The sequence below is a fragment of the Hydra vulgaris genome, chromosome 15, assembly GCF_038396675.1.
Source record: "Hydra vulgaris chromosome 15, alternate assembly HydraT2T_AEP".
NCBI classification, from domain to species: domain Eukaryota; kingdom Metazoa; phylum Cnidaria; class Hydrozoa; order Anthoathecata; family Hydridae; genus Hydra; species Hydra vulgaris.
In genome coordinates this window covers 2,178,099-2,322,277 of record NC_088934.1, presented here as the reverse complement: position 1 = coordinate 2,322,277, position 144,179 = coordinate 2,178,099, and the positions used below count along the sequence as shown (strand labels likewise).

The following is a 144,179-nucleotide window of genomic DNA, read 5'->3' as shown; positions in this document are numbered from 1 at the left end:
AAATTACTGGAAATCAAAAAGATTGTTGTCCGTCAAGGAAGACATTAACACTTTTTTACCAAAAGCCTTTAATATGTCAAGACCAATAGCCCTTGTCTCTCCACTTCCATCTAATAACCAATAAAATCATTCTATTGTAATAATTAACAGGTTAACTGTAGAAGGATTGAAATCTTGTTAATTTTAAAATTAAATCAGAGCAATCTTTAGAGTTTTTAAAAAATGGGACCATGGCAAAATTGTGTGATCGTTGGCAAGACGAAGTGATCGCAAGACCATGTGCTTGTTTTAGAATTATAGGAAATATTTTTTGCTAGTAGTTTTGGTAAATGTAATAAGATCAGTCCATGTATGAGAGATGTATGACTATATATAAACCATATATGAGATGTATGAGAGTGTTAGACCATGTATGTGAGAATGTTAGACCATGTATGAAAGAATGTTGGACCATATTTGACAGAATGTTAGACCATGTCTGAGAGAATGTTAGACCATGTATGAGAGAATGTTAAACCATGTATGATAGAATGTTAGACCATGTATGAGAGAATGTTAGATTTGGCTTTGTTAATGACAATGTTGAAAATTTTCTAAAAGCCTCTAGAACCTAATTTCTAATATAAAATATGAGATTTATTTATGTAAGAGTTACATGTTTTTGGATTTATTTCTTGCAATTATAAAAAGGTGTTTAATTTCCAGAGCTGATAAACCCATCCACACTTGAAACTGAAATTCTTTGGTGCATTTTAAATGTTCAATGAATTCTTGAAAATTATTTCGTAAAGTTTTTCCAGATAGTGAAACTGCTAAGTTTTCTTAAGGTGTACCCACCAAAGCCAGTTTTATTACAACATTTGGACTTGCTTGCTCTACTTTATCTAATGCACCATATTACACTGTTTCATTTAGTAACCCAAAACCAATTTTTCAGAAGGGTCTGATGGACCTTTTAGTTCGATTTTGAGATGACAAAGTTGCCATGATTGAAACTGGTTATCAGAGTTCATGGGGCGCTCAACTGCATCTGATGTTATGCAAACATTCCTAAACTGTATTTCTGGTATAGATAAATCAAAGATTTTATAGGTGTCATCAGATGAACCATATATAAATTTATTTTTTCTTGATGAAACAGAGAACAGATAAAGAACTTGATTTTCTTATAGATATTTGTTCTCCACATCATTCATGGCAGTTTTAAAATAGAGGCAAAAGCAAGTGGGTGGGAACAAAATAGTATATTAAAAGCAATGTTGCAATTTACATGACTCTGCTAGTAGACGAGCAACCTATGAAAACATCACTGGAACACTTCATTATGCAATGCAGTTTTGTTTGCATAGGTGGTTCTCTTTGGTGATGTGAAAACTCTGCTAAGAGTGCTGACTTACTCCTTGATGGATACAAAAAGTTTATTGCATATTTCAGTAGTCTTTAGAAAAACAATCATGCAAAAATAAAAACTGCTGAGACTAAAAACCATGGACCACAACCCTGTTTTTGCCTGTTAAACTAAAATTTTTTGAGATGGTTTCTGAAAAGATGAATGGTTTTTTGAGACACTTCCAATCTGAAAAACCAATGATTAGGACTTTAGAGCTGCTTCGAGCTGGAGCGGAAGCTATCTAGAGCTGATGTTTTTACAAGGAGCTGAGCCAGAACTGGAGCTGAAATATGGAGCGGAAATGGCTTTAAGCTAGCTTCACTCTTTATATTTTATATATTATATATTTTGAAATATCAAAGTATGAGTATTTTTTGTTAAGGATTCCTATAAAGTACTATAAAGTTTTTTTTTGTTTTTTTTTTCATGAAAATTTTTATCATGAAAAAAAAAGAAAACTTTAAATGACATTAAAAATGTCATTTAAAGTTTTCTAAATATATAAAAATAGCATTTTATAATAATTTTATATTGATATTACAAAAAAGCATTTTTTTTTAGAAAATAGTTTTGATCAAATTATTTTTGTAATATATCATGTGGTTCATATTTAAAATGAAATTAAAAGTAAATATAAATTAAAAACCAAGTAAATACAAATTAACCTGACAAAAGAGTAGTTATATTCAAAGAGCCAGTAGAGTTTTTAGCTGATCAGGACACACCTTCATGAAAAGTCCCTTTTGAAGTTTGTCATAATACGAGCTGCATTATCCATTAACTCAATTTTTATTTCAAATCCAGGAAACAAATGTACTTAGTAATTATTTATTAATAAGCATTAATAATTTTGCAATCCAATTGCAAAAATTAGTTAAATATGGTCATTTGTTGGGAAAATTTTCTGAACTAGCAATAAATCTCAAAAGTTTTGAGAAATAGTTGACTTGAATTGGAAATTCAAGATTTTGAGATTAATAGCAATAGTCTTGATAAACTCTTTTCTAACTTTATTGGGGTGGACAAAGTTTATTAAGATATTTGGAATGTTTTTAAAATAGTTTTTGTGCTTTCACATGTTTAATCTTTCATTGTGTCTTTTGTATTAATAAACAACTTCTTGTTGAAATCTAAAATAAAAATCTCTTATTGCTTTATCTGTGTTATGTCTTTTTAAAGATCATTTGTCTTCCTTTAAAGAATCCCCTGATACTATCAAAATCAGTAAAAAAATGTTGCAATGTGTAAAAACAAGCAAGAAGTTAAGAGAAAAGTGCAGAATCTTGTATATTGAAATAATGTCTTTAATTTACGAGTATGATATGCTAGCCACAAATGCAGAAAAGAGTCTAGTGAAAAAAATAAATTCTGTCAAATTAAACAAAAGAAGATTGAAATATTGCATGAAATAGAAAAAAGATGGCACAACAATGTTGAATTCACTGTTTAATTTTAAAAGTTACACCTTTTTGAGATGTAATTGAGAACATAAAAAGTTGTAATTAAGAAATCTTAATATATAATTAAACATAACGTGTAATTTAGAAATCGTAACACGTAATTGAATATCAAGTAATAACATCAAGAGTATTATTACTTCTCATAATAAAATTATGCTATTTAATTTTCATGAATATACTTATATATATATTTATGAATATACTTATATATATATATAAATATACTTATATATATATATATGAATATACTTATATATATATATATATATATGAATATACTTATATATATTTATATATATATGAATATACTTATATATATATATATATGAATATACTTATATATACTTATATACATAAATATACTTATATATATATATATGAATAATACTTATATATATTTTCATGAATAATACAATCAATTATGCAGTTGCCGACCAACCACCTTAGGCCTAATGGAAAATGCCTTACAAAAAACCTCATTTATATTTACCATGTAAAAACTCACCAAGAAGGAGCAACTTTCAAAGACAGGTGGTATAGACATAAAAACTCTTTTATGGTAATAAACAAGAGTTTTTTTATACCACCTGAGTTTTTATGATAAGCAACTCTACTGAACTTTTGAAATTTGTATAGGAATGAAAAATAAGGGTTTAGAACTTATCCCTGTCAAGGTAAATTTTACAATTTATGCTTGACAGGGAAATACCACATTATTAAATCACCATTAAATTTGCTCAATAAACAAATCGAGCTTGTATCAAAGTGCCGCCATGAAATAAATTTCTAATTAAAAACTTTAATGTTATCAAAGAGGACACTCCATAGCTTTTTTTGTATATAATTTTTGTCGTTACTTTTTTGTTGTAAACTTTTAAAATTTCAGTAGTTAAATATATTTTAATAATCATTATATAACATTTAAGCTTATTAATCATATTGGAAATATTAACATTTTTGCTACAATATATATATATATATATATATATATATATATATATATATACGTACATATATATATATATATACATATATATATATATATATATATATATATATATATATATATATATATATATATATATATATATATATATATTTTGCAGTAATAGTGTAAATATTTCTTGTTAAAGAGTGCTCAATACCAAAGTAGAGCAATATATAGTAAAAAAAACTAAATAAGTATAACACTCGATTTATTTAATTTCGACAATTAAATAAATCGAGTGTTTTATGCGGAGCGGCTAATGAGTGACATAGAAGTCATATTTATATGAAAAATTTCTTTTTTCTTGATAAAAGTATTTACGCTGATTGTTCGAAGTTACGCTTTTTATGATTTTTGACTACATAAAACGGGCAGTGTCCAGTCAAGTTTTTACGGTTTTACGGAACCGAGTCATGAGACATCTTTGTCACGTTGTTCAATTTATTTAACGTTAGTCTAGTGAAGTTTGTATTTTCTTTCCGTATCATTTAGAATATTTTATCGCAGATTTTTTTTTTAATAAAATGGTTTCAATTTAACAATGTATATTTTTTTAGATGAGCCTAAATTTTCACGCTGTAACTGCTAACGCTTATTTTATTTTTTTCTTTACAATTTGACAACGGTTGTTCAGATGTTTTAATAATTTAAATGCAATAAAAAAGACATTTACGAGTAACTTTTAATAATTGATCTTTTTTGAAGTTTTTATTTTACACGAAGGCTTTAAATAAAATCAAAACTTAATTATAACGATTGTTTAAAAAAAATGCATTATTCGTTATATTTAAACTTTCATTAGTAGGTATGTATTTTTTATGATAATTTTTAAACGTTTGAAAATAGTTTTTAATGTCTTTCTAAAAATCTTCTAAAAGATTATTTTTTTATGTTACTTTAAATTATGAATAAGTTAAATTGAATCTTCCCATGATTTAATTGCTTTATTTTTTTTTTTGTTTCTATTTTTACAAAGAATTGTTCAAAAGTTTTTGTTTTTTTAACTTGACTTACTAATTAAAGCACGAAATGATTAAAAATTACGATTTTAAAAAGTTTTTAAAAATTTCAAAATTCTAAAAATTAATGGTTTTAAAAAGACTACATTATTTTTTTAAATAATTCTTTTTGCAACTTTTTGGGAAAAATGTTTACACAACTTTCTTTTCAATAATTTAATTTCACTTTTTAATAATTTAAATAAAGTTTGTTTATTTATTAAACAATAAATAGAAGTAATTTGTAAAAGCGTTTTGTGTACTTAAATGTTTTAAAAGATTAATTTTTTTCAAATGCAATTAAAAACGTAACAAAAATTAATTTTTTTAATTTTATTATAAAGCTAATCTTTTTTCTTTTTACTAAGGAAAAAAAAAAAAATAAAACTAAAAATAAAAAACTAAAGAATAAGCTTTGCTTATACTTTAGTTTTTTTAACTATTTTCCTAATAAAATTTAGCTTAACGTTTCTTTTTTCAGCGCATTTCTGAAATGTCATCAAAATCATCAAAACATCGAAACAGTCGCGGTCAAATTGTAAAACAAAAAAAATCGTTTGCGTTGTCAGCAATTGTGTTCAATCGTACGCCGTTCCTGTTTAAGCTTCATTTTGTAGAATTTAAATTCCGTCGATCAAAATGTCCGATTAATTGTAAATTGATCTGACAATCTAAGGTTTTAGCCAGACAATGTCCAATGTCCGACTACTAAATTGAGCCCGGGATAAATTATAACTTTGGCTATTATAAAGAGAGTTTTTGGTTTTTACTTCATTTTGATATTAAATGATTTTTTTTTTAATTACTTATACTGGAGCCTTGGATCAAACAAATCCAAATCTAAAATGGTTTCCTTAAAAGATTGGGTAAAGGACTTTTGATCTTTTGTTGTAAACTAAACTAGATCAAAACAATGTGATTCAAAAATATATATACACATTTTTTCTGTGGGTATTTTAGGCGCTCCAACAAGACCTTATGGTCACATCACAGAGCACTGCCTCCAATCATTGTAACTTTTTAAAAAGAATCATTATTTGACATAAATATAAACATAGAAATTTTCGGATTTTGCTCCATGTTAGCTATCTCAAACACTAAAAGATGCTGGATCCGTCACTGCCACATCTCTTGTTTCTGAAGCAAATTTGCTTCAGAATTCAGAGTTTAAATGCTTAAAACCATACAATAAATTTTTTATAGTAAATATTAAGCTGAAACATAAAGTTTTAGCTTAAGACAAATATCTCAAGAAAATATGTAAAAAAATATTTTTTTAAAGTGTTTTTAAGGTTCAGCGTTTGCAGTTATGTATCAGATCAAAATTCAAATTATTAGAACCATTCAATAAATAGAAAGCGAGAAAGCAGTCGCTAGTTCTTTAAAGCTACTCTTTTTTAATGGTTTTTTACAAGAAATCTTTATTTGAAGTAGCTTCTGAAGCTTCTCCATGCTCATCACACGCTCTACATTATCTTAAATAAATTTTACTGTAAGCACAGCAAAATTTAATTTTTCTTATTACAAAATATTTTTCTTAAAACAAAAAATTGTTTCTTGTTTTAAGAAATAAATATCCTACCCTGCAATTTATTTTTAAAAACAAGAAATTTATTTCTTGTTTTGAGAAATAAATTTCTTAAACTATGGTCAATAGGTTTACAATTTTGCTGTGAGTTCTCACAAGTTGTTAGCAACTTTAAAAGATTTTAAAAGTTTTGGAATTCATTGTATCCAAAAAGTCTCATCCGTAGGCGATTTTTCAAACTATGACCTAGAATATCAAAAATTAACCAGTAGTCTGGTAAAATATATAACTCAAGCTCTAGTGGCTAGTGGCTTTATCAACAAAAACTGCTTTTAGAAGGATTTCAGCTATGATACTTTCCATTTTTACATCTTTTTGGACCTCCCTTTGTTTTTAAATACAGAATTTTACCATTTTTATATTGTGATCTCGGTCAAAAGATGCTTATGCCAGCACCAAACACCTCTATGGTTTTACAATGATTTGAATTTCACCTCTGCAGCAGGCTCATTATACATCTGCCAAAAGTCTTGTTGATCTTAAAAATGTAAACTAAAAATAATGCAATGTAGATAAAATAAGGTTTAAAATAACACTGCTAAAAACTTATTAAATTTTAAAAAGATAAAATCAAAGGATATTTCTATTGGTTTCTTTTTTATTATAACACTGGTCAACAAAAATTTTAATTTTCGGACATTCTGTACTTTATCTCTATACATAAACATTGATAAACATTCAATATTTCAAGCACCACTTATGTTTCTATACAAATAAGTCAAAGTGTCTGTGACTTGGTTTATTCGTAAACATTTATACACATTTATTAGTTTAAAGACTGTTGACTAAAGCATATAAATCACTTAAAATCTCTGTGAATATGACGATAAATCATCCAATAGTAGTCAGCTAACATGCTTTCATTCCAGAATCCTTGGTAACGCTTTTCCATAACCTGAATATCTTGGTGGAATCGTTCACTTTGTTCATCACTCACAGCGCCCAAATTTTAGGAAAAAACGCCAAATGCGAATGCAGAAAATGCATTTTCAATGACATACGACAGCCCACTTTTTGGAACGAATCGAGTAGCTTTTGAATACAATTTTTATATTTACACGATTTGTGATTTCCCAAGAAGTTCTTACAAACCCATACAAACGCTTTCCATGCTTCTTTTTTGTCAGAAGTAAGTGACTCTTCAAATCCATGGTCTTTCAAAACCTCTCGAATTTGGGGTCCAACAAAAACGCCTTCTTTGAGTTTCGCTCAAAATTCGTTCGTTCACAGCACGACTATCCCATAAACAAAAAAAGCAGCAGAACTTGGTAAACCCTGTTTGCATACCCATTAACATACCAATCACTTTCAAATCACCACAAATGTTCCACTTATGAGTTTTGTAATCAATAGCATCTAGTAATATTTTTATATTTTCGTGAGTTTCATTCAAGTGTATGGAATGAGAGATTGGAATACATGGCTTCTGATTGCCAATATGCAACAACACTGCCTTCAAACTCCTCTTGGATGAATCAATGAAAAGGAGCCAATCACGAGGCGAATGCACTTGGGATAAATTTTCGAAAAGACCATTGACATTATTGCAGTAGCACAAGGGTCCATCAATGGTGAAAAACCTAGATAAATCGTTGTTGCGCTTTTGAAAGTGGGACACTTTGACACCAACTTCTAACAAATTCTTTTCTTTTAGTCTTGACGCCAAAAGTTCAGCTTTTTCCCTGGAAAGGGACAAGTCTCTAACCAAATCATTCAGTTCACCTTGTGCGAAAACTTTGGGCTCTTCGCTGTCAATATCTGGATCAAAGTCAACATCAGCCGCATCTTGACATTCAACATCAACAACACATTCGTCCCGGAAGTTCACAATAATCTTTGCACTTCTCAAAAGTCTAAATGTAAATAATTTTAATATTAGAAACTTATACATTTTGTTTTTACAAAAAGGTATTTTAAAGTGAAGTTGTTTTATCTTTACCTTTCTATTTAACCTTTTATAGTTTTACAATATAAATAGTTTATTCTCCAGCTTAACAGATTTATTTACGTCTACTGTTATATGAAGCTCTCCGACATGATGGCAGGAGGTTTACTTGAAAAATGGTCGGCCATGAAGTGGGTGAACTGTATGAGATCAAAAGCATCTAACAAATTTCTAATTGCTGTGTATTGGGCCTCAACGCTATCGTGTTTAAAAACCACGTTTTTTTTAATTTCATAACAAATTTGAGCGGTTTTAAAATGCCACCAGTTAACAAAAATAATAGTAATAAAAATGCGCAAAGTCGGTATAAGTAAAAAACCTTCCATTATTTGTAATGACGTTATTATATAGTTAATGATTTGTAAATTTCTATTCGCGCCAATTCTTTGAAAATGCCTTTAAAAGCTCAAAAAATGTTAAACTATAAAAGAGTGGCGCAAAAAAAGTATAAATAGTCATCCAAAATAAAATAAAAATTTCATGAAGAAAATATTACATTGGCAATATTTTATGACACTCCGCGTATTAAAATTTGGTCATTCGGATCAAAATGGGATGGGCAAATATATATTAGGGTGGTTTAAAAAACAACATTTTTGAATAATATCCGCAGCATGCACTTAATGTGTTTTAGGGGTGCCTCAAGACCCTTTAACATATATGGGGTCCTTAATTTTTATAAAAGATTTTCAAAAGTATGTCTTGGATCTCAAATGAATTGAAATTATATAAAAGTTTTAAAAATAATAATCATTTTATAAAAAAAAATTGTTATTTTACTAAATAGCAAGTAAAACTAAAAATATTTGTATGTGTATGTATGTATTTATGTATGTATGTATGTATTTATGTATGTATGTATGCATGTATGGATAAATACATACATGCATACATGTATGTTCTTTTTTCGAAATAAATAGTAATAAAGATAATAAATTTGTTTTTATGCGCTTTTAATTTTTTTACCATTATATCATTTGAATATTAATGAAACAAAACAATATGAGAGCAGGACCACTCTGACGAGTGGACAATTTATTCCCAAGTCCCAATGATTTAGGGACCGTTTTAAATACTTGTTAAATATCAAATAGTTATTAACATAACATATAGCTGACATTTAGATATTGGAGCTTTACAATTTGATTTTGTCCCAGGGCCCCAGTCAGCTTTGATTGATTTTGCTTTGATTTTGTCCCAGTCAGCTTGGAATGACGCTGTGTAAAAGTATTTATGAAAATCACAAGTATAGGCTATTCAAAAAAAAAAAATGCATTATCGAAAGTGTAATTAGGTATAAATATTGCTAACATGCTATGAATTAGATAAAACTTTAATATAGTAAATAAAAAACCAGGTAGCGTGTAAAAGTTATAATAGTACATGCTTTTTGAACAAGCAAAAATTGAATTAAATTGAATATAAAGATATAAGGATTTTTAAATAATTTTCGACTAAATCGACTTTTTGTCGATTAGTAGGAAATCCATAGTCGATTAAATCGACTATTTGATTTTTCAAAGTACTTTCGACTGTATGTCGATTTAGTTTATGTCGATAACGACACTAATATATGGTCGGTATACAAGGGAAATGCACTAAAGTCCAAAATCATCATTTTGAGATAATAAACAAATAATTATTGCGTAATAGTTAAAATAATAAGTTTTTTTGTAATAATTGAAATAAAAAATCTTATTAACTCATTAATAATTGATTTATTAAATTTGTGTAGTATGTAAAACGACAGAGAATTTAAAATACTAAATATTGGTATAAATAACTCAATACTGCCAAAATGGACTTCGTGCATTTCCTTTGTATACCGACGATATACTATCGTTTTTATTAAATTTATTTTTGCAATCAAATTTTTTAGTCGTAACTATGTTTTGGTGGTAGTATTATCAAGTGTTATAGCTGTATGTCTGTTAGCAATGGTATTTATTTCCAATTCATCGTCGGTATACAATCGTCGAGTAAAAGATCTTTTTGGTGGTCAGAAAGACGCCTTAAAAAGTCTTTTGGAAAGTAACGAATATTCAACTGATGGTGACAGTGAAAAAGAGTGATTATAGTTTTTTATATTGTTCATTGAAAAATTCGCTTTTAGAGTATTTAAGAGATATATTAGTGACGAATAAGAAAAATTTTTAATGATTTTTTTATGATACTTCTTTTAACTTACCTTTAGGTTTATACCAAGTAGTGTTTTATCAAATAAAGCATTTTTTATCCAGTTTTCGTTCTTTAATTTACGCGTTATTTACACAACTTAAGTTACACAAGTTAATATGTTATAAATAAGTTAATATTTATCTACAAGATATTTAATGGTTTTAGTTATTTAGTTTTATTATATTTTTAATATAAACTATTTATAGTTACACGTTTGTAAAACGTTCTCTTTTTTTGTATTTTTTGTACGACACAGTTGATTTTGACTTAAATGTATATTTTTTAGTTTAGGGATTTGTGATTGATTTATATTGACTGTTGAATATAGGGTTTCTACTAATACCAGAATTTCAAATGTTTTACAAAATCTTGCATAAGCAAATTATGTGACGCTTATTTTTTATTCCGCCTTTTTAACTTTCCACATTTTGAATTTTTTTTTTGTTAATGACAAATTTAATTTAACTAGAGTAATTAGTTAGGTTTTATTTTCTTTTCCAATATAAAAATTCTCTGGTTTAAATTTTTTTGTTTAAGTAACCGCCCTGAAAAAGTGGTCAATATATTGATTACTTAAAAATGCTTCGCATTTCATTGTAGTTGTTGATAAAAAACCAAATGGTTAAAAGATACGGTTAGGTGCGAGCTATTTTGTAAACCAAAGCATTTTAAGAACCGCAATAATTAATTTAAATCTAAATAATTTTATAAAACTTAATATTTTACATACTACCAAGCGTAAATACATCAATTGAATAAACGGGTAGGCATAATTAAATGTGCATATATAGACTTTAAGCTTGGTTGGGGCAGGATTTTTGACTAAAAGCTTAGCTCGCATTTTACCCAGTAATATTTATTGTTTACTTAGTTGTTCTGAAAGTTATTTAAAGTTATTTATTTTGCAACTTAATGGTTTCTTAAAGTTTTAATCGTTATTCTATTGGTTATTTAAAGTTGTTTGTTTTGTAATTTATTGGTTACTTAGAGTTATAATCGTTATTCTATTGGATGTTTAAAGTTTTTTTTTTTTATATTAACTAAAGTACCACTGTTTTGTTTACTTCTTTGTTTCAATTTTTTATCCAATTCACTTAGTCAATTCACAAATACGCAATGATAACAATCATTGCGTATTTGTTTGTGGCGTTATTTAATGCGGTGGCGTTAAGTTGCTTTAGTATTAATTTGCAATTCCAATTTTGGATTTTTATTTAAAATATATTTAAGGACTGCAAAATATATTTTAAATAAAAATTAAAGTCTCAATAGGATTATTCAGATTAAATAATTACATAGGTAGTTATTACAAGATAAAGAAAAGTAAGGGTGGATTAGTTACCCTACTCCAGCAGCCGTATCCACTTCTCTCCATTAAGCTCAACGGAGATTTTATCTGAAATTTCATTACAATATTTCAAAGTTAAGGTATGACAAAAACTTTATTTTAACTTGTCTAAATAAAACAATGTTTAAAAATATATATATTTAAAGAATTTTTTTATTAATGTAGTTAAAGAATTTAGTTTATATAAATGCTCTATTAAGTCTAACGGAGTGATGAGAATACGGCCCCTGGTCTACTATATCTTGCGAATGTTTTTATATAGAAATTTTGTTACTCTTATTGATGTGGTTTTTGTGAGAAAAAAAATGATAAAAAAATTTAAACCTCGCATGATGTTGCGTATTTTCAAAAATAAAATATCTGTGTCTTAGTTTTGTATTACGGCATATACTTTATAATTAATTATTTAATATTATATATACTATTATATTATTGTACATGCAATCAGCATTTTATTTAAAATTATATAAAATTAAACATTTAATCTTAAAATCCGGATCTAAAAACTATTAAAAATTTGAGCTGTGTTTAGTATTTTATACTGTGTTTAGTATTTATAGTTTAATAAATATATATAATATTATTAATAAATTATATTATTTATTAATTAATACCTTTACTTGAAGCTATTTGCATTAAATTATTTGTCGCTCGCATTAAATGATTATAACTTGTTATTGTTTTGTTTGTTTAGTAATCATTTTTAATGGACACAACAGAAACTATTAACTTTGTTAAACTACAAAAAGAATTTCAAAATGCTAAACTAGCTGAAGAACGATATAATCTCGAAAATAATGCAAAGTTTAGAGCTGTTCATCAAAAGGTATCATCATACGAAGAATTTCGAGATATTGTTGCGAGTTCTCATTTGCAACCTTTGGAAAAACACGATACCTTTTACGCAAATAAAACGAACGGAAATATTAAAGTAAAACCATGGAACTCGTTTTACTCTCCAAGTATAGATAACGAAAACGAAAATTTTCAATCCAAACCTCCTGAGATATGCCACCACATAAATAATTTTGACGAATTTAACAAAGCTTGGAGGTGTATAAAATGTCCTCGAACTATGTGTGATATCATTATTAGCATGGAAGAATCCAATTTGAAAACTATCTTTCGCTGTGATCTTCCGTCAAATGTACTAGAAACATGTCTTGAACAATTTTCTATTATGTTAACAAAAGAGAACAGTGCTCATATTATAAAGGTACTGTCTATCTTTTCTGCAAGCCGAGGTTTTAATATAGCTCTTCGCTTTTTAAACATTAAGCAGAAAGAAGTAGTAAGAAAGTTGCTTTTCAGTTTGGAAAGTTATGGTCACGAAGTTACGTCGTTAAAAACAGTTTATAGTTTTTAAATCGATTTTATTTTTATTTTTAGATGTCATTTATCATATTGTTGTAAGTTACGTTTGATAATTTATTTAATTGTTTATATATATATACTTTATCTTTGGTTGCCTACTTTATCAATTTTCTTGTTTTTGTTTTTACTTATAGAACTTTATAGATAAAGTTGGGTATTTTAAACGAAATAAATGGCTGCCAAATTTTTTATACTAAATCAAAGTTTTCAGAAACGCTGTTTGTTTGAACTTGAACAGAGTCAAAAGTAAATATGATAATTTATTTTAATATTCAAGAACTCTCAATATAATATAATGCCTAGAAAAAAAATATTTTCATAAATCGTATATTATGACGTTTTTGATTCTCAACCGACAATTTTTGATTTTTATATTTACATCTAATTAAAACATGTACTACTAATTTTCCAACTTACGAAATCGTTGACTTGCTGAATTTTCAACCTACTGTTTTTTCAATTTCATCACTAAGCCTTTCCGGTATGTATTTTGTATATTTTATTGATGATTTGAATACGAGCCAAATTTGATCAGCCTTGGCGCAGTGGTTGAAGCGCTGTCTCTAGAATCAGGAGGTATAAGGTTCGATGAATGCTTGGAAAACTTATTGATTGTTAATTCAAAAAATAAAATCGTAGTTTTAAAAAAACAACGTTAAAAATACAGGCCAGGTAATCGGTTGAAAATGAAAATCTATAAAATAAGTCGAAAAATAAATCGGTTGAAAACGAAACGTAATAAATCGGTTGAAAATAAAAAGACTATAATCGATTGAAAACAATTTAGGCATCAGTAGGTTATCTGAAAATTAGGTCCACTTTTTAGTAGATGTTCTTTTTGTAGAACAACTTAGTAGGTCTAACTATTTGACACGCCCAAAAGTTTTAATTTTGACTTAGCACATTCATCTAAGTTCTATCTCTGTGCGAGATTTAAAAAAAAAACACATTAAATGAAAGGTAGGTACTCATAAATGAGAAGTAGTGGGTCGAAAATATGTTAAAATAGAAATAAACGCAACAACAAATAAAATAAGCAAATAAAAAAACAATTTAAAGTTTAAGGAAAAGCGGCATAGCATTCACCTCGGTCAAAGATTACTACTAAATAAAAAAATTTTAAAAAATCTTCGAAGTAGGAAGCTGTCCATTAATTACGTCAACAATTTTTTGGCGTTTTTTACCTCCTCCTCCCCCTGTCAACAACTAGTCAAACTTTCAGAGACCCCCTATAAAACTACGTCGACAATTATTTCCCCCCTCCCCCTCTTTTTTATGTAAAATAAAAAAATAATGAAAAAAAATTAAACATTTTTAAATTGTAGTTGTAGTAGTAGTTTACAACTTCAAGAAAAAGTGTTTAAAAGTAAAATGCTTGGAAAAAAAACTTAATTCCACTTTTAACTTATAAACACTTTTTAAATATATATAACCATTTAAAATTACAAAGGCTTGCTCTGAACAAAAATTGAATAGGAGTAAAAGTGATTACTACATGCAACACTATTGGTTTAAACTTCTTTCAGTGCATGATAGAAGGTAAAAAAAATTGAATTCACTCAACTTATCGAAGAAATGCAAGTTGATATTATGTCAAAAATAAAAACATCGTTCCAGTTATGGAATTTAAAAGAACAAAGAGAAACATTAAAACTTTGATGGAGGACAGTATTCCTTGATGTTTTCCGAAATTCATTCTATAATAAAGAAATCGTAACTAAATTTAAAACACAAATCAAAAACTAAATTGTTGATAAGATCTTCTAGTTCTTTTTTAACAAAATAAGTTTATATTTTTAAGTTGTTTTATTTCGATTAATAATTGCAAACTAAAAAAAAAAAAATAACAGGTGGCCCAAGATAAATGGCATAGGTAGTATTTTTATTATAACTTTGTTATTTTTTTTAGCTAGAACAGTTAAGTTTTTTAAAAGATTTATTATTAAATTCTCTATAAATCTGTCTTGATGGCTTTGTTTTATGGTTTTTAATTTTATTTGTAGATAATGAAATCTAAAGATTTGCAAAAGCTTGTACTTTCTAAATAACCAATATGGTGAATGTCCATCAAAAATATTTGCTGATATTAAGGGTGTCATTGGGTTTCGTACAATAAATTGGTGGAGTCAAATGATAAGAGAGACAGGCTCTATCGAGTTGAAATGTCCATCAGGTGGTCCAAGATCAGTTCGAACAAATGCAATAATTCAAAAAATCAGAAGTCGTCTGAAACGTAAAAAGAGGATTTCATCTCGAAAATTAGCTAATGAACTCAATATCTCCAGAACCAGTGTTCAAAGAATACTTCAAAAGGATCTCAATTTGCAGGCATACAAACACAGAGTTGAACCACTGCTTACTAATGGTCAAAAAGTTAAGAGAATTTAGCTAGCAAAATTTGGATAAGAAACCATTTTCGAAAAGAACAAACACTGAAAATTCTGTTTTCAGATGAAAATTTTTTTGATTTAAATGGTATGTGCAATGCCCAAAATGATCGCATATGGTCCACTAATCGTAATGAAGCTGATAAAGATGGTGGTATTAAACAGAAACAAAAATTCCCTCAAAAGGTAATGGTTTGGTTGTTCAAAAGGTGTTACACCACTGGTTATTTTGGACAAAGATACAGTAAATCATGACTGGTATATAAAAAAAGTGTTGCCAGTGGCCTTAAAATATGGAAACGAGATGTTTGGTGATGATTGGACATTTCAACAAGATGGAGCAACCTCACATACGCATCATTTAACTCAACAATGGTGTCATGATAATTTTCCTGTTTTTATTGACAAAACCACTGGCCTCCAAATTCCCCCGATCTCAATCCTTTAGATTACTCAATATGGGTTGAACTCGTTCACCAAATGAAACGGAATAAAATTAAATCAAAATTAACATTAATTCAAGAACTTAAACGAGCTGTAAAAAACATTAAAGTAAATGTAGCTTTAGAAAGTTGTACTAGTTGGACCAATCGCTTATATCGTATGTCAAAAAATAATGGAGACTATTTACATTACAGTCGTAGGAACATCAATAAATGGAAACTACACGGGTGTTGTAGCATATGATGATGACATTATACTTCTTAGTTCCACCCTCTCTGGCCTACAAAAGCTAATTAATATCTGTAACATTTACACAAAAGAAAATTGCATAAAATTGAATGCTGACAAAACCGAGTTTTTGGTCACCGGAAAACATTAAATTAAAAAATGCACGATAACACTCAACCACCAAAAAATAAAACTAGACAATAAACTTACTCATCTAGGCTTTATATGGGACACAAAAAATTCACCAATTGCCTCACTTAATCGTTTAAACATTGATAACCGAATATCCCATTTCAGGGCAGTAATACAGTCTTTAATTCAAGCTGGAATTCGTTTTGTTCACCCAAACTCTATTGTCCAGTTATATAAAACTTTAGCTGTTCCAACACTAACGTATGGTCTTGAGCTTTGCGACCATAAAGAAATGTTATTGCAAAAGCTTGATATAGTAGGAAGAATTGCACTGAAGTCACTACTAAACGTTTCAAAACATAGTAAAAATTATATACATCCCCTATTTTGTATTGAAGATATATCGATAATTACGCAACAAAATAAGATAAACTTATTTATTCGCCTGTTGAAAAATAAATTGACATTTGATATTCTTAAGTCGCAGTTGAACAACGAATCAGGTCCACGACCTTTTGTAGATAGCGTCAATGCTCTGTGCAATAGTCATAAATTAAATATAGAGAAACTAATGCAACACAAAGAAAAAATAAAAATTACTGGTTTAAAAAATATAATTCCTGAAACGGATCTTAAAATTTTAAAATGTGCAGTTGAGTACTGGAACTTAAAAGAACAAAGAACAATCTTCAAGGATGTTCTTGAAAATAAAATTCCTAGATCCTAGAGATTTTTTTTGAAACTTTTTATTTACCTTACTTGTAATATATAGTGGGTGTTTAACAAATATATAAATAAAAATAAAAAGTTAAATAAATCATGTCATTTTGTAGAGAATTTAATAATAAATCTTTTAAAAAAAAATTCACTTTTCTAGCTTAAAAAATAACAAAGTTATAATAAAAATACTACCTATGCCATTTATTTTGGGCAACCCGTTATTATTAATCTGAAAGTTATGAAATATATATATATAATAAGTATCGAACAAAACGAGTGCAACCAATAATGCTAATTTAGTTTCTTTATATAAAAGTGTTGCATTTTTTCAATTTAGAGAAATAACTATGCAACTGTTTAGAGACAAAGTTCTTCAAGTTTTATTCATCACAAAGTTCATTATTTGTACGCTAAAATTAATAAATTAATCAAAAGTATTAAAAAAAGTTGATTTCCTTCTGGACAAAACAAGTGCAACTCGACAAAATGTTGACCAAGCTGTATTTCGTTATCAATATTTCGTGGCGAATGCTTTGTTGTCGATCACAGCCTTGCATCTTCGAGGCATAGATTCGATCAGGTGATCAATGAAACTTTGTGGAATAGTTGCCCAGGCCTTTTGGATTTTTTCAAACAGTTGATCCTTATTACGAACACCTTCACGATTAATTCTGCGGTTAACAATCTCCCACAGGTTCTCGATAGGGTTGAGATGCGGAGATTGAGGCGGCCAATCCATCACCGATAGGTGGTTGTCTTGAAACCACTGCTTGACTACTTTTGCAGTGTGTTTCTGATCGTTGTCTTGCTGAAAATCCCATTTTATTGGCATATTCCATTCAGCATGAGGTAACATAACATCTTTCAGGATATTTTCGATGTATTGGATATCATTACGATGTATTAGATCTAGACCGTTAGCAGAAAAACACCCCCAGACCATTACATTGCCTCCACCATGCTTCACGGTCTTATGGCAGTAACGTAAATCGAGGCGTTTTCCGGCCGGTCGACGTACACGGCAAATGCCATCGCTCCCAATGATGTTGAACTTCGATTCATCACTGAACAGGACAGTTCGCCATTTCTGCACATTCCAGTCAATATGAGATGTAGCAAACAGGAGTCTTTTTTTTCTGGTTTTTTAGTGAAATCAGCGGTTTCTTCGCAGGGCGTCGATAAAACAATCCGGCTTCAACAGCACGTCGTCTGATTGTTCGGTACGATACAGGCAGCTCTAATTGCTTTTGTATCTCAACTGATGATATCCAGGGATCCTTCTTGACGGATTTGACGATCATAGAATCCTCTCTAGAATTGGTGGAACGCGGTCTTCCACCTTTGTTATCTGCTGCCAACTTCCCCGTAGAACGATATTTGGAACATAGTCTCAATACGGTCCATTTTTTCACGCGATATTTATCACAAATACTTTTTTGTGACATTCCACTTACGTAATCGCCAATAATTTTCTTTCTTAGTTCCAATCCAAGACTGTCGGGAGCCATTTTTGCACTTGAAGTCATAAAAATAATAAAAATAAATAATCACGCTTCTCGAGGCTTAACGTGATACATTTACCTTGTGATGATACAATAATGCTCTGTGGAACACAACGTCTTGGTTGGATGTGGAATGTATTGATGTAATGAAACACTTGTTGTATTTCACTTCTTGTATTGATGTTCTTCGATAAAACACTTTGATAAAACTCACTTCGATAAACTGTCTTGATAATACTGACTGATAGACTTCCATATACTGACTGAATTACATGTCGATTTACATGTCTCTTATATAGTAAAATGAACCTGTGTGAACTTGTTCTGGAAGATTCTAGATGCTTCTTTTCGATGCTTCTGGAAGCTTTTGGATGCGTCTGGATGCTTCTGAATGTTTCTGGATATTTCTGGATGCTACTGGATGCTTCCAGATGCTTCTTCTGGAAACTTCTGGAAGTTTCTGCATGCTTCTGGAAACTTCTGGAAACTTCTGGATACTTCCTTTAATTATTAAAAAACTTCCGTGACGTTGACACGGACCAGACTTAAGAAAATAAAACAAACCAAAAAAGTTGCACTTGTTTTGTCCGCTGCCAAGTAGTACTTGTCAACGAAATTCTGCCTGTGTGCTGTCACCTGTCAGCTGATTGCTCATGTCATGGCATGCTATGACTCCAGACTCCTGAACTGTTTGCTGTGGTAGTATAGTTCGTTTCGTTTTTAAGACATGTAAAATTAGGAACATTTTTCAGCATTGTTCGATGTTGGTTGCAATTTCAATGCATTTCTTGTCCTTCTTCCAGATATAGATCCTGTTGCAATTTCCAATGCATTTCTTGTCCTTCTTCCAGATATAGATCCTGTTGCAATCAGATCGCACGCAGAATTCTTAAGGTCTGCCCAAACAATGCAGGCTGTAAAATTATTTTGAGGCTGGATAGACCATATCTTTTATTTTTCTAGATGGAAGAGGGAGATGGGGAGGGGAGCAGGATAACCTAAAGACGGGCCTGGATCTGCCATAATTTTTTGATTTCTGACTGTAATGCCTCTAAGCAATCGATAAAAGTCAATTTGTATTTTTTCTTTTGAATAGCCATTAGTTTTAGTAAAATTTTTATTCGGAAAATTTCAGAATATTTGATTGAGTTTACGAACTTAAACAAATATTCTGATTCTATAGGATCAGAATTTTTAAGGAATTTAAATGGTCAAGAATACAGATTTAGATTATCGAGATTACAAATTGATTTATTTTTAGATATTTTTAGTTTGTTGTATAAATATGGGCCACAATATAAAATAGAGAATTGGGAGAGTTTAGTTTTTTTGAATGACATAATAGTCTCCGGTTTCTCTTGTATTTTATTTATTAACATTATTTTTTATAATGCGGTATGATAAATTTTATGTAAGCATTGACAATATATTTTGATATATGCTTGAAAAATATTTAGTACTTTCATTACTTAAAATAAAAGTCTAAACCTTTTTGATAGTAATCTATTAATAAGTGTTTGTTATCACTCCATACTGCTTGATTCTGAGGGTTTTAGGTTGATTTTCAAAAGACATGAGGTTTTTCTTCAGATTCTTTTAATATGTATAGATAGGAGCTGGAATGTGTTGAAAATAAAATTTTATTAGTCCATTCCTTATTAGACCAAAACTGATATTTTTCGAAATCTAGAAAATAGTGTTTTAAAACTATATTTTTATTATTTTAGTTATCTCTTATTATAAATATCGTAGAAACCCACATGATATTCATTTGTCTTCAAAATGTGGTTAATTTAATATATAATAATGCCTTTAATAGTTTCACTAATAAAGCTCTTAAAGCAGTTAATGACTTGTTTAGAAATATTAAATGTTCAAATTTATATAACTATAATAATTTTACAACTACATTTTATAACATTTTTATTTTATAAACATTTATTTTTGTTAATAAAAAATGCAATATTATTTTAAAAACCTACCCAAGTTAAATATTATATATAAAATGGCTCATCTTTCATAGAAAAATATCATAATGAATCCAGAGATTTAGTTTGTTTTTGTTACTGTAATAAAATGGAGAATTACTCTCTTCATAGTATGCCATCACTATCTACACGAAAGATTCTATTTTGATATTTTTCCAACTGGACTTTGTTGATGTTGCTAAAATGATCTCTATGCCAAAAAAGTTATTAAACTTTAAAATATTATATTAATTTTTTAAATTTTTTCTAAAATATTTTACTAAAAATTTAAACAATCTTGTTCAGAGCAAGGAAAGCCTATGAAAATGATTGAAGAGGTTTGGAAAAGTGAAAGAGAGTTACTTATAAATACTGGAAGGGTTACTCCAACTGACAATCAATGCTTATGAGCAATTTGTTGTAAAGTAACAGACGAGCGCAGCCACAAGATTTTTAATTTAAAAGATTATATAATTGATTCAAATAAAAACTTTTGCTTTTAAAAATTAAACTTATTCTGCACAGACTGTTTTCAACTAGTTGGAAAGAGCATTAGGCACAAATGCACCAGAACATCTGTTCAAAATGCTAAGAATCTTATTTTTTCCAAAGATAAAAAAATGTCCGAGCAAATAACCTCAACTATTCTACAGTTTTTAGTAAAGGCTGAAAATTCGTTACAATTATCTAATGGTAGATTTTTATTTATTGGTTTGATTATTTGTGATGACTTGATGCAATATTCTTTATTAATTTTAGGAGGATCACTGCTACCTGATGTACTAAAACAAAGCTCCAAACAAATAAAGTAGTCTCTACTGATACAATGTTTGATATCAATAAAAATCAAGAAAAATCATATTATCTGCATAAAAATATTGTTTGTGATATTCTTAAAGGTTTACAAAATGGTCTTGGTCGTCTAGGTGTTTAAATATTTTATAATATAATTTAAACAACAGTACATTAGTTTATTTTTAAAAAATTTATTTTCAAAAAATTTACAATAGTTACAGTAACAAAAGGAAGATAAACTTGAAAAGTGCTGAAAGATGTTGTATAAACATCTCACCAAACTTGTTCAAAAAATACGCTCTCAACTTAGATAAAAGCCTATGAAATCCATTGTTAGAGTTGGAATTGATGGAGGACAGGGTTCACTCAGGGGCGGATCCAGCATTTTTTGGTCTTTGAGCTAACTTCCAGACATGGAGCGAACTCCAAATATTAATATGTTTATACTTATGTCAAATAAGGATGCTTTGCAAAAAATTGCGATGATTGGAGTCTGGGATCAAAAAAGCCCCAAAATTTTAGCTGCCCCTGCCCCAAACGTGAGAGCAACAAGCTGATGAAATATATTTTGTACTAATTTTAACTAAACTTATATCCATCGATAAATTTTAAATTTCATAGTAAAATATTTTAGTGTTCAAAAATTATGACTATATACAGTTTAAACCCCCCCCCCCCTCAATTTGAGGGGGTTGCAAATTTTATATGGGCATAATTTTTGAACGCTAAAATATTTTACTATGAAATTTAAAATTTATCGATGAATATAAGTCTAGTTGAAAATAGTACAAAATATATTTCATCAACTTGTTGCTCTCACGTTTGTGGCAGAGGGGGCGGGGGCTAAAATTTTGGAGCTTTTATTAAAAAGCATCCTTATTTGACATAAGTATAAACATATAAATGTATGGAGTTCGCTCCATGTCTGGAAGTTAGCTATCTCAAAGACCAAAAAATGCTAGATCCCCCCCCCCCCCTGGGTTCACTGAAGGTTTATTAACTTAACCTACTTTATATTATGCAAATAAAAGAAATAAAATTAGAATTATTATTCTATTGTTATTAATTTTTAAGTAATAATGAATATTTTTGATGAAACAAAGTGAGTGGAGCAAAGTAAAAATGAGAAAGACTCAGGAGTAAACAAGGTTGTGATTCTGGCTTTGGCATGTAATGTCAAGGAGAATAAATACAATCTTAGAATGCTTATTAAATCTAAATCAACTCAAATTTTTGTGGCTTCTGACCTTAAGCTCAAATACGTACTTCTTGGCATATCAGTAAGAACCTAATTTTATTAATTTTTTACAAGCATTTATCTAAAACATTAAATCTCAGAATAACAAAATAATCTATTATAGAGTCACGGTGGAAAACATACTTGTTGTAACTGTACTGGTACAATTAGCTTATCAGGTGACTTGAGAACTTCTTACTCTTTATGATTGTTGGTACCAAGATGCAGGATATCCTTATAAAACCATGAAAATATTAAAAAATGTTAATAACATATGTTTGCTTGATCAATCAATCAATCAATTCATATATTCTGAAATAGTTGTTACATTCACGGAAGTTTACAAAAAGTACATGTACTAATCTTAAGAAAAACCTTGTAAATAAAAGCTAATAAATATATTGTTAATGCTAATAGTAATAATCGTCCACAGCTGTAACAAAGCAAACATTAAAAGTTAAAGGAGTAAAATACTAATAATGATAATAATAAGAGTGGTAGTAGTAACAATAATAACAATACAATGATAAGAGTATAATGATAATAATAAAAATAAAATGACAACAATAAAAATAATTACAATAATCATAAAAAGAATAATAGTCATTTAGTATTAGTCACACACATACACCTTTTATTAATGTGATTTATATTATTATCATATTTTATTAATGTGATTTATACTATACTGTGATTTATATACTCAAATAGATAATCAAATATATTAATAAAGTTGGTTATATAAAAACCTTACACGACAGTAATTATGAAAATATCAGAATATAAAATTATGTTCATACACACATTATGTTACATACACACATATATAGACACACATATAAACGCACATATATATATACACACATACACATATACATACATATACATACACATATATATACACATACACACACACACACACATATATATATATATACATACACACATACATATATACATATATATATATATATATATATATATATATATATATATATATATATATATATATATATATATATATATATATATATATATATATATATATATATATATATATATATATATATATATATATATATATATATATATATATATATATATATATATTAGGGTGGAGTGAATTTTTGTTTTTTTTACAATTCATTTAGCCTGGGTGTGCAAAAGTTGTCTATTCATTTCAGAAATACTCTGGAAAAATATCAATGCTCTAGGAAATTATCTTGAGGTTCCTCAAGACCTTTAAAATTTTAATGGGTCCCTAATATTATGTAAAAAAAAGTTTTTCAAAAGTATGTCATATTAGGTCTCAAAAGAAGCAAAATTTTATAAAAATTTCAAAAATAACAATTATTTGTAAAAAAATATTGTTATTTTATAGTTTATTGCAGAAAAAATGACCTTTGAAACTAAAAATAAAAAAAGTTTATTTTTTTAAATTATAAATTCAAAAAAATCTTATATATACATACATATACATACACATACTCACACACAAATATATATATAAATATATATACTTACATACACACGCACACATATATATACACATATAAATATATACAAACATACACATACACACATACACATCCATGTATACATCTACACATACATACATATACGCTCACACTTATTCACATGCGCTTATCACAAACACTTATACATAGATACGCATATCTTTGGATTTATAAACTGAGGAAGATCCCCGAAAATTTATTATTGATATCGTCTCTTCTACGGAATTTCACATATATGATTATTGACATTAACACATATAATTGTTGACATTCTCATTGTCAATAAAAGCTGAAACCTTTTTTCGAAGAAAATACAAAAATGTGGCATAGGTATAATGGTGGTAGATTGGATAGATCAAACTGTGGTAAAGTTCTAAAATTATTGGATGGAATGATGCTGGTAATACCAATTCAGTTATATCTCTGCATTACATATATATTCTAATTATCTATTAAAAATGTTTCAGTTGCAAAAAGTTGTTTTAACATGCATGCTAAAATCTACACACACTGAAGATATCTTGCAGTGTATTGAATCTGCTGAATATTTAGAATACTATTGTAAAGATGTGTTTGACAAAACGTTATCACTTGGTTGGAAGTTCCGTATTATTAAATACCACCTTGTACATTTTCTTAATAAAGGTCAGAGACTTTTTGAACTTTTTAAGAGCAAACATTTGAGGCTGTTCATAAATATTTAACAAAAACATCGAAGCGCAATGCCGTCGCAAAGACTATCAAAAACCACAGATTGAAGCTTAAAAAAGCAGCTTCCACCAACAGCTCTATGAGAATTTAAACTAATTAAATACTTGCATGTTTTAACTTATTTGTATATTATATATGGTCTCATTGTTTAATTTGAAAAAAAATTGTTTTCTGTGCATTTTATCTTGCTTTGAAACCTGTAATGTATAAAACAGACCGAAAAAAATAATTCTAGTAGCACGTAAGCCATAAAGTTATCAAACCACTAAATGTATTATTATATATTAAATTAACCACATTTTGAAGACAAAGACAATGGATGGTCATGTAGGCTTCTATGATATTTATAATAAGAGATAGCTAAAATAATAAAAGTGATACAGTTTTTAAACACTATTTTCTGGATTTCGAAAGATACCAACTTTGGACTATGAAGGAACGCTTAGGATTTTATTTTCTGCACATTTCAGCTTGTACATATACATATTAATAGAATCTGAAGAAAAACCTTATGCCTTCTAAAATTCAACCTAAAACCCTTTAAATCAAGCAGCGTTCACAGTAGGCCAGGATACACCAAAAATTAGCAAAAACAGATCACATTTAAATATAGTCATATGAGTCATAAAAACATATGATTTTGGGGTTAGGGAATCAATTTCTGATATTGAATTGAGTTTTTAACACTTGGGGCGCTATATGGTTTTTAGGGTCAAAATACGTGATTTTTGCATCCTATGCATCAAAATATAGGTAAAAAGGCAAATGTTAGAAAAATAAATGATTTTACCAAGCCTAAGTTAAAGTATTAAAGTAAGCTTTTAAATTGATTTCATCCCACAGTGACACAGTAGTATTTGGTAAAAAAAGTCGATCAAAATTATCTCTTTCACCGCAACAATAAAATATATAAGTGAAATATTTCAATATAAACTTTTTAACAAACTGAAATTTTCAAAAAAAGCTTCATCAAAGTTACCGCAAATAATTGTTTTGTAAATTCACTGTTTGTGTATATTCTATAAAAGTACATTTATGGGTTCTAGAAAAAAATCCCCCGCAAAAATTTTTTTTATAAATACTTTTTTGAAATTGAAAGATTGCCTGCCCAAACCAAAACCCACATTCAATGTAGCGGCAAACCAAAACCCACATTCAATGTAGCGGCACTCCTTGCATATTCTACCTATTTGTCAGTCGATAAATGAAAAATGAAGGATTAAGGTTTTAATTGAAACATAATTTGTATGTATAAAATAATTATTATATTTATAAATATTATAAACAACTATTATATGGATATATCGTTTATTTTATTCGCTGTAAAAAGAAAAAAAAAAAAATGCAGGGTATTTTTTTCAGCTACACGTTTATGGTACTTTGTGGCAGCAGTTTTTTTAAGTGTATCAAGAATATAGTTTAAGCCATAAAATGTTGAAAAAATCAGCTAACTTTAATGAAATAATTTTAATCGACTATTTTGATCAAATACTCCACTGTGCGTGGAATTAGCTGACGTTTTTTTGCAGTTTTATTATTTAGAGTTCAAATACAACCGATTAGTTATGCCAATGATATTTACAAATAGTAACAAAATGTAAAAACAAAAAAAAAACCCACTTTTTTAAATTTGAAGTACCCAAAAGAGAATAAAAAATTTGACCAACTGCATTATAAAATGAACATTCACTAATCATTCGCTCAAATATTTACATATCATTTGTATTCGCCTATCATTACTATTGATTAGTATCGTTTTAAGTTGTTATTATAACTATAGATATACTTTTTTTTTTTAATTTTATTTAGGTACCCCAAGAAATCCTTAGGGTCTTTAGAGAATCTCGCGAAACCGTGGAAGAGCATTTGAAAGAAAGTTCACACCTAACCGATCACCATTCTAACCGATGTTATAAAACTTGCTAATAGGTGGCGTTGAACTACGGATTTTTTTTATTATTATAATTACTTTACAAATTTTATATTACTATAGAGGTTTTTATGATTATTATTATTTTTATAAAAATTGTTATCACTATTATCAAATCACTATTATCAGATTTGATGTTTTCTTTATAGAAGAAACTTTTACTTTTTTGTAAATATCATTAGCATAACAATTAGTCGGTTGTTTTTAAACTCTAAATAATATAACCATGCAAAAAAGTTTGAAGAGGTTCAAAAGAAAATTTTTTTATATGAGAATGTGGATGGAATGTTTATAGGCGGTTTCAAAATAAAGGTTTCAAAGTATAGGTTTCAAAAAAAAAACAAAAACTTAACAATAAATTTTTGAAAAATAGAAACAATGATAATGAAAAAAATTACAAAAATTATAAATTTTTTTATCAAGATCTCATTAAAAATGCAAAAAAAAAATATTACAGTAATCAAATTAACAAATGCAAATTTGATAGCAAAAAAACATGGTCCATCATTAATCTCATAATGGGAAGAGAAAAACTAAATTCACCTTCTCTTCCTAAACGAATTGTTATTGAAAATAACGATATATTTTGTCAAAAACTAATTTCAGAAGAATTCAATAAATATTTTACAAATATTGGTCCTAATCTTGTAAATAAAATTGTACCAACATCTGTATCATTTAAAACCACGAATAACGTTACCATGCTTGATTATGAATTAGGCTATGAAGAATTAGAGGCAGCCTTTGCCTCCTTAAAAAAAAAAAAGGCTCCAGGATTTGATGAGATATCTAGTGATATAGTTATTGCAAACAAACACAGTCTTAATAGACCCCTGATTCATATACTTAAGCTCTCATTAAATTCTGGGATATTTCCGGATGTACTTAAATTGGCAAAAGTAATTCCATTATACAAATGTAATGATCATTCTGACATTTCAAACTACAGGCCTATATCAATACTTTCTGTATTTTCGAAACTCTTCGAACGTGTAGTTTATAATAGAATCTATGATTACTTCATTAAAAACAATTTTTTTTACCCAAATCAGTTTGGCTTTCAAAAAAATCTCTCTACAGAACATGCAATCATTGAAATAGTAAATCAAATAACTAATGGTTTTGAAAATAATAAATTTACTTTAGGAGTGTTTCTTGATTTATCAAAAGCATTCGATACAGTGGACCATTGCATTCTATTAGATAAATTAAGGCATTACGGAATAATAAATAAAACTTATTATTGGATTAAAAGCTATCTTACAAACAGAAAACAATATGTAAATAATGTCCAATCTGGAGTATTAAATGTCATATGTGGAGTCCCGCAAGGATCGATTCTTGGTCCACTTCTTTTTCTAATATATATAAATGACTTTTGTAATGCATCTTTAAAAATGAACTCGGTCATGTTTGCAGATGACACAAACTTATTTCTCACCAACAATGATATCAAGAAATTATATGCAGACATGAATATTGAATTGTGTAAAGTAAACAACTGGTTTAAGGCAAACAAACTCTCACTTAACGCTGAGAAAACAAAGTATATACTATTTCATAAAAAAACACAAGAAGAAAATCTTCCTCTCAAGTTGCCTAACCTATCTCTAAATGATAAACTAGTAAATAAGCAATCCAATATAAGATTCTTAGGAATCATTGTTGATGAAAAATTATCCTGGCTTCCACATATAATATATATCCAGTCAAAAATCACCAAAATAATAGGTTTGATGTATCGAGTTCGCTCCTACGTCAATAAAAATAGTTTTAAATTAATCTACTTTGGGCTAATTCATAGCCTCATCAGCTATGCAAACATTTCATGGGCAAGTACTCAAGCGGCAAAGATTAAAAAAATTTATAGTCTTCAAAAACATGCCTGCAGAACCATTTACTCAAAAAATAGGCGTGAACACGCTAAGCCCTTAATGAAAGATATGAAAATGATGAATGTGTTTGAAATAAATATCTACCAGCATTTAATTTTCATGTATCGTTATAATCACAATATCTCTCCTATAAGCTTTAATAACAAGTTTAAAATAAATAAAAATGATAGCTATAATCTTAGAGCGAATATGTCCAACACATATAAACTGCCTCGGATAATAAACAAATATTCAGAGTACAGCATTCTATATCGAGGTCCAAAAGTATGGAATACTTTTCAAAAAGGATTCAAAGGTACGGTAAATTCGTTAAGTTCATTCAAGTTTTTAACAAAAAAAGAAATTTTTAAAATATAAGAAACGTTTTTTGGTTAATGATACTTTGAATAATTTCTCGTAAATCTGTTTTTGTTTTATTTCTACTTTTGTTGGTTGCTTAGCAATTTTATTAGCGAATTACGCGTTTTATTACGATATTTTATTGAAATTTTATTACGCATATTGTAACATATTACGATATTTTTTTGAAATCTTGTTATAGGGGCTCTATGAAAAGATTGTGATAACGTACTGTCATCCTCATCTTCTTTGAGCCCCTATCTGTTTTACTTATTTTATTTATTGAAATTTTATATTACGAAGTTGTAAAATCTTATATTATATTAAAACAGAGAAAAAAAAAAAAAAAAAAAAAAAAAAAAAAGGCCGGGTGAATAAAAAGGAGCAATTGCTTTTACTCAGTAATTGGTCAGCTTTGCATGAATAAAAGCTTAAGCAATTTCCCCTAAGTTTTTATTTACGTAAAGCTGATCAATTACTGAGTAATTTGCTTAACTTTACGTGAATAAAAATTTGAGAAAAACCCTAGGTTTTTATTCACGTAAAGCTGACCAATTACTGAGTAAAAGCAATTACTCATTTTTATTTACCCGGCCTTCACTCAAAATAGTTGATATGATAAATAAACTACGCTTTCTAATATCAAACTTTAAAAGTATTTTTATGACGCAGATTAATAAAGAATCTAATTATTTAAATGTAATTGTTGGTATAAAAATTGTTTTGACGCCAAAATTCCCATTGAAAATAAAATAAAAGAATAAACAATTAATTTTATGAAAATTTAAGTAAAAAATACAACTAAAGCGATTTTAACTGATCCTTGGCCTTTTGAATGTTCTAAAAAAAAAAAAAATTAAACAAAAATGATAAATAATTGATTTTATATTTTTTGCTTACAAACTCTAAACGATTTCATGTTAACTTTAGTATTTTTTTGACTTACGAATTTACATTAGGTTATGATTAAGAACTGGAAAAATTAAACTTAAAAATGGGAAAAATCTAAAGATATAATTATCAAATAAATTTCAGAAATAACTATTAAAACGTTCAAATCTGACGTGAAAAGTTGCAAATTTATTTAATGCAAAATTATTTAATGCTTCTGTAATAACAGTATAAATTGGTCCCCATTTTGTACCATTCTTGAGGTATATACCTCAACGAAGGTACAAAATATACTGTAATAATGCCTATATAGGCATCATTTCAGTACATAATCGTTTGCATTAAAACTTGCATATAATAAAGAAATTGAGGGCATGGCATAAAAATGTGCATGATTAATAAAAAAAGAAGAAGAAATTAATCAAAACAAACAAAAAAAAAAGTTTCATGATCATGATGAAGCAAAAATTAGAGAACAAATAGGTCCAACAAAAATTATTAGTATCCCACTCTCAGCTATGCCATTAAAACATGAAAGTTTTTACCCAAGTAATACTATCCTAACAAACTCGTTAATCAATGGTCTAATCTAAGCTCATAAACAAATCTTATCCAATGAGAGTCCTTGTACCAACTATTGGTACACCTTGTTATGGAATTTTAAACTACATTGCAAAAAGAGTTCAACCTGTTTTGAAAAAAAAAACCTATAACATTAAAAAATTTGAAATAATACTTGTTTCTTGTCCTTGTCAATGAATCAGATACTTGATTTATTAACAAGACACAACAATAAGATAAACATGTACCCATCAATACCACTAAAAGAAGTTTTTCTTTAATACTTTTAATTAAAGAAAAATATTTCTTACGAAAACTCAAACTCACTATTATCTGAAGCAAAACTGCTGATTAAACTTTGTTTTGTTATCATTTTATCTGAAGCAAAACTGCTGATTAAACTTTGTTTTGTTATCATTTTATCTGAAGCTAATCTGCTGATTAAACTTTGTTTTGTTATCATTTTATCTGAAGCAAAACTGCTGATTAAACTTTGTTTTGTTATCATTTTATCTGAAGCAAAACTGCTGATTAAACTTTGTTTTGTTATCATTTTATCTGAAACAAGATTTATAAGTTAAAGAATTCAGTCCCGACCAAATTATCTTATATGATTTTTTTAGATGAATCTTTAAAGCCACAGAGAAAATGAGATTAAAATAGCGATAAATCCTTCTCTTGACATTAAATCTTTTTATGATAGCCATGCTAGATTATCTAACATAAATAGAATAGTTTCAAACAATCCTTAAAAGACAACACCCCTCTTTAAAATATACTGAAATTGAAAACAAAAATAATTTTTTTATAACTATAATTATTAATACAAAAAGAAAATTTGAGTCTAAAGATATTATTAAAGATATTAGAGTTTATAGGAAAGATGATATAAATATTTAAATTAAAAGATGGTATTATAAATATTTAAATTAAAATAAAAAATTAAAAGATGGTATTATAAATATTTAAATTAAGGAAATATGTAAAAAAAAAAAAAAATTCAATGGATACTAATACCAAACCTACTCAAGCAGTGAGTCTCATTTACAAGGTAAGGTAAAATTCTTGATTTAAATGTTTACTTAGATTGGGTACAAGGAAAAATGCTTCAAGATGTTGATTATCAGATTTCAAAAAAATGATCAACAAAAATGAAATCAAATCAAATTCTAACATCTTTCCTACAATCTCTTTGGAATGGATATAAAACAATACCACCTAAGTTTAGAAAAATATTCAGGAAAGTTAGGTACATACTGTTTTTAAATCAAATGCCAGTTTCAAAACACCATTAACATCAAGAAACAAACCAAAATTAGCATACAACATCCAACCAGGAAACTATTTAATAAAGCGTGAAATTTTCAAAACTTTAGTGAGTTAAAATATCAAGTAAGAACTTGAGTTCAACAAAAATGTTTGACTGAAGATTAGTTACATTAATCTGAAATTCCAAGAAATCTTAGAGATAAAAACTCCAAACAACAGCACTTGTTTTCCAAAAAAATTTGTTTTAACATTACCAAAAATGTTTAATTGAAGATAAGTTACATTAATCTGCAATAGCTACACATAAATTAAACTGCAAGAAAGAAATCGACTGGGAAAAGGCAAAAACTCCTGAAATAGAAGTTAGGATATTTGATATAAAAGATCAAAAAGCCTTTGAGAAAAACATAAATGTTCTCCAATGAACAGTAGTATTAATTTGGACAATATATCAAAACAAATTTTTGGACTTTTCTATTTAAGCTTTGTGATTTCCATCAAGAAAACTAGCAATTGAGTTCAAATATTTATTATTTGTTCTTCTGCTATATCTTCTAACAGTAGTACATCAGCATTGGCTGCTTTGAACACTAAAGATCTACAAGTCAAGACAAAGTCACTTTGATTCAAGACAAATATATTAAATATTATTTGGAGGCTGTCTAAAAAATGAAGCAGTGCCTCATGGTGCCATCACTGGTTTTTAGCTTGTATAGTTAAGCCAGAACTATTGTAAATAAGTTAACAGGAAAAAGATAAAATAAAAATTTGTCATTTAAATTTTAACTTTCAGAACAGTTTTGTTAGCAATAACTTACTGATAAAAACTTTCTTTAAAACCGTTTTAGAGACAATTTTTTTTAATCACTTGAAGTAAATAAGTAAATCATGAAAACTATAAAACCTCTTTATCTTCTTCTTTTACAACTTGAAACTCACAAACTTTTTGAAACCATTCTTTAGCTTTCGCTTTATTTCCTAATCTAAGGTAGGCAAGTCCAAGCATGTATTGGTTAGTACTGTAGAACGATGGAGATACTAAAAAAATTTAAATTAATATTAGCAACAAAACCTTTTGTTGAAATATAACAAACAACAGTTGAGCATAATTTTACTCAAATCTAGCAACAGAAACTACTTACATTCTTCTGCTTTTTCAAAATTTTGTAATGCCTATAAATAAACAGTAATATTTTTTACTAACTAAAAACATCTTTTGTTAAAAACTGCAGCTAAATTAAAATTAGTATATAGTTGTGTTAAAACAAGCTGAACATTCTTAAAAAAGAATACAGGTATTTTTATAAGTACTAAGAAAAGCACTGAGTGAATTCTTTCCATAAAAAAAATTAAAAACTACAAAAAATCATTTGCTGTTGAAGCTTTTTCAGCAAAGATGTTCCCCTTTTAAAAAACCGCTTATAATATAAATAAATGTTATAAGCCTGGAATAAACACTATGGATAAAAAATCTTCAAGGTGACAGCTAAAATATTCACACAAAAATTTAAAACCACATTGTAGCCACTAACTAACAAAAAGTTATAAACATCATAATGAAAGCTTGTAAAGCATTTTAACTGCCTAATAGATACTTTAAAACAGTTAAACAATATCTCAATAAATTACAGGATGAAGCAAACCAATCCTGGTTGAACAGAAGCTTAAATGAAAGCAGCCAGAAATTTTTTTTCCAGAGATCACAAATGAACAACAGATAATAAAACTTATTTCATTCCTTTTAACATTTTAGAGTCAAAGACAATGTTAATAACTATTCAAGTATCAAAGGTTTAGTGTCAGCCAAAGTAAAATTAAAAAAAATAAAGGAAATAACGCTTCACTCATTTCATGGAATATTGAAACCATACATCATAAAGATTGGGAATACAATCAACCAAGAAATATATAAAGACAAGAGTTTTGCTGCTAGGCTGTTTTCTTTGATTGAGAAGTATCATTCAAGTGGCAATTACATATTTTGGCCAGATCTTGCAAACTCCCATTATGCAATACCCACGCTAGAATGGCATGTTAAACATAATTGAAAATACTGTTGAGCAAGTAAATAAAGAAGCCTGCCATTTTGATAGAGAATGAATATATTGATGACTTTTGATCAAAACCTTAATGTATTTTAAAGTTTAACTAAAGTCTATAAGAATGGCTGAAAGGCTAAATCACCTCATCCACATTGTCAGAGAATACCTCTCTAAACTTGTTAAAATAACAATTAAAACACTTAATTGAGAATGTTAAAAAATATAAACAGTATATAATCAGAGTTATACTTGTTATAAAAATAAAGGAGTAATGCCTTTTAAATTTTATGCAAAAACTTAGCAAAAACTTGTTATCCATACTTTAGACATTATTAAAAACAGCTTTGGAAGATATTTTCAGCTTTTAAATACAAATATAAAAATCTATACCTCTTCATAAGTCGATGATGGAGGTGTACCAAACACTACTGTAGCAATTTTTCTTTCATACCAAGCAAGATCAGCAAATGAAAAACACCTAAATTTAACTGCAACATAAAAACAAACTAAACTTGAAGACAATTCAATGAGCATTTTAATTAGAAGAGAGTAACATAAGATTTTGAGGTAAAAATTTACCACATTCCTATCAAATGTCGTGACGTAGCATCATTTGGATTTAATTGAATGGCTTTCTAAAAACAATTTAGAAATTAAAAAAAAATCCAGTTGAAAATCAAAAGTACGATGACTAGTTGATAGTTACTTTGATAAATGCAAAAATATATTTTTATGTGCATATCACCTAGAAGATGATATCTCAGTTTATTGCTTAAAACCATTAAAGAAATTACCTCAAAATGCTGCTTCATAGCTGGTGAGTCTTCTAACTTTTTCTTGGTACCAATGTAATCACCAGTTTGACTTAGCATAATACCATACCACTACATACAAATAACTGTTCTACAACCTAAATATTTTATTTTAAAAACAGAAAAAAATACAATAAAAACAAAACCTTGTGACAAGCAAAATTTTCTTCCCCAAACTGTAAAGCCTTCTTTGCATATTCAAAAGCTTCAAATATAAGAGTCTTTTTTTCTTCTTTACTGACATCAGGCATACAAGCACGATCTCGAGTGGCACGAACTAAACGCCACAATAGCTCTGGATCTTCTGAGCTTTTAAATTGCAATAAAAACTCATAGACTCCTTTGAAGTCATTTTTTTCATAAAGCTCCTCAGCTTTTTGCACTGTTTCCATATTAAATGTATGTTCTTTTTTAGCAGCTTGTAAAATACAAAAACTGAAGGCAGAAACTGCACCGCTTGTTATAAGTTTTTTTTTAGAATATGATTTAAAGTAAGTCAAAGAAGGTTGGAATGAAAACTAAAAAAAAAATTAGATAATTATAGTTCTTATAAAATTAAATTCAGTTATATTAGATACTTTTTTAATTTCTTTTTATTTGTTCCAGACAACAATTAATAACACGTCTATCTGTTAAATTCCAATTCAAGATTTCACTAGAAGTATAATTGTAGATTTAAAAAATAAGGATTGCAATAGCCCACCATATATGGCATTAAAAAATATACTTATATAGAGAGATCGCCTCTCTATGTTCCCTATATATAAATAATTCTATAAATGGGCTCTCAAAGCCAGAAACTTTAACTTTTTTTGTTTACGCAAAGAATCAGTAATATCTATAAAGTTAACCCATTTTTTCGAAAGTTTATCAATAAAGATTGCGCTTTCAGACCAAAATGTATTTTATGATCATCATAAATTGAGTAATACAATGTTTGAAATTGTATCTTCCACATACTAGCAAAGTTCTTATCACTAGTAAATCCTCCAATTTATAACGATTGGTGTTATTTTTTTAATTTTTAAAGAAGGGGGAAAAGGGAATATTACATTATAAACAAACTATTACAAAAGAGACTAAATTTTGCTCAAAAATGACATTTTATAGATTTAATATTGCAACTATTAGTAAAGTTATATTTTACAGAAATTGGTACTGAGTCAGGATGGCAGTTTTTAATCAGCCAGTAATCATTTAAAAATTTTCTTATTTAACTTATACACAACATAATACTTACAGTTTTTAATATTTATATACTGGAAAATAAAAAATAAAAATCACTTGTAATTATAAGATAGCTTTTATTTATTATGATGATAATTACTATTAATAATTTTTCTAATATGATAATAATGTTAGTGTAGTGCAAGCTGAGTGATAACTTAATTATTAATTTAAGCCTTAATTTTACCATTCTAAAGTACTACATTTTACAAATTAGCTTTTTTAATTTCATCTTTTCATTAATATTATTAGATATTGAATAATACTAGATATAGTTCACACCCTATTTCCTTGAAGTAGGAAGAGTATTTTTATAATTTTTTTCTTTATCAAATAGAGTATTTAATGCATGATGTTTATAGAGAAGTTAATATGATGTTTACGTTAACATAACTTTTGAACAAAATATATGGGAATACTAAAAACAAATTTAAACTTCATAAACTATTTATACCACTTTATAACTATAGTCAAAAATGTAAATATTTGTTTATTAGTATTTTAATTCAAAATAAATGAGAATATAAATATTTGCATTTTTGACTATAGTCATAAAATGGTATAAATAATTTATGAATTATATTTCATTATATTTATATTATATAGTAATGATTTATTACAAGAATATTTGCATTTTTTTAACCTTAATTTAAGGCTTAAATAACTTTTAATATAAGCTATCATATATATCATACTTTTAAACTTTACATAAAGTAAAAAATAACAATACTAGGTTGAAATTTATTGTCTTGCCTTGGTTATGCTGCGGCGGGCAATCAGCAGGTGCAGCCTAACGACTTTTTGCATAACGTTTTAATCTAATAACAACCATAAATAGTTATTTATTTACTTTTAAAAACGTTTTAAACACCGGTTTACACGATTGGTTTCTATAGAAGCAAATGACGTAAAATACCATATACAGTGGAGAAAATAGAATTAGCCTCGCCATGTACTGATCTAATATTTTGTAAATCTGTCAGCAAGTTTGTGCGGTGCATCTTTTGTATCCACACACATATAATTATGGTTACAAATAACAACTTTTTAGATTATAATATAGCATAATTAAATTGCGATACATTTGATAAAACCTTAAATTGTAAAATACTTGATATTTGCGCAAACAAATAGAGTTAGCCTCATCAATAATTATTTTCAGTTTACTTACATATTTTGATCTGGTGAAACGCATTTACGACTTTATTATTATTATTTGTAAGTTAAACAAAGACTGTGAAATCAGCGCTCAAATAGTTTTTAACATTTGGTTTTTGATACCTTAATTTGAAATGGGACGTGGTAAACGTTTAACGAACGAAGAATTAGCAGCAATCAAAACATACAAAGATACAGGCTTATCTAATCGGGAAATTGCAAAGAAAATTTAAAGATCTTTAAAAGTGGTTAATAATTACTTCAAGATTGGCGTTAATTATGGAGCTTCTAAGAAACGTGGTGGCAAACGTAAAATTGATAATCGTTCTAAACGAGTTATTGTATTTCGTGCTTCTGCTCAGCACATAACTGTATCTCAAATTCGTGCTGATTTACAATTATCTGTATCTGTTCAACGTGTGAGACAAATCTTACATGAAGATCCAAATGCAGTTTGAAAAAAGCGTAAACCAAAGCCAAAACTTTTTTTTTTTTTTTTTTTTTTATTTCTCTGTTTTAATATAATATAAGATTTTACAACTTCGTAATATAAAGTTTCAATAAATAAAATAAGTAAAACAGATAGGGGCTCGAAGAAGATGAGCATGACAGTACGTTATCGCAATCTTTTCATAGAGCCCCTATAACAAGATTTCAAAAAAATATCGTAATATGTTACAATATGCGTAATAAAATTTCAATAAAATATCGTAATAAAACGCGTAATTTGCTAATAAAATTGATAAGCAACCAACAAAAGTAGAAATAAAACAAAAACAAATTTATGAGAAATTATTCAAAGTATCATTAACCAAAAACGTTTCTTATATTTTAAAAATTTCTTTTTTTGTTAAAAACTTGAATGAACTTACCGAATTTACCGTACCTTTAAATCCTTTTTGAAAAGTACTCCATACTTTTGGACCTCGATATAGAATGCTGTACTCTGAATATTTGTTTATTATCCGAGGCAGTTTATATGTGTTGGACATATTCGCTCTAAGATTATAGCTATCATTTTTATTTATTTTAAACTTGTTATTAAAGCTTATAGGAGAGATATTGTGATTATAACGTTACATGAAAATTAAATGCTGGTAGATTTTTATTTCAAACACATTCATCATTTTCATATCTTTCATTAAGGGCTTAGCGTGTTTACGCCTATTTTTTGAGTAAATGATTCTGCAGGCATGTTTTTGAAGGCTATAAATTTTTTTAACCTTTGCCGCTTGAGTACTTGCCCATGAAATGTTTGCATAGCTGATGAAGCTATGAATTAGAAAAACTTACTGCTCGTCATAAAGAAGTTAGATTACAATATGCAAAAGAACACATGTCTTGGCAGGAAGAGTGGCATCAAGTTCTCTTTATTGATGAAAAAAAGTTCAATCTAGATGGTCCTAACGGCTATCAATATTACTGGCACGATCTTCGAAAAGAAAAAGAAACTCAGATGAGTCGTAACTTTGGTGGTGGAACTGTTATAGTTTTGGGGGCTTTTTCTTTTATTGGAAAACTTCCACTAGCATAAATTTCAACAAAAATGAATTAACAGGACTACATTGACTCATTAGAAATACGTTTGCTTGAACATGGTAAGGAATTGATGGGTGAAAATTTCACTTTTCAACAACTTACAAAAGCTTGATTTAGAGAAAAAAATAGTCACGTAATGGAATAGCCCGCATCTAGTCCAGATCTTAACTCAATTGAAAATCTATGGGAATACTTTCTACAAAAGTTTATGAAAATCATAAGCAATTTGAATCCACCTTGGAGCTGAAAACTCGTATCAGAGAAGCTTGGAATGAAATATCTATAGAAACTATTTAAAGTCTTGTGACTAGTATGTCAAGCCGCATATTTGAAGTCATCAAAAACTCAGAAAGCAATACTAAATATAAAATGAGCGTAAAAACAAAATATTTTCTGTATTTTTTTGTATATAACGTAAATGAGGCTAATTCTATTTTCTCCACAAACTGAATACTTTTATTTTTTTTTTCCATTTGTAATTAATTAAGCATACCAATTTATAATTTTTTTAGTTATAGTAGAAGATAATAAGAAATAAAGTAGACTTAATAATTGTTTCACTGCTATTTTTGTTGAATTAGAACGAAAAATAAAGATGAGGCTAATTCTATTTTCTCCGCTGTATATTAAATGTTGCTGAAACAATAAATTATTACTACATTATTATACATTTTTGAATATTATTATACATTTTTGAACAATTTTTTATGTATAACAACAAGAAATTTTCTTGTTACACTTAAAAAATTGAAAAGAAAATATAAACCACGCGAGTATAGAAACAAAAAAATATGTATAAACACTATAAATTAAATAACTTAAAAGTCAGGGGGTAAAAGCATTACACTTTCGTACCAAATTGTATATTTGAATTATGCTCACATGTTCTTATCAAACAAATAGTTTAATCTTAATAAAAAATTATGCTTTCAGAATAATAATACAATATTCAGTTTTAAAGTTTATTAAATAATTAAAAAGCACAATGCTATATATCAAAAGTTATACCCTGAACTTTTATAAAAACTATAAAAACACATATCGTAGATTTTGCTAATTCCGAACAGCTTTAGTTCACTTATTGTTTCAGCTTTTATTTTTGTAGAATTTTTAAAAGGAAAACTGATTAATAAATTGGAAGACAAGGGTAACAGTGATGGATCCAGGATTTTTATCTTTTATTTGGGAATGGGGGGGGGGGGGGGAAGGAGTGTAGTATTTGAATCACATTTGCGTCTCCTAAACAAACAAAAAAAAGTCCTCCATTTCTAAAATATTTTAAGACTTCAGACTCTGGTGGGGCGAAGCATACCCTATACCCCCTCCCCCTGGATCCGTCACTCAAGGGTAATGAGAATATGAAAAAATATTTTTTAAATATGTATTGATACCATGAAACATTTTAATTTCAGAGAAAATCATTTTTTAAAACCCTGAAAAACCAACAGAATAAAACCGACTAAAAAAAAAAAAATTAAATTGCTTACTTTTCGATGAAGGTGATTATTTGTATAAATAAACAAAGTCAAAAATTAGCAATACTTCGTAAGGTATTAAAACACTTCGTAAGGTATTAAAATACTTCCTAAGGTATTAAAATACTTCGTAAGGTATTAAAATACTTCGTAAGGTATTAAAATACTACTTTTCTGCATAATCTAAACGTTACCCAAATTTCAAATTCCAAATTCCAAACAGATTTTGGAATGAATTTTATTTTTTGCAAAAGTTGGCGTTTTTACATGCAAGTAATTAACAACATTAGCATTTTAACAACATTATAATATTGTTAAAATCATGGCTTACTAAATAACAGGCCTTGCCAACGCACGGTTTGCGTAAAAAAGTGGAGGCAAGTTTTATATTTGAAAAACTAGAAAATTCTCGAAAACAGTTGAACAAAATAAATATGGGGGAATTTTTTATTTTAATAACAATTATATAATATTTATTATTAAACTAAAACAAAATTAAATAAATAATTTTTATTTCCTATATTATTGATTAATATTAAATTAAGTAAAATACATATATACATATACGCATCAGTTTAAAGCATAAAATTTACGATTACAATACACCCGTCAGTATTTAAACTAATATTCAAGTTTTAAAAGAAATCGGTTAGTTTAGAAGTAAAAGAATAAGCGAAGTATTCGTTTTAGTATTTTAAAAATGGTTTGTCAATTTTGTGTAACAAATTGCAATGGTGATTATAATCCTCAGTATAGAGTTAAAACAATTCGACTTCCAAGAAACATTGAAGAACGGAAACGTTGGATTGTTACCATGAGATAATATTCCTGACACTAATAACACCTTAGTATGTGAGATTAGCCAAAAGGTTATTTAACTTTTAGTGATTATGGTTAACTTAAACCTCGTGATGCTCAATCAGTATTTGATTGCATAAAATCAAATTTAGACCCAACTGTACCCTTGCCACTTAAAGATCAAAAAGTCTTAATAGTGTTCGCTGGCAAGAAAAAGATGATTTTGCAATACTTAATTTTCAAGAAAGGATAAAAAATGTTTTACATGAAAAGTTAAAAACTAATAAATTTATTTTTGCTATTATCAATTGTTTATGCAATGATGTATTGTATATTTAGATTTAGTACTCCGATTTTTTTAATGGAAAGTGTTATTTCTAGGTTTCTACTTTGCATTAATAATGATCTCGCATTCGTAACATTTCATTGTGGAGTTAAATATAGTGTTATGACTTTATCATCAAACCGAGTTTATATTTTGAACAAATATTCTTATATCCAAAAAGCATTAAATTTTTTAAATTGTTGTAAAATAACGAACAAAAAAGAAGTTGTACATCAACAAACTTTGTCGATGAATAAAGCACTAATTGGGGAAAAAAAGCATCCAATTGAAACAATAATGAGAGCATCTGGGTTTTCCTTCTCAAGATTAGCCTACATTGCATCAGAGAAGGTTTTGAACTTTATGTTCTCTAAGAGGAGTTACATCTAAATTTAAGTTTTTACCACTTACGTCAGACATATTTTTTCTAATCTTAGAGATAAAAGACAAAAAACATCTACTTTAATTCTTGTTGAGGTTTATGTTGCAGTAAAACCATGCAACCATGTTGTAGTACCATGGCGGCATAGTATTTGGTAAATCAATTAACAAACCTTATCTACTAGCAAACATAGTACTGAGCTTTTTGGTTTTAACTTTGTTTAATGGACTAAAATTTATTTACAAAATGTTACCAGTCAGAGTAACAAGTTCTTGAAAAAATAAAGTACAAAATTACTAACTATATAAAGCACCTAAGAATAGTTCAGATGTGTGATCAATGATCACACATCTTCAGATGTGTGATCAGATGATTATTCTTGGTTCGTATCACTCTTGTCAAAAGTGTAAATGTTTACCAAGCGAGGCTATTTGCCACATTATTGATAATTTACCTGATTCATTGACTGTCAATATTAAAATGTCATTAGTATATATTACTGAGTACATTATTCGTAAAGATTAAAATCCAGATGACACTTTTTATTGCTATAAAGCATATGGCAATTTTGTAAAGAATATAAATTGAGGAGGCTTAACTATTCCTGGTGACAAAGTTTGCATTAGGCAAATTACTGTTACATTTTTTATTATAAAGTATACAATGACCAGGCTTGTGGAGCCGAGCCGGAACCGGGGAGCCGTTATTTTTTGGTGGAGCCGGAGCATGAGCCACAAAAATAGAGTAGCTGTCGGCTCTCGTGTTTTTTTTTTACTGTAGACAAACTTTATTCATTTATTGTTTAACTAATATGTTGAATGAATTATTGTATGCAATACTATTGTTAAAAAAGTTATAAATTAAAGACTAATTAACGCTTTTAACTTTTTTAATGAATTTCTAAACGTCTTGTTAATCTTAACGTTTGTTAAAAAAAAAAGTGTTCAAAATAAAAAAAAATGAAGATCGCAAAAGAAAAATTAAACTTTGTATCGAGGGTATCAATAATAAGATTTCATATTCAGAAGCCACTTTATGCTTATAACATTCCTAAAACTATTACTTTTTGCAGATTATAAGGAATAAATAGACCTGCTGGTGTTGGTAGGCCAAGAGCAATAAACCAAATAACGGAGAGGCTTATAGCTGAACTTGTACGGTTTATAAGTAACATTGGCTTCAGCTTAAAAAGCAATGATATTTTAACTGTGGTCGAAAACTATAAAAGGAAATCTAAACAAACTCATTTATTCAAGACGGGTAAACCTACTCGAAAGTGGTACAATAGTTTCATGAGAAAGTGAACGAAAAACATCTGTAGAAGAAAGGCTACTAGCATTCAAGCTATAGCTTGCATGCTAGTAGCCTTTCTTTTTTAGTAGCTTTTCATTTAAATTATTGAGAGAATAATTTAAATGAAAAGCCGTTTCATGTGTTCAACTGTGATGAAAGTGGATTGAAATTCGATCAAGGTAAAGTCAAGATTGTCTGTCGACCAACAAATGAAAAACAAACGACTACAGTTTTAAATTGCTGCGATGCTTTTGGAAATTTCCTACCACATTAAGTCATTTACAAAGGCCGAAATTTGATGAAAGCTTGGGTTCAAGGTGGTGCCTCTAATGTTTATTATTCTACCAGCAAATCAGGTTGTACGGAAAAGCAAAAATTTCATAGAATGGTTTTGTTCAATTTTTTAGTTCACGCAAACAAACTTCAAAGATCTAAAGTTCTAATTTTAGACGGCCATGCAGCTCACATCAATTTTGAATTTAAAAGATTACCTGAATCAAACAACATAATTTTATTCTGATTGCCAGTTGACACAAATCATTTTTTGCAACCACTAAGTAATGGAGGTTTTAAAACAGTAAAGGCGGAATGGAAGCAAATTGTAGAAGTTTATTTGGTCAGAAATTCCTATTTAAGTTTAAGTAACCCACAGTTTCCAGTCATTGCTAAAAGACCTTATTGCAAATAAAGGCTTTGAAGCGGAAAATCTACGAAGTGATTTTAAAAATACAGGTACATTTCAACTCAATCTTTCAAAAATAGCTCCAAATAAAACTGCATTCGGCGCTATTTTTCAAGATGTAACAATTGAAAAAATTGAGAATTGTTTTTCTGGAAAGTCTATCGATTCACAAGTTTTACTCGATAAAACTAATATAATAAATTCAAAAAACTCTATGAATAGACTTTCAACAAAAGAAGTATTGCTCATAGAATGAGAATTAAACAAGCATCTTTTGATATTAATAAATCAGTGTTATTAATTTAATAATTAATTAATTTATTTTATTTATTTCGTCCTATGAAAGCTTCGTCCTATGAAAGCTTATTTATTTCGTCCTATGATAGCTTTACAATGTTTTACAACATAACAATATAAAGTTTTGAAAAATTCCGAGCTGGCAGAAAACATAGTCTTATCATCCAGCCCCGTTGTTACAAATTTATGTATAACCTTGTATATAAAACACATTCATAAACTTTTTTTTTAATTTTTCTTTTTAAGTGAGCTTTCTGGAAAAACGATTCTCAATTTTGTCATTTGTTAAATAGAAAAATAGCGCCGATCTCAGTGTACGTAGAGATAGATTAAAGCCTCTTTCCAGTAGTAAAGAAAAAGAAACAATAATTAAAAGAACAACAAGTTATAACATGACTGAACTATCTGCAATGGCTCAAGACACAAGCTGCTAAAAAAAGAAAACTAGATACAAAAAGAGGCCAGAAAAGTTATTAGAGAAAAATAAAATTGGACTGAGCAATTCCTCAAAGAACAAAAGTTCAAACAGAAAAAAGAAATAAAGTTTTTAAAACTTAAGAAACCCCAAAAAGGGTTTCAGAAATATAATGAAAAAACAAAGATGTCTACTAGTCAAAATATTGAGTGTCTTCCTGCCGTCAGCTATAATTCCTACCGCCAGTTTGTATTTACCTCGGAAGCCTTTAGGACGAAGCTACAAGCAGCAAATGGGTTGCATGTGAAAAGTGTTTTAACTGGTTGTGTATTCCTTGTATTATCAATTATCACGAAACAATTGAATTCACGTGCAAGAAGTGTGAATAATTTTTATTAGTTTTTTATTTTTGTTACTTGATGTTTTAAAACAATATTTTTTTTGAATACTGCAACTTTTTCATTATAGTTTTTTAAAAATTATCAAATCTGTACAGTCCAGCAATAAGTTTTCAGCAATTACCTCATTAAGTAATTTATAAATGTCAACATGTTATGAAAGACTGGTGCAAAGGCAGTGCCTAGAATAAAACAGTAGTAGTTCAGGCTGGATGGAATCCAAACATTTTTTGTCGTGGTTTACAACAGTTTTTTTTTGCCGCAAATAAGCTATTAAAGAAATATAAAATTAAAAATTCATATAAAATTATAAAGAATATTATGAAGTATATTACAATAAATGTGTGTGAGTAAATTATTGGTAGATAATTATATATAATTATCTACCATTAATATCTCCATACCAATTGATGATCATGATCATCAGTTTGACGAGTTGACATAGTAGTTGCGCTACTTGTACCTAGCCCAATGTTCTATTCAGGCTCGGTAGTGTTGTGGGGTTGACAGAATTAAGTAAACCTTTTAGTTACCGCCATAACTTTTAATGTTTCTCTTCTTCTTTCTTAAGTTTTTTTTCAACATAATTGATTTAGTAAATTTGTTCATGATGTATTTAAATAAAAATCATTAACTAACAAACGTTAGTAAGTCATTTAATTTGGTTTAACGACCAATTAAACTAAGTTATTAAACTTAGTTGTTTTAACATTGGATAATCAACGTAAGTTTATCAACTAAAAATCAACGTTGACCCAACGTTGACACAACGTTATGAATTAAATAATAAGCGCAATTTTGTAGCCAACTGTTGGTTTAGCATCGGTATATCCTAACTTTTTAACTAACGTAAAGTATTTACATTATAAAGCTACCTAACTAATGTTAGTTTGTTTTTAAACTTTAATATGTATATATCGCATTAAATGGAGGTTTGATGTAACTATGGTAACTACATACTTTTGTTAACGACAAGTACATGCAATTCAAAAAAATTTATATTCAAAATAAGCATATTAAAAATATCAATTCTATTTTAAACATTTTAAATAAATTTTTTATAAGTTTATAATTTTAAACACTTTATATAATTTTTGGAAATTTTTAATAAATTGCTTTACTTTTATGATAGCGGCAAATAAAAAAAAAAAAAGTGATTGTTTACTATTTTACATATCCAGTAAACGTTAGTTTAGTAAACGTTAGTTTAGTAAACGTTAGTTTAGTAAACGTTAGTTTAGTAAACGTTAGTTTAGTAAACGTTATACCCCGTTCATACTGACGATAAAACACGTTTTAATTGTCGTATTTTAAACGCGTTTTACATTTTACTATTCTCATCAAATTTAAAATTGGTTTTAATTAAAACACGCAACGTTAAAAGTTGTTTTAATAAAACAACGTCGCGAGGTTGTTTTAATTGCGTTTTATTACCCTGAACTGTTTTTAAATGGCGGAGGAAAAAGCTGTTGCTGAAGAAAAAGTTAAATCTAGAAAGAGAGCTAGACATTGGGATGATGAGGAAACAAAAATACTAATTAGTAAATGGTCAGAAGATAATATCCAAGAAAAGTTGAAGTCATGCACAAGGTTTTGTTTTGTTTTTTTCAGTTAAGTTGGATCAAATTGAAATAACTTGTTAAATAAAATCAAACCACTCGTTACTAAATAGTTTAAATAAATCACAAATAGACAAGAAGTGATTACGAATTACATTAATATTGAATAAACAAGGAAATGAATGTTTATAAATTGTACTTTTTACAACAAGATATTTATTTCTCTTTGATAGTTAGCACAATATATATATATATATATATATATATATATATATATATATATATATATATATATATATATATATATATATATATATATATATATATATATATATATATATATATATATATAACTTCATATTTTTTGGATTTTAGAAAAGGAAAAATTTGGGAGGAAATTTTGCTATTCTTGCAAGCTTCTGGATATGAAGACAGAGATAAAGAGATGTGTAAAACAAGAATTCACACATTGACAAGTGCATATCGCAATTATATTGATAATAAACGAAATACAAGTGGGACTGGTCCTTCCAAAAAACCATCCTGCTTTGATGAAATTGATAAGGTTCTTAGTGACAAACCAACCACATTACCAACTTTTTTGAAAAGTTCCTCAGGCATGAATGTTATTATTGAAAAAACTGCAGAAGTGAATAATTTTAATAATTGTGTTAATGAGTTAGTAAACTGTGAACATATAGACATTGAAACTACTCCGTCAAGTTCTAAATCTGAAGAGTTGGTAAAAAAAGATAATAGTTTTTACTTTAAAAAATCCAAAAAGAAAAAATCAAGAAGTGAGGTAATGTTTGAACAATTAAATGCCACTGTTAATAAATTTATGACCTCTCAGGCTGATATTGATCATAAAATTTTAGAAAGTATTTTAGAAAACCACAAACAAGAAGAATCATGTGTTATATTAAAAGTTCGTCAAGTTGAAGATTTATATTTTATTGAAATAGAACTTTCATTGGCAGATTTGACACTAGAAAAACTTACTTGCACAATAAAAGAGGAATTTTCAGTTCAAGATAATGCATCTTTATTGATTACCAAGTTACCAAATGTACTTATCCGAAATGATAAGGATGTTAAACGTCTTAAAAGTGGGACTGAGATAGAGTTTTTAATTATGATTAAAAAAATGTGAAGCAATTTCTTTGTTTTGTTATTTTTTTCTCAAAATAAAATAAACCATGCCTTTTACAACATTGTTTGAAAAAAATCATTTACAACTAAACAGTTGTAAAATAATGTTTTTTTATGGAATTTCTAATAAACTCAGCTTTATTGTCAAGTTCAATGCAACTGTGGTTTAATATAGGGTTTACTAAGTCAATTTCTGTTTGTTCAATCCATTCATTTAAATACTTTTGCTTTGTCAAAGTACAGAAGTTATGTAGTATACAACATGTTGTAACAATATTGACTGTGTGTTCAACTGTTGTATCTAATCTCTTTAAAAGACATTGAAATCGACCTTTTAATCTTCCAAATCCATTCTCCACCACCACACGACATTTACTAAGAGAAACGTTAAACTTTGCTTCTTCTATACTAAGATTTCCACGATCTGAGTAAGGTTTCATAAGCCAATTTTTAAGGGGATATGCTGAATCACCAAGGATAAGAGGACCAATTTCAATATTATCAATTATTTTAGATAAGTTTGTAGGTAAAAAGGTTCTAGCCAGACACTCTTTATATAAGGGAGAATTTTTAAAAACCCTTGAATCGTGTGATTTGCCAGTCCACCCTACAAAAATATCTCTAAATAAATACTTGCTGTCTACCAATCCCTGTAAAATAATGGAGTGATATTCTTTTCTGTTTATATAGTCCTCTGAATTTTTATGAGGAGCCTTTATTCTTATGTGACATCCATCAACTGCTCCAACTACTTGTGGAAAACCATATAATTTTTCAAAACTTACTATAATCTCCATTGTTTCTTCCCTTGAGGGTAAGGAAATGTATTTCTTCATTAAGTTATCAACAAAATGTTTACAAATTCTGTGAACTATTGTACAAACAGTTGATTTTCCTAAGCCAAATAAATTGGCTATTGTTCGGTAATCTGCAGATCCACTTAAAAAGTAAAGTGTCACAGCTAACTTCATTTCTAAAGGCAAAGATTTACGAAAGTTAGTGCCTTGTATAGGCATAAAAGGTGAAACTTCCTTGCACAGATAATTAAAGGCTGCTTTAGACATTCTTATGTTTTTTATCCAATCATCTTCGTTCCAACAGTTTACCATTGTTTCGTACCAAAAGCTTTGACTGCGAGGTTTAGTCCAAATTTTTCTGTAAACCGCAAAATTATAAGCAGTAATACAGTTTATCAGTATGTGCTGCAATTGCAGTCTTCTTTTTTTCCTTGATATGTACAATAATACTCGTAACTTCGAGATCAAGTTTTTCTTTGAGAGCGCCATTTTCGAACGTTAATATAAATACTAAAGAACGTTCAATCTGAACGCAAGAAAACTGAAAACATGTTTATTATAAAACTATGTTTACATTAAAACATGTTTATTTAAAACAGAATTTAGTGTGAACTGGGTATTAGTTTAGTAAACGTTAGTTTAGTAAACGTTAGTTTAGTAAACGTTAGTTTAGTAAACGTTAGTTTAGTAAACGTTAGTTTAGTAACCCAGCGTTAGTTTGGTTACTAACAAAACATTAGTTTGGATTCTCAACCATACTAATGTTCCTGTTAAACTTAAATCAAATCAAAATTATTTTTCATTAGTATTCATTTGGAGATGGCAACCGTAGCTGTGCAGTACAGATTTGATTATTTACAAATAACAAATAAACACGCTTTTATTGCTGCGATACTATTTAATAAAACCTAACTGCTATACTATTTAATGGTGAAGAATAATGGCATGGTTTTATTAATGGAGGGTTACAAAATAATATTTTTCAGGGAGCAAAATTAAGGGGTTACTGAACAATGTTTCGGTCCTTGAATTACTGTCATTTAAAAATACAACTGTGTAAAAGACATGCTTCATTTGATTAATGGGGGAGCTTTCGCTAAAACTGCAACCAACCTGATAATAACAACTGAGATTTCTGTTGGTTAACTGACAGAAACAGAGAGTGACAGTGAAGGTTTATTTTTTAACTTATTACCAAAAAAAAAAAAGGAAGACTGGATCTAATAAACACTTGTTCCTAATTCCGAACGAAAACTTCACTTTTTAAAATTAAAAATTAACAAAATTTTTATTATAAACATACTTGTTGCCTGATATGGTTCAATTCAGTTAAGGTTCCAGTTTATTTATTTAAAAAAAATTAATTTGAAAAAGCAAGCAAAGTTATTTAACTTTAAGCGCAATTTTTTTCGGAATTCGGGAAATCTACGATATTCAAAACTTTTGATTAACTATGAATTTAACTCTCATAATCACAGCCTTTCTTTATTTTGCAGCTACATCGTATAAGTTTACTGCACATTTTGGAAGCTTCCAGAATCGGCATCAAAGCACAAACTTAATCACAACCTGTAATTGCGTAAAATAGAGGTAAACATTGCTGTTTTGGTCCAATCGAACGTTTTTTATTAAGGTAACTAAAAAGTGGTAGCTTATTAGTTTGTTTAATTGTATTAAAGATGTTTACACTCCTTTACTCTGGTTTAAAAAAAATTGTTGAACATTTTTCCCTAAAGTTTTCAATAGAATTAACCGTATTTATCATTTTTTTTGTCTTTTATACAATGGGTATCAAGCATCAGAATGTCTGAGCTTTCTTCTTTAAATGGATTACCCATGTTTGAAGCTACATCAGCTGATAATTAGAGATTTGATGACTTTTATTTTGCTCATGATGTTTTGAAACTTGTTGTTTGAAAGTTGTTGTTTCCACGAATCTTCACTTTTTTCTGCGTATCACGACGTTAGAATTATTTTGTTTTAAATCCACTTTTTGAAAAAATTAAGTTATTGATAGTGTTATGTATCTTAAAATAGTTTTTTTCTACACTTAAGTTATATGTAAAAAGTTGCAGAGAAAATATATGTTATACAAATATCTCAAAACAAAAATGGGGAGGTACAACATAATAAATCTAACGTCGGGGCATGGTAAATTTGCTTCAAATTCTTGGAAAAAATTCTAATTCTTATTTCTTGGGAATTTTCTGTCAATCTAATTGAACCTTAATACGGTTTGAAATACTTCTTTTTTAAAACCTGGGTGTTTCACTTATAAATAGGAAAAAATTAATACCAAATAAACTTCAATTAATTTTAAATTTCAGATTAAATTGTTTAAATGGACATAATGTTATTGTTCTTGTACAATAATAAAGTTATTATCGTAAAATAAAACTAAAATACCTCCTTTTCCTTTGACGCGTTTGTATTTTTTTTTTTGCTCATGTGCGTGGTCTAAATTTTCTTTTTTTTTTTTTAGAATAAACAAACCGTTCTGAAATATTCTTACAATTTCAGGACTTGTTTCTTCCAGTTAAAACTAATCTACTAATTACATGCACAACCAGCGGGAGAAATTTTTATGGTCCACTGCAAAAAATCAGGCAGCAGTTGACAAGTGTACTGCCTATACAATGCAAAGTTTCCAGTCTTTATTGATCGTACAAAAGCTAGTATTACTTGCTTAAATTTCAGTGTTATTGATCAAAATCTAAACTTTGCCTGCTCACAATCAGCTCTCCAATCATCAAAAGGTTTTTCACATCTTTCATTTCCAATTATGCAGTCTAAATAAGTTTCATTGAAACAAATTTTCTTTGAAGTATAATTTTTTTCAATGTCGGAGAATAAACGTAAAGGTTAAGCCCTACCTAATAATTATTAGTTAATTATACTAATTACTGAATTATTTCAATTGTTTTAGAATGATAAATGTACTACTAATTGTTATACTATAATTTCTTATGATTGCAGCTAGAGATGGTTGCAAATAGAGATGATTGCAACTAGAGACGATTGCAACTAGAGATGATTGCAACTAGAGATGATACTTTCTTAAATACTATTGATGTGATTAAAATTTAATTAATTATTAGTTTAAAATGTTATCAGAATATAGGTAATATTTTTATAAATGGTTTCAGATCAAATATTATGTATGAGACAATTTGCATAAGTGGCTTTTAAAGGATAATTTTTATATATTATTCCCAAATAGTTTTACAATATGTATCTATAATAATAACTCGTCTACTAAGATAACGCGGGGTTACTTTGACATGTGGGTAACATTGACATGCGTTTGATTAAATGTTTTTACTCGTTATCCGTTGACTATTGTTTAAATGATTTTAACAGATGCTGAAGCCAGATGTTGAATGTTGTTTGTTGCAAAAAAACTTTAATTTAGATAAATAAAAACATACTATAATATCATTTTACATGTCTTTATGATGTTGTTTTTAAATACTAAGCATGTGAAAATTTTTTGAAGCATTTAAAACGCTTATTTCAGTATTGGGGTAACATTGAATAGCCCAAGAATCCAGCAAAAGTTAGTGGAATGCTTACATCTGATGAATCTTTCATGATTACCACTGTGAGCCATAAAGACCGTCAGGTTCAACTTTTCCCCACCTCTAATTTTTTTTTTTTTAAAGTAAATGCAGTTAGTGTAAGTCTTTTTCAAGTGCAGAACAAATCTAAAGTCGATCAGAAGAGTTAGTATTTTAAGTATTAAAAGTTAGAAAAACCTAAAAATTTAGTCTTAAAAATAATGCAATCCGACATTCTCGGCTTCTTTTTCTTTAATAGTTTTGAAATGATTCAAGTAAAAAAATATACATACGGTAAAGATGGCTGATTTAAAACAGTCTGTTTGTGCAGTCTGTTTGGAAAAAAAAGGTAAATATTCAAAATCTTTAGTAAAAGTACAACCATCTGTAGTAAACCATCTGAGTACAATGTAGAGTTTAATGTCTGTCCGGATGTAATTTGTTCAAGTTGTAGAAGAAACATCTTTTTGCTGGAAAAGAGATCAAACACTTATCTTTCAAACTGGATAAGTAAAGTTTCTCAGGTATATGACTTTAAACTTATTTAAGTTAAATGATTAATACATGTAAAGATTTTTTATTAAATGCTATTTTGAATTAGGTTGACAGACCAAGAATTAGACGTAGTACTGAGCTTAGTGATATTATACAATCATCTCATGTTAATACAAAAGATGTTGAATCTCTGAAAAAAAATATGTGCAGCTGCTGCTTTACTCTCCTTGCAAGAGGTTAAAAATTTATAAGTTACTTGATAAGTAAATTAAAAGTTATCAAATATTCATTTATAAACTTCAATAAAAAGCCTTTAGGCGTATATTATTTTAAGAGTAAATTTTATTCTTCAGGATGTCATAACAACTGTTGTTCTAGTCAGGCTGTTTTGAATTTAATTAATTTGGCAGAAACTCTTGATTCCACATCATGTGAGCAAGTTGCTTCAGGCATAATAAAAAACAAAATGTAGCGAGAAGGCATTGAGAGAGGCCAGTCTTTTAAAATATCTACAGGTGTTTAGGTTTTTATTTTCATTTTTAAATAATTAAAAAGGGTTTATATGTTTAGATAAAACTTAAATGCACATATAAAACACTCAGTAGATATGAGGCTTTTGTAACTAAGCAATTGTATAGGTTGCTAACAATTTTTTCAAAATGTTTGCATTGTAAATTTAGAGTAGGGGTAGCTTAAAGATACATATAATTAATTATACTTTATCTTTAAGGTGGAAATCCGTTAACTTTAACTGTTGGAACTAAAGACAATAAATCTTCTAGAAAGTTTTTTAATCAGATATCATTTCAAACAGTGATGGAATTAACTTCTGTTTTGGAATTGACAAAAAATAAAACAAAAAAACTGATATCAAGTCTCCGTAAGAATCTGGGATCATTTACTGTTGTGGAGAATAATGTAATTAGTATGATGACATCATTACAATAAGAAATTGAATCTAAATATAAAATAGAACAAAAGAACTTTATTTGGAATGATGAAATTGTAACAAGACATGTAGTATTTATCTATGACACTTCTGAATTTATTCTTAGTATTTTAATTGAAAGAGGAATGGATCCTCTCTCCAGTATGATACGTATATCAATAGATGGAGGTCAAGGATTTCTGAAAGTAATTGTAAATGTCTTTGATAAAACTAATAAAAATGAGATTTACATTGACAGTGGAGTTAAAAGGTGTTTTATTCTTGCTATTGTTGAAGATGTTTGTGAAGACAATGGAAATTTGCAGAAAATCTTGAGTAGATTAAATCTGGATAATGTTACATATCACCTTGCATTTGACTTAAAATGTGCTAACAGCATCTTTGGTTTGTCTTCTCATTCAGGTAAATATGCCTGCTTGTGGTGTGAAGGCGAATGTTCCCTAGAAAGTGGTACTCCAAGAACGTTAGGTTCGTTTGATTATTGGTACAACTTATTTGTTGAAAATGGGGCAAAGCAGTTAGAGATGAAAGATTTTAAAAATGTTATTAGTCCTCGACTCGTTTATTTAGACAAAAATGCTGAAGATGAAGTTAATCACTTAGTCCCTCCACCAGAGTTACATATTCTTATGGGGATTGTGACATTACTTGGTAGACTACTTTTAGATCATTGGCCTCTTTTTAAAAACTGGCTCAAAGAACATTATATCTTACTTAGAGGTTATCATGGGATAGGCTTTGATGGGAACAATTCCAATAAACTTCTGGAAAAAGTAGATATTTTAGAGAGAGATGTGTTAGCATCTCAAACTAATTTATTGCCTATAGTTCATTGCCTCAGAAAGTTTGAAATGGTTAAAGAGTGCACCTTTGGATACGAATTAGGCAGCAATGCTTCTTCAGTTATTGAAGAGTTTAAAGTATCATTTTGTGACCTACAGCAGTATGCAAAGATGCATTTGAATACAGAGCTGAAGGTTACCTGGAAAGTCCATATAGTTATCTGTCATATTCTTCCATTTGTAAAGTTTAATTGTTGTTCTTTGGGATCATATGCTGAACAGACTGGAGAAGCTGTTCATAGTGCCTTCAAACCAAGTTGGTCTCAATACAAGCGAAGGATTGAACATAAAGATTATGCTAAAAGATTGAAATCTGCTGTTGCAACCTTTTGCTTAGATAAAATGTAAATATTGTAATATAAAAGTAGTTGAGTTATTTTTGTTGCATTTATTGTATTTTTTTTCTTTTAACTATTGGTATAATAGTGTACAAGGAGTTTAAATCACTTCAATTTAAGATTAGTAAGAAAAAGTAATGATTTTTTTAAGGAGGATAATGAAAGATAAATTAAAATTTTTTTTTTTTGAAAGAAGGTAATATCATCATAAAGAGGATAACTTTATCACTTGAAGGGGGGTAAATAGGGTAAAAAAATAAGTTTTTATGTTACTTCTGATCGACTTTAGATTTGTCCAATACAAAAAAAATAACATATCTAACTAGCACTTGTCTTAATATGAAAAAAAATTAGAGGTGGGGAAAAGTTGAACCTGGCGGTCTTTATGGCTCACTGTGTTACATGAAATGGAATCAAACAAAGCGGTTCCTAAATTAAAAGAGTTAATCTTAAGAAAAAATGTACCAAAATATTAAATGTCAACAGATTTTAAAATCAACGCTCTCAAAAAGTTAAAATTAACACGTAACAATGTTGCATAATCCTGGTAAGAACAAAACATCAGAAACTGAAGATGTAAAAAATTATCTCGTTGATGCAGAAACTAAAACAAACAAATTTACGGCATAAACATAATACTGTCAATGTTACCCCTAAATGGGGTAACATTGACAGTTAAACCCCATCAACGAAATTAATTATCTATCAATAATATTAGATAACTAATTAAATTCTTTATCAGACTATGGCAGTAATATCATTGGTAAACGTGTAGAAATATTGCGTACCAAATTTAGTTTGTCACATCTAAAAAAAATTATTATTTTCTATGTGTCAATGTTACCCCACTTCACCTTATAGAAAAATTATAAAAACAAGTTATTTATAACTTTATTTTTTTGTTGATATATAGTTTCTATATTGCGTTTTCCAAGTTTTTTTTTGGCTTTATTGTAAAATAAATGGTATAAGCACAAACTAAAATGGAGAGGTAGGGGAGGTAAATTTTTTTTTCTAAAATTAACAAAAATTAACAAAAAGATATATTTAAAGTAAATATTTAGATATATCAATTAGAGTAATTATAATGTCAACGGAGTGCATCAAACTTCTTGAGTCAATATGAAACTGTTTTGATTAATTTTACACACTTTTCTGATTTCTATGAATGACGGACGTTGATGGTAGACAAATGAACTAACAAAACTGTATGTATGTATGTATGTATAAATGTATGTATGTATGTATGTATGTATGTATGTATGTATGTATGTATGTATGTATGTATGTATGTATGTATGTATGTATGTTTGTATGTATGTATGTATGTATGTATGTATGTATGTATGTATGTATGTATGTATGTATGTATGTATGTATATATGTGTGTATGTTTATACACACATATTTATATACAAGTATACACACACAAATATATATACATATATATATATATATATATATATATATATATATATATATATATATATATATATATATATATATATATATATATATATATATATATATATATATATATATATATATATAACATATAAAAAGCTATTAAATAATCAAAAACCTCCTAAATCCTCGTAAAAAATCTTTTCCTGGGTCGACGTTATAAAACTTTTTATCGGCGTAAAATGCTACCAACAGTAAAATTTACCGGCGTAAATGATTTTTTTCAATTTCTTAAAATGTTTCTTAAAATTACCGGGAATAAATTACTACAGCCAAAACGTTTACAGTCGATAAATGTTCCAGAGGAAAGATCTACGGAAATGTTTGTTGAAGATCCAAAGATATGAATATTTTGTTGTTGTAGAAACCTGTGGTTCTGAACTTGTCAATGTTTTAAACCTTGACTTAAAAATTTATTACAGATTAATTCATTTTAATAAAGTGCGCAATTTTTAATAAACAATAATTTGCGATTTCATTGGTAATATTTTTCTACTGAATTTGTCATGTAAGAAATGTAACTCATTCTCAAAATTTAAATCTGCTCTCTTTAACTATTTTTTAGAAAAATATTGCTTATAAATATCTTATACTTTTCTTCATACTATTGTTTATAACCCCAACTCTGAGCTTCTAATTATCTAATTGTTTTTCTCTTTAAAAATTTACATAGTTATTATCTGTATAATTTTTTTAATTATTTAATATTCAAAGTAATTTTTTAAAAAGTTCCATTAATGCAATTTTTTCTATTTTTTCTTCTAAATTTGTGAAAATTTTCTATATTTAAATCAACACAATTTTCTATGGGCTTTTGAAACAAATCGTCTTAGAGTTCCAACTACAAAAAATCTATAGAATATTGTATTGAATCGCAATAGCTAATCTAAAGAAACCTCTATTTCTATAGGCCATATGTTTCAAAAGCCTATAAAAAATAGTATTGAATATTTTTATAGAAAAACTTATATAAAAAAAAAAAAACATTTTACAACTCTAAATTTACGGCTGTAAAAATTCCTAGCGTAAAATTTCCACGGGTAGCATTTTACTCGAGTAAAAAGTTTGGAAATTGATTTTATTGATCTTGGTATTGCAAATAGTCAATAACTAGTATGAATCATGACCTCAGTTAAGTTCTACCCGAGTCCAGCTCAAATATTACCCCAGATAAATTGATGAGCACAATTACTTATAGTAATTTCTTTAGGTGGTTGCAAACACTGCACAGTGGGAAATCACATAGCCAAAAATAAAAAAAGTGACAAACTTCAAATATTATGTCAGACAGTGAGTTTTGTTACTAAAACCCTCACTAAGGCCCAATGGTAGTGGCTTCCTAAAGTTAGGTTTTGAATGTACTTTTGATAAAAGTTCTTAATATGCAGGTTTTTCGTAATTATTATTTTCTTAATATATAGATCATTGAAAATTGAAAATATATACGTCATAATATATACGTCATAATATATACCGTAAACCGGGGTTACTTTGAACGTTTTTGAGATATTTTTACTTGCTTTTTCTTCACTATTGACAATATTTGAAATTTAACAAAATGAATATAGGTGCTAATATTGACTCTTACATAATTCAAATTCAAAATAATATTTAAATAAAAGGATTTTGTATAATATTAATTTAAATAGTCATTGAAAGTTACCCCATAAATGGGGTATCTTGGAATGCGTTTTTTTGCAAAAGCAAAGCCTATTCAAAAACGCACTGTTTTGTTTTAATATTTAATAAAAATAACAGTCTAGTTACACATTAATTTATTTTTGCTAAAATAAAATAATATTATTTTATAACAAACACCCATTTAGTTATATTATTATATTAGTTATATTTACCCATTTTATTTTATTTTAATGGGTATGTTTTAAGTAGACTAGCATAAAAAAAGTCTCATTTACATCAGTTTTACTGACAGACAATGCAAGTGGAACATCTTTAAATTTTGCCAAAAAATTCTCAAAAAAAAAACTTTTAAAAAGGGCAAAAGTAATTTTTTTCTTCCCTTTGACATTTTCCTTGACATCAACATAAAACAATAGTTAAGTAAACTAATTACTGCTTGGCTTACTAAAAATACAACTACCATCTGGCAAATGATTGAAGATTATACTTATATCTAATGGGTAAATCCCATATTTCTTTCAAAACCACTAAGCTACTAAGTTGATGATTACCTTTTGATCTGAAAAAATGTAATGTTTATAAGTAAAGAAAAAACAAAGGAAATTTATTTTTTGTAATTGTCTGTGCTTTTTTTGGAACAAGAGGTTTTCGATTGATCAAGAATTTTCCTCTAATTCTATTAAAGAGGTCCATAAAATGTAACATCAAGAGGTTGCAATAAATGGGTAGAGATACCAGTTATATAACAAGATATTGTTTTCTTCGCAATAAGATAATATTTTCTTTAGTAAATTTAAGTACCTTATCATTGTAAAGATTGCTTAGGTTATAACTAATAGAAACTTTAACTCCTACAATTTGACAAAAAAAAAAAAGAGAAACCAGTCACAAGAGTGAATAGAATCAAACCGTCCTGACTTTAATTGTATTGTACATTAGGTGGCCCACTTTTGGTCCTTGTTGTCCATAAATGATCAGCTTTATAAACATAACCAGAGACAATTTGACTAGAAGCATACTTTTGTATATTTGTATACTATGGATTTTCCATGTGTTTTCGGATTAAGTTTTTAAACTTTATTTATACAAAGCGGTAACTTGCACCCAATAAACATCTAATGCTTTCATCTTATAATGTTTATTGTTATCATAAAATTTAAAAACTGGCACTCAGTATAATTTATATAATAGTACTTTCAACAAACTTAATTCAACACAATATGTACATACACATATTATGTGACATATTTTTCATTCAAGATTTAAAATTTATTAGCGTTTAGCAACAAAAGTATTTAGATACACAGACACACACAGACAAATATATATATTTATATATATATATATATATATATATATATATATATATATATATATATATATATATATATGTGTGTGTGTGTGTGTGTGTGTGTGTGTGTGTGTGTGTGTGTGTGTGTGTGTGTGTGTGTGTGTGTGTGTGTGTGTGTTTATTTTTATACACACACACGTATATAAATGTTTATATATCTGTGTGTCTTCCCATACAGAAACAATGTGTATGAATGTGTGACGTACTGTTTATACAAATGATATTTTAATTTTTATTCATAATAATATTAAATATAATACATGTATGAAAAAGGAATTTTTTAAGTTGTTTCATGATTTCGACTATTTATGTAGTGGGGTTACTTTGAACCTTATTCAAAGTTACCCCATATGCAAAAAAATGTATACAATAAATTATGTTATGCTATAACAATGGAACATAACAATAGTAGGCTAACAAACTTCTTTAGATTTTACATGCCTAATAAATTTATAAACAAAAATTATGCAACTTAAACAACAAGCTGCTACACTAGCTGAGGCAATGTACAAAGTATTCTGACTAATTTTTTTGAGAAAAATATCCGAAATATTTAATTCATTTTTAAGGAACAATAATAACCAATAAACAAAGTAAAACTTTAAATAATCAAAATATAAACTATTTTTAACACTTTGATGTTTAAGGTTCGAACAGATTCATATAAGTTCTTGCCATAATTACAACTTGAAAAAAAAAAAAGATTTGTATTCAAAGTTACCCCGCTATTCAAAGTAACCCCGGTTTACGGTACGTTATAATATACGTCAAAATATATACGTCATACTATTTACGTCAAAATATATACATCATAGTATATACGTCATAATATATATCTCATAATATATACGTCATAGTATACACATCATAGGAAAGATTATAATATAAGCTCATAAAAATAAAAATAAAAATTTCCTGATAAAATTGGTACAATAACTTTTAACTTTAATGAAGAATTAAAAAATTGTTCCAATTTGTACCTTTTCCATATTTTGATATTTTTTAGTCTATAGTGTCTATTAACTACTCTGAGAAGTGTGGCTGCGATCATCAAAGATCTTGAGCGCTAAATAATTTTGAAAAATTGATGTTTTTTTAAACAAAGAAAATTTCTTCAAATAAAAACAATTTTCTTTTTCATTCATTACTAAAACAAAAACAAAAATACTTGAAGGCATGAAAGACTAAATTTATTAAATGTTTAATAAATCTGTTTTCGTGTTGTACTTAAAAGGAAAAAATTTATTTTTTAATTTTATTTTCAACTGTTAATGGTTTTAAAATACATAATAAATGTCCCACCGATCGACCGAAAACCAAATTTTTTAAATGTTGTTAAAAAGTTTCTTTTTACTTTGTAAGTATATTGTTGTGAACAGAGGTAATGGATGAAATCAATTTAAGACAGATTGTCCAATGCTTTCAGGTTTCGAAAAACACTTTTGATAATGTAGATAGTGAGTTTAAATACATTACTACTAGGATTCAAGTCAGAGAAAACGAAATATATTTATTAAGAAAGAGAATGGAACTACCTTTTGCAAAGTATGTTGCGCTATCACATGCATCATATATATATATATATATATATATATATATATATATATATATATATATATATATATATATATATATATATATATATATATATATATATATATATATATTAAAAAGGAAATATTTGATAGTAGAAATCATGTTTGGCTTAATTTAGTTTTTAAAACAAATGGCTTAGTTGAATCACCAGCTGACCAAGAGGGTTTAATAAATAAATGAGCAAAAGGAGGTCGACCAATAAAAGAGTTTGATGAATCATGTTCTCGCACCAAAAGACGATTGATAGCAAAAATATCATTTGATTCAAAAACGAAATCCGTCGAAAAAATATTGTTAATGGCACAAAGAACAGCATTTAATAAACGAGACTTTAATTTTATCAAAATGCTTAGTGTCGTTACAAAGAGACGACACGAATCGTTGTTGCTTTACACTCAGCTAACCATTTTGCAAGAGAAAATGACGCCTGAAGACAGGAGTGGATCTACGCCCCCAAGTAAGGAGGAGGGGGTGCTTTTTCAGCCACGCCACAAATCTTTTTTATATAACTTTTGTTTGAATATTACTCTTTTTCTGTCATTCTCTAATACTTGTACTTATATATATTACTTTTTAATTCTAATTTCAATCTTTAATTCTAAATCTAATACTTTAACCAGTGTGACTATGAACTGACGTCATATATCTCAGCAGGTCATATATCTCATAGGAGCTCAGCAGCCCGGTTTAAAATTTGCGCGGCTCAAGTTAATTGAATAACTTTTAAATAGTACGTTGAAAGTTTAAAAGCGAAAAGGAAGTTATAGAAACTTTTAAATTCTAAATTCTTTTTATTTAAATACTTACCATAGTTTTTATTTTTGCAAATAAATATCGCAACACATTTTCTTTTTATTATTTCACTTTTCATTTAGTTTTTAATTTAGCAATTTAATATTTTATTTTTGATTTGATAATTCTTGCTTTAAATATATTATGAAAAAGTAATTATATTATGAAAAAGTAATTATATAGATTTACAGCATTTATGTACACATGTATGTATATATGCAGGGGCGTTGCGTGAGAAAATTCCAGAGGGGGGGGGAGGAGGGTTATGAGACCTTGTTTTTCCCAACTGCTTCACATAGTTTTCACAACTATTTTTTATAATTCAAGAATTCAAGAAATCAATTTCTGTCCTACTTACAAAATCTACTGATTGTTTTACTACACTGCACTCACTCTCGTGAATTGCCAATTAACAGTATTTATTAACTTCTATTAACAAAACATGGCTTCCTTTACATATATACAAAATGTTTAATTCAAAAAACGTCTAAAAGTTTTATCCATTCATACTGAAATTGTATCAGTCCAAAAAAACACAATTTATAAATCCAATAAACTTTACAAACCATTCTGGCAGCATATATAGCAGTTTAAAATTTTACAGAAATAGATAAAAAGGAATATGGAAAATATTATTTTATTACAAAACTTATACGCACAATATTTTATCATCAGTCTATCATTTTTTGTCTGTTGTTTGATTTTAATATGACGTTTCTTCAATTGAACCCATCGTTTAACAAGATGTTCGGGGTTAACTCCTTTACAAAGTTCTTTTTCGCACTTCAGTAGCCTAAGACTATCCAATCTCTCGTCACTCATTGTTGTTCTCAGATGTGATTTTACAATCTTGAGTTAGCTGAAAGAACGCTCATTTGATGCTGCACCATAAGCAGCTGTGATTACAAAAATGCATAGTTTATGGGCTTGTTTCAGTATATCCTTTAACTTCACAACATGGTAAAAAATGTCTTTCAGCGTCTTGGCTAGTATTCTTGATGACTTAAAATCTTCATCACCTTCTTCATAACAGATATCTATCAAAATTTCCATCTGGCCTTTCAGCACATGGACGTCTGGAATATGATCCTTGTATCCAGGAGGAAAAAGTTTGTTTGCTTTTGTTAAGTTTTCGATACTCAAATTATCTTTATTTAACGGAAAACTAAAACTTTGGTGATAGGAGCAATAATTTCCTTTAATGCTGCCGAGTTTTCGGTTAAACCCATGGCTAGAGAGTTTATGGCTTTTTTGAATTCTTTCCGGTAGAAAGCTTTCATCTCCATTGCTATTAATCTATGGTGTCGTTCGTAATCGTTTTCTGCATCAATGTGTAATTTCCTAGAAAATACTACTGCACTTTCAATCAAATTATTCATGGCATCTGTATCGTTCAGGGACGTGGTGGCCCAGTACGAGGGTACGAGGACTTGTACTGGGCCCTGATTCTGGCTCAAGAAACTGGGCCCCCATTACTCAAAATCAAAAAATTAATTTTGGTTCTATAAGTTTCTATCAGGGCATTTTTTACAACATTTTAGTATAAATGTAGAAGCAGATGTATTGCTAAACGAAAAGAATACCGAAAACAAGCATTATAGAGACGAATGATTAAACGATGTCTCCTCTTTATCTGATGAAATTAACCCTCCCATCAATAGAAAAAAGAGAAAATTGTTATTAAAAAGCTCAAAACAATAAATATATAAAATGCATGTATTCATTTGTTTTGCATTGATAAATATGGTTAATATATGTTTGATAGATAAAACTGTGTGTTTAATGAATTTTTGTTATTACTTAGATTCACTACTACTCAATATGCTCCAGTCCACTTCCTATCAGTCCATGGAATTTATAAATAGTACAACTATTTATAAATTTAATGGACCGATAGTAGTTATAACTTAAACGAAAGAAACCATAATAAATTTTATATTTATTTATGTTTCAGGTGAAGTGTAGGAAAAAAAAAAGAAAGAGCAACATGGAAATACAAATTTGGTGCTAAAAAAAAGCTAAAAAACGATAACATGAATTGAAAGCAGCTGGTAATGATCCAAAACAATTAAAGTTAACTGCAGGTCTCGCGTCACTGCAAGTGCCACAAATACAGAGAAAAGCTGGGACGTCCTTTACAACAACAGAGAATGTAGAACTAACATCAACATCAATTGTGAATATCAATAGTAAGTCTATTATTGAAACAGAGCCAATAACAGAGATAAGTGACCAATCATCTGTACAAGAAACAGACAATAATCAAGATTTCATAATTGCAGTAGATAAAGGAGCAGATTGCACCATTGATATTGCACTCTGTAAGCAAACTTCTTTTGAATTGCGTTATGTTACGCTTGCTGCAGAAGAGGCCGTTGTAAAAGAACATCTGATTTCAATGGTTGAAACTGGAACAACTACTGTAGAAGGAAAAAGTGAAAAAATCAAAGATGAACTTAAATTAAATAATGTAGATATTCAAAAGTGTGTGGGTATGTCTTTTGATGGTGCGAACAATATGCAAGGAATAAACAAAGGAGTTGCAACACATTTGAAAAAATGTTCTCCCATGGCAATAAATATCTATTGTGGATCTCATGGAACAAATCTGGTTATAAAAGGTTGTGGAAAATCTTCTGTTGTTTCTGTGCCTCTACAAAATGTAGTATTTTGTAAGGCACATAAAGAAATACTGTGGGTAGCAGCCAGTTCAAGAGACTGATTGACCGACTGCTGACAAAATAACCTGCAGTGATCGATTGCCTTGAACAAATTTCAAATGACATGGAATTTAAAATAAATATTCGAAGTGAAATACTAGGTTTTTTATCCCAATTTCAGTTATATGAAACAATTGTGACTTTATGTCTCTTCAAAGAAATTTTTACTTTCTTGGATCCCCTAAATAAAATTCTTTAAGGAGAAACACTTGATTTTTTATTGCTATAATGTCTGTCTATGTATAAATAGAAGAGCTTCAAGTACTAAGGGACAGTGTTGGCCAAAATTCTATTTATCTGCTGTTAAAATTACAACTGAAGCTCAGCTTAAACAGCAAACATTTGTTGAGAAAAGGACTCGCAGAAAAAAACGACTGGACTTCGATGAAAAAGAAGTTGAGCAGCTTACGCAGGCTAAAGATCAGTGGCTAGCAGAAGTGTTTATAATCTAGTGGATTCAGCAACTGCAGTTTTTGTTGACAAATTTTCTTCACAAAGGAAATTTATAGAAAGCATAGACATCTTTTAATTGAAGAATATGAGTGAAGATATTAGTCAGAATTTTCATAACTCTGATTTTTTCATAATTCTGATCGGAGTTCAATCCCCACCACGTCCCTGGTAGTACCGCGTTTAACTTGTTTCTTCGCGCAGCGACCTTGTTCGTCAAGGTTCGTGTTTCGGAGTTATAGAGAGGGTTATAACCACAATTAAGTAGCTTCCTCGTCTGTAGTGGCCTTCTGGGCCTTGGGGAGGTAAATTTAAAAAAAAAAAAAAAAAATTTAGAAGAAAAAATTCAATCAGTGCTTTAAAAATTCAAAAATGGTATCAGTTTAAATAAATTCACTACTGAAATGGTTGATTTTGTGGAGATCTACAGAAAGGTTGCTGAAAAGGATAGTAAAACTTTGCCTTCTTTCTTCATCATTCACAATTTTAAGCTGAAGACTATGTTAGATGCTGTATTCCCCTCTGTTGCAGTTCTATACAAGATATTCAGTACAATTCCAACAAGTTCAGCAGAGTGTGAAAGAGTTTTCAGCAAACTGAAACTTGTCAAAACTCGTTTTGCAAATCGGTTGACATCAGAGCATGTTGGGCATCGTGTTCACTTGTCAATCGAACATGAGAAAATATGGAATTTGATGCATTCAGACGTAATAAAAAACTATGCTGATACAAATGAGTTACGTAATATTTTGCATCCATACAAACTTTTTTTATTGTAAGTATAATTTTACTTGATCGCTTATTTGTCTCTTGTTAAAAGTACTTCACCGGGCCCCACCTCTGGAAATTCGTACCTGCGTTTTAGGTGCCACCACGTCTCTGGTATCGTTACTGATATTTTGTATGTACTTGGCAGTACTTTCAATTACATTAATACTGTCAATGACATTGAAGTTTGGACTTTCTAAGATTTCTGTTAATAATTTTATCTTCTCAATGATATTCTTCATGAAGAAAAGAGTACTAATGAAATCAAAAGTTGTTACTTTTTTCAGAAGTCCCATTGCCTTAGTTCTCGTGTTAGTATCAAAAATCTTATTATTTTAGATGATCTGAAGAAGATCAATAACCTTTTCTAAACACTGATTTAAAGCCTTAACAGATTTTGCTCGTGCGGTCCATCTTGTTCTAGACAGGTTTACAAGCTGTATTGCACAGTCAATAACTTCAAGTTTTTCTTTTAAATGACTAAATCTTTTTGTGCTTGATGTGAAGAAAACATGCAACTGTTCGAGGACATTAAACAATTCTCGTATTAAAGTATTAACATTGCAGGCATGTTCAAGAGCAGTGTTTGTTCTGTGGTCTTGGCAAGGTATGCAGGGTACATTATGGCCAACTTCTTCTGTTATATACTTTTGTACTCCCTTAAATTATCCAGACTCGCGTAGTCATACGACTGAAAAGCCATTTTGATGTGTCAATGCCTTCTTTATGTAAAGAAGATAAAATTAGCTCAGCCATCCCTTTTCCAGTGTTATCAGTGCATTCGACGGATTTCAAAAGCCTTTCCTGAATCTCACCGTTTTCACTGGTTGTTCTCACAGCTATACTCATTATGTCCTTATGTGACATATCGGGAGTAGTGTTAGCCATCACGAAAAAAAAATTGGAGCTGTTAATTTCATCGATGATCTTACTCTTTAATTAAGTTGCAATTAAACTAATCATTTTATTTTGAGACGATGGACTCGTGTATGTAACTCTATTTGGACGAAGGGCTCAATTCAATCCAGGCTTTTAGTGTGGGATTGTAGCGAGAGATTAGTTTCACAACTGCAACAAAGTTACCTTGATAAGCACTGTCTGATTCCCTAAATGCTAGCCCTTGGCATCCCAAAGTCTTGCATTTATCGATAAGAATTTCGACAGTTTTTCAATTCTGCACCTCTATTTTTTGCTCTTCTATTTGAGCAAGTCTATTGGATTTTTGAACTTGCGCCCTGTTTAAATTTTTTATCAGAAGATGTTGTTTCTTCTTCAATGGATATACCACACGTTGAAGTTGATGTTTCAATTATTATCAAGTCTAACTTTGTATGCTCACTACTTTGTATTTCATCATCCACTTCGACATCGTTACCAGCATTCGAAGGTTCTATTTTTCGTTTTTTTGAAGCTAAGGAGGCTATAAAAAAATTCTCTGGGGCTCCCACTATTTTTATATGAACCTTTCTACCAAACCACCATGAACGGATCTTTCATGACTGGTTTTATAGTCGTTATTAAATACTGCTTTGCATACATACAATATATATCTTGCAACATAACAATATATATCTTTTGCTTTTCATAGTTAGTGCTGGAAAACAAACGCAGATGCTATAATTTACCGTAATTTTTAAATGATTTAATGTTTATAAAAGTTATCACTCTTAATAAATGTGTTAAGATATAAGAGTCTTATCATAGTAGAATAAGACTAATAATCCTATTATATATTCTTATTAGGCCTATTACTCCTGCAAACCTAATTCTGACCCTACTTTACTATACTGATAATTGGAAGTAATAACAGGCACAAAACGTTCATATCAGAGTTTAGCATTTATTTTCTTATACTTTCTGATAAAAGCTTTATATAAAATTACTATATTAAAAAATTAATCATATCATTTTAAATGCTATCATATCTTTTATACAAAGACAGAAATGTTAAAATCAATTCATGGAAATAAATAATCACGTTTCAAAGTAGAAAGTATGAAAAAAAAATGAATAACTGCTTTTAGTCAAACATAAACTAGCAGCTGCCATTTTTATTGTTGATAACAAAAAAAAGAAGCGCGAAAAAAAACTTGAAGCTGTGGAATACAGCCTTAAGCCGTTTAATAAACGTAAAGTTTATTTGTCCAAGTCAAAAAAGAATTAGATCTTTGATGGATTTTCGCAAAAATTTTAATTTTATTTAACTAGAAAATATTTTTTGATTTTATCACCGATTTCCCAACTGCCCCGACCGTGGCAAGGAAATTCCCAACTTTTCTATTTTTTAGATTCTGGGAGGGGGAGACTCCCCCCCTACCCCCTCCAAGGCGACGCCCCTGTATATTGTATATGTGCACATACGCATGAATGTATATATGTATATGTGTACATACATGTATATGTGTTTATGTGTATATATATGTATATATGTATACATATATATATATATATATATATATATATATATATATATATATATATATATATATATATATATATATATATATATATATATATATATATATATATATATTAGGGTGTCCCTTATTTTTCAAAGTTTTTATTTTCTATCACATAGGTCTTAGTTTTTTTTCATTTGCTTCAAAAAAACTCGAAAATAAATTTTTGGAATAAATTGGAGTACGATAACCCGTGCCGACTTGCATCGAATCATGTTCGTACAAGTTGCTCAATAGTTGCGCTTACTCGTTTTATTTGTTAAAATGGTAAATATGCTCAAAGTGGTTTTTACAATGACACAAAATTAATAGATAATTATTATCTTGATAATTCTATACCAAACGATAATAGTAAATAGATAATAATTATCTACTTACAATAATTGTAAATAGATTGTTATTGTCAATTTTGTGACGTTGTAAAAACCGCTTTAAGCAAATCCGCAGTTTTAGAAAAATTTAGTAATTTTCATGACTAACACATATTATTTTATTTTTAAGAAATGGCAGTAAAATTCGAAAGCAATAAAAAAAAACTTATCACAGTTTGTGACGTGAATTACGAAATAACAGGCGCAAAGTTACCGTCTAACCGTGAAGTTCTTACAGTACTTTTTTTAACATTCGCGAGTGTTAAAAAAAGAGTCAAAATCAAGAGTGTATTGCATTTTGGGAAAAAAGCTAGAATCCCTACTAGAGCTATACCTAACTGTGTAAAAGAACTTGTAGTTCTTCATTGTGTTTGGAGAGAGTTGCAAAAAAAAAAAAAAACCAAAAAAAAAAAAGATATTTATAAGCACCATGAGGAGAACTTTCGAAACAATTTAGATAATTTATTTGATATAGCACAGGTTTATGTGCATGCACTTGATATAGCTGATGTTTTGGAACTGTAAAAAATACATAAACAAAGAGAACCAAGGCGTCCAGAATTCTTTTTCGGTTAATTTTTAATTGACAAATAATTAGTCGAAAAAGAAGAAAGGACAAGACAGAGAAAATTAAAAGAAGAAAAAAAAAGACATTAGCAAATGTTTCTAGTGATTTTTTGTCATTTCTTATTACACCAGATTTTATACAAACGCAAAGACATCACACACTAGCACCGATGATCACACACCAGCACCGATGAAAAACATCGATCACACACTAGCACCGATAAAAGCCCTGAGGAACTGTTACCGTCAACCCAAATAGTAAGTTCTGAAACTACAACAAAAAAAAAAAGAAAAAACTTCATCACATTTTAGGCAAAAAAGATTATAATACAGGGCCATTAAAAGGAGCTAGTATACTTTTGAATCAAAAACTAGACAGGGAATAACTACGTTTTGCTTGTCGCCATCACGTTTACGAACTGGTTTTAAAATGTTTATTTGAAACAAAAATCCAAAAAGTTTTAAAACATACACTGATATCGTCAACTGCTATAGAAACTTACACTGATATCGTCAAGCAATATTTAGTAATACAACATTTGAAGAATTGTTGACATTTTATAATCAAGAACTACAAAAACTATTGTACGTGATTATTATCGGGAACTAATTGATAATACCTTAGAAATTGATAATTAGAACAAAAAATTAAAATCAGACCTCTTGGAGCAACGCATCAAACGAGGTGGATGGCTAGAGCTATTTACTCTTTAAGGATATGTTTCTTGCAATCCCAGATCAAAATTAGCGCCAGGGATAAACGAGCACTTTGATTTTGTGCCTGTCAAATGCATAAACTTCTTTTCTTGATTATAAGTTAATGAGAACTTCCTCCAGAGACCCGTTTCAACGTCGGATGAAGATGTTGTCTATATGGAGGCAAAAAAAAATTTTTTTTTTCCTTAAGTGATGCACGTGATTCCTCAAGTGATGCATCTTAATGATGCACGTAAAAGAGCAGTAAAACAAAGATTTTCATGGTCACCATGGTTTCACCATGAAACATCACCGCAAAGAAAGAACAAAAGCAATTATTGCTACGCTGTGTGGAAGTATCTGTATCAAGACTGTAAAAAAAGACACTTAAAGAAAATATCCTGCTTGATCTGTAATTTTATATTCTTTTAATAAATATTTTATAAAATATAAGTGTTTCAATTGATTACATAACGAGAAGGGTTAAAAACAGCCATTTTCAAAATCTTCAGAGCTCTGTCGGTATGCGTTAGTTTTGTCGTAGGAAGGTAAAACTTTGTATTTAAATAAGTTTATTATATTGGTTACTTCAATTTTTTTTTTTTATAAATCTGTCACGAAAAAAAATTATCAAAGTTACGTCTATATCGGGTATTTTTTTAACTTATAAATGTGCAACTTTTAGAAAGTGTAAACTGACGCGTAACGTAACGTTAAAAAAATCAATATTTGAGACATATTTTAATTGCGTCTCATATCTAGATTTTGTTACGTTAGGGGTCATCAATAAAAGATATCAGTAATTTTTCTCAATTTTTTGACTCCCCCTCTCCCCTTAGTCAAACTGTCAATTTTTGGCCAACCCCCGTTATATATGATGTCAGTTTTTGTGTACTCCCCCCCCTAAAAAACAATAAAAATGCTTAAAAACCATTGATTTTTTTTCAGACTAAATTATACATTTGTATAATATTAGATCTCATCAAATTATATTATATAATAGTCGATATCTCATTAAATAATCAACTAAGCAAATTGTATTATATATCTTTAATATAATCTTCCCATGGGTTGTTGAAGTGATCATCGATTGAAACAATAGGTAGTGAATGCTCTCCGCGCTCTAAAAGGATATCGTATTCTTGAGGTACAATCAAATTCGTTGCGTCAACTTCATTTTCATTTAACCATTCAGCAGTTTCCGAACTCTTCCGCAAGGCAATGACTGCCAAAAATTCTGTTTGACGCTTGGCAGCGATACGAACAGGTTGGACCCTTTTGATTAGAGGGAGTGTTATAGAAGAAGAATGGATAGAAGCATGCTTTTTCAACATAGCTTGAGAGGCAAAGTAGATATTGCACTTTTTACAGATTCTATCAGCTAGGCTGAATTGATGGACAAAACGCATCATACGGCAAAATTGGAAATCCTTTGGGAGTACGAGGAAGAATACTTTCAATGTTTGATGCAATGAGCATAAAGGCGGATGATGGAAACAATTTTTTTGCTCCTTCTGAGACATCTACTGCTTTGAGCCCGTCTCTCATTTGGTTGACAGGGACAGGTGGCGGAAGAAATTTTGCTCTAATTAGAGTAAAGTAAGAGCTTCTAATAGTCCGACAACAAGAACGATTTTCACATTTCACAACTTGAGTAAAATATTGGCTTGTAAAAAGATGATCGGCAATCCAACGTTGATCTTGTAATAAAAGGCTCCTTGACTCTAGCTCTAATTTGTCTGGATCAATATACTCTGCAATGGTTGGATAACCGTCAATTTGTAGATCAGACCAAATATCAGCCAAAGCCTGTCCAGCAAAACCAAAGTTCTGTTTTTCTAAATTTTCATCTATTGTCCTGCCTGATTTAAAAAGATATGTTGGTTATTATAGGTTAAAAATTATATTAATATTTTTACAAATTAACTTTTGTCAATGTAATTACCTTGAGAATCAAAATGAGTACCGTAATGTTTGTGCGGAAGAATCGTAATATCGTAATAAAACGCGTAATTCGCTAATAAAATTGATAAACAACCAACAAAAGTAGAAATAAAACAAAAACAGATTTATGAGAAATTATTCAAAGTATCATTAACCAAAAACGTTTCTTATATTTTAAAAATTTCTTTTTTTGTTAAAAACTTGAATGAACTTAACGAATTTACCGTACCTTTGAATCCTTTTTGAAAAGTATTCCATACTTTTGGACCTCGATATAGAATGCTGTACTCTGAATATTTGTTTATTATCCGAGGCAGTTTATATGTGTTTTATTCGCTCTAAGATTATAACTATCATTTTTATTTATTTTAAACTTGTTATTAAAGCTTATAGGAGTGATATTGTGGTTATAACGATACATGAAAATTAAATGCTGGTAGATATTTATTTCAAACACATTCATCATTTTCATATCTTTCATTAAGGGCTTAGCATGTTCACGCCTATTTTTTGAGTAAATGATTCTGCAGGCATGTTTTTGAAGGCTATAAATTTTTTTAATCTTTGCCGCTTGAGTACTTGCCCATGAAATGTTTGCATAGCTGATGAAGCTATGAATTAGCCCAAAGTAGATTAATTTAAGACTATTTTTATTGACGTAGGAGCGAACTCGATACATCAAACCTATTATTTTGGTGATTTTTGACTGGATATATATTATATGTGGAAGCCAGGATAATTTTTCATCAACAATGATTCCTAAGAATCTTATATTGGATTGCTTATTTACTAGTTTATCATTTAGAGATAGGTTAGGCAACTTGAGAGGAAGATTTTCTTCTTGTGTTTTTTTGTGAAATAGTATATACTTTGTTTTCTCAGCGTTAAGTGAGAGTTTGTTTGCCTTAAACCAGTTGTTTACTTTACACAGTTCAATATTCATACCACCCCATATAATTCTTTACTTAGAGGTGCCATTCGTCGCTCAGCTCTGTTGAATGCACTGCGGCCTGGAACGTTCGTCAAATTGAAAAGAGCGTCAAGGTTATTCTTCAAGAAATGGTGAATCTCGATTTCAATTACTTTCTGGTATCTGGGATTTTCGTCGGTTTTTATTTCTCCATCGACGCTAAACACAACGATAGGCTTAACCATATTAGTTGGAGGATCTCTGGTAATAGAGTCGAATTCTTTGATATCCAAGAGCTGCTAAAAGTCTATGCCATGAGCGAAGGCGGTCGAGGATGCGTGTTTCCCCAGATCGAACAGCAATGTAGATAGGTCCAGAATAAGTAATAGCATCTGTTTTTCCGAGACCATCTTTTTTGGTTGTAGTTCCAGCGTATATAGATGGTATAAGCTTGTGTTTAGCAGCCACGACCCAGTCGTGGTCCGGGAGAGTTACCCGGTACTCCAAATGCATCAACAACGGCGCCTGTTTTTTGGCTGCTGTGATACCAATTGGCACTCTAGCCTTGTCGTCTTGGCTAATGAAACACACTTCATCTGGTCCTAAAAAAGAACAAACTTTTTCCACATATTTTATAGTTGAACTGCAAAAGAGTCCGTCAACATGTTTTAAATGAGATTCATTCTGAGGACTGATCAATCTAACAGGGATTGTTTTGACGTGCCTTTTGCCTTCTAATGTTCCGTAACTTCTCGGAAGTAGACGAGTATAGAGGGCACTCTTGGTGATTGCAAATCCAATTTTGTTCATCTCGGATGTCAATTCGTCGAGAATTTTAATGCTCTAAATAATAAAGAAATATATTTGGATATAATTAACTTTTTTACAGAAAACGGCATTTATTTCGTAAATTATATTCAAATCAAATCTTGAAATTAGTTGTTAACATTTCAAGGATATTTACAATAGCGCAAGTACTAATTAAGAGTAAAATTCTAACAAATACAATACTTAATGCACTTTGTTGATCATCAATAACAGATCGCTCATTGGTGGGCTCAACAAACTGTGAGGAATTCTTGTCAAATTCAAGTGGAGTATACGTGGGGACAGACTGTTTTGGAGTATTGGCTTATCTATTTTTGGAGTATTGGCGGTTTTATCTATATTTTAATATTGATTGATTAGTATTGTTTACATCACAATCAGAATAATGATTTGCTCATCGTTAGCGCAAGCTTTTTAAAAGGGTTTCTTCGACCCGCAAGGGAGAAATTAGTGTTTCGAATTTTCAATAGACTTTATGTAATGCATTGCAATAGACTCTATGTTATGCATTGCATCACGTTTTAATCAACTAGAGAGCAATTAGAGTTTCGTATTTGAAATAACGACAATTTAATTTCAAAAAATGACAAATTTATGAGTTTACTTTTATGAGTTTACTTTGAACCACATTTTATAATCCACTAGGGAGCGAATAACGATTGTGAATTTTATATACAAAGAGTTAATATTTCTAACATAATTTGACTGGCAGTCAAATGGTAATATATTAATAAAAAGATAGTAATTTTTATTTTACGTTAGTAGTTGTTATTTATTTAATGTCTCTGGGAAGCTTATTATATTAATTTATAATATTATATTATAAATAATTTAATAAAATATTAAATCAAATTCCCCGCATTTAATATTAATTTCCCCACAAACAAAACATCATTTCTATACCATTTAGCAGATGTAAATACCGTTAAAATCTGCTCATTAAAACTAAAAAAAATAATTTACCGTTAAAATCTGCTCATTAAAACTAAAAAAATAGTTTAAATTGACATCATTTTGGCCTCAACACCCCTCTCCCTATTGTCAATTAGTGTCAAACTTTCCAGCACTCCCTTCCCCCTCCCCCTATATTTACTGACATCATTTATGGATGACCCATTACTTGGTCATTAAAAGAAAATATCCTACTTTATCTGTAATTTTAAATTCTTTTAATAATTATCTTTTAATAAAATATTTCAATTGATTTAGCTACATAACGAGAAGACTTACGTAGCTAAATATATATATATATATATATAAAATACACTAACATAATTTACATATATATATATATATATATATATATATATATATATATATATATATATATATATATATATATATATATATATATATATATATATATATATATATATATATATATAGTACGGCCAAATTTTGTTTTTTCATCTAAATTTACCTACTCATTTTTCAAACAATCTATTAAAAAAATCATTTTTTCAACAAAAAATATTCTTGATTTTTTTTTATTTAAAAAAAATATTTTCAGTTGCTCTACTGCATATTGATTTGTTATGTTTTATTTTGAGTTTCACTTCTGAAGTATGTAGAGTATTAAATTTATGATATATTTAGTGATTATATATTCTCGGTATACATTTATTTTATATAGTACACGGCGATTTTTTTTTGCCTTAAAATTTCCCAAAGCTTTTTTTAAAGAAATACGAAATTTGGTACAAAACGTCCGCAATTTTTTAACTTTTATGAAAAGTTGTAAAAAATTACCATCTTTAGCATTGAATTAGGGCTATAAATATATATTTATGTATATTTTTTTAAATTTTTTATTAAAGTGTAAATATATATCATGCTTTTTTTTTATAAAATCTGCTCTTTAAAAGTTATATAGATATTGAAATTCAATTTATTTAAAAAACTAGTACAAAAACTAGAAATAATTAGCTGGATAGACTAAATGACGGTTTCCTTAACTATCAATGTTATTACTTATAAAGATAAATTTAATTTGAATCTCAAATTCCAGTTTACAACTATATGTCTAATTACAGTTAAATAGTAGTTTTAAGCAAAATAGACATAAAAATCAATGTTTTTTAATGAAATACATATACATTTACGACATTAGTCATATGGATGACCCATTAAGAAGGTATACCCAGTAAACATTGAACAGTTGGTTAGTAGTTGGCTCGATTCTAATAACCAACTATTAGCTACAGTTGGCTATTTAGTTGGTACCGTGAAAAAAACGTAACGCTTTTACCAACACTTAGCCAACTGTTTAATAAACTGTTGGTGCCATTAACGGCCTAACAGTAATAAAACAGTTGGCTAACAGTTGGTACCATTACTGGCCCAACTATATGATTTTTTTCGCGATTTTTAAATTCGCTTTTGCACTTTAATTGAAAGTGCAAATGTTATAAATGTTTACAACTATCTTTACAACTTGACGTGATTGTGAAAAACGGGTTGCATATTTGAAATCAAAATGAGAAATGCTATAAAAAAAAAACAAATTGTTTGCTCAGCACCAGGAAAAAAGAATTTTTTGTTGGCCTGTGTAATAATACAGTAATAATCATTGTAATAATAACAGTAGTAATAACAATAACAACCTCAATTATAATAACAGTAGAAATTTACAACAGTAACAATAAAATACTAGAAGTAAGCAACCCTTAATACGGGTTATGAGTAATTAAATCATTAATAACAAAAACACATTAATAACTTGATATATTATCTAAAAAATTAAATACAAATTTATCTATAAATAATATTTTAACTTGGACTCCCTATCAGCAGGTCATTGCTTATAGTTAACGACATAAAGACCGCATTAACATCAGTTAAGTTCTTTTTAAAATCCGTCACAACACAGGTACCAGAAAAAAAAAATTCAAATAAAGCCTGCAAATACCTAAAAAAAGAAATGAAAAAAAAAATTACAATTTTTAATTAAAAAAGTATTACTTGTATTTTATTGTTAGCAGGATTAGGATGATAATATAGCAGAAAATATATAGAATAAAAAAATAGCTATAACAGCTTAGTGATAGACACACAAAACACAGTAACAATAGCGCATAGCATAATAAATATTTGTAAGCACACATTACTGTCTTCAGAGTAATTAAAAAATAAAAGGTTGTAAAAAGGCTAAATAAATAAAAGGTTATAAATTAAAAAAAAAAATTACAATTTTTAATTACGAAAGTACTATTTGCATTTTATTGTTAGTAGAATTAGGATAATAATAACAGAAAATATATATTCTGTGACTACAGAATAATTAAAAAAGATTATAAAAAGGCTAGACAACACAATGTAGTAACACTGGCAAATAACACCACGACTTCATAAAATATTTTATCAAATAAAATACTTGGACTAAGAAGATAATATTTATTACAATATTTGAACAATCAAGGGACAATTATAGTATATATGGTCATTATCAATTGTGGTATTAAGAAATACACAAGAACTCAGTAATTACATATGTTTTATTAATTCTCCCTTTCATCTAAGAGAGAGAGGGAGAGAAAGAAACTGTTTCCAAAGCAGCATGTTAAAAAAAGTAAAAAAACATGCAATAAATAGTAGTAACTGGTTTTATTGTTACCAGTAAACAAAATTATTTTTACCTTGATTTAATTTCCAGCATATCTTAATTAAGCGCCAGCTTCTCTCTAACTGTTGGCTAATGATTAATAGAGTAAATTTCACATCATATTAAATTTACAAAATTAAAACCATGTTTCAAAAGTAAGCAAACTAATCAAATGATGACAAAGGCAACTAACAAAAAAAAAAGAAGAACATAATTTTGTTTGAAATTATAAAAAAATTTAAAATCATTTAAATTTAAAACTGTAATTAATTGTTACTATAAATAGTAAAATGTATACTTTGCTTTGTTCTAAATCGCCTAAAGTAAAATCAAATTAACAGACTATAACATTAGTTGACACTGAATTCTGACAAGTAAGTTTTCTGCTCGCTGAGCAGCATTTCTTACATTTCAACAACGATTAATTTCATCTTGCCTAGATCTATCTCTTTCACTTGACAACAACTATTTTCAAGTTGCCTATTAGCATTTACATAATTATTTACGGAAAGATAAGAGGTTTTTAGTCATTTATTGAATATTTTAATGCTGTAAACAAAAAGTCTTTTTACTTTTAAATAAAAGAGACATTTTTGGAATGTAAATACTGAACACATTTGTTTCAGCTATTTTTACGACGCTGCCCCGTTGCGTTTTATGAATTTTAGTGGCAGTTTTGTTTTGCTTGATGTTTTAGTTAAAAAAATATTTATAAAAAAAATATCAAATTATATAAGAAAAAATTCTACTTTTTCAAAATGTATAACAGTAATAGTCGAAAATAAGCGGAAAACGCAAAAAATTGAAGAAAATGTAAACTTTCATTTTTAAGAAATGCAAATCGTTTGATCTCTCGCTAACTACGCTGAATTGGCTGTTCATTTTCATCTTTCATTTGCGACCAGAAAAGGCATACTATTTCTCTGTTCTTTTGGTGATTTAAAGTGGTCTGAGGATAGAATTTTCCGATGCTTAACAATTTTAAAAACAAAATTTGTTCTATGATTGTTTTTTGCGATTGAATCTGTGTAAGAAAACATGGCGGATTAAAGATGGTTGTAAAATTTTAAAAAAGCGCGACAAAAAGGCGCGAAAGAACCTTAAAACTGCCATAATTACTTAATAGGAGTTTTTTGATTTAGTGGACTATATACATAGTGATAAGTATACTATACTCAGTGGCGGATTGAGGTTTAGTGTCATGGGGAGAGTGGGCCATAGGAATGAGTAGGAGGCGACAAAGGTTGTGGACGGCATATTACCCTTAGAAACATTTTTCGAGAATCGCACTTGTGATAAATATATTTTATCAATGCTTTTATGTCCTTTTAGCATAACTATTAAGTAAGTTTAAGACACTAAACTAAAATTTGAGTTTGCTAAGTTTACTTTGGTTAACAATTATCGTTAAGAAAAAAAAGAAACATTTAATATTATTGCAATGGTTTGGCTATTTAAAAATATATTACACGTACATGATACTAAAAGCATATTAAGAATACATATTCAGAAAGAAATTTACTCTCCAGCTAGTTTATAAAAAAATCTTTTCTGCGAGATTTCAATTTTAGCGGGTACAGAACGTTTGCTAGAAGTCTTAAGAATATCATTAGGACTTGTAACGTTTATGCAGATTTCAGACGGACGTCTGTGTCGGCTGTTTTGAAGCAAAACGATTTATTGATAATGCAAAGTCAATGCTCTCAGCAAGCTCACATTTAATTAAATTACTATCAATCCAAAAAGACATTGCTTTGTCATTGTTTATCAATGATAATTTGTGATCTTTAGTCTACTGAAACTTCTCTCATTATAAGCAAATGTAAAAGGAAGAGTCAAGTTGGTTTTGTAGAGTAAAGACAAGTTAGGAAAACATGTTATCTGTTTTTTTTTAAGAATGGATTCCCACCTTTCATTTATAATTCAGTCGTTATTGCTGGAGATATTGATGCATACATATCTTTGAAAATAGGGCCGGAGCAAATAGATTTCAAGTGGGGAGGGGTTCATACGAGTTTTTACCAGAAATATTTTTCACATATAAAAACAAATTTAAATTGCTCCGCAATATTAAATTGATTATAATAAGATTATATTGATTATAATATATACAAAGATCCATTAAATCCAGAAAAAATTGATAAATACTGCAAAGATACATATAAGAAAATGTTAGAGTTTAATTGGTTTAAAGTCCCAACTTCCATTCACAAAGTATTATCACAAGCTGGAGAAAATATCATTAATCTACCAGTTCCCCTGGGTTATATTTCGGTACAATCGATTATATTATATACATATTCGGAGAAGAAACAGCTGAATCTCAACACAAAATTTATAAATATGATCGTGAATGCCATGCATGGAAGAAAAAAAACAGAGAAACTTATTTGATATTTCATTCGAGCTATACATATTTCCAATCCCCTAACTAGTTCAATCTTATTAACTAAAATAGAGAAAATTCATCTGATGGTCTGAACCTGATGAAATTAATGACTTAAATGAAGTATATCTAAATGTTGACAAAGTTGACGAAAATTTAGAACAAGATATAGATGCAGAATGATAAAGTTTTAAACTGTATAGTCTGTATAATGTATAACTTTATATTTGTTTGCCTGCTATATAAATTTATTTTATATATATAAAAAAATATTTATAAAATTGCAGTGATTTGTTCAAATCACTGGAGTTTGGAAACAAGAATACCCCCGGTATAAGTTTATTTATTAATTTTTTTTTAAATTATTACTTATTCTTTGTTGAAAATTAAATCGACAGAATTTAATTCTCAACTAATAATCTGTTAAATTTCGAGAAATATAACGGTATAAAGTTTTTACTCTCACCAAAATGAGGTGGTTGTACTCTTTAAAATATTGGCAAACTCAAATCCTAACATGGGCCAAATAAACAATTAAAAAATTTTAGGTGGACCGCAAAAAAAAAAAAAAAAATTTTTCCTCAAAGAAATTTTCTCTTAATGAACTTTTTTAAAAATAAAAACTGAAATTACAAAATAAACAAAAATAAATAGGAAATAACAATATAGAAATTAAAATTCAAAAAAGCGATTGTTGAGAACGAAATAAAAAAATTAAATAACTCGCCAAAAAACTAAATAATTTATACGTCGTGGGTCGCGAGTTTGACAGCCTCGCTTTACATGATAGTAACTTTTAAAGAATAAAAGACTCAACTAAAGTTAAAACCTGCAGGTTTTAGTTATTATAGAAATTATCACCGCGGTGAATTTTTCTATAATAAATTCGCTACACCGCGGTGATAAGTTCTATAATAACTCGGTAAACTAAAGATCCTGTAAACTAGGACTTTGAAGTCTTGATTTAAATACATCGATTAGAGTGATTATGTCTATGGGGCAGGATGATTAGGATTAAGATTAGGTAATTAAGTCTACGGGGAAGGATGTATCAAATTTCTTGGAGGTAACCTTAAATCACCGGTAAATTTTAGCTTCACGAGTCATATTTTCCAATAGAATTATAATTAGAGCGATAAATTAGGATTCTAAAAAATACGACTTCAAGTCGCAATCGATTACATCGAAGTCACTCACATTTAAAATGTTTTGAGAAAGTCTTCATTAATCACTTAAATTTTTTTTTACATTTTTACATACATACACAAATTATAAAGAGCTATAATTTGATTTATTAATAGTTTACATAAAATAAAATGTTTTTTATTTTAAATTTTTTATTCTTCGCTTCATTTAATAACTTTTTTAAGATATCAATACTTTCTCAAAACTTTTAAAATATGACTATGCCGCTTTTTTTATGCTTTAAAATTAATTTGTGCAAGCAATTTGCCTGGAGGAAGCTATAAACTATGTTTTATAAGATAATAAACTTTGCGAGGTAATATCATTATTTTATCGGTAAAAACTGTTTTTTCTCATCTTTATTACGCGGAACAGTATATCTTGCGATAAGTTCGTCAAGTTTTTCTTGGTTCCATCCAGTTTTCTTTTCCTTTTTAGCAACATGATAATTTTCAATCTGAAAATAATTATAAATAATGTAAAGAATAAAAATTAAATAGTAATACAAATGTTCACTTTCTTATCTATAAAGTCATCTATAAGATAAATCATTCTGTTTTATAATCATCTCGAATTAATAAATTACAAAAAACATTTCAAAATTTTTTTTGCTTTTAGAAAAAAGCAATAACAACAATTAAAAACATAAGAGTAGAACGAGGTAGAAGAGTGTACGAGGTAGAAGAGTGTACGAGGTAGAAGAGTGTACGAGGTAGAAGAGTGTACGAGGTAGAAGAGTGTACGAGGTAGAAGAGTGTACGAGGTAGAAGAGTGTACGAGGTAGAAGAGTTTACGAGGTAGAAGAGTGTACGAGGTAGAAGAGTGTACGAGGTAGAAGAGTGTACGAGGTAGAAGAGTGTACGAGGTAGAAGAGTGTACGAGGTAGAAGAGTGTACGAGGTAGAAGAGTGTACGAGGTAGAAGAGTGTACGAGGTAGAAGAGTGTACGAGGTAGAAGAGCCAATTTAGGTAGAAGAGCGGAATCATGTTAGTAGGAAAAACTCGTATTGACACACAAACTAAGCGTTGATTAAATATCTTTTACGAAAAAGAGAACACAAAAAATGAAAATATATTAAACTGTTTACATTTTCATAACAGGTCCGTGCTATAGCTTAGAGATTTTTAGTTAAATTTGGAATTTTAGTTTTTTTGCGATTTCAACATCAGCTTTCAACAGTTAAAACTTTTGTCATTTTAGTTTACCTCGATTACCTCAGCTTACTTCAATTAAAATTTTAAATTTAAACTTAGAACAGAAAAATTATAAGATAATACCATTTAAAAAAATTTACATACACCTGGAGTTTATTTTACACAACATACGTAGCATATTGAGTATAAATCTCATTTATAAGTCGTTGTTCAAACTTTTATCTATATATGTGACGCATCTGACCAAAACCAGTCGGATGTCGCGTTATGTTATATTGAGAAAACCATCAAAACATCTCAAAAATTTAATTTTTATCATTATTTTTTTTTTTTTCATAATTGTTTACATAATTATGTAAACAATTATGCAAAATTATGTAAACAATTATGCAAAAAAATAAATAATGATAAAAATTGAATTTTTGAGATGTTTTGATGGTTTTCCCAATATAACATAACGCGACATCCGACTGGTTTTGGTCAGATGCGTCACATATGTTATTAAGTGTTAACGATGATAAGACTTCTACGAGTTCCCTATAACAATATCATTTTAACAAGTCTTTCATAATATATTCAACTAATGCTTTCTTAAAACTATTTTATTTTTATTTTATTATATTTTATTCTTTTTTAACTGAGTGTTATTTTTTCTGTTTTTTTTTTTTTAAACGGAAGTATATTTTGCTTATATTATGATGTGAAAAAAATTGTAACTAATATGAACTTGAGAAAATATATATATAAAAAAAAGTGTAAAGAAAAAATAAGTAAATTAAACAAACGCAAAAAATAAATAAATAAACAAACATGACAAAATGTGTAAAAAAAAAACCTTAGTATTTTTTAATAAATATACTTAATTAAAAATATATTCAATATATATATAATAACTTTTGGGAAAATATAAAAGCGCAGATGATAGACAATTGAATGTCAATGAATGACAATTGAAACTATTTATTTTAAATATTCTTTTTTTGATAAAACAAACTTAAAGTTTTGAAAAAGATTTTAAAACTTTTAAGTACAAAATACAGTTGTAACTTAACTATATTTTCCTAATATTTTGTAATCATGATGAGACAATTATAAAGCGATGTCATAACGCAATTATAAAGCGATGTCATAACGATTATATTTTGCATATTCATGAGCTTTAAAATACGATATAAGATATTAGTGTTATCTTATTCCAAAATTTACATCCAATCTTATTCATTTTATATATCAGCGATTTACTAGAGATTTTAGAAAACTCTAAACTCTTTGCAAATGACACCAAGTTAATCAGGAAAGTAGCTAGCTCTGAGAATTGTCAATTGCTTCAGAATGAAATTAACCAAGCCTGCGAATGGTAATAGATATCTGGCAATTACAATTTAATAGTGGAAAATATAGTATTATGCACTTTGGAAAAAATAACCTTGCCTATATTTATAAAAGACGACAAAATATTAGTAGTCTCTGATACCGAAAAAGATCTTGGAATGACTACGTCATCAAATCTTAAATGGGAAAGTCACATAACCAATTGCGCATCAAAAGCTTATTCAATGCTTGGAATGTTGAAAAAAATATTTCATTACATTAACAAAAAAATGTTTAAGATACTATACGTAACATTTATAAGACCCAGTTTTGAATTTGCGATACAGGCATGGTGCTCATACATTAAAAGTATTGCACTTGAACAAGTTCAACGTTACGCAACTAAATGTATACCCCAGATTGAAAACAAAGTTATGAAACAAGAAAATACTTTTCTTAAGCACACCGGACAAAAGACGTAAAAGAGGTGACGTAATTCAAATGTAAAAACTAATTAAAATAATAAATATTGTAGAACTAAATTGTAATATTTTTTTCTTGTATCAGCCCAACACAAAGGGCCATAAATTAAAATTCATATTCGTCATCAGTTCTTAACAAATAGAGTCTCATCAATGAGAAACAAACTACCAGATTTTATCAAATCAAAAGTGAAAGCTTGAACTTATTCAAAACTCACATTGATAAATATCTTGAGCTGTATGATTTGTAATTTATAATTTAATTTATTTACCTAGAATAACTACACAATGTATATGCTGTCAAAGTGAAATTAATTACTATTAATTTCACACATAGTTTTCGAACTACTACAGTTTTCTATTATGTTATATTATATATGTTTAAACGATTTTGTAGAGCCAGACGACGAAACTAGCCAAGACAATGCACGGTGAATAGTTTTATACAAGCTAGGGGACAAAAGTCAGTTTAAAGAATCGACTAGATGATGATATATTCACAAAAACAATTCCTCATTGGTAATATCTTGAGTCATTATTTATGTTAAACATTAAAATGTAATTTTATTTATGAAAAAATTTGAGTTAAAAGTTTACAATACTTGTAGTACCATTTAACAAAAGATTTAAAAAATTATTTTGTTGTTGTCATGGATTCATTTTGTTACTAAAATGGATTTTACTCTAGAAGGTAAGTACTTTGTATCTTATTGAAAATTTAACTCAAATAAGTCGCATAAGTAGTGCCTTGTAGATTTAAAAAAAAAAATTTTTTTTAAACCTACAGGGCACCACTTATGCAATTTTTTTTGTATTTTAATTTTATAGATAGTATATAATCATGTTCTTTGAAGGTGATCACATCTTGAGCTACTACTATCAAAGAACAGTATTTCTTTTTGAATTTTAAAAGTTATTTTTCTACCTTTATAGATCTCGTCCACAAAGTGCTACCATAGTTGCTTTAACGTTGCATTTTACATTCCTTTTCATTCATTTTAATTGAATTGTCAATGTTGGAATTCAATTCTAAATGTAGAAGTGCCTTTTTAACACTAATTTTCTTTTAATTTTAACTTCACAAATCAGTCTAGCATAAGCAACAAGCTGCTCCATCAGGTTTTGCGACCCATGATTAAATGGGTGAGCTTTCCAAACTCAACTTTTACTTACTTTCGTAAATAATTTTCAACTTTGTTTGGGGACCTTTTAAAACAATTTTACAATTTTTTTGACTTTTGTTATAGCAGGTCCAATAACTTGGTGCTTAATTTTAACTTCAGATTTTTCATTATTTAACAATAAACCATTTGAATCTCAAATATAATCTTAATCTTCAAAAAACAATTTCTACTTTAATAAACGGTACTTAATTTATTTAAAAAACGAACTTCGTTAATTAAAGCGATGTTAAGAAAACCTTTGTAAATCACCCACATATTTGTAATTAAATTGAGTGGGCTTAAAAATGGAATTCAAACCATGCACACATTGGAATTAGAATGAATAAAAAAAATTCATAATAAAATTAAGGTATTCCTTCTATTAAAAATTTTTGATCTTCCCATTAGCAAGTGCTAAAGTTTTATTTATTTTTAATAATATATTAGTTTTGATATTATAAACATTTATTAAAAATTGTTTATAAACTATGAGTCACTATATATACATTTTTTATAGGTTTAAATTTTTTTTTTTTTACTGATTGGTAAAAAAATAAAAGTGAAGTAATTAGCACAATGTTAGTCAAAAATTTAATAGTTAATAAATAAACTTTCTCCTTCATTTTATAGAAAAAATAAAAATAATGAAGAAACTTGATTGCCAGTTCTGCATACTGATTAGTTTATGGAACTTCTGGTTACAATAGTTTTGGATTATAAAACCTTTTTCGCAGTGATTTTTTGTAAGCCTGCAACGTTCTTTTCACATTGTTTTTAATAAACAAAAATAAATTTCTTTCTCTGGTAAAAAAAAAAGAGAGTTACTATTGCTTTAGATATTTTGTACATATATGTACATATTTTGTACATATATGTACATATTTTATACATATATGTACATATTTTGTACATATATGTACATATTTTGTACATATATGTACATATTTTGTACATATATGTACATATTTTATACATATATGTACATATTTTGTACATATATGTATATATTTTATACATATATGTACATATTTTGTACATATATGTACATATTTTGTACATATATGTACATATTTTATACATATATGTACATATTTTGTACATATATGTACATATTTTGTACATATATGTACATATTTTGTACATATATGTACATATTTTGTACATATATGTACATATTTTGTACATATATGTATATATTTTATACATATATGTACATATTTTATACATATATGTACATATTTTGTACATATATGTACATATTTTATACATATATGTACATATTTTGTACATATATGTACATATTTTGTACATATATGTACATATTTTGTACATATATGTACATATTTTGTACATATATGTACATATTTTATACATATATGTACATATTTTATACATATATGTACATATTTTGTACATATATGTACATATTTTGTACATATATGTACATATTTTATACATATATGTACATATTTTGTACATATATGTACATATTTTGTACATATATGTACATATTTTATACATATATGTACATATTTTGTACATATATGTACATATTTTGTACATATATGTATATATTTTATACATATATGTACATATTTTGCAGAAGAGCAATGTTTTTAGTTTGTATTTTCGATAAAATACAGTAAAAGAGAGAATAAAACATTGCAAAGAGAATACAAAATCAAACAGAGAGAGCAACTATACCAAACATATAATCAAACAGTTGCTATACCAAAGCCTATATTTAATTTAAAGACTTTAATTATAATTTAATTTAATTTAGATTTTAATAATTAAATTATTAATTAAATTAATAAAATTAATAATAAATTTAATTTTTATTTTAAAAACTTTTTATTTACAAATCAAGCTTAAACTTGTTGTACCTTTTTTTTAATTCCCAAGAAATTTTGTAACTCTCTGAATTTTGGGACGAACAATTTGTACAGGATTCTGGGACTGCCATCCTTATTGTGAAGTATTTCCATCTTACAATAACTTATCTAAATCTAAAAGTTTGTGTTACCCTCCAGAAGACTTTATTTCTGTGTCAGAAACATGAGCTGAAATTAAATTTTGTGCCATTTTGAATAAAACAACTGAACATTTAATTGAGATAAAAATCAATTTTCTTAAAAATGCACCTTCTAATTCTTCAATTACATTATTAAGCAAATTGATTGATTGGTTTTGGTTGGAATGATTTTGATTGATTTTTTCAAGTTCTGATAGACCTAATAGGAAGTTATAACAAAGATCAAATGTGAAAGCACAGCGCATTTTATTGAAATAGACAGTTTTGATTCAAGACATTTGTTTTGATATTAAAAAGTTAAACAAAGTTTGATATTAAAAAGTTAAAAAAAGTAAAACATTTATTAAAAATTGTTTATAAACTATGAATCAAAAGTCTTAGTTTGAACCTCCGGTTCTGATATACCTCCGTTACATATCTAAGACACCTCTGTTACATCTCTAGATGATTTAATTAAAAAACGTAGTGTATTATTAAGAACGCTATCTTCTGGCCATGATATTGATTGTTTCAAACTTGAAAAACTTTCTGAAACTAGAACTTTGTATCAAGATTTATATTTGGGAACTATATGGCTGTTTCAGTGCACAAAACTTTAACAATACAGAAATTTTAAAATTGTTTATTCCTTCAATTAGCCAGCTCTCTAAGGTTTTGAATTTGATTGCCCCGCCTTCAAAAAATGGCAAATAGTTTTTTTCCAATTGTTCATTTAATGTTTCAGATGACGAGCCTGAAGATTCAAGAAATAAGTATTCTAAATAAGAATACTTTATTTTTTTACTAAATGCCGAGTTAAAACAACTGCAAAAGAAACAAATATCAAGAATTTAAGTTTTTATTAAGAGCTTGTTAATTAATTTATTATTCAAGATTTTTTTTTTTTTCAAGATTTTTTTTTTTTTAAGATTTTTTTTTTTTAAATCTTATTTAGGTGCTTAAAGAAGTCTTTATGGTCTTTTCACAGAGCATCGTCGATAAGCATTTAATTGGAAGTTCACGCCTCTTTCCTAACTGATGCTGCAAAACTTACCTAGTTTTGAACCACGGATCTTTTGTTTCTGAGGCAAGTGCGCTACAACTGCGCCATGGCTGCAAATCAGCACAAAAAAAAAGCTTACAAAATTTTACCTTTAATTTTAGTTTTTTTTTTTTTTAGAATCTTAAAAAATCAAAAGTTATTAAAATTTTTGCAGTTTGCAAAGTTGCATTTTAAAATATATATGATAACAAAGAATTAATTATCACACTTGAAGTCTTGGACTTCTTGGATGTAATAAACATTTCAAATTTTTAGTTAAAAGAAAATCTTTTTTAATGGTACTGTGCATATTGTACAACAAAATGTATTGGAAACAATAGAAAAACATTTTTATACGTAGCCATATTATGATTCTATGCAATTCACCTGGTCAAAAATTCTAATTCAACTTAAATGCTACATTCATTAGACAGTTTTTTTTGTTTTTTTTAAACATCTTTGCTTCCAACAAGGCTGCAAGCAACCACCAATTAAAGTTGGAAGTTACTGGAAGAGAAAAGATGAAGATTGTAGAGCAAGATAACGATTGACGGATGACTTAAAGGATTGCAAATTATATGAATCAGGAAAGCAAGATAAAGGAAACAAATTCCAAAAAGCTGATGTTCGAGGAAAAAAACTAAATGAATAAGCGTTTTTGGAGCACTTAGGAACAGTCACAGAAAAAGGATGAGACTTAATTGAATGACGAGTAACACAAGAATGAATTTTAGTAGATGGCACAAGAGATGTTAGCTCTTTAGAGCAGTGCCCATTATAGTATTTGTAGAAAAGAGAAAGAGAAGCAACATTACAACATTGTGATAATGGTTGGAGGTTGGCTGCAAGAGCAGGTCCAACTATGTTTACAATTCGTTTTTGCACCTTGTCTAAAAGAGAAAGGGTATCATTAGAAGATCCACTCCAGATATGACAACAGTATTCCATACAAGGCCGGATTTGAGATTTATAGAGATAGAGAATAGAATCCGAAGTAAGAAAGTGTAGAGCTCAATAAAGAGATGCAACCTTAGCAGATGCTAATTTTGCAACTGATTTGATATATGGTTTCCAAGAAAGATTGGAGGTAAGAGTTAATCCTAGAAGATGAAGAGTAGATGACTCATCGAGTACATCACCGTTCATAAATATAGGAAGATCTAAATTATTGTGATAATGATTGGCTGAAAAAATTGAGTTTTATCTGTATTGAAGTTCACCAGCCACTGTAAGCCCCATGCTGTAGCAAAAGTGAGATCCTTTTCAAGCTCAAATGCCCCCTCCAAGCAATCAGAGAGTGTTGGTTTCTTATTAGGACAAGATTAAATGGTAGTATCGTCAGCAAACAATGCCACCTTAGATGTGAGAATATCTGGAAGTTCGTACAATATAATATATGAGTACATCACCGTTCATAAATATAGGAAGATCTAAATTACTGCAATAACAATTGGCTGAAAAAATTGGGCTTTATCTGAATTAAAGATAAATGATAGTATCATCAGCGAACAATGCCACCTTAGATGTGAGAATTTCTGAAGATCATTAATGTAAATTAAAAAGAGTATAGGGCCAAGGATAGAACCTTAAGGAACCCTTGAAGCTACAGGATATGAAGAAGAGTGCTGTCCATCGAGGATAACTTTTATGCTACAATTGGAAAGGAAGGAACCAATAATCCTAAAGATGTTACCTGATGCACTGTAAGAAGAAATTTAATTTTGTAAAAATTTTGTAAACATATGTATAACATAATTACTGTAACAATAATGAATTAAAAAAAAAAGTAGGATTAAAAACATAGACCTATCATAATCACCAAAAATGGACTTAAAATAGTTTTGCTTTGCAGCAATGATATAGACGTAACATGATCAGTTTCATGGGTTCTAGTTATTATTATTAATAGTTAATGTTATCAACTTCTTTTTTTATATTTACTTTTTTTATATTTATCTTATAGAAAAAGATAGGTGCTATTTGCTCAATGCATAATAGTTTAAGTATTGTAGTATCATTGTAAATCACATGTTATTTATTCATTGTACTACATGTTAACACAAGTTTAAATTTTACACATTAAAAAGCATCAACTTACTGATTCATTAGCACACAAAAGAAATGCTTCTATCTCTTTTGAGCAGGGTGCGTCACTGTGACCATTAACTTTCCAGCAATCAAACATACTTGACATTTGCTCAACGCAGGATGGTGCTAAAGTGAAAACAAAAATTTAAAATTTAAAAACAAAATGAGAAATATTTAATTTTAAAAATTAAATTTTAAATTTAAAAAAATCTAAACATTATATAAAGTGATAAAAAAAGGATAAAAAATTACTTCCAGCAACTTTTTTCAAAGGAGGAGCACGTGGTCGAAGCACAGCAGGTACTTTACCACGTTTGACACCATATAATATACTTTGTTTTCGAGCATATAGTTGCTCGGTTAACTTCATAATCACTTTTCAATTCAAATACTTAAATATCATTAGAAGATTCTGATTTAATTTAACAAAACATGTTAAATTAAATTAGAAATTTTAAATCTAAATTATAAACTAAAGTTGAGTAACGACAATATGAAAAGAGGGAAAAAAAACAAAAAACCTATGCTATTAAATAAATAAACAAATGCATAGGTTTACCCACAGATACTGTGTTTTGCAGGAATAATGGATAAGTTGGCAAAACACTTGCTCAGCTGGGCAACAAATTATTATAATAATAGAAATCTTTAATATTCAAGTGCTTTTTGGTGAAATAGTTCACCATTCACCATTAAATAAGATAAATAGTTGTGTTTATTTTGTCACCCATAAATCCTAACCCAATAAACAATACTTTAAGAATTTCTATAAATGAAAGCATATTGACCTAAAAAATAAAAAAAAAATTCATACCTGTACATTAAGATATGGCAAAAATCAATGGGTATAAACAACAGTTTATGAAATTTACATGAAAGAAGTTTCTTTTGAAACTTTTAATAATGATAGCAAGTATAACAATATTTGAGATTGAGAAATAAAAATTAAGAGAATACAACTTTCTATTTACAAATGTCAAGGGTCAAACTTCAGAAAATAGAAGAATTTAAACTATAGCAAGATAAAATTATTTGTCAAGTACTAAAAATTCTTTATTTACAAAAAGTTTACAAAACTATTATAATACATAATAATTTAAAAAAATTTCTAAAAACGAAAAATTGAAAATAAAACATATTAAGAAAAAAGATGTTTTTTAAAAAATTAAATATAAACATTTAACCATATATGTAAGCAAAAAAGATTAAAAAAGAAAAATTAAAAACTTAGGTTTGTTATATATAGATAAGTTTACTTTTATGTTTAAATATATCTTTAAAAGATTACGGAAGATTATTACGAAACTACGAACTTCATTTTCTTTTATAAATTGCCATAAATAATCATGCAGCTAGATAAATTGTGCAAGTGAAGAATATTCTTGATAAAATTCAATTTGCCAACTAAAAAACAAAAAAATTTTGGATAAAATAAAAACAACAAATTTTTTATTTTAATTTACTTTTGATTTTTTACTTCTCTTTTTTCATTATACTTTTTTATCTTTTATCTTATAAAATGTTTTACTTTTATATCTTTGAAATTTTTGAACTTATATTAAGGAACTGAAAAAAGTATGACTAAACTGGTATTGAAAATTGGGGCAGTCTTCTTAATCAGATTTTCACTGTTCTTTCTACCCGAACCCACTTTACCGTCTTTTCTGTTTACTTTTATAGTTTTCAGAAAATATTTGTAGAATTTTAATTTTTTTATGAGTGCCTAGGTTTATTAAATACACTTATATGTTTGCAATATTGTATGTATGAGTGGTTCCACTGCTGACAATACTTGCTTGTCTCTATAAAATTGATATTATACTGTAGTTCAATTGCTATTTATTTTTTTAGTCCTAAAATGAGTGAACCGAGTAAAAGATAACGAACCTATAGTTTTAACACTGACTGGGAGGAATCTGAGACTGGAAAGAATCATTTTGTTTCATTAATTTGAAAAATAATTTTCCCATTGCTTCTTTCTAAATTTCTTGCTGACAAAAAAGAAGAAACCTTTCATTGGTGGTGAGATGTTTAAAGAAGTTTGTATAGAAGTAAGTAGAACTGGTACTGATTGTTAGTTAGAGGGATTTTCTAACAAATACAAGACGTCACAAGAAGAATATATGTAATTTTAACAGACATACAAACTCGGTTAGGGACTGACTTGGAAATATGTGGCTGTTTCTTATTTGATATTGCAGGGAAAAGAAAAAAATATAGCTGAAATAATAAGCTCTGTAAAGTCATTTAAAGGATTTGGATTTGTTAATATTACATCTGCAGATCAAGCCTCTTGTACATTTCCACATGTAAAGAAAGTGTTAGGGAACAATGAATTAAAAGTGTCATTTTTTATTAAGCACCTTCAAGTACTTAAAAAGCAGTTTGAAGAGATTTTTGCAGTTTACACATATTGAGTCTATAGTTTCCTTCTGTAGCTTCTATTGTTTCCTTCTGTAGCTTCTACTTGCCAAATAAATGTAATGAAAATGGCCGGATGTATTGTAGAATTTGTTCAAGGAAAGGCAGAAGAACTAGAAGTTTAGACCTAAAGAATGTTATTTTGCTAAAATCCTTAATATCAGAGGACTTTTGGATTAGAGTGGACAGAAAATTTTATTGCAGCATATAAAATTAAATCATTTTTATCATTGTGAATTTGTGAATCAAATGTGAATAATTGTTTTCAAACATAAAACTAATAAAATCAAGATATTGATCTTAACTCACCAACAAGCATCTTTATGATTGTTTGCTAACAAGATTATCAACATTCTCCTAATTATGAGGCATTGTCTAATGATATGCAATGCCAAAGATGACATTGACATATAGATAGATTTTTTTATCAAAATGTTTTGTTTGTATTAGTGTTTTTTGTTTAGCTTGTTTAGATTTTGTAAATACATTTCTCTGTGTGTATGTAAATTTGAATAGTAATTTTATTATTTTGAAATATTTTTGTCTATCATTTATTAATAATTATGAATATAAGAAATAAATTATGGAAAAATAAGAAGTTAAGGAGGGAGTTTGTCATTTTTTTTATTTTAGTTTTTATTTTGACTCTCAACAAGGCTGCGAGCCATGTTGGGAGTAAATCAGAATAAAAAATACAAGGCTGCAAGCAACCACTATTAAGTTGAAAGTTACTAGAAAAAAAGAGTTAAAGAGCAAAGAAATGGTTGACAGAAGACTTAAAAAGTTGAAGGTTGTATGAGTCAGGAAAACATGAAGATGGGAGAAAGTTCCAAAGCGTTGAAGTGTGGGGAAAAAAACTAGATGAATAAAAGTTTTTAGAGCATGCAGGTACAGATACAGTAAAAGAATGAGACTGATGAATGATAAGTCAAGCAAGATTGAGTTTTAGTTGATGGATATTTTAAAATATGGCGGTATACACCACCCAATATTTTAAACTGCCTAATCTATAGGTTTCATAATGATATCAGGAATGTTGACTCAAACTGTGTATGAAAAAATGCCAAAAGCATCTCACAACAATTCATACAGAAAGAATTGTTCAAATCTATTGCATAAACATTACGATGCAAGACTTCTTTAAAGCATTTGAGATATATGTCAACCAACTATTAGGAGAAAGGATAAGAGGAACACTGCTTTTTTTCTTTCTCAAAATTTGATCAGAAACTAGGTATGAAAGTTGCAGCTTCCGATCTTTCGAATCCGTTTCAAAATTAGCATCTGCTAAGGTTGTATCTTTTTATCGAGCTTGACACTTTCTTACTACAGATTCTATTCTCTACCTATAAATCTCAAATCCGGCCTTGTATGGAATGCCATATCTATGGCATTATTAGAACCAACCTTCAACCATTATCACATCGTAATGCTGCTTTTCTTTTCTACAAATACTATAATAGGCACTGCTCTAAAGAGCTAGCGTCTCTTGTGCCATCTACTAAAATTCATTCTCGTGTTACTCGTCATTCAATCAAGTCTCATCCTTTTTCTGTGACTGTTCTTAAGTGCTCCAAAAACTCTTATTTCTCTAGCTTTTTTCCTCGAACATCAGTTCTTTGGAATTTGCTTCCTTCATCTTGCTTTCCTGATTCATACACTTTACAATCTTTTAAGTCGCCTGTCAATCGTTATCTTGCTCTACAATCATCATCTTTTCTCTTCCAGTAACTTCCAACTCTAATAGTGGTTGCTTGCAGTCTTGTTAGAAACGAAGAAAAAAAAAAAAAAATAGAGCACTTGAAGCAAACTGAAAGAGCCAATTAGGAGTCCACTGAAAGTTAACAAGAAGGAACAAAAAAGAGGTGCAGTGACTACCTAACCCTTTTGGGCAAGGGCTACCCACATGATTTCAAAGCAATCAACCTTAAAAGAAAATCTTAAGCTGTTGTTATTGCTAATTGTTGCTAAGTTAATTAGCAATAGTATCAGATTGCAAAAAAACAATGTTTTGCTGGAAACAAACTAGATAATATTTTTGGAAAATATTTAGTTGCAGGAAAACCAAGTGCCTAAATTACCTTGTTGCTTGTTGCGTTAGCCTGACAAATCTGACTGAAGAGGTTGTCCTTCAATAAAAAATTTTTTCTGATCACTTGGTCAAGATTGAAGTAAATGTAGGTGGTGGTTGATAATGTCAAATTATGTTCAGGCTAATTTTTTGCATGATTGCTTACACTGTTTCCCTTGACAACTGTCAAAGAAAACAGTGTTAAATAAACAAATCTCAATTTCTAACTACTAAAATGTTTTAGACTTGAAAATGCAAAAGTTTTTAAAAATTCTGTTTTAATTAATCCTTTACAAACATTCAGTTACAAAGTTTTCATCTGTTTTCAAAGTTTTCATCAGTTGACTCAGACCACTTTTTAAACTCACCAGACCTTTTGTGAAGACCTATTTGTCTTTGCTCTCTGTGTGCTTCATATTTGGATCTTAGTGTTGCTGGCTATTATCATTTGTTTTGTAAAAAAATCGAGTTATCACATGCTTGACCTGGACATATGCATATCTATCAACTAATCTATCGATTGTGAAATCTGATTGGTTGTGAAATCTGATTGGTTGTGCAATTAACTTGAGTTCTCTGACTATTCTTATATGTATTTTTGCACCAATCTTCACTCAATCATCTTTCTTTTTGTTCTTTGTTATTCTCCTTCTTAGCACAACTACCAAGACAAGACTTACCAAGATTCTGATTAAATTGACCAAGTCAATAGTTGTTATTAGTGACTTAAATGGTCATCCCACTAAATGGCTTTGTTTTAGCAACACTGAGCTGACTGTAAAGCTTAACATTTTTTATTAATTCAAATACTTACTTTTCACCTAAAGGCTGATTGTTGATGACTGAAGTTGTTGTTGATGGCTTACTCTTCAAGTTTCTTTGAAGGGGTCGTTTTTAAAATTTCAAGTAATCAAGGATGAAAAAAATTCATTGAACCAATAAAGTTTTTTATCTATATTAATGAACTTTCTGATAATCATACCTCTATAATGACTGTTGATAGAAAGTGATGATGATATATATCTGTTTATAAAATAGTAACTAAACAATTATTATATATGATATAATAACAATATAATATATATAGTGTGAAGATTTAAATAAAGATAAAATGTGCTCCAGAGTACAAAAATGTTGACAACCCTTGATATAGACAAACAAAAAAGATTTTAAACTGTCTAATCTATAGGTTTCATAATGATATAAGGAATGTTGACTCAAGCTGTGTAATGTTGTTTAATTTTTTTTTAAGCAAATTCATTTTCAAAGAGGTAAACCACTATATAAGTTAGGAGAGAATTACTACATAAGTTAAAAAAAAAGATATAGCAAAAAACTGTTTGCAATATAACTTAAATTATACAAATAAAAATCTAGAAAACAAAAGAAAACATAAAAGTTGGAGGAAATTCTAAAGCGCTGACAATTAAGAAAAAAATGAAAAAAATGTCATAACTAAAACAAGCTAACTAATCTTGTATGCTTAATAACAAATAGTTTTAAATAAAATATTCAAAATAAATATAATAAAAATTAAATTAATAAAAATAATAATATTACTAAAATTATGTTTCAGAATCTCAGATTAAATAAATTTTTTATTTTATAGATAAATAAAATTTTTCCATAATATCTCCATAATAATATGATATTATGGAGATAATATACCATGATATCTTCCTGTAAAAAAATTTTCACTTTGGACTGGACATCAGTCCAACTTTTATTATCTTATACTAACATTTATTCTTAATAAAAACTTTTATCTCTTTTATCTTTTGTTTCTAATACTCTTGGTTCTGCCATTTGATATAAAACCCTCACCTTCTAATTGAACACCTGGTGACAAAAATTTGGCACATTCATTGAGCAATTAAAACTTATGGAATTTTTAATTATCTAGCCTCACTTTTCCTGTTGTTTTTCTTATAAATTGTCAGTTTTTTTTAAAGTGTTAGTTTTCTTTCACTGAAAGTTTTGTTTATTTAGATGAGTTAATAAAAAAAAGTTATTGCAAAATGTAGTCAACGACTTAATTAAACAAATATTGTAATTTGCATCCTAATGCTAAACTAATTTTAAGTATTTTGTTTCCTATAATCACCACAAAAGAACCATTAAATGCTTTGTGGCAAAATGGAAAAACAATAATCCATAATCATGCAGAAAAATAAAAATTATGTTTGTAACATCGTCTGAAAGATCTCTTGAACAACTGGTTTGGAACTTCAACAAAAAAAATTAGAAAGAAATTCAAGTGCAGTCATTCCTACATTGTAAAAACATTAAAAAAAAAAAGTTCTTCATCGCACTGATAAAGAGTTAGAGCAGTTGCAACTGTGAAAGAATTTGTCACAAATTCAGAAACTATGATTTTGTCATTGATGATGAGTCGTATTTTACAATTTAACATACAAATAAAAATTCTAGTAGATTTTACTTAGATATTTTCTTTTTTTATCCAAAAAATGCTCAAAAAAATGTAAAATATAAGCACAAAAAAAAAATTTGAAAAAAAAAATTGTGTAGATTTCCATATCTCTGGTGAAATCTTTCAACCATTTATCGTTCCTGCAGGACTGGCAATTAACCAAACATGACATAAAAAAATATAATAATAAAAATGACATAAAAATAATTGCATCATCAAAAGATTAATTCCTTTTATTAACAAATATCACAGTGAGGATTATTATGTATTTTGGCCTCTTTGCACTCTGCAATTCACTTTTATCAGGCCTCTTTGCACTATGCCATAAGTGTGAACAATTACCTGTATGAAAAAAAAATCTATTATATTACCTATATTAGATACCCTAGCTCATGTCCCAGAATTATGACCTATTGAGGATTACTGGTCCTTAAAGGCTATGAGTATAAAAACAATTGGCTGAAAATGAAAAAACTGCAAAAAAGAATTTGTTCTTGTTTAACAAAAGTAAATAAAATCCTGTACAACATGTGTGCAAACATGTATACAGAAAAGTTGACACAGTACATCATAATGGTAAGAAAATATTATCTCATTCCTGAAAGAAGAAAATAAATATTTTGCTTACTATTCTGTATTAATTTTTTGTTAATATGTATATGTTATTTATTTGTATGAACGAATTCATATAAACATATATATATATAACATACATATATATATAACATACATATATATATAACATACATATATATGTTTTAATATGTTTTTTGTATTACTACTACTTAAGCTTATTTTTTAATTTTTGTTTACTTTGTTGTATTGTTGTTGGTGACAAAAAAGTTGGTGACAAAATTAACTTAAGAAAGTTAAACTTTCATAAAAACCATTTAATTCAATTTCTAAATTGATTAATTCTTGCAAGTTTATTTAACATTTATTAAGTTATTACGCAATTGTAATATTTATGCAGGAAGCCAAGTAGATGTCTAGATAAAAAGAGATTATGAAAAAGAGCAGGAGTGTGTGGCTATAGGTAGGATAAGCAGGAAAACATCTTTGCAATAAGTTATCAAGTTTTTTAAAATTGAGAATTTTAAGGCTAAAATAGGGTTGTTAGTTAAAACATTTTCCTACTAGCATAAAAAAACTTTTTTTGTTCCTACAAGCATAAAAAAACTTTAGGCTAGTAGAAAAAAAATTAGCACAGAGTTTGTAGAAAACAAAAAGAATTCATAATTGAATAAAGATTCAAATTCATTTTTTTTAAATTTAAAATATATTTTTGTTACAAGAAAAAGATTTTAAAAAGTTTTTCTAAAAAAATTTTAGATCAGAATTAGATCAGAAAAAAACGTTGGGAAAAAAATAACAAATTAGATCAGAAAAAAATATGGGCAAAAAAATAACAAATTAGACTAAAAAAAAAACAGCAACAAGATAAACAAAAAAAACTAAAAACTAAAAAATTGTTTATAGTTTAAAAAAATTATGTTTAACTTTTTCATCTTGTCTAAAAGAGAAAAAGCATTATTAGAAGAACCAGTCCATATATGACAACACTATTCTATACAAGGACATATAAGAGATATATAACTGTAAGTAGAAGAAGATTTGACAGATAATTTTAAACATTTAATTCAATACATCTATGATGCAATTCAAAATATTTCTGAGAAATTTGAAGAAAATTCAAATAACTTATAAGGACAAAGAAAAATCAAAAAATTAACAAGTAGATAAAAAAGGCAACAACAAAAAAAATTAGAACAAATATGAACCTTATTGTCTAGTTTTTTTGTACAAGCACACAAATGTACATAACATTATCTCCCTATTTGATAGATACCATTCATAGTTCCTTTGGAGTCGTACATCTGATAGTTATACGGAGATTTAATCTAAATCAATACAGTTATATAAAATCAATAATAGAGTGGATAAAAGTGATAACAATGTCTTTCTAATTTTCCTTTAAAACGGCGTGATAGGAGCAACCCTATCTGCATGATAAAACATGATAAAACTGCGTGATAGGAGCAACCCTATCTGCATGATAGAACATGATAAAACTGTGTGATAGGAGCAACCCTATCTGCATGATAGAACATGATAAAACTGCGTGATAGGAGCAACCCTTATTAGTTTTGTGAGACAAAAGTTTTGTGAAAAGTTTTTGCTCTTGTAAATAATATAAATAATAAAAAAACCTTTTTTTTTTGAACGGCTTGTAAAATTTTATCACGATTGATTGTTTGATCGATTCCAATAAGTTTTAAGTCTCCATCATCCATTTCATTAAGTGCTTCCATATCAACCTGTTTAATTAAAAATACACAAAATGTATAAATTAAAAAAATAAAATTTTAAATTAATTTATATTATAATAATATATATTATAATATAACAAACTAATATTATTTAGAAAATTATTTAAAACAAAATTTAAAATTGATGTATTTGTAAATAAAATACATTCCTTCTGGATGAAACGTAACTTGTAGTTAGCAATGCTGATTTTCCTAATGTGCATATAAACTTTTTTTTTTTAAATGGAGGATGAGGAAAAAAAAAAAAACTGTTCACATACAAAGCATAAAGGTTTTATTAATGTAATTACTATTATTTTCATTTTCATTTAGATATAATATTAGATATAATATATAATATATTATTCTGTTCACAACTTTTACTATTTATTTATTTTATTTTCACTCTTTGTTTTTTGGGTTTATTTTTATTTTAGTTTTATGCGTCAACTATAACTATGTGCATGAAAATGTAAACTTATTATGAGATTTGCAATTGCATACATTATTTTATATTATATTAAGCTTGAAAAAAGATTTTATGTTTAAAGTTGAATGATAAATAAAAAAAATCACCTCTTCTCTTTCAAAAGTAGATCGATATTTTTCTAATGATAATTGTTTTAACAACATATTAATATCTAAAATTTAAAAAAAAAAGGAGATTAAAAAAATTAAAATTTTTTTTCGGTTTGGTAAAAATAATTAACAGTAAAATAAATCTAAAAATAATTACCATTGGTGGTGTTATCCAGCTCAGATGCTGGCTGAGCAGCATTGAATTGAGTACTAGCAAGATATTGAAAATCTTTTTTGTGCGCAGCATTTATTGAACTGCTAATAGTTGAGAGAGAAAAAATATCTGAATTTTTGTTAAATATAAAAGGAGACTGATCATAAATTTGATTATTCCAAGAAGGATTTGGATTTGCTTTTTGTAAGTAATCAATTCCAATTGGTGGTAACCTTAAAGTATATATAATAAATATCAAAATAATACAGTCAATAACACACACAAAATCATCATTTGCTTTTCTTACTTTTTAAAGTTTGTCATTTTTGAAGAACCATTATTTTGACTGACTGACGTAAAGTTTGAAGATGTCAAAGAGGATTGAGGAGACTCGGAATTATAATTTAGAAATGGTGAAACCAATAAACTATTATTTGAAACTTGAGGTCGATTTAGAGAACGATTTGTTGTTCCATTATGTAATGGAGTGTCGCTTACCTTTAAATAAAAAATTATATGCTACAGTGTTGGTTATGCTAGCTGAAAAAAAAACTATTTATATTATATATACCTAATATAATATTACATAAAGAAAAATAAATTTTTTTTGATTACTTAAAAAAGTCAATTTTTTAATCAAACTTTTTATCAATCTTTTTAACCAATTTAACTTTTGGTTTCAGTTAAGTTAAAAAAGTGTCACCAAAATTTTATAGGTTTTAAATGCAACAACGTTTAGGCTAAACATAAAATTTAATGTTGTAAACTTTAGAAATTACCTCCATTATAAACAACTCAATTAGACCACACATTCTAAAAATGTACATTTTTTTATCCTATATCATACTTACAAAGGGTGTTATTTCTGTAATATTACTTATATCACATTAAAACTTTACAAAATTAATACTTACAGTAGGAGTAACTTCTGTTAAATACTTACAGTAGGAGTAACTTCTGTTAAATTACTCATATCATATGATAGCTTCATAATAGGCATTTTAGGAAGATCAAAGCTAGGAAGTTTTGAATATGGAGCTACAACAGGTGCAACAACATCATCAGGAAGCTTTACTTGAGGTGAAACTAAAGTCTTAAAAATATGTTAAAAATATTAAAATCTTTAAATCTCAATTATTAAACTTAAATTATTATAAGTATAATTATTATAATTAATATAATTATTATAACTTTTAAATTATAATAATTATTAAACTTGATTAACTTGAAAAACAAAAAAAAAAGGTCCTCAAATTTTGATTTGGCCGCACAGTGGTCCAGTACCATACCATAAATGCAGAAAATATTTTTGTTTTATAATAAAAAAATTAAAAAGTTAAATTATATATAATTTTTAAGGTTCAAAAGGTAGGGTTTGAAGTTCAAAAATTGAAGAAGTTCACAATTTTTCAGGCAAAATTCTACCAACTTTATATATGCTTACAACTTATACATGCTCACACCTACCATAGATAAATTTTTTTTTTAATTATTTTTATTAAATACGAAATACCATTATAAAATAATTTATAATATACAATTTATAATATACAATTTTATATAAAAAGGCACAATTTACCGTATGTTTAGCACTTTTTTATTATAAATTGTTTGAAAATAAAACTTTAATCAACCAGGAAAATTTTCGTCCAGGTTTGCCCACCTTGAAATTTTTTGCGTTTGAAAGTATGTTGTTTATAGAAAATTTTTGGAAAAGTTTTGGCTGCTTTTGTTTGCTTTTGTATCTATAGGGTCAGTCTTAACATGATGTACTTAAACTAAAAGTGGCTCCCCCTCTCACTCCCAATGTTTTTTAATGAGTTTCAACCGTGATAATGAATAGCAGAATGTTCTAGTATACAAGCGGACCAAACAAAACATAAATAAAACAATCAAATAAACAAAATCGAACAAACAAAATAATCAAAACAAATAATATTCAATAGTTATTTAGTGGTGAAACCAATTTTAAATATAAGGAATAAAGACATTTACGATTACTTAATTAAAAGAAAGCATGAAAATAAATATAAAAGTTTAATTAGTAAGGAAGCAAAAACCGAATTTTGTATATTGATTTACTAATTTTATCCGAACTACAGTTAGATAAGGTTAATCAAAAAATTTATGAAAAACTTTAAAAAGAAATGGATTGAAACAGGTAGACAAAACGGAAGGTTTATAAGTCATTACAAGAAATGGCTAAATATCGAATTTATTGTAAACGAACCTCAACAGCAAGTTAGGATAAAAAATGTACAACGAGATGCATCTTTAAAATTATTTGAAGATCTCTCAACAAGGTCTAAGTTAAGAAGATCTTCAGAGATTACTTAAAAATTAGGTGTTACCACTGAAATTCTGTTTCATGCTTTTATTCTTATCTTTAACAATGGGGGACGATTTAAAAATGCCAAAGTTATTAAACATTTGATGGAAAGATCATGCTCTAAAAGCTACTCAGCAGAAGAAGTTTTAGCTTTAATGTTAGACTGTAGAATTAGTAGGACTAACTATCAAACTATCCGTCAAAGGACTTTAGATAAAGGTTGCTTGTTACACCCTGCCTACAATTTTATTGTGAAAGCTAAAAGTGATTGCATTCCAGATTCCAGAATTGTCACAACAAACTACAGTGCTTCTGTGAATCTTCAAGGAATAATAGATCACACTACAAACAGAATTTGGAAAGCTTTGGATAAATCAAAACTTGCTTACAATAAACAACCAAATCAGATGTCTTTGGACCTTGGAATTCACACTCTCCATCTCTGGGTTTGTTGTTTTGAATGTCTGTTACATATTGGACAGAGAAGAAGACCAGGATACAATGATTGCAAATTTTTTCATGCAAACACTCCTGAAAATAAAAAATAGTTGTAGGTTGAAAAAAAAACTTCAGGAAAAAATTAAAGATACACTCGGACTTATTGCTGATGTACCAATAGGCTCTGGTACATGAAATGATGGAAACACAGTAAAAAGGGCATTTAAAAGCCATAAAACTTTCGCTTAAATACTTGAAATTGATAAGGATCTTATTTAAAGATTTTTTATTATTCTTTGTGAATTGTCCTATAAGCACCCAATAGATCCAAATAAACTAGAAATATATTGCAAAGATACATTTAATACATATGTAGCACATTTTAAATTGTATCCTATGTCTGCTGGAGTGCACAAGATGATTGTCCATTCACACCTGGTTGTAAGAGACAAGCCCGTTCCAAATAGCCTCTTATCTTAAGAAGCCCAGGAAGGTAGAAACAAAGATGTTAAAAATTTTTGAGGAAATTTTACAAGAAAATTTTTTAGAAAAATTATAAATGAAGATGTAATGCTAAGATTGCTCTGCTCATCACAGCCCTTCATTACTTCTATGAGGCAAAGTTCTGAATCAAAGAAGGAACTTTTTTTTTTTTTTTTTTAGATTATTCACCTCCCCAAGGCCCGAAGGGGGCCACTACAGTCGAGGAGGCTACTCATTTTTTTGTGTTTTTTTTTTTAATTTTTTTAGATATTATTCATGGTGCAACCCTCTCTCAACTCTTTAACTCCGAAACACGAACCTTGCTGAGCAAGGCCGCTGCGCGGAGAAACTAAGTTGAAACTACTTGCTCTTCCAGCAGAATGTTTAGACCTTCTTTTGTAATTTTTTTAATAGAATTATAGTCTTCATTTTATTCTCAATTGTAGGGGAGACCGGGGCTAGTTAAACAGGGGCTAGTTGCAACAGGGGTAAGTTGCAACAATGTGGTTTAAAGAATGGTTTTTGTATATTTTTCCTAAATTTTTCTTAATTAATATAACTATAACTTTAACGCGTCAGCTGTAAAAAACTTACAGTTATTCAATAAAAATTTCAAAAGTTATTGATGTTTTTTATTTCCCGATATAAAATTCTAAATTTCGTTTTTGACGTTTTTTTGGGTTTTACGTTAAACTTAGAGGTATATGACCATAATAAAGTTATGGTAAGTTAAAAAAATCTTTTAAAACTTTCAATGGCTGGTCCTGACTGGATGAGAGGGTTTTTAAATCGACATTCAGGATCGTCTATCAGAACTCCAGAAGCAACAAGTCTTGCACGAGCGACTAGTTTTAATCGTGCTAATGTAGGTGTATTTTTTCAAAAATTATCAGATGTTTTAGATAGAAATCATTTTTCTGCATTTAATATTTACAATGTTAATGAGACTGGTATCACCACTGTGCAAAAACCAAACAAGGTAATTGCTCGTAAAGGTAATAAGCAAGTTGGAGCATTAACATCTCAAGAACGGGGGACACTAGTGACAATGGTGTTAGCTGTAAATGCATGTGGCAATAGTGTGCCTCCAATGTTTCTATTTCCGAGAAAGAAATTTTTTGATCACTTTATTCGTGATGGACAAAATGAATGCATTGGTGCTTCGAATGGGTCAGGGTGGATGAATGAAGAGTGCTTTGTTACTTACTTAAACCACTTTATTCGGCATGTCAACCCAAAAAAGAAAGTCCTGTGCTATTACTTTTAGACAACCATCAGTCTCATTTATCTGTTCAATTAATAACATTGTGTAAAGATAATGGTATAGTTTTGCTTTCCTTCCCTCCTCATTGCACAGTGGGCCAGTAGGTGGACAAAATGGGAAAAATTTTAGTTGTCTAATCTTGAAAACCTATTTAATTTTAGTATCTACATATATTAGGAGAAATCTATTGATAATTTATTTATATTAAATCCCTTAGTTACCAGGACTCTAAGCATTTGAATATTGAGATAAAATAAAAAAATAAAAAAATTATAAATAAGTAATTAACGGTGACATCAACGTTGTGTTATATTTCAATTACATCTACATTTTTGAAACAAAAAATTAGTACATGTTATTCTAGAGTATTTAGAGATAAGAAAAACCAATGTGTGAAATAAATTTGTTATAGCATGTTATCTCAGTTATACTTTGAAAATCACAGATTAAAAAAAAAAATTTCTTAAGAAACTTATTTTTTGCCGCACAATAACTAATAATAACCACAATTTGCCATGTGTTGTCTTATATTTATTTGAGCTATATGATGCTTCAATCGAGTTTTAATTGATTGCTCGTCCCCTTAAATCCCCGTTCAGATTTTATGTATGTTTTAACTTGGTTGCTATGGTACTAAATTTTGCATAGCAACAACTCATTTTTACATTAATGTTGTTTTAACAGTATTTTACTTGCGCTAAATACACAATATTGGGGGTATGTATTAAAATGAGATTCAGAATTCTTATGAGGTTAACTTTTTTTGGTTACTAAGGATACCTTACTTTGCATAACATAGCAACAACATATTTTCGGTAGTTGTTAGTAATTTAATTACTAACACTGACAGTAATTTAATTACTTTTAATTTTATTTACTAACACTTGTAGTAACTTAATTACTAACAAGTATTAGTAGTCCAGGCGGCATATATATTATAACATTTTACTTTTAAATACAAAATACTTGTTACAATAATTATTTAGATATGGTTTTGTTAAACTTAGACATTCATAATTTTCTCCAAAAAAACAATCTTAGTATTTCAAAACAAAATATTACTGAAGATATATTAAAATTTATTCAGCCAAAATTTGCTGATTTTAAAGACGTTGATTTTAGACATGCTGTTCAACGATTTGTTTACTTGTATAAAAAAAAGTGGAAATCTGCAAACTATACTGTGAAAAATTTTGAAAAGAAGTTTGTGAACTGGCTTAATGAATATTTAATTGTCAGAAAAAAAGACAATGAACCAACTGCAAGTAGACGTGGTCGAAAACCAGTTGCATTTGATAATAGTTCTGATAAAACTAAAAAACGGCGTGTATCTTGTTTAATTGAATCTCATTCATCCAATAAATTATTTTTTGCTGCTAATAAAAAATTTAGAGATGAATCTGTTGTTATTGCTGCCAAGAATGTTTTAAATATATCAAATACAGATAAAGCAACTAAATATTCAGCAGACGAAGCACTGGCTTTAATAATTGATGCAAGTCTGACAAAAGCTTCCTATCAATTGATTAGAAGCGGAGCCTTGGAGAAAGAATATAACATCTACCCCGCTTACAATGATGTCAGAGATGCAAAATTGAAATGTTATCCTGCAAACATAACAGTGGAGGACTATTCAGCTTCAGTTCCTTTAAAAGATTTAATGACTCATACTTTGCAAAGAATCTGTGCAGTTCAGGAACCTGTGCTAAGGCACTTGATATTGAACGACAAAGCAATAAAAACAATGACACTAACGTGTAAGGCTGGTTTTGATGGTGCTACTGGCCAAAGCATTTATAAACAAGTTTTATTAGAACCCGACATTAACAGAGATTTAAAGCGTGAAGAATCATTATTTATTACTTGTCTTGTCCCATTAGATTTGACTGGATTTAACAACAGCAACGAAAAGGTGCCTATTTGGAGAAATCAAAAGTCGTCCTCCACAGCCTATTGTAGACCCATAAGATTTGCATACAAAATGGAATCCAAGGAATCTGTGATTGAAGAAGATCAGTACATTAAAAGTGCGATAGAAAGCTTGGGTATGATTTTATTAGAGGTTTGCGGATCTTCTATTGAAGTGAATTGTATTATTGAACTTTCAATGATTGATGGGAAGGTTCAAACAATATTATCTGAAAAAAATAACTCATACCAATGCTGTTCAGTGTGTGGTGTCTCTCCAAAAAATATGAATAGTCTTGATATCCTTTATATAGATTATACTAACAGAGAGTTCAAATATGGTCTTTCCAGTCTTCATGCATGGATTCGATTTTTTGAGATGTTATTGCACATTGGATATAAAAAAGAAACAAGAAAGTGGCAAGCAAGATCTAAAGAACACAAAGAAAAGGCATCTGTAGCTAAACAAAAGATTCAGACTGATTTTATGAACAAAATGGGACTTGTTGTTGATTTCCCTAAAAGTGGTGGTTCTGGAACAAGTAATGATGGCAATACCTCAAAGCGTGCTTTTGCAGCATATGAACAAACAGCTGAAATTCTGGGTATTGACCAAAACCTTATATTCAGATTTTACATTATCTTGGTAACGCTCTCTTCAGGATATGAAATAGACTGCTTAAAGTTCAAGGATTATTGTTTTGACACTTTTAGACTATATGTGTCCCTTTATCCATGGTATTACATGGCTCAATCAGTTCACAAAGTATTGATACATGGACATGACATAATTAAAAGCCTTACATTACCCATCGGACTTATGTCAGAGGAAGATCAAGAGGCTAGAAATAAAGACTTTAAATCTTATCGCGAAAATTTCAGCCAAAAAACATCCAGAAAAGCAACAAATACTGATCTTATCAATAGACTCCTAGTTTCCAGTGATCCTGTTATTTCATCATTGCGTAAATCAACATCACACCAAACAAATCATAAAGCATTTCCTTCAGATGTTTTACAATAACTTAAACAATCTTCAAACGATATTATTGTTTTATAATTTTTTGATGTAATTTAAAATTGATAACGTTTTCTTGCACTATTTTTTGCTTTTATTTTTCCTAAAACATTATTTACCTAAATACTCAATTTTTATTCAATATAGGTGGGTCAAAAATCCGATAAGATATTCAAATATCAATTTACCACTTTGTAACTAAGGAAAGTATCCGGTAACTAAGCAATGTAAGTATCCATAACAACTAAATTTAAAAAATTATCACTTTTGTAAGAAGTGTGATCTCATATTGGTACTCATGCCAAATTTAGTGAATATAGCACTTATAAAATATCTGCAGATAACAAAAGTAGGTTGTTGCTAAGCAAAATAAAGGTATCCATAGCAACGAAATAAAAAAATATTACCTTCATAAAAAGCGCAGACATCATATTAGTACTCATACTAATTTTAGTGAATATAGCTCTAATATTAAATTAGTTATAAATTTTGTCCAGTAAAAGTGCATTCTGGCCCACTGTGCATTGCTCACATAAGTTGCAACCTCTAGATAGATCTGTATTCGGACCATTTAAAAAATGCGTAGCTAATGCACAAGACTCATGGATGAAACAATGGCCAGGAAAAACAATGAGTATATATGATTTGCCAGGAATTGCAAAAATAGCCTTACAGCATTCTCTTACACAACAAAACATAACATCTGGTTTTAGAGTGGCAGGAATATTCCCATATGATAAGGATATATTTTCAGATGCAGACTTTGCTCCATCATTTGTTACTGATCGTCCAGCAACTCAATCTAAAGCAGGTATTAATATTAGTATATCAACTTCAATCTCAGATGCAATTCCATCTCTGGCATCAATAGAATTTTCCCCAGAGAATTTAAGACCTCTGCCAAAAATACAACCTAGGAAAGAAATACTCACTAGATCGAAGAGAAAGTATACAGAAATTCTTACTGATACTCCAGTAAAACACTGACTTATGGCTGAAAAAGAAGTTAGTTCTAAAAAGGGAAAGTCTAATATTTCCACATCAACAATCAAAAAGAAAAACATTAAAGGTGAATTAAAATAGAACTAATGTAATTTTTTGCATTAAAAAAATTGTTTTTTAAACAAAATGTTATTGTGTTTTTATATTCTAAAAACAGAAAAAAACAGAACTTAAATATCCTAAATACTCCTCTTGTCTTTTTTTAAACTTAATTGTTGTTTATTTGACCAAAAGAACTTTTTTTTTTTCAAAAACAGTTTTTAGTTTACTAAACAAGTCAGGTATATGTGAAGTCTAGCATAATAAATGTATTGCAACTCAAGGAAAATACAACTTTCTTTTATTGTAATTATAAAATTTTTGTTGCCAAATAGAAATTACAGATTGACTAGTAATTTTTCTGTGAACTCTACAAGGCTTATTCTTTTGAAGTAATGTGTTGCAACTTGCCCCGTTCACTGTTGCAACTTGCCCCCATGTGGGGTAAGTTGCAACATTTTTTTTTTCATTTTTGTTTCACTATTGCGAAATAACTAAGTTTTATATTATATTTATCAATGTTGGATTAACATGTCACTAAGATCTATTTTATAACCCTGAAAAAAAAATTTCAAAGATATTAAAGTTTAAGGAGATAAATGCAGTATTTTTAACTTTGTTGCAACTAGCCCCGGTCTCCCCTAGTATTCGTAATATTGCATTTTTACACCCCCCCCCCCCCAAAAAAAAATTGTCTGAAAAAATGCCTCGAAAAAAAAAGGTCCTTAAAACTCTTTCGGGGCCCCTAAATCTAGCACTGCCCCCTCCCCCAATATAATTTTATTCCTAGGGCCTGATATAGGTCCTAAATAGATTTACTTTATGTAAAGGAATCTGTAAAAAGCTGCAAGTTTACAATAGCACATTTATTTTTTAAGTAGAGATTTGACACCTGTTTCATTGTTGTTTTTTAAAAACTCAAACCCTTTAAAATTATGTATTTATGCATAATTATGTAAATAGCTCAGTTTAGTAAAAAAAAAAAAAGACATTTTATTTTTATTTAAAATCTCAGTGTAAAACCAAAACTATGGGTTCTTTTTAAGTGGTTGTATGTTCTTGTTGAGCTCCCGTATGCATAGAATATTCATGTCTAGGTAATTATAAAATATGTGCCCTTGATGATTTTGTTTATTAATTGACCAGAAAGTCAAACTAATGAAATCAGTATTACGGAAATAAGTTTTATCTTATAGATCTAAAAATAAATGTAAATGCCAAAAGCATGTCACATGTTATGCCTTGTGTCATATGTTGCATCTACTTTTTGTCCTTGGTGTGCTACTCTACATGTTTATGCAATTTATCAAGATGTGATAAATGTGTGATTTATCCTCCAGAGAATGTTTAGTTAAAAGGTATTCTAAAAATAATTATGTTAAAATAAGTACGTTAAATGTAAGCTATTATGCAATGTGTTTATGGTGTTCTGCACATGTATGACATTTATTCATTCAACAAAGATGTGTCATACATGCTGGGGACTATTTATAGTTAATAGAAAGTTGAAAAATTAAATGTGAAATATGTATCACATGTTTATTATTCATTATTCAATTTGTCTATTATTTCATGTTATTGGTGTGTCCTTCAGAGGTATGACAACCAACATTACAATAATAGTTATTGTTAGCCAGGGTATAATGAACATTCGCAGAAAATTTTAGCTTTTTAGCTTCAAAATTGACGAAGATATGATTTTTGCCTCAAAAGTGACATTTCTGGACCACTGTGCTAACAGTGCCATGTTGCGCATGGATGGTGTCCTTGTTCATATGTTTGGTGTGCATTGTCGAGGCCACATTAGGAGTCCTTTGTTAAGCCTTAGGGTTTATTAATAGTAATGAGGAAATTACTTGGACTATTAAATGGTGTACTGAGTACTATCTGTGTTTTGAGTCAAGTTCTTTAACCAATTAAAAAATGACTAAAGTACAAAAAACACAAAAAAGTATCATCATCATCACCAAGTTCTCTAAACCTATCATTCACTAATATTCGTGGTCTTTGAAGTAACTTTTCTTCTGTTGAGTCTTATCTCTTGCAAAGTTCACCAGACCTACTCTTTGTGAGACTAATTTGAGTTCAGCTGTCTCATCTTGTGATCTTAGTGTTGATGGTTATCTTTCTTTAATTCATAAAGACTCTAATAGTTACATGCTTGGCCTGGGCATTTACATTCATAAGAATTCACCTATTTGTCAGAAAACTAGGTTTTAACCAAAAGACTATTCTTTCATGTGCTTTCGTTTAGCACCACTTCACTTTATTGCCTTTCTCTTTGTTCTATACCGTTCTCCTTTATCTCAAGACTGCACTCTTTAGGATGTTATTTCTGATCAAATTGACCAAGACCTCTCTCTTTATCCTTCAGTTAATATTGTTGTTGTCGGTGACTTTAATGCTCATCACATTGAATGGCTTGGTTCTAATGTTAGCGACTCTGCAGGCATTACGGCCCACAGCTTTTTCCTCTCTCAATCTCTAACTCAAATAGTCAACTTTTCAACTCATTTTCCAGGCAATCCAAATCATTAACTTCTCTACTCAACTTATGTCTTATGATCCTAGTCAGTGCTCAGTTTCTCCACATTCATCCTTAGATACTTCTGATCACAGTTTGATCTCTCTAAAACTAATATTTTATTTTTCTTCATCATCAGAATCCCCCTGTCATTGTACCTCTTATAACTACATTACAGCTGACTGGGGTTCTTTCCAGGATTTTCTTCATGATGGCCCTTGGGTGGAAATCTCTCATCTTCCTGCTGACAAATGTGTTTCCTACTTAACTTCTTGGATTCAGGCTAGCATGGAATCTTTTATTCCGTCTGGACAATTCCCAGTCAAGCCTCACTCTTCTCCTTGGTTTACCTCAAATTGTGCTGCAATTTCCATTCGAGACAGTTACTTTCATATCTATCAGCAAAACAATTCTCCAAAAAATAGACCTCTATTTAGTATTGCTAGAAACCATTGTAAAAATATTTTGTCTAACCCCAAAGCCCGCTATTCTAAGGTCACGAAATCTTGTATTTCATCTCAAAAATTAGGCTCTGATGACTTCTGGAGAATTTTTAATAGTATCAATAATAAGGGCAAATCTGTTATTCCACCTCTCTCGTATGGTTCAGACTTTGTCACCTCACCTCAAAGTCAAAGACAAAGCTAAATTGTTTGGTAAGAGCTTCTCAACAATATCATCTCTTGATTCCACTAGTCACATTCTACCTGATGTAGCGGCAAACAGGTTAATCCATTGCCTGACTTTCGTATCACTCCAGCTTCTGTATCCAAAGTAATTTCCTGCTTAGACTCTTCTACAGCTTGTGGTCCAGACAAAATACCTGTTATAGTCTTGCAGAAGTGTTTTCCGGAGCTTTCATCTATACTTTCAAAACTATTTAACAAGGACTTATCAGAGTAAAATTTTCAATCCTGCTGGAAGACGACATCTGTTATCCCTATTTTCAAAAATGTTAGAGAGCGATCTGACTCGTTTAACTACCGTCCCATTAGTCTTCTTCCTATCCTAAGCAAGATTTTTGAATATTTAATTAACAAATACTTAATCTCTCACCTTGAATCTAATAACTTTCTGATCATCAATATGGACTTCGATCTTCTCGTTTTACTGCTGATTTGTTAACTATAATAACTGATAGTTTTTATTGTGCATTAGATAGATGTGGAGAGGTTAAGGTTATTGCTCTCGACATTCTAAAGCTTTTGATAAAGCTGGTCTTTTTAATATAAATCTGTTTTTCTGTTTTTATTTTATTTATTTAAATTTTTATACATTTTTTATTTTACCATTTTGATTTAAATTTAAATAACAATTAAAAATAAATTTTAAAATCAAGGCCACCATACAAATGCCTGTGTTAACAAATAGGGTACAGACACTGTAGACATTCGCCAATAAATATTGTAAAATTCAAACATGGTTTAAATACAATCAACGCTGTCGAAAAGGGTCTAGAATACCCATTAACATACAAAATATATACATTTAAAAAAAGTCATAAACCTATAATAGGCTTGTTTATGACTTTTTATCTCAATTTCTTATTGAAAATGTTATTGATGATAGTGTCAAATATTCAGCAATTATTTTTTGCGCTGATTCTTTTTTAAACTTTTTTAACTGATTCTCTAACTTTTTAAAAAGTAGTTCTAATCACGTTACATTTTTTTTTAATTTCAACAATTCTTAAAGTTAAAAAAAAATTTTAGTTACAAAAGTAATAGAAAAGACACTCACAAATCTGGCTTTTGCAGTACCCTTTAGTGCGATGGCAGCATCAAGAACTACAAAAAGAAAAAAATTGCTGATTTTTTTAAAATTAAATTAAAATTTTTTTTTATTTCAGAATAATTTTAAATTTCTTTTTTAAACCTTTGGAAAAGCTTTTTGTTACCTGATAAAACAGAACTCGTTTTTTTTAATTCATCTTTATTGTCATTATTATCTTCTTCAACGCCCATTGTATCATTACCAACAATAGATCCACTAACAATGTCATTTGGTTGAACAGGTACCCTAGAAAATGGTTGTGGTGCTCGCTGTTTAATTCCCAACTTGTCACTAAACTTTGACATCCATGAAGTCTAAAACATTTTTTAAAGAACAAAATATTACAAACAAACTAAAAACAAGTTTACACTTTGAGAAATCAAAATATAATTAAAAAATACATGAAATAGTAATAATGTAATAAAATATAAATAATGTAAGTATAATAATGTTTTCAAAATAAATTTACATATGGGCAATTCCACGGCAGAAAATGAAAAAGTAGTAAATTTTTATTTGGGGTCGGGTGATCCTCTTTTAGAGGAGAAGAAAACCGAAGAGTTTTTTTTATTCCCTATTTTGTCACATTGGTTAGGAGAATATAGAAGAAAATTTTTTTTAATGTTAACCAGAAGTTTAAAATTTCCTTTGTTAATTACTTTTTTACTAAAATATTATTTCATACAAGTTTAACTCTTTGTTTACTTCGATTTAGTTATGTTCTTACTTATTTGTTGATGAAGTTTTTTGTATGACTTTTGTTATGGTCTCGAAAAAACGTTAAATTCGGACCAGAGAGAAAACTCGTAGTTTATATATATGTCTATATGTATGCGTGTGTATGTATGTATGTATGTATATATATATATATATATATATATATATATATATATATATATATATATATATATATATATATATATATATATATATATATATATTTGTATATATATATATGTATATGTGTATGTATGTGTGTATATGTATGTGTGTGTGTATATATATGTGTATATATATAAGAGCGATTCTTTTTGACAAGCGGCTTTCAACATGATTTGTTGATGGATATCTTTTTGTTGTTGTTTTGTTATGGTCTCAAAATTATGTTTAATTTGGACCGTAGAGAAAACTTAACTTTTTCGGAAACTTTGATTTAGATATAGTCTCAAAGTTACCTTTAATTCAGACCGTAGAGAATACTTTACTTCTAAACAATATTTTTTACCGCTTCATACATCGTTTTTATATCACGACTAATATTATTGCTTTATCACCCAAAATAATTTTTAACCATTCATTTGGCTTAAATTTATCTGGTCTTTTTTTTCGTATTTAGTTAATCTTATTACAATATTTTTTAATATATGATTTATCTGCTGATTTTCATATTATAACTATTATCAAGGAACTTTTATGCTATATTATCTTACATTCATTACTCAGCTTTGTTTTAATTTTCACAGATACAATTTTCGTCTTTTATTATTATTCAGAGAATTTCTTATATCCTTCACTACATGTTTAAATCTTTACATTTTTGCAGGAGATATATATATTTTTTTCTACTTTCATATTTTACTTGATTTTTAGTTATGATTTTAAATTGCGCGGGTTGTTTCATTTTCATACAGTTTAGGTTGGTTAACAAAATTCAAATGAAGTATCTATGACAGCGTTAGAGTTTTTTGAAGACTCTATTATGTTTTATTTAATTTTAAAAGGGTTTTTAATAGGGTATATTGCCATTTGATTGTTTTTGGTTTATTTGTGCTGGAAGCACCTGTGGTTTAAATGGTCTTAGAGGAAAATTTATTAGTATTTTCTGTTTGCACACTTTAGTTGTTTTAGTTTTGTTTCTGGCGTTTTTATTTTAATTTATTGTGCGTAGTTTTTTCTTCCGTTGGTATGGTAAGTGATTTATTCAACTATTTTTATTTATATTGTGAGTAGATCAACACTTTTTATATCATATCATCAAAAAAATGTTAGTGTTTTACAAATTTGGGTATGGTTGGGTTTTGGCTATTTGTAGTGAATCCTTTTTTACTGCAGTACGGAATAGCCATAAGTCGCCGGGTAAAGCATAAGTGGCGATGATGTTTGTCTGACGGGATAAACTAGTTATAAGTGCTAATAGACGCGACTCTGAGGAGATGTTTATTACTTAATCACTACACAAATTATGTTTACACATTGGCAATAATGTTTTTTTTCCATTCTGAGGCCTTACATTGTTGTACGCATACTTTTTATTTTGTAATCAACTTTTTGTTTTATTTATTTTTTGTTAGGTGACATATTTTTTGTACATCTTTGTTAATATTAGTGTTTATAAAACAATTTATTGTTTATTATTATTGTTAGAACTGTTTAGGTGCATTGTCTGTCTTATTTATAATTTAAATATTCCTCTATTAATCTTTATTTTTTATCTTGACAACTGTCAAAATATGCTTTGTTCGAAAAATAATTCTCCTTTATTCTAATGTACTTCATTTCTTCCCTCAGGCGTTAACTGCTCATGTGTGACCATTTGGCGAATTTTATATATGCTAGAATTATATATATGCCAAAGTTTTTAAATAAAGAATTTTAAAATTTCCTTTGTTAATTAATTTTAATGAATGAGTTCAATACTTTTGTTACGTGACTCTTAATAATAGAAATTCCATGATAAATATCGCTTGGTAACATAAGTGATGTAATGTAAGTTAAATATATAGTATCAAAAAAGCAAGTTTATTTTCCTTAGTCACCTCTGATAAAATTTTATATATTTTTTAAATTGGCATAGAATTCTTAACATCTTGTGAAAGTTTCTAATACAAACTGCTTTACTGATTTGCAGAAATCTGACTTAAAAGTTGAAGCAATTTTTTTACCTAGTTTTCCGTGTAACGTAAGTTAAGTGCCATTTTCAGTAATAAATTTGCCCTCTATTAATGTAAATTATGTTAGTGTATTTTACAAATAGAGTGCTCAATGTTCTTAAAGAACAGAGCAATAATAAATTAGTGAAAAACACTTATCTAACTTTTATCTTCTACATTACGTGTCACCTGGGCTGGAGCCCCAGGAACAACTCTGCCTGATGATCCAGCAATGGTGAAACTTAAAGTAGAAGATAAAAGTTAGATAAGTGTTTTTTACTAATTTATATATATATATATATAATATATTTATATATATATATATATATATATATATATATATATATATATATATATATATATATATATATATATATATATATATATATATACATATATATATCTGTATGTATATATATATATACATATATATATATATATATCTCAGGGCTCGAATTAACGTAAAAAAATCTAATAGCGATTTTTTTGTTGCTCATAACCCCTCCTCCACTCCCGCCGGAGGGGAGGGGGCATTATTTATTTTAACTTATTTATAATAACATATATAATAAGTCTCATTTTTGCATAAGATGTCATAGCATTTACGTTTAACGATTGTAAAGTAGCTTTAGTTATAATTTACATTATTGTGAAATTATTTTATCAACATTATTGTGATAAAATGTTAAAACTTTACATTTTCACGAAAACCCGCACAATCACAAGCAAGAATGATAATTAAATTCTTATTAAGTAAGTTTTCTTATCTAAGTAACCTTATCAAATTCCCATGATATTTCTATCTATTGCTTTTTCATTCAATGTATTTTTTAATAAAAGTTAGCGTTCACTTTTTTCATTCAATAAAATAAAGCGAAAGAAAAAATGTGTCTAAATAATAGAATCTTTTATGATTTAATACTTTTTTTGATTGCTAATAGAAAAAGTATTAGATCGTAATTATAAATATTTTGATCGTTTTGTAATCATTTCACTAGTTTAATGCTTAGAATTTTTCAGGATTTTTACTAACAAACAATTATTTTTACTAAGCAAAAAATCATACGCCATTACAAGTTGTTATTTAATATTTTAATTTTAAGGGGTTCCAATGCGCTAAAATAAAATTAAAAGTTGTCACAATTTTCTTCCTCGCTTTCACTTTCTTCCAAATCCGATATTGTAACTGTCACTAGATCAATGTCTGTTTTTCCTGACTTTCTTTTTCTTTTTTCCGGATAACAATGAAAACTTGCTGACAACTTTATCATTATACCATTCGTCCATAGCAGTATAAGGTTCAAATTTGTCAATCTCAGGACCTTCTTCACTTATCCGAAGTAGAGATTCTAAGAGATCTCGTCTAAGACAACTTCTCCAGTCATTTTTTATGTGATTCATACATGAAAACATTCGTTCTACTTTCGCATTTGTAAAAGGACAAATTAAAAATAGTTCAAAAATATCAAGAATATTTCGGCATTCTTTGACCAAATTTGATTTGGAAAAAACAATTTCCCAAATTTTCAAATAATACTCATTTTGATTGTTACTTATGATGCGAAACATGTATGCTTTTAAAATGATCCACTCATAAAGTATATTATTCAAATCACATCCTACACCAATTAAAAATTCAGAAAAATGTTCAACAACTTCACCGAAAGCTTTATCCCCAAAAGTTCCATCATTCACATTTAATGGCCAGTTATAAACCTCAAGTAAAGCTACCAAATGTATAAACAATGGTGATTTTTGGAGAGATTGAAAACAGCCTTCCATACGTATGGTAATTTTTGCAATAATTAGCTTGTACTGGTCAAGAACATGGCTATTAACTTCGGTATATTGAGAAAGTGCAATATTTTGATAACATTGCTTTGAATCAATTGTCTCAATATCTTTAGACAGTTTTTTATAATGGGTCATAACACTTGTATCATCAAGCAAACTGTCTAGCGAATTTTCTAGAAGAATTTGCAGCTTGGCCATTGTCCATGTAAATTCTTGAACTCTTCTTACAGCTTTTACTGGATCATGAATATTGTTCTGAAAACTTAAACTCAGACGCCGAAGAGGAGATAAACATCAAGATATATTGATAAATGAATAGGCACAGACGCATTTTTCCATCGCTTTAAAAAACCCTTTAACTCTGCTCTCTTTGCTACCCTTTGAGTCTGTTATAGCCAATGATTCAATATGTGTCATAAACACACCATAATTTTCTAAAGCAATTTTCATTGCTTTATACTTGTGATCAATCCACCAAGTTCCGCATGCTTTTGTTGGTTTCAGAACGAAATTACCCCAAGCTTTGGCTAATCCTTGTAGTTCTCGGTAGCGCTTTGATGACTTTTGATACAATTGATAAAGTTGTAAAAGTAGTTTGTTAACAGTTTTGAAGACAAAGTAATTTTCAAACGCATCTTTTAAAGCAAGTTCAAGTTGATGGTTAAAACAGTGTACAACTTCCAGCCAAGGAGAACCTTCCTTTAGTAATGCGCCTAAACCAGCATAAGCTCCTAGATTAACGTTAGCTCCATCAAGATTTACACCCAATAGATGTTTATAAGAATTAATAATACCAATTTTTGTAAAAGCGTCTGTTATACATTTTTTCAGGCCAACAGCATTAGAATTCTCTGCCGTTTCAATAGATAAGAATTCTACTTTCGGACTTCCGTCTTTTAAATAAAGAATGTAAATCGATTCCTGTTCGGATACAGCTGAATCTGTGCTTCCATCACAGAGAACACAGTAAAATCTACAATTTTTTAAACATTCAGTTAATTTGTTTTTAATTACGGTGCCAATGTAATCTGTAAATATTACAGCTGCACAGTCAGTGTCATAAAAATTTCCTAAATTTGTAACCTTATTCTTCTTTTCTAATGCAATCAAATAAAGATAATCTGTAAATGGACGCTCTTGTTTTGCCAAGTAATACACAATATTAAACTTTTTCCGTAACGAGTCAGCGTCTTTTACGGCCATTTTATGTAAACCACGCCCGATTGGAGTATTATGAATAACATGGTTAGATAATGAAACTGAACCTAATGTTGTGTGTTGATGAATTCACGTGGCCTCTTTATGTTGTGCACTGCTTAAGTGAACCTTTTTTTATTGATACTGTTCCTGGTTTGATCCAGGTCATGGAAAACAATTTTGTTTGACTTATCTGTTTTTCAAATTGTTTACATAAACTGCATCAAAATCTTATAACTTCATTTCCATTTAAATCGTATTCCAACTCGCAATTAAAATGTTTTTCCCACTTTTTAACTGTAGATAATCTGCATCTGAGGTCCTTATTTGCATCCATTTATTGCTATTAATTTAAAATTACTGTACTAACAAACTTTAAAGTTTTTTTTAATAACTATTTAGAGTCTATATTGCCTTCCACTATTCTTCGCAAAATAAACTTATAAAAATATCATTAAATTTGTTCATAATGAATGAGCTAAATCGGAATAAAGCCCTTGAGAATTTGAGTTAAGAAAGTGAATTTTCAATCAATTAACATTTATTTCTTTTTTCAATCAAAATCTTTTAATTCTTGATTCGAATAGGTATTTAATCGTTTTTTTTTTATAAATTTTTCCTTCCTTAAACAATCGGTCTTTTTCCTGCATTTGAACATTTTTGCTAATTGATTTTATTTTATTTTTCTTTCTTTTACTTTATGCTCCACTTAAAAAAAAAATATCGTTACAGAAGTCACTGCAGTTTTATACTGTAAAAGAACACTAAATATTCGCGAATAGAGTATCAATCTTCTAAAATAAAAAAAGAATAATCACGAAAAAAAGAAAGATCGCGAAAAAAACAAATTTTAAGAAAAAACTAATTGCGAAGGTGCGAAAAGTAATCGCATATATATATATATCTGTATATATATATATAATACTTTTAGAATACTTTTTTTATAGTTGTATAAATTTTTTTAAATACTTTTTTGTTGCTGTTGTTTTTAGATCAATTTTTTTCGTTTATGTTTTTATTTTAAATCTTATTTGTTCAATAAAATGATTACAATGGTAATTAAATAATAAATAATTGTTTTGTATTATGAATTTTGTATTTTGTTTCCAAACAAACATTTTCTTTTAAACTAGAAAACAATTATAAACAGTTTTAAATATTCTATTGTTTATAAATTTTGCTGAATAAAATAAAAAAAACTAAAAAAATCACATAAACAAGGCATAGACATTTTTATAACAAAAAGATATATAAATAAAATAAAACAACTCTACAACATAAAAATGAAAACAAATAACAGGTAGAAGTTAATATACAGCAAAACAGTTAAAAATATGCAAAACAGATAGTTAATAAAAAACTAAAAAAAAAATAAAAAAATAATATTTTATGACAGCAATAATTTAATATGAACCCTAGTAAAAATTATAAACTAACCTTGTTGTTTTTTTCATCCCTAAAATAAATGAATACTATTATTAATACTTAAGATTTAATAAAGACAAAAATACTTTGCATAAATATTTAATTTAAATTAATTAGAACCTGCATAGATGCCCTGGATATAATATTAAGAACATTTTACGTTTGAATATAATTTTTCATTTGTTTTATATTAATTTTTTACAAATTTAAATTAATATAGCTTTTTACAATTTAATATTAATATAACATTATTAGAAAAAAAATTTCTTGTTATGTTGTCTTAAACATGCAAATCAGCTTAAATAAAAATAAATAAAACCTAAAAAACTGAATATGGTGACTAACCAACTCATCAAGAGCTGTGGATAATTATATAGCTTCATTAGTATGTATCCACCTTACTAGTAAGTGACTGGACCCTGACTAAAAATGGGACTTTTTATGAACCCGGACCTGGCCTCAGCAAAATTATAAGATTTGGCAGGGGTTGATAGCCAGGGCTAAGAAAAAAAATTTATAATACTTAATATATTATAAATTTATGCCTACAAGGTTTACTATTTATTTAATACTGGAAAATCTTATAATTTGCCAGTATTAAATATATATATATATATATATATATATATATATATATATATATATATATATATATATATATATATATATATATATATATATATATATATATATATTATAAAAAAAAATGAATAAATGAATAAAAAATCAGAATACAAATACTGAATAAAAAATCAGAATTAATTTCTAAATGCAGACATGAAAATAAGTTCCTTTTAAAAAATTATAAAAACAAGTGACCAGTCCAAATTTATCCTAATTCTAAAGAATTCTTTTCATGATTTTTTAATTATCTAATGTAGTTGCTGCAACTTCCTGGTTAAAAAATACTACAGTTATTACATAATTAATTATAACAATTCCTAACTTCCTGTGAAATAATTTTTCTATAATTTGAAAACTTTTTTATGTTTAGACATTCTTCCTGATGAACCTACTGATGGTGAAACACAATGTAGAAGAAATCAAAAATTAGGTAAGTGTTTTTACTAATTTATTATTGCTCTGTTCTTTTAGAACATTGAGCACTCTGTTTTTAGAATACACTAACATAATTTATATATATATATATTTAATTATATATATTTCGTCATTAATAGTATTTACAATAACAATGTTCATGAATAAAAAACAATATATGACAGGGGCAAAAAGAAGACTATAGTTGCCTTATCACTAAGCCCCGTAATAAATATACCCTAAATTACAATGCTAATAAAAACCGTAAAAGTTACATATGCTATAAATTATTTTTTTTTATTAACGCTTAAGTTTATTTTACTTACTAAAAAGACCAACAATAAAGAAGAAAAAACAAACAAACAAACAAACAAAAAAAAAAAAAGACAAAACAAAAAACAAAAAAAAATAAACAGAAACAAGACTAGAGACAAGATTATTTATCATATTTATGTATTAGAATAGACAATCTTAGTAATAAACAATTATTAATACTAAATCATTAATAATAGTACTCTCATTTTAAACGCTTCAGAAGAAATTTAGTTCATTGTCGTTTAGTAAAAGATTTTGCTTAAGTTTAGTTTTAAATTGATTAAGCGAAGAAAGTGGTTTAAGATCATTATTTAAAAGTGTATTCCAGAGTTTAGGTCCTCGGTTTGTGATTGAGTATTTAGTGGCAGAATAATAGGTTTTGGATTGAGTATAGTTATTATTTGAAAATCTTGTGCTGTATATGTGATTTATTTTTTTAAATAAAGAGTTGAATAAATATGGTGCCATTTTTTTATCAAGTTTAAACATAAATATAAGAACATGATAGAGATTTAAATTATAAACATTTAGAATATTAAGTTTACTAAAAAGTATTTTTGAATGACAGAAGCAATTTTCATTTGTAATAATCCTAATGGCGTGTTTTTGTTTACATAGAAGTTTACTTAGCTTTGTAACATTGGTGCTGCACCAAGCAATGTTAGCATAGTTTAGGTAACAGTGTATAAATGAAAAGTATATGTACTTAAGACAAGATTGGTTTAAGACCTGTTTAGCTTTATACAGTATACCAATATTTTTAGAAACCTTATTCTCAACAACACTTATATGTTGTCTCCATGTAACATTTTCATCGAGTATTACGCCCAAAAACTTTGACGATATTTCCCTTTTTATTATATTTTTATCAATAAAAAGATTTGGAAGTTTAAGTGGAATATTTTCTTTTTTATGAACACGATGGAATAATGTGTGTTTAGTTTTAGTAATGTTTAAAGATAATTTATTGGCTTTAAACCATTGGGTTAGGTTATCAAGTTCTTTGTTAACTGTTAAAAATAAAATATTAATGTCTTCATAAGAATAAAACAAATTCGTATCATCGGCGAATAAAGTTGTGTTTAAAATATTAGAAAATTTATATAAGTCATTGACATAAATTAGAAACAGAAGGGGCCCTAGAACTGATCCCTGGGAAACACCGCATGTAATAATCATATTATCCGTTTTACCACCATCGTAAGAAATATATTGCTTCCTATTATACAAGTAACTTTTAAACCAAGCCAAGTTAGAATTTTTGATGCCATAGAACTCGAGTTTGGACAAAATAATTAAATGATCGACAGTATCAAAGGCTTTACTTAGATCTATGAAAACACCTAAAGTATATTTTTTTTCATTGAAACCTTTAAATATATCGTGGGCAAGATGTAAGATTGCGTGATCAGTAGAATGAACAGATTTAAAACCAAATTGTTTTTTGTACAAAATATTATTTTGGATTAAGAAAGAATAGAGTCTATTATACATAACTCGATCAAGAACTTTTGAAATACATGTAAGAACAGAGATCGGCCTATAATTAGTAACGTCACTAGGATCGCCTGATTTGATATATAATATATATATATATATTAAATATATAATATATATATAAATATTATATATATAATATATATATTAAATATTATATATAATATATATATAAATATTATATATATAATATATATATATTATATATATAATATATATATATTATATATATATATATATTTATATATATATATATTATATATAATATTTATATTATATATATAATATATATATTATATATAATATATATATATTATATATATATGTATATATATATATATAATATATATATATTCTATTGATATTCTCCATTTTCTATTGAAAGTGAACAATTGTTCAGTTGTGGAGGACAAATTTATTCTCTACGATGAAACAGGTTGGTTCCAGAAACAGAAGAAATCCTTATGTTTTTACATTACAATATTCGAATACATAATTTTAAATACTAAACATTATTACAACTGCTATTGGTGCTCTTTTTAGAATCTTAAAGTTATTATTTTCTTGGTATTTGATTTTGAAGTCTCTTATTTTATTTTGAGAAAATGTATACATTTCATGTTTCAAAAGGTTTTTTTAATTTATTTTTTATAAAGAGTTTAAAATTCTAAGTAAACTGCTTATCTTAATACCATTTTCTTTTTAAAATTGAAATAAAAAGCATTCCTATAAAATGTAAATGCTTCATAAGCAAGAGGTTCCGAGTTTGATCCTCACCACATCTTTGGTAGTACCGCACTCAACTTGTTTCTCCGCGCAGCGACCTCATTTATCAAGGTTTGTGTTTCAGAGTTATAGAGTTGAGAGAGGGTTATAACTACAATCAAGTAGCCTCCTTGTCTGTTGTAGCCTTCTTGGCTTTGGGGAGGTGAATTAACATAAGTGAAAACAAAGGATAGGGTTAAAGAGCAAGAAAAAATCCACAAGCCACTGTTTGCCCCAAGCTGTTACAGAAGAGAGATCAGATTAATTATTGGTTGCTAAGCGGTCGAAAAGTAAATACTTTTTGTCAAGACAAGAGTAAAAAGTTGAGTTGTCAGCAAATAGTGCCTTGCTTACCTGTCATTATGTCACTTGTCAGTTATATGTAAGATTGTCAAAAAGATTGTTATTGCAGATAAGAAACAGAAGCAAAGATTGAGAACATTGTGTCCTAAAGTTACTGGAAATGAAGAAGAGTAGGCCTTCAAGGATGACTTTAATACTGTAGTTAGAAAGAAATGATTTAAAAAACTTTTTATATAAAATAACTATTATTAGAGAGAAGACTATTCACACGATAGCTGGTGTTTTCTAGAAGTTTTCAAAATCAGCACTTATATTTTAGTAAGAATTGAAAAGAATCCTGGAGAACATTTTTGTAAGATTATGATGAAAATATTGCCTGAACAACAACCCATAGAAAATTTCAATTGAGAATTAACTTAAGCATTCGAAGCTGGAGTGTTTTGGATGACATTGGGTTAATCTGTTTTACTTAAATTCCAGGAAAAGAATAGCCATTAATTGCATAAATAATACAGCAAATTATAATATATATTCATTAATGCATAATCTTAGGAAAAATATTTTGCAAGCAATTCTGCATTATTTTGGGGAGAAGTAATAATATCAGACCCATGAATCAGAAATAGAGATGGAATGTTAGACTTACTTTAGTTAATGACACTGTTAAAGATTTTATAAAAGTCTCTAGAACATCTGAAATAAGATACAAGATTAACTGAGAATAACGGAGCTTAGCATCAGACAGGACCTTTTCACAAGATTTCTTGCAATAATAATAAAACATTTGTTCTTAAAAGAGATGTTCTTGTAAAATAGATGAAAATAAAATTATATTGTATCAAACGTTTTTAAGAGAATTTTAAAGTGGGTATTAGCATGTAGAGAGGTAACAGCTTTAGGAGAAAATGGTAGAGATAAAAGTAAGAAAACTTGGAGAGACTGCATTACATATGATATTAATGAGCTTTAGTTAAGGAAAGAAGTGCTTGATATTAGAGAAACAGCATAAAGGGGAGGCTAAAGTTTGATGATGATGATGATGATGATGATGATTATGATGATCATGTTGATCATGTTGATCACGATAATGTTTATATATAAATATACATGCATATATAAATATAAACTATAACATAAATATAAAATTTTTTTTTTTACATCTTTGCTTCCAACAAGGGTGCAAGCAACCACTATCAGAATTTTTTAACTCAAATTTATAGAGATAAAGAATAGAATCCAGATTCTATTCTTTATCTCTATAAATTTGAGATTAATAGAGAAAAAGAATAGAATCTGGATTCGGAAAGTGTCAAGCTCGATATAGAGATGCAAACTTAGCAGATGCTAATTTTGCAATGGATTTGATATACAGTTTTCAAAAAAGATTGGAAGAAAGAGTTAATCCTAGAAGATGAAGGGTAGATGACTCATCGAGTACATTACCGTTCATAAATATTGAAAGATCTAAATTATCGCGATTACAACTTGCGGAAAAAATTAACTTTTATCTGAATTAAAGTTCATCAGCCACTGTGAGCCCCATGCTGTAGCAGAAGTGAGATCCTTTTTAAGTTTAAATGCCCCCTCCAAGAAATCAGAGAGTGTTGGCTTCTTATCATGACAAGAATAAATGGTAGTGTCATCAGTGAACAATGCCACCTTGGATGTGAGAAAATTTGGAAGATCATTAATGTAAATTAAAAAGAGTATAGGGCCGAGGATTAAACCTTGAGAAACCCCTGAAATTACAGGATATGAAAAATATATATTATGATTTTATACTATGATTAATAATAACATTTATACTATGATTGGAAAGAAAGGATTCAATAATCTTAAGGATGTTACCAGATACACTGTAAGAAGAAAGCTTATGGAAAAGACCAGCATGCCAAACTTTATCAAAAGCTTTAGAAATGTCAAGAGCAATAGCCTTTACCTCTCCATCTTTATCTAGTGCACGATAAAACCTATTGGTTATTACTGTTAGCAAATCAGCTGTAAAACAAGAAGATCGAAGTCCATATTGATGATCAGAAAGTAAGTTATTAGATTCAAGATAAGAGATTAAGTGCTTGTTAATTAAAAACTCAAAAACCTTGCTTATGATAGTAACGTCCCTTTAGTATTGTTTATAGAACAATACTAAAGGGACGTTAGTTAGACAAGTTAGATCACTCTTTAGAATTTTTGAAAATAGGGATAACAGATGCTGCTGAAAATGCTGAAAATTTGAAAATAGGGATAACAGATTCCAGCATGCCGGAAAACAAGACTCTGATAAGCACTTGTTAAATAGTTTTGAAAGTATAGATTGAAGCTCCGGAAAACACTTCTGCAAGACTACAACAGGTATGTTGTCTGGACCACAAGCTGTAGAAGAGTTTAAGCAGGAAATCACTTTTGATACAGAAGCTGGAGTGATACGAATGTCAAGCAAAGGATCAACTTGTTTGACAACTATATCAGGTAGAATCAACTAGTGGAATCAAGAAATGTATATTGATGAGAAGTTCTTAACAAACAATTCAGCTTTGTCTTTATGTGAGGTGACAAAGTCTGAACCATACAAGAAAGGTGGAATAACAGATTTGCCCTTATTATTGATACTGTTAAATATTCTCCATAAGTCACGAGAGCCTAATTTTTGTGATGAAATACGAGATTTTATGACCTGGAATAGCGAGTTTTGGCGTTAGACAAAACCTTTTTACAATGGTTACTAGCAATAGTAAACAGACCTCTGTTTTCTGGAAAATTGTTTTTATTTATTCCATATCTATCAGCAATAATTGTTAATTATTGCTGATAGATATAGAAGTAACGTTTTTTTTTTTTTTTTTTAAACATCTTCGCTTCCAACAAGGCTGCAAGCAGCCACTAATTAAAGTTGGAAGTTACTGAAAGAGAAAAAATAAAGATTGTAGAGCAAGATAACGATTGACGGACGACTTAAAGGATTGCAAATTATATAAATCAGGAAAGCAAGATGAAGGATGCGAATTCCAAAGAACTGATGTTCGAGGAAAGAAACTAGACAAATAAGCGTTTTTGGAGCACTTAGGAACAGTCACAGAAAAAGGATGACACTTAATTGAATGACGAGTAACACGAGAATGAATTTTAGTAGATGACACAAGAGACGCTAGCTCTTTAGAGCAGTGCCCATTATAGTATTTGTAGAAAAGAGAAAGAGAAGCAACATTACGACGATGTGATAATGGTTGGAGGTTGGCTGCAAGAGCAGGTCCAACTATGTTTACAATGCGTTTTTGCACCTTTTCTAAAAGAGAAAGGGCATCATTAGAAGATCCGCCCCAGATATGGCAACAGTATTCCATACAAGGCCGGATTTGAGATTTATAGAGATAGAGAATGGAATCCAAAGTAAGAAAATGACGAGCTCGATAAAAAGATGCAACCTTAGCAGATGCTAATTTTGCAACTGATTTGATAAATGGTTTCCAAGAAAAAATGGAAGTAAGAGTTAATCCTAGAAGATGAAGAGTAGATGACTCATCGAGTACATCACCGTTCATAAATATAGGAAGATCTAAATTGTTGCGATAACAATTGGCTGAAAAAATTGAGTTTAATCTGAATTAAAGTTCACCAGCCACTGTGAGCCCCATGCTGTAGCAGAAGTGAGATCCTTTTCTAGCTCAAATGCCCCCTCCAAGCAATCAGAGGGTGTTGGTTTCTTATCACGACATGAATAAATGGTAGTATCATCAGCAAACAATGCCACCTCAGATGTGAGAATATCTGGAAGATCATTAATGTAAATTAAAAAGAGTATAGGGCCAAGGATAGAACCTTGAGGAACCCCTGAAGTTACAGAAGAAGAGTGTTGTCCATCAAGGACAACTTTTATGCTACGATTTGAAAGGAAGGATTCAATGATCTTAAAGATGTTGCCAGATACACCATAAGTAGAAAGCTTATGGAGAAGACCAGCATGCCAAACTTTATCAAAAGCTTTTGAAATGTCAAGAGTGATGGCCTTAACCTCTCCACCTTTATCTAATGCACGATAAAACCTGTCAGTTATCACTGTTAGCAAATCAGCTGTAGAACGAGAAGATCGAAATCCATATTGATGATCAGAAAGTAAGTTATTAGATTCAAGATAAGAGATTAAGTGCTTGTTAATTAAAAACTCAAAAACCTTGCTTATGATAGGAACAATACTAAAGGGACGTTAGTTAGACAAGTTAGATCACTCTTTAGAATTTTTGAAAATAGGGATAACAGATGCTGCTGAAAATGCTGAAAATTTGAAAATAGGGATAACAGATTCCAGCATGCCGGAAAACAAGACTCTGATAAGCACTTGTTAAATAGTTTTGAAAGTATAGATTGAAGCTCCGGAAAACACTTCTGCAAGACTATATCTAATGCACGATAAAACCTGTCAGTTATCACTGTTAGCAAATCAGCTGTAGAACGAGAAGATCGAAATCCATATTGATGGTCAGAAAGTAAGTTATTAGATTCAAGATGAGAAATTAAGTGTTTGGTAATTAAAGATTCAAAAACCTTGCTTGTGATAGGAAGAAGACTTATGGGACGGTAGTTAGACGAATCAGATCGCTCTCCAGAATTTGATTGGAATTTGCAGCAGTACAATATGAGGAAAACCATGGAGAAGAGTGAGGCTTGACCTGGAATCGTCAAGAGGGAATAAAAGATTCCTTGCCAGCCTGAATCTACGAAGTTATGCAATAAGCACATTTGTCAGCAGGAAGACAAAAGATTTCTATCTAAGAGCCATCACGAAGAAAATCACAGAAAGAGTCCCAGTCAGCTTTAAGGTAGTTGTAAGAGGTATGATGATAGGAGGATTCTGATGATAAAGAAGAATGAGAGAAGAATGTGGAGAAACTGAACACTAACTAGGATCTGGCTGAAGGATAAAGAGAGAGGGCTTGGTCAATTTGATCAGAAATAACATCAAAAAGAGTGCAGTCTTGAGATTAAGGAGAGCGATATAGAACAAAGAGAAAGACGATAGAGTGAAGTGGTGTTTAATGAAAGCACATAAAAGAACAGTCTGTGGATTCAAACCTAGTTTCCTGACAAACGGGTGAATTCTTACGAATATTAAAAGTAAATATTGAAAATATATACTTTAGGATGTGTCAATGCTTATGCAGTCCCAGTCATAAACTCAGTCCCAGCCTTGGCTATTTTTTATCAAACTTGACCTTGGTCAAATTTTAACTCTGCTTACTTACTACTCCACTAATAAAACCGTTTTTAAAAATATCAAAACTAGTTTTTTAGTAATGTATAATGACAAAAAAAGGTTAACTGAGTAAAACTGAGTTTCTAACTGTTGTATTATGATTTTAATGTCTATCTATTATGTTTAGGTTATGCAAACTTAAAAGCTTTTTTTTTCTTTCTAATTATTATTCTAGTAATCGATATTTAATACAATTTTTAATACAGAGTATTTATACTAGGATAATGGTTCCCAACTCACCAAATTCAAATACTAGGATAATGGTTGAAAATAAGAAATATTGACCATATTTAATTAACTCAATATTGTTTATTTTTATTTAAAGAATTATAATTTTTCAAAACTGATCAAGTCTAAGAGTCCTTTGCATTTATGAAGCGTTAGAACAATATGTGAAACTACCCTGGTATTATATCCTAGAGTATCACATCTAAATTCATGGTTGGCAAATTGTGAATGATCTGTTATAAAAGTTAAACTATTATTCTCACCCTGTTAAAAAGTAGTTCGTTTTTACTATTGTTTTTTTTATTATTATCTTTTTGATATTTTTATGTACTGACCCTAAATTTTAAAATCTTGAAAACAAATCTCTAATGGTATGCTTTGTCTACATTTTAAAAACGAATACCTGTTTTGTTCCAATAATGGTCGTTCAACACCAGGTACTAAAAAACAATTTATTAAAATAAACATTTAAATAAATATTTTCAAAATTTGTAAATAGTTGGAAACTAGCAGTGAGGCACCCTGCTTAATTTACACAAGTATACTTACAATACATGTGTAAATCAATGGGTAAAAAAAAGGTCCTTATAAAACATAAATGTTTAAAACATAAATTAAAATTAAATGTTAAAAAAAAAACTCAATAATATATTTTTTAATTTGTTATATTTTATGGACTTCATCAAAATTTTATTCATGACAGAACAAACCAAACATGAAACTGAATAAATTCAATAAATTAAAAAAAAAAAATAATAGCTTAGAAGAACCAAATCAGAGTAAAATAAAAACAAATAGAATTGAGCAAAAGGAGATGGAAAAGTTTTTATGTTTTGTTTTTCTGAGAAAAAAAAACAACATGAAAATTTATTAAAATTTAACATCTTTGTAATCTTGTTTATCAAAACTTTAACTGAAATAACAAAAAAATATGTAAATATATATATATATATCAACCTTTAGAATCAGGAAAAAAGAGGTCGACCTTAAATTATTAGATGTTGGCATTCCTTGGCAAAAAAAAAACATATATATATCAACATATGTATATATATATACAGGACTCAAATTAACGCAAAAAATTACAAAAACTTTTAAATTTTATTTACTTGACCCCCTCTACCTGCCTCTTGATTTTCAGTAAGAACATTGGTACAAAATTATACTGTGTATATATATATATATACATACATATATATATATATATATATATATATATATATATATATATATATATATATATATATATATATATATATATATATATATATATATACAGGGCCGGCTGGTGGCATGTGCCAAGTGTGCAATGCACACAATATCTCTAAAGAAAGTTCCGGGACTCTTTTTTGCTTATTCAGCATATTTTAGTACCAATAGAATTTGTTTCTTTGAATTGGCGGGTTTTCAATGTTGTCATCATAATAACTTTATTATTATAGTTGATCAGTCGTTATAACATGTTAGTGATTTTTATTTTTTTATTAGTATGTTTAACAATAATTAGAAAAGTATTAAATATTGTCTAACGAATTTTTAATAAGAAATATTATTTAGAGGGGAGAAACTTTATATAATTTTTATTGTTATTAAATTTCTTGAAAATGGATAAAAGAAAAAGTTGTTCGGTCTTCAGTATCATCTGAAACGGCTAAAGAAACAGGAAGAACATGATAAAAACCAAACTAAACTAGATAATTTTTTAAGTTAAGAAACATTTTATAGCTCCAACAAGGATTCTAAGATAAAAACATGAAATTGAGATGGAAGGTGAAGAATCGAACCAAAACAGAGAGTTGAGCAAAAATCGATTCTCGAGCAAAACTCAATTCACGATCAAGAATTAAGGGAATTTAATTGGCTCCCTTTTTGTACATGGGAAGAAATTTCTGATTGATTTAATTGGCTCCCTTTTTGTACATGGGAAGAAATTTCTGATTGGCCTCAGACTCTTACAAACCATAATATTCAAGAAATAGTTATGAAGGGCCCTGTAAACCGTTAATTAAACAGTTACCCAAGAAATTATGATAATCGTTCCTTCAGCTCAAGCTTTTTTTGCCGAAAAAATTCGAATGGTGTAAGTCACTAGATCATGGCTAATTTATTCAGAAAAAGTGAATAAAATATTCTGTTTCTGTTGTAAACTATTTAACATTACAGATACTTCCCTTGCGAGAACAGGATCTGCTGACTAAAGGCATTTATCACAAAATTTAACAAAGCATGAAGTTCATGTTAATCATATTGAAAGCTTTGGCAATTGGATCGAGTTGAAAAGAAGACTACAAAGTTCAAAAACTGTTGATTGTTTATATACGGAATAGCAACTTTTGAATGAAATTAATCAATGGAATAATGTTTTAAAAAAGATAATTTCCATAATCATTATGATGGCATCACAAAACATAGCATTTAGAGGATCATCTGATAAACTGTATGAAGAAAACAATGGAAATTTCCTGAAAATAGTTGAACTTACGGCAGAATTAGACCCAATTATGGAATATCATGTCTCCAAAGCAGGGGAAAATCCAAACAAAACTCATTACTTAAGCAAAAATATCCAAGAAGAAATTGTTCAGTTAGTGGCTCATGCCACTAACTGAACAATTTCTGGAAATCCTTAAAATTAAAATTCGGAAAGCCAAATACTACTCCATTATTGTGGATTGCACTCCAAATGCCAGTCATCAGGAACAGTTAACTCTTATTATACAATATCTAGTCATAAAAAAACATAACGACTCAGTGGTTGTCGACATCCGAGAGAGTTTCTTAAATTTTATTATTATTGATGATACCACAGGTTTGTAAATTTTTGAAATTTTCCTGATGTAATATATGTTAAAAGTTAAGAAACGTATATAAATAAAAATTAATTTTACAGGTCATGGATTCGAGCAAAAAATTGTGGCTGCAAAAAATGAAAATAAACTTCCACTTGAAGATATGAGAGGTCAGGCATACAACAATGGTGCATATATGAGAAGCAAAAACAAAAGCTTACAAAAGAAAACTTTAGATAGAAATAAGCGAGCACTCTTTTGTCTCTTGTACAGCACATTCACTTAATCTTGCTGTTGTTGATTCTGTAAAAGTTGGATTGGAAATTGTGACATTTTTCGGAATTATTCAAAGCCTTTATAACTTTTTTTCCCGTTCCACAAAACGTTGGAGTATTTTAGAATCGAAGTGTCCATCACTTACAGTTAAATCTTTAAGTGATACAAGATGGGAGAGTCACATCAGAGCTGTAAAAGTGATCAAGGAAAATATGTAAAAGATTTATGAAGCGTAGCGTGAAGTTGCCAAAAGTGATTGTGATGGAACCATCAAATTATCAACTGAATCTATTGTTGCTAAAATGGATACTTTGGAATTTATATGTGGATTGTTATTTGGCATGATGTATTGAACGAAATAAAACGCACAAACAAAATTATTCAGTCAAGTTCATCAAATGTCAAAATTTCCATTGAAGTATTAAAATCTACTGTAGCATTTTTGGAATCCAGTTACAATCAGACTAAATTTGATGAGTACATTATCACAGCGAAAATTTTGGCAACAACTTCGGGTCTAACATTCCAATTTACTGATCTTCTTTACAGTCTTCTTCCTATCATTTACAGTCTTCTTCCTATTACAAGCAAGGTTTTTGAATCTTTAATTACCAAACACTTAATTTCTCATCTTGAATCTAATAACTTACTTTCTGACCATCAATATGGATTTCGATCTTCTCGTTCTACAGCTGATTGCTAACAGTGATAACTGACAGGTTTTATCGTGCATTAGATAAAGGTGGAGAGGTTAAGGCCATCACTCTTGACATTTCAAAAGCTTTTGATAAAGTTTGGCATGCTGGTCTTATCCATAAGCTTTCTACTTATGGTGTATCTGGCAACATCTTTAAGATCATTGAATCCTTCCTTTCAAATCGTAGCATAAAAGTTGTCCTTGATGGACAACACTCTTCTTCTGTAACTTCAGGGGTTCCTCAAGGTTCTATCCTTGGCCCTATACTCTTTTTAATTTACATTAATGATCTTCCAGATATTCTCACATCTGAGGTGGCATTGTTTGCTGATGATACTACCATTTATTCATGTCGTGATAAGAAACCAACACCCTCTGATTGCTTGGAGGGGGCATTTGAGCTAGAAAAGGATCTCACTTCTGCTACAGCATGGGGCTCACAGTGGCTGGTGAACTTTAATTCAGATTAAACTCAATTTTTTCAGCCAATTGTTATCGCAACAATTTAGATCTTCCTATATTTATGAACGGTGATGTACTCGATGAGTCATCTACTCTTCATCTTCTAGGATTAACTCTTACTTCCATTTTTTCTTGGAAACCATTTATCAAATCAGTTGCAAAATTAGCATCTGCTAAGGTTGCATCTTTTTATCGAGCTCGTCATTTTCTTACTTTGGATTCCATTCTCTATCTCTATAAATCTCAAATCCGGCCTTGTATGGAATACTGTTGCCATATCTGGGGCGGATCTTCTAATGATGCCCTTTCTCTTTTAGAAAAGGTGCAAAAACGCATTGTAAACATAGTTGGACCTGCTCTTGCAGCCAACCTCCAACCATTATCACATCGTCGTAATGTTGCTTCTCTTTCTCTTTTCTACAAATACTATAATGGGCACTGCTCTAAAGAGCTAGCGTCTCTTGTGTCATCTACTAAAATTCATTCTCGTGTTACTCGTCATTCAATTAAGTGTCATCCTTTTTCTGTGACTGTTCCTAAGTGCTCCAAAAACGCTTATTCGTCTAGTTTCTTTCCTCGAACATCAGTTCTTTGGAATTCGCTTCCTTCATCTTGCTTTCCTGATTTATATAATTTGCAATCCTTTAAGTCGTCCGTCAATCATTATCTTGCTCTACAATCTTTATTTTTTCTCTTTCAGTAACTTCCAACTTTAATTAGTGGCTGCTTGCAGCTTTGTTGGAAGCGAAGATGTTTAAAAAAAAAAAAAAAAAATCTGTCAACTAAAAGAGTTAGGATATATACATATAGGTTATATACATACATACATACATACATACATATATGTATATATATATATATATATATATATATGTATATATATATATATATATATATATATATATATATATATATATATATATATATATATATATATATATATATATATATATATATATATATATATATATATATATATATGAGATCGGGATCAGGTCAACAAAAAAATTAATTGGTAATAATTCTTTTGAAATTTAAGTTTAAAGGTTTTTTAAGGTTGTTTTTAGAAAAACTAAGAAATTTTTTTAACAGAAAATTTTTATGACAGCATATCCTCTGAATAAGATTTTTACAAATCTCTTTCTTTTTTCAAGAGTCAAGACTCATAAATTTTTTTACAGAAACAAAAAATTGGCAGGACTGAGTAACTGCATAGGTCATTGCTTGGGATGTCTTGCTCTATCAATGAATGAGTCAAGCTCTTACTTTAAGCTCAAACTTAAATCATGCCTAAAGTAACCCAAAATTATAAACATAAAAAACAATCCCCACAACTGTTTTAATATATCTTTCACAAATATTCATGGTCTTCAAAATAACTATCCAACAGTTAATTCAATTCAGTTAACACCACTGACTCTGCTGGCATTAAAACACATAACTTCTGTATTTCTCAAACTCTTACTAAGATAGTCAACCTTGTGACTCATTTTCCAGACAACCCTAATCAATTAGCTTCACTCCTTGAGTTGTGTCTTTTCTCTGACCTTAACTTGTGCTCAGTTTCTTTTTGTTCTCCTTTAGGTAGTTCGGACCATATAATCATCTCTATAAATCTTTCACTTCATACATCTTTGGACTGTTCGTACTTCTTCTTTGGACTTTTTGTACATCTTCTTAGGACTTTTCGTACATTTTATTTTGAAATGCGTTTTAAATTTTACTAAAATTTAAAACGCATTTCAAAGACTTTAAAGGAAACCATGCTAAAACTTTCAATAGCATTACTTATAAGTTAAAGTACGAAAAAAATTTGTTAGAAGAAAAAAAATTGTTTTAGCATGGTGTTTACATGCGTTTACAAATGCATGCTATGTTTTAGCTAAAATGAATGCATTTGCAATTACTTTAGAAGAAATCATGCCAAAACATTGCTTTCTTCAAAAGAGTACTTTTTATTTTAATTTTCTTATAATCTTTAAAGTGAAGTATTGTTTGTTTGCATACTAAAAGCACTTTTAAAAGTTTTAAAAAGATTTTTAAAGTTTTGCTGAAATATATATAATCTTATAGAATATATAGAACTATTATGTTCAGAGCCGACGACACTGGGAGAAGGAGTTGGGGTGGGGTTTCACGTTTTTTCTAAAATACATTTTAATATTTTTTAGATTTTTTTTTTTTTTTAAATGTTTTTTTTTTTTAAAGAAAACTCTAGATATAAAGGACATTTTTATAGAACTTGACAATTGTGCCCCTCCACTTTGAAACCTGTGTCATCACCATGATGTTTATTACAGTTTTTGTTTTTTATTGCGTGTTTAACAACCTCAATGATAAGACCTTTTATTATTAAGTATTATATAATAATAATAATAAGACTTTTATAAGACTCAATAATAAGACTTTTTATTATTAAGTATTTAAATATACTTAATATTATAAATATAATAATATCATATTAAGTATTTAATAATAACTTTTATGATAACTTATTAAATACTTAATATAACTTAATATAAATTAAATATTTAATTTCTTCAAGTTTATACGTTTTTTATAAGTAAATAAATTTAACGAACTAAGTTGAGAAAAATTCACTACTTTGTGTTAATTGATAACAGCCATAAGGTTATTGCATATTAGTTATCATTAATTTGCACGCACTTTGCAAATACATGAAAAATTGTTTTGAAATAATAAAAAAATTGATAAAATTCAAAGCATCTTTGATATATCTAATAATTTATTAACTAGAACAAAAATTATTTCAAGATAAAAATCCCTTATAATTTAATAAAAAATTATTTGGATAAAAAAAATTATTTGATTAAAATTATTTAAAAATAAAAATGTCATATTTGACATTTACCTCTTACATTAGATGTTCGTCAATAAATAAAGATAGGAACATCAATGTTCATTAAAAAAAAATCTATTTGTCGTGCCATGTGTATATATATATATATACATATATATATATATATATATATATATATATATATACATATATAAATATATATATATATATATATATATATATATACCTAGTATATATATATATATATATATATATATATATATATATATATATATATATATATATATATATATATATATATATATATATATATATATATATATATATATATATATATATATATATATACTAGGTTGTCCCATAAGTTCGCGGGCACTTGAAGCTAATATTTACAAACATAATTTTTTTTATGACGTTTGACTCAAATCAATTAATGATTGATATTATTTTGTAGTATTTTTATTCCTCTTTAAAATGGTGTATCGCTTTTTGTAATTGTGATTTAAAAATGTGTCTTTTTAGTTCTAAAATGACGGACGAAAAATATGAGATTCGCGTACTTTTGCGTCACTATTGGAAAAAAGGACTGAGTTCAAGAGATGCAGCAGCTGAAATTTGCAATGTGGAAGGCGAGGGAATGGTCAAGAAAACCGCAGCGGCCAAATGGTTCAAGCACTTTAACAACGGCGAAACCAGCCTTGCAGATCTACCCAGGTCAGGCCGTCCATCGACAGTAAACAATGAGGCACTGCGCGAGCTGGTGGAGCAGCAACCACAAACTAGCACCCGCAGATTGTCAGCAGAGCTCGGCCCTTCTAAGTCCACCATCAATCGCCAAGTCCACCATCGATCGCCACCTCCATCAAATCGGACTCGTCAATAGGCGCTGCCGAGAAGTTCCTCACGAATTGACGCTTGCGCAGCAAAAACGACGCGTCGACACCTGCACCCATCTGCTCAAAAACCCCAAGGACCTTCGTTTCTGGCGTCGAGTTGTTACTGGAGATGAAAAGTGGGTCTTCTTCCGTAACGCCAATAAGGCGATCGTGTTTACGCCGCTCTCTCGGCTCGTTATCCTGCCTTGGTCAATCAAAAGCGCGCGCTCCTGCTACACGACAACGCTCCAGCACATACCGCCGTTCGCACCAAGGAAAAAATTTCGGAGTTGCCTGGAATTGAAGTTCTTCCTCATCCTGCATACAGTCCGGACCTTGCGCCATCCGACTACCACCTGTTCCGTTCGATGGCTCACTTTCTTCGCGGTAGGACCTTCGATTCTTTGGAGGAGGTCGAAAATGGGTGTAGAGAGTTTTTCGCTTCCAAACCGGCAGAATGGTATCGTCGCGGAATTGAGCAATTGGCGCAAAGATGGACGAAAGCTGTAGAAAGCAATGGAATTTACTTTGAAGAATAATTGTTAATAAATATTAAGTTACAATGAAATAAAGTTTTGTCGCAAAGTGCCCGCGAACTTATGGGACACCCTAGTATATATATATATATATATATATATATATATATATATATATATATATATATATATATATATATATATATATATATATATATATATATATATATATATATATATATATATGTATATATATATATATACATATATATATATATATATATATATATATATATATATATATATATATATATATATATATATATAGAGAGAGAGAGAGAGAGAGAGAGAGAGAGAGAGAGAGAGAGAGAGAGAGAGAGAGAGATATAGAGAGATATATATAGAGATATATATATATGTATATATAAGGGTAGCCTAAAAAAATTTTGAGCTCGATATTAAGGGACACATCATGCAGACTTAAGTCTGCATGATGTGTCCCATAAGACATATATATATATATATATATATATATATATATATATATATATATATATATATATATATATATATATATATATATATATATATGCAGTAAAAGTAATATTTCAGTTGCTATATAGTTAGATATATGCATGTATTCAAATATGCATGTAGTATAAAAAAAAAGATGCGAGGGCTTCAGTACTAGAGTGGACTAATAGCTAGTATTTATTGTTTAGTTTTATTCTTCTTTATTTTTTTCTTTTTCCTAAAAAAGTGTCTGGATTAAGGTAATAGTATAGAATATCCAATTACCATGTAATAATGCATATTATAAAATAAAAAATATAGTAATAATACATATTATAACTTTTATGTCACTTTAAATATGAAAAACACTTTTAAAATTTTTTTAACTTATAATTTGTTTTGATTTAATTTTTCTACTTTTTATTTCTATGACTGTAATTATTGCATATAGTTAGATTCACTGCTTATTTAAATATTAACTATCACAAATACAATTATAGTTAGCAGTGAACAGCTGCAGTAACAATACATAATTTTTACAATAGATGTGGTAAGAGAGAGGTAATGTAAGAGAGAGGTGGTAAAAAGAGGTAAGGTAGGAGAGAGGTAAGGTAGGAGAGAGATAAGGGGAGGTGGTAAGAGAGAGGTAAGTTCTTTTGTGCAAAATTTGAATTAACTCTTTATATAAATTAAAAAAAGTTTTTAAACAGTTCTTAAAAATGGTAAATATAAAAATAAAAAAAATTTATACAGTTTTTAATATATAACTATAAGTTTTAACTATAAATCTATATACAGCTATAAGTCACTATTACTAAAATTTTATAAAATAATTGATTAAAAAATAGCTAAACTTTGCATACCATTTGGAACTAACAATCGTGTAATCTCAGGAACACCAACTAAAGTAGCTAAGTCAAATGCAAGAAACCCTTTAAAATCTTTTACATTTACATCAGCACCATGTTGGATCAACAGCTTTACAATGTGTACATGCCTAATATAATAAAAGACAACAGACTAAATTTTATAAATGTTTTTATTATATATTATTGACAAACATCTATTTTTTTCCAACTTGTGATTTAGACATGTAGCTATTTTATAACTTAAATATGAAATCGTGAAAGAGTTAAAACATTTTTTTTACAGGATGAATATTTCAGATCAGAACTTATTGCAACACTAAAAAAAAGAACACTTTTAACTAAGGCTTAAAAGTTCTTCCAACTCTTCCCTTCAATTAAACTGGAGGTTTTATATTAGGGTTTTCCTTCTACTATGTAAGTTGCTTTCATAACTATTTTAATGAAAAAGTTAAAAAGTTAAAACTTATCCTATAAATATTTTAATATTGAACTTACTGCTGTCATTACTCATTCATGGCAGACATTAAAGCAAAGTTAATGGCGAGAACAAGTCTTTTAGCACTTCTTTTATAAGAAAATGTCTAACTAATGTAAATTTAAAATTATGTAAATATTAAAGTCTATTTTAAGATTTCCAGTTTCACTTTTCAAGTTTTTTACAACTAAGTTGAGTTTGCATAAGGACAAGGACTATAGGATGTTTTGTTTTACATTTTAAATAATAAAAAATTAAAAAAAAAAGGAACAAGAACACAGAATCAATGTTAGAACCTTGAGGTACCCCAGAAGTTACTGGAAATGAAGAAGAGTGTTGGCCTTCAAAGTTAACTTTAATAAAGCGGTTAGAAAGAAACAATTTGATAATCTTTAAAAACTTTCCTAGATACACCATATGAAACAAGCTTATGTATAAGACCTGCATGCCAAACTTTGTTGAAAAGTTTAGATATGTCAAAAGCAACAGCTCTAGCCTCTTTGCCTCCATCTAATGCACAATAAAATCTTTCAGTCACAGCAGTTAGCAAGTCAGCCATCGAGAGTATCGAAAAACGTATTGATTGTCTGACAGTAAGTTATTTGACTCAAAATAGGATGTGAGAATTTTGTTGATCAAAGACTCAAAGACATTGTTAATAACAGAAAGAAGACTGATCAGAAGATAACTAGAGGGGTCAAAATGTTCACCTGAGTTTTTAAAAATTGGAACAATAAATGCCATTTTCCAGCAGGCAGGAAAACAAGATTCAGTCAACCATTTATTAAATAGTTTAGAGAGAATTAAAGAGAGTTCTGGAAAACAATTTTGTAAGACTATGACAGGAATGTTGTCTGGAACACAAGCCATAGAAGATTTTAATAGAAATATGACTTTAGCAACGGAAACTGGAGTGATGAATGTCGAACAAATGGTTAACCTGTTTAATTGGAGTGGAAGGAAGAGAATGGCCATAAGATTCAATAGTCAAATTAGAAAAAAAATTCTTTGCAAATAGTTCTGCCTTATCCTTGGGAGAGGTAATAAGATCAGTCCCATGAATGAAAGATGGAATATTAGACCTATCTTTTTTAATGATGCTGTTGAAGATTTTCTAAAAGTCTTTAGAAACTAACTTCTGAGATATGATAAGAGACTTAATAAACTGAGAATAATGGAGCTTAGTATCAGACAGCACCTTTTTACATCGATTTCTTGCAATAATAAATATTCCTTTGTCCCATAGATCATCCAAGTTAAAAATCTGGAAAATTGATTGGATAAAATATTCAGAAAAAAACTTGAGTATGTTTTCCCTTACTTTTCTTTTAATTTCGCGTTTCGGTGAGATGTTTTCAATTTTTTCTCAAACTTTTCGTAATTTTTCTATGAGTGATGTGTGAAAAAGCTTGAAAAAAAATATCACAAAAATGCCTTTAGATTACAAAGACTATTGAAGTCTTTGTGAATCAAAGAATGGTACCCATCAACACTGAGATCTGAAGAAGGAATTTAAAATAGTCTCACTCATTCATAGATGGAGCACAGCCTTCTAAGCAATAAGCTATGCAATTCCAAAGCAATAAGCCATGCAAATATATTTGATTAATCATTACTTCTGCTGTTTTAAGTTTTGTTTTTATATATTTGAGCTCTGTGTGTAATCCATATATTTGATACATAAAAGTTATGTAAAAATGGTACGCTTTGTTTAAGTAAATAAACGAACATCAGAATTTTTCATATATATTTCAAATACTTTTAATCAGTGTTTTGTTTATTTTAAATTTCATCAGTGTTTTTATTATTTCTTCTGCATCGGTGTCTTTAACTATGAGATCTATATTAGAGTTACATCAATCCATTGTTGTACATATGTTTCTTCTACATCAACTATATCTAAGTTTGGCATCTCAGAATCAGAACATGGAGTAAGTAATATTTCTAATGCTTTTTTGATTTTATATGACTTTTTATTCATTTATTCATTGAAGCTATGTTTACATAATAAAAAGACATATATAAAAAAACAGTACTGAAGACCAGTAATTATAAAATTAATTAAAAAAGCATTTTTATGAGCAACAAAACTGAAATAATATTAGAATTGTTGCCTTATTTTACTTATACTTTATACTTTACTTTAATATACTTTTATAAACACTTTATAAATAATTTTTAGATTACATCAAAAAGTAATAGAATGTTTTATTATGGGTTTTATGAAAGCTTATTAATGTCAGCAACTCGATTTTTATTTGCAGATATAAAAAATGCAGAGCAGGATCTGGATTCTATTTATACACCTGAATTGTAAGCAGAATTCTTAGTATAATTCTTAGTAAAGAAAGTTTACAAAGCTGATTAAAAAATAAAAGCTTACTGCTTTAATGTGGCTTGCATTAAAGCTGTCCATCCATGAAGTTGATCCTGTATATCAGTTTTAGCTCCTGCTTTTAGCAAAAGTAGCACAATATCATAGTGCCCATTCATGGATGAATAAATCAAAGGTGTTGCTCCATCTGAATCAACTTCATTCACATCAATTTTATGACCGCTGTTTAACATTTTTTGAACAAGCTCAAGTTTGCCTAGATTAAATTTAAAATAAATATAAATCAAAAAACTATTAAATATATATATATATATATATATATATATATATATATATATATATATATATATATATATATATATATATATATATATATATATAAATACATATATATATATATATTTTAAGTAAAAAAAAATGTTTTTAACAAACATACCAGATTTCACAATATCTATTAAAGTTGATGATGGGCGAACTATTGGTAACATTTGCTCAATTGCTTGAGTTCTAACACTTAGGTATTTTTCAACATCAAATTTTCGTCTTAAAATGCTTAACTTGTATGCATTTTGATTGAGAATATTTCTTAAGTTAACATTAGCTCCACCCTTCTCAATAAGCAATCGAACAACATCTAAATGACCATTACAAGCTGCCAGCATTAAAGCAGTATATCCTGTGTGTGGATTCTTATAGTCTATATCAGCACTATACTGTAAAAGCAAACTAACAATAGATGTATGCCCATGTTGAGCAGCTGCCATTAGTGGAGTAACATCTGGATTATCAGTCTGGTTCACTTTAGCACCATTTTGAAGTAATAATTCAATTATTGCTATTTGGCCACAGCGAGCTGCACAAGTTAATGGTGTGGCTAACCTTGAATTTGGAATATTTACATCTGCATTGTTTTGTAATAAAATACTAACTACATTGTAATGCCCATAATAGGCAGCAAACATTATAGGTGTCCACCCGCACCAGTTTCTGCATTCAAGTCCAGCTCCTTTCTTAATAAGCTCACGTAAAATGGTCTCATGACCATTGGCTGCAGCAAAATGTAAAGCAGTATGTGATTGATCATCTATACTATCAACAGCAACACTTTTTAAGCATAACTCAGTTTTTGCCAAATCTCCTCTTTCAGATGCATTAAGAAGTGATTTTACCAGATTCTGATCAATATTCATTATAAAAGCATTTTGTTTAAATATACTAAAATCCTCAAAATATTTTTTACCTAAAATTTTTAAGGTGTATAAATTTTTTTTTTTTTTAATTTGCATATTTCAAGAAATTAACACTCAAACCGTCATTATCATAATGATTAAATAAACAGTAATAAACACATAATGATTATGTGTTTATTACTGTTTATTTAATCGCTTACACAAATTATTAAATACTCATTAATTAAGTTTTTATTTTGTATTATATACAAAATAAAAATCTTATTTTGTAATATATACAAAATAAAAAGTGTGTATATATTATTTAAACACAGTATTAATTACACTATTGTTTTAATAGTTTTAATGAAAAATTAAAATACGAAATAAATTTAGTGATTTATGCACAAACTCATTCAAGAAACTTTAATTAATTTACTTTTATTAATTATCGCCGTGGAGTACCGAATCTCGGTACTATCTATTTTAACAAAAATTTCATATAGTACCGTAAGGGTGTTTATTGGTTGCCAAAGTCACATGTAAAAACAAAATCCCGTTTTCATGTGTTTTCAATATAAGACTTTTTTTTAAAAAAAAAAAGAAAAAAACATCTTCGCTTCAAACAAGGCTGCAAACAACCATTAATTGGAGTTGGAAGTTGGAGAAGAGAAAAATTAAAGATTGTAGAGCAAGATAACGAATGACCGACGACTTAAAAGATTGCAAATTATATGAATCAGGAAAGCAAGATGAAGGAAGCGAATTCCAAAGAACTGATGTTCGAGGAAAAATACTAGACGAATAAAAGTTTTTGAAGCACTTAGGAACAGTAACAGAAAAAGGGTGAGATTTAATTGAATGATGAGTAACACGAGATATTTTTAGAAATTTTAGTCGATGGCACAAGAGACTCTTTAGAGCAGTGCCCATTATAGTATTTGTAGAAAAGGAAAAGAGAACCAACACTACAACGATGTGATAATGATCGGAGGATGGCTGCAAGAGCAGGTCCAACTATGTTTACAATGCGTTTTTGTACCTTGTCTCTAAGAAAAAGGGTATCATTAGAAGATCCGCCTCAGATATGGCAACAGTATTCCATACAAGGCCGGATTTGAGATGTATAGAGATAGAGAATAAAACCTGGAGTAAGAAAGTGTCGACCTCGATAAAGAGGTGCAACCTTAGCAGATAAGTACTTTACCGTTCATAAATATAGGAAGATCTAGATTATTGCGATTACGATTGGCGGAAAAAAAGGAGTTTTATCTGAGTTGAAGTTCACCAGCCACTGTGAGCCCCATGCTGTAGCAGAAGTAAGATCTTTTTCAAGCTCAAAAGGAGTTTGAGGAACCCTTAAAGATACAGGATATAAAGAAGAGTGCTGTCCATCGAGGACAACGTTTATACTACAATTGGAAAAGAAGAATTAAATAATCTTAAAGATGTTACCAGATGCACCGTAAGAAGAAAGCTTATGGACAGGACCAGCATGCTAAACTTTATCAAAAGCTTTAGAAATGTCAAGAGCAATGGCCTTAACCTCTCCACTTTTACCTAATGTACGATAAAACCTATCGGTTATTACTGTTAGCAAATCAGCTGTAGAGTGAGAACATCGAAATCTATTCGATGATCAGAAAGTTACTAGATTCAAGATGAGAGATAAAGTGTTTGTTAATTAAAG

At 28.6% G+C, this 144,179-nt stretch overlaps 7 protein-coding genes across 9 annotated transcripts in view; 3 read left to right on the top strand and 4 right to left on the bottom strand.

Moving 5' to 3' along the window:
* Window positions 1–11,610, top strand: part of LOC136091507 (N-acetylglucosamine-1-phosphodiester alpha-N-acetylglucosaminidase-like) — a 35,121-nt gene extending 23,511 nt beyond the window's left edge. Inside the window, exon 5 of the mRNA XM_065819142.1 lies at window positions 10,249–11,610. Coding sequence (XP_065675214.1) covers window positions 10,249–10,441 — 193 coding nt within the window. The 3' untranslated portion in view covers window positions 10,442–11,610. The remainder of the gene's footprint in view (window positions 1–10,248) is intronic.
* Window positions 11,611–29,834: 18,224 nt separating this feature from the next.
* LOC136072132 (regulator of microtubule dynamics protein 1-like) lies at window positions 29,835–36,782 on the bottom strand. The gene is made up of 8 exons (XM_065820616.1): window positions 36,629–36,782; window positions 34,795–35,166; window positions 34,631–34,720; window positions 34,416–34,471; window positions 34,227–34,314; window positions 32,937–32,967; window positions 32,699–32,832; window positions 29,835–29,913 (listed from the first exon to the last, which is right to left on the bottom strand). Exons 1-8 carry the CDS (start codon window positions 36,680–36,682, stop codon window positions 29,875–29,877), a joined length of 864 nt encoding a protein of 287 aa, XP_065676688.1. The 5' UTR covers window positions 36,683–36,782; the 3' UTR covers window positions 29,835–29,874.
* Window positions 36,783–45,909: 9,127 nt separating this feature from the next.
* Window positions 45,910–47,354, top strand: LOC124815248 (uncharacterized). The gene is made up of 2 exons (XM_065819333.1): window positions 45,910–46,227; window positions 46,572–47,354. Exons 1-2 carry the CDS (start codon window positions 46,088–46,090, stop codon window positions 47,347–47,349), a joined length of 918 nt encoding a protein of 305 aa, XP_065675405.1. The 5' UTR covers window positions 45,910–46,087; the 3' UTR covers window positions 47,350–47,354.
* Window positions 47,309–48,752, bottom strand: LOC124815251 (putative nuclease HARBI1). The gene has a single exon (XM_065819332.1). It carries the CDS (start codon window positions 48,632–48,634, stop codon window positions 47,435–47,437), a length of 1,200 nt encoding a protein of 399 aa, XP_065675404.1. The 5' UTR covers window positions 48,635–48,752; the 3' UTR covers window positions 47,309–47,434.
* A 3,240-nt stretch (window positions 48,753–51,992) lies between these two features.
* On the top strand, window positions 51,993–54,375 carry LOC136073691 (uncharacterized). Of its 3 annotated transcripts, XM_065819284.1 has the most exons (4): window positions 51,993–52,226; window positions 52,304–52,433; window positions 52,551–52,712; window positions 52,928–54,375. In XM_065819284.1, the coding sequence occupies exon 4, from the start codon at window positions 53,272–53,274 to the stop codon at window positions 54,334–54,336; it is 1,065 nt and encodes a 354-aa protein (XP_065675356.1). In that variant the 5' UTR covers window positions 51,993–52,226; window positions 52,304–52,433; window positions 52,551–52,712; window positions 52,928–53,271; the 3' UTR covers window positions 54,337–54,375. The 3 variants fall into 3 exon arrangements, with proteins under 3 accessions (XP_065675356.1, XP_065675357.1, XP_065675355.1); XM_065819285.1 differs by lacking the exon at window positions 52,551–52,712; XM_065819283.1 differs by having other exon boundaries at window positions 52,551–54,375.
* Window positions 54,376–80,363: 25,988 nt separating this feature from the next.
* On the bottom strand, window positions 80,364–89,736 carry LOC136072078 (small ribosomal subunit protein mS37-like). The gene is made up of 3 exons (XM_065820263.1): window positions 89,562–89,736; window positions 89,320–89,435; window positions 80,364–80,512 (listed from the first exon to the last, which is right to left on the bottom strand). Exons 1-3 carry the CDS (start codon window positions 89,677–89,679, stop codon window positions 80,381–80,383), a joined length of 366 nt encoding a protein of 121 aa, XP_065676335.1. The 5' UTR covers window positions 89,680–89,736; the 3' UTR covers window positions 80,364–80,380.
* Window positions 89,737–90,315: 579 nt separating this feature from the next.
* LOC136072077 (ankyrin repeat and SAM domain-containing protein 6-like) lies at window positions 90,316–142,597 on the bottom strand. The gene is made up of 14 exons (XM_065820262.1): window positions 141,757–142,597; window positions 141,369–141,576; window positions 138,505–138,638; window positions 129,136–129,172; window positions 119,351–119,369; window positions 112,177–112,366; window positions 112,020–112,066; window positions 100,218–100,367; window positions 99,582–99,772; window positions 99,278–99,507; window positions 99,118–99,182; window positions 98,443–98,550; window positions 98,014–98,133; window positions 90,316–90,713 (listed from the first exon to the last, which is right to left on the bottom strand). Exons 1-13 carry the CDS (start codon window positions 142,508–142,510, stop codon window positions 98,059–98,061), a joined length of 2,208 nt encoding a protein of 735 aa, XP_065676334.1. The 5' UTR covers window positions 142,511–142,597; the 3' UTR covers window positions 90,316–90,713; window positions 98,014–98,058.
* Between the last annotated feature and the right edge of the window lie 1,582 nt (window positions 142,598–144,179).

Coding starts and splice junctions, on each gene's coding strand:
- LOC136072078 (XM_065820263.1), bottom strand. CDS start 89,679: ATGAAGTTAACCGAGCAACTATATGCTCGAAAACAAAGTATATTATAT. Junction 89,436..89,561: donor TTTGAAAAAAGTTGCTGGAA/GTAATTTTTTAT, acceptor TTTTCACTTTAG/CACCATCCTGCGTTGAGCAA. Junction 80,513..89,319: donor TTTTGTGTGCTAATGAATCA/GTAAGTTGATGC, acceptor AATTATTTTCAG/ATTGAAAATTATCATGTTGC.
- LOC124815251 (XM_065819332.1), bottom strand. CDS start 48,634: ATGGCGCTCTCAAAGAAAAACTTGATCTCGAAGTTACGAGTATTATTG.
- LOC136072132 (XM_065820616.1), bottom strand. CDS start 36,682: ATGCAAAAAGTCGTTAGGCTGCACCTGCTGATTGCCCGCCGCAGCATA. Junction 34,721..34,794: donor AAAATTTTGCTTGTCACAAG/GTTTTGTTTTTA, acceptor ATTTGTATGTAG/TGGTATGGTATTATGCTAAG. Junction 29,914..32,698: donor TAAAAGAAGAAGATAAAGAG/GTTTTATAGTTT, acceptor TTTTTTTTTTAG/AACATTCAAAAGGCCAAGGA.
- LOC136072077 (XM_065820262.1), bottom strand. CDS start 142,510: ATGAATATTGATCAGAATCTGGTAAAATCACTTCTTAATGCATCTGAA. Junction 99,183..99,277: donor GCTGGATAACACCACCAATG/GTAATTATTTTT, acceptor TTTAAATTTTAG/ATATTAATATGTTGTTAAAA. Junction 98,134..98,442: donor AAGCCGTTCAAAAAAAAAAG/GTTTTTTTATTA, acceptor GTATTGATTTAG/ATTAAATCTCCGTATAACTA.
- LOC124815248 (XM_065819333.1), top strand. CDS start 46,088: ATGGCGGAGGAAAAAGCTGTTGCTGAAGAAAAAGTTAAATCTAGAAAG. Junction 46,228..46,571: donor AAGTTGAAGTCATGCACAAG/GTTTTGTTTTGT, acceptor TTTGGATTTTAG/AAAAGGAAAAATTTGGGAGG.
- LOC136073691 (XM_065819285.1), top strand. CDS start 53,272: ATGGATCCTCTCTCCAGTATGATACGTATATCAATAGATGGAGGTCAA.